Raw genomic sequence first — 144,179 nt, 5'->3', positions numbered from 1 at the left:
AACTACCCAGCTTTGCTTCGGGAAATGGGTCTCCCCTGTTCCGCAGGTTCTTCCCTGGTTCCTCCTCATCGGGCTACACGGACTCCTTTCTGTTTCCCTCCTGAGTTGCTGAGCTTGCTGGCGGGGCGGCAGGGTTGCTGACAGCCCGCTTCCCCGCACCGTGAGGACAGCCCGCTCCAGGTGCTTTGTATTTGTCACTCAAGTCCAGCTTGCCTACCCCATGTCCCCCACCAGTCAAACAAAAGGCTTGTTTCCAAGAGAAAAGCTTGATTTCCTCTCCAGGGAAACATGAAATAAATGTCTAGTTTACAGTTACCTCTGTACAAGGTAGACTGTGAAGAAATAGGGCTGAGAGTGTCATTTGCCTTCAAGTAGCTTGATCTCCAGTGGGGAAGGTACAAAGACAATGAACTAAATCTCTTGCAAGCCAGTTAGATATGTGCTGCTATCAGTACAAATAATGGACTCTAGCCACAGAGGAAGGTCCAAGTATTGGTGGGAATGGGGTCCTCAGGGAAGAAAGTCTTCAAGGAGGGGAAAGACTGAGCAACATCTTGAAGCATGAGAGAAATCTTCAGAAAAATGTACGCTTGGGTAATCTAAGAATCCACAAAGCTGGGTCCTTAAACACTCTAAGGTTTCATTGTTCACCTGCTGTCTGCAGCCATTGTGCTGGGAGCCTGGAATACAACAGGGGTATAGATAGGGTCCCCACCCTCACAGCACTTATAGTCTGGTGGAGAGGAGCAACTAGGGTAAACAGTGAAGGGCACTGAGAGTAAAACTCGGGCAAAGACAGGGTGCTGGGAGCATATAGCCACAGCCCTGTCTTGAGGCCTGTCCTGGAGACTTGAGCTAAGGTAACTCATTAAAGGAATGGCAGGTTGTTTGCTAGCACATTTCTACATGGGCTGGAGCCAGGAGATGAAGTGAGAGACTATGTAGGGCCCAGATAGAGATAGGAGAACTCAGTATGGAGCTGGGATTGTCCCTAACCCACCCTTTGTCATTGACATTAGGTAAATGTGAAGGATTCACATACAGTAAAATGGATTAGAGGCTTGTAACAAAGACTCTAGTTGTTTCTCTAGCTCTCGATATTTAAGCCCTCCTTCCTCAGCTTATCCTCACAAAGAGTTCTGAATTTTCACCTCCTTCTACATTATTTGTTACACACAGGCCCAAACTTACATTCCTTACCTATGAAAAAGATCGTAGGAATGGCCTCCTGGAGGTGGCAAAGCAAGTATCTTTCCTCTACCCCCAGCCTCATGGCATTTCTTCCCTTTCTCTCCCCGCAGCTTCTCTGAGCCACGTGGACAACAGGGATTAAGAAGTACAAAAAATAGTCACAGGGATGTAAAGTTCAGCACAGGGAATATAATCAATAATATTGTGATGACTATGTATAGTGCCAGGTGGGTACTAGACTTATGGGGAATCACCTCCTAAGTTATATAAATGTCTAACCTTTAGGCCATACACCTGAAATTAATATTAAATACTGAAGGCCAACTGTAACCGAAAAATAAAAACAAACTTTAAACAAGAAATTCTTAAGCTATTTACACCAAGTAGGATTTGTTTATTCTCCTGTGTAAATTAAAATTATAATGGGATTAAAAGAAATTAATGCCACTCTACAAGAATGAAGCCGAATTCCTCCTTTGTCTTGCATAGGAACATGCCTGCTGTGTACCCAACTGTAGTACTTAAAATATGCCACTAGGTGGCAGAAGAGGATAAAAGTTTTCCTCAAAGGATCTTTGTCAGTTTGCATATTAGACCTTCCTGGTTCTCTTCTAGCTGTTTCTGTGGGTTTGTTTCAGGCTTTTTCAAGAGAGGTTTGGAGGCAATTGCAGTGCAATCTTTGAGGCAGAAGAGTTGTATAGGTCAATGATTCTCAGAGTGTGGTTCTCAGATTCCTGGGGGTCCCTGAAACCCTTTCAGGCAGACCGTCAAGTCAAATTCTTTTCAGACTATTACCGACATCATTTGTTTTTTTCCCCTGGGTCGATATAGCTGCACCAATGTTGCAAAATCAATGGTGGTTTCAACTGTTGACACCTTAGCAGGAAGCAAGATGCTGGCACCAAACTATCGGTGGTATTGTTCACCTTCACACATTTGTAATAAAAAAATAAAATAAAATGCCTGTTTCGCCTAAGAATGTCCTTGATCAAGCAGTATAATTATTAATATTACTAAACACCAACCCTGAATTCATGTCCTTTTAATATTTAATGAGACAAAGTCAAAGTACACAAAAAGCAGTTCTGCACATCAAAGTAGGATGGTCATTTTGGAGAAAAACATTTGTATAACCTCAACAAGATTCCCTTTTTTGAACATCATTTTTACATAAGAAAAAAAGTTTGGCAAACAAATTATAGTTTCTCATACTCCAATGTTTGGCAGATATTTATTCAAAAGTAAGGTGAGCTAATCCCTTTGAGGAAAACAACGAACACTAGTTGTGCCAATGTTGAATTTTGAGCTTTCAAGTAAAAATTAGAAATTTGGAAAACTTGGATCTAGCCCAGTGAGCTCCACAAGTTTTCTGTATTTGAAGTTTTCTGATTAATTTGGAGATGACATTAATGAATTTAACATATTTGATGTTGTATGGTAAAATTTGTCAAAAATTTGATCTGTATAACCCAGTGAATCCTGAATAAAAGATCTATTCAAAGTGCAGGACAGATCAATAGACTTTATTGTAACAGAGTGCAAAAAATTCATCGATATGGTTTCAGATTCCATGTCGTTACTAATCTTTGGGATACTAATATTAGTAGCTTGGTGTTGTACCAATAGTTACAAGTATATCTGAAGGTATTTACCCACAACTATACAGTAACATAGCAGAAGCCTAACTAGCTCTGGCTTTTGGATTCAAGGTCATTTGCTGCCCCATTATACCATTTCCTCTGGAAAGCAGTTCTCCACTTTGGTGGTTTATTAGAGGAGGGAGGGAAGAAATTAAAGACCAATCAGTTCTGTATTTGGTAAAGACCTAATCTGCCTCGCTTAGGCAGGACTGACAAGGGTGAGATTCGTGTGTGTGGTGGAAACGGTCCCAACTACAGATTCTTTATTCCAGGGGCAGGGAGCAGTGGGAAAAGGGAGAAAATCCTATTTGCTTCAGAATCAAAGGCAGTGCTCCTTCCAGTTGAGCCTCAAGGAGGCACTAGAGGATTTAATCTGTCTTTGCAAGAGAGGTGGCCTGATACTGGTCATGAGGTACTGGGCTCCCTTCTAAACTGCAGTGTCTTCACTTTATCCATTGTTATATCTTTGTTTCAAGTATAAGCAGAGCAGCACAATAACCTCAAGAGAGGGAAGCTATGAATACATTGAAGATGATGATTTCTTCAGAAGCTAAGAGTAGTTTATGTAATCTGTCATCAGCATTTCTTCCATTTATTCTGTTTTCCTCCTTTATGCATCTCCTCTCTACACTTGGCAACTTTAGCAATATTTACATTTCTATGGCCCCTCTCAGTTTTCAAAGTGTTTTCACAATCATTATGAGAGAGGATAATGAGAAGCTAGGGAAATTCTTTGTCAAGTGGAATAGGGAAACTGAGACAGATACATGAACACAATGGCAGAGCAATTCACAACCAGGTGCTGACTGACATCAGGGTGGAAGACTCTGAGTGCCTGGAAGGAGGCAAAACAAGGAAAACAAGGACCTCACCCTCAAGGAACCTTCCCTCCCCTGGCCTTTCCTCCTGGGAGGTAACATCTAGGCCTCAGTTGTGTTTCGCTCCAGGCCCAGAAAAGCAGCAAACCCAGGTGGGTGATGCCAGGACCCCTGCAATTAATAATGACCCTCACTCGCCCCGTCACTGAAGCGTCAGTGGAGACCACAATCCTGAAACAGCACACCTGGAGAGCTGATGAATATTCTACTGAAACCCTCCCTTGGGGTCTCCCCTAAGATTTTGCCTGCACGAGAGAGGTAAAAGCCTCAAGATGAAGGACCCAGAATGCACTCCTCCCTCTGGGGAGCAGCCAGTGCCATTCCTTCCCCTCCTTCTTTCCCCAGAGGCACATGTCTCCTAAACTCTAAGGCAAAGAGGGAGCTGGCAGCTTGTCCCAGGCTAATCCCCTGAACCTGTCTCCAAGGCCCCCTTTTCTCTGAGTTCCCAGTGAGCTAAGGGAGCCCAGCCTAAGCTATCCTGTTGCTTCTTCTATGCTAAGCCCTTCTTTGTTTCACTCTCCCCAGCTTTAATAAATGTACCCTCATAGTCACCTGGACCCATGTTGTGAAATCTTTCTTACACAAAGTCAAGAACCCACATGCTACAGGCTTCCCATAGGCAGACCCATCAGGGCCAGGCCCCTGTCCAGCAATAATTATGTTCACTGAACTTGAGAACAGAGCCTTACCCCCATGAGGGAAGTAAGCTAGGTGTTATTAGCCTGTGATGCCTTTGTTTTAGAATAATATACAAGATTCCTCTAGACTGCCTGGACAAAGAGCTTGTGGGATAAGGAGGAACTACCCCAATGCAGTTTCCCATAGGGCTGGCACCACCTCCCACTTGGAGAAGAGAAAGCACCAGAATCCAAAATTCGCCAGACCAAGGAACCAGCATTTCCGATTCACTCAGATCAGGGTGGTGCCTGCGAATGTGCGTGTCTATCAGATTCTCAATAGATGCACAGATTGGTACTTACAAAATAATCACAGAGATATAAAATACAGCATAAGGAATATAGTCAATAATATTGGTGGGTGCTGGGAATATTAGAGGAAACACTATGAAGTATGTGATTGTCTGGCCACTGTACTGTACAACTGAGACCAATACAAAGTAACGTTGAAGGTGAACTGCTATTGAAAAAAAAAAAAATCCCAACAGATGCTATGGCCTGGGGACTACACTTTGAGAACCACTGCTTGAACTCATACCATACAGGTTTGCAGAGTTGGTCTACACCCATGGGTGGCAACCATGTTTATGAAAGAACCCAATTTTTTTTTATGAATAGCCCTTTTTACTGATGAGGAAGATGAACAAGGATTGTTATTTGTCCAAGGTAACATTGATAAAAATTTGGTATTCTGAAGACCCAAGATCTTCTGATTCCTAATCAAAGGTAGCACTTAAAACCATTGTTAGCTTCATGTAACTTTCTTTAATAGCAGACAGAGATGACTGGCAATTATTATCTTATTAAGTATACAATAAATATGTGTTTAGTTGGACTTCTTGCTGAGCATGATCTAAGAAAATAGCAAAGGAAAAATAATCCTCCTTATTTTTATTCATGGTACAATGTAGGAGACAGAAATGTCCTTCAGTACAATTAAGAACATCAAGGCTAGACACATGTAAAATATTTAATTTCAGCTCTTTAGAATTGCATGTGTAAACACTCTTAGATGTCCAGAGATAATGATTTTAACCCAATTTCATACAATTTTTTTCCTTCTGTTTACTCTGAGCAAATAACTCTGATGCCTCCTGGCCTGGAACTGGGTTCTGTCTTTGTAGAGTTCTGCCCTGGAGATTGTGGAGGAGTTGGCTGACGGGTTCACCTACGCCATCAACCAGTGTGGTCATTGTCTTAAAGAAATGTGTTATCCTGTGGGAAGAAGCAGAATGTTCACAGTTAACTGCAGTATTATTGCAGGTGGAATGTAGTGTCTACGAAAGCAGAGGTCCACAGTGTACAGTGTAGGGAGACAAGGAGGGGAAACGGGCTTCACGTAGGAGAGTAGACGAAGGGTTTGTGGAGGAAGTGTCATCTAAACTGCTTCTAAAAGAATGTTGCTGGTAAACAAAGAGGAAGCATCTTCTAGGCAGAGGAAACTGCCTGGAAAAAGATGCAGGTAGCACAGGACTTGTTTGGGGAGCAGCTACTTTTCCATGTGGTCTGGGAAGGACACAGGAGTGCAATGTGAGATACAACTGGAATATCACTGGCAACAGCCAAGAACTATCGAATGGTTCTGAGCCAGGACAGACACTATCAGAGGTGTGCTGCTGAGGAGGTGGCTGTGGCAAGTAGCAGTATGAAGGACAAGTGACAGGAATGAGAACAGACCAATGAGGAGGACACTTCAGAAGTTGACATGAGTGAGAGAATGGGTTTTAAGACATGGGTTTTGAACATGGTTTTACTTATCTCTCTGACCTTCAGCAAAACACGACTCTCTTTGGGCTTTAGTTTTCTCACCTGTGAAGGGGAGGGCACATGCTAGCTAATTAATGTCTATCTCTAACGGTCTGGGATTCTGAGACTCTTATTTGCCCTCTGCTACAAATCTACTTCTGAATTGCTTAGGTAAATTTTTTTATCCTTCAACTTTGCTAAAATAAGTGTGGTTCTGGTTGGAATCACAAAGTGAAATAAGATGCTATTGAAGGTCCCATGGCTCTGGCCATACTTTAGGGTAGAAATGAAAAGATAAAATTCTTGAGTTAGAATGTATTCAAACCTGCCTTCCTAGGCTTATTTCAACTATACCAACTTTTCAAGCATGGTTGATTTGCAACAGAGAATATTTTATCTTGCTTAGTTCACAAACTCATGGGACAGGAAGCATGATTTCAACTTTAAAGATGTGGTAAATTACTTAGGTTACGTCTTATAAACACAAGGGTTTGCATCAGGGGTAGAGGCCAGACTTCATGACTATAACTGGAAGTTTTAGGGAACAGATGAATCATATAACCCATCACTTCAACCGGAAAGTGAATGTATCCTACTGTTAAGAGGTCATCTCAAAATGCTGTGTGAAATCTAAGGGAGCTGGCAGAGCTCTCAGCCCACCCCATGTATGGGGTGTGATGGTCCAGCAGAGACTCCAGCCAGAAGACCAAATATTGCCTTTTGTTCCCTCCTGGGGGGTGGGACGGATATGGGAAACAATGCTCTGGCCATGGAGAAGATTCAGGGGAATAAAAATGAGTCACCACTGGCCACCAGGAAACACCAGGAGTTCTCTAAATGGAATAAAGTCCTCCTGTACCTTGGGAGGGAGGGAGGAGAGGGAGTCTGGGGAAACAGCAGCTGGTAGGGGAGTCACAGCTGGAGAAAGGGCCACCGGGGCCTGACAGGCTCACAACCATGGGGCAGGAATAGACCCGAAGGGATGTCTTTCTGCTGGTTTCCTGTGGGTCCCTTAGGGAGATTTTTTTTTTCCTGTGCTGCCCTTGTGATTTCCCAGTCAATGCCCCCTGGCCTCCAGTCTCCACCCTATGCAGTGTCATCTGCATGAAAATGTGGAGAATGTGACCGACTATTCCTGAGTATCCAAAGGGCGCTGTGAATTATGAGGCCGCATGTGCAGCTTGCTACACAAAAGGCCCAGCACAAACTGCTGCCCTAGGCAAGGAAGGCCTGAGGTCAAGAGACAGCTGGGGTCATTCAGGCCCTGAAGCAGGGATCCGGGGGAATTTCAGGCACATCCTGCCACTTACGGGACCTAGGACATGGGGTTTGAGCTGGATTCTTTCTTGCTTTCTTGTGCTCCATTAATTAATTAATTGCTTTTTTTAAAATTTAGCATCCTATATCTCTTCATTTATTTGGGTCTTTAGTATTTCTAGATAAAGTCTTTTTGAAAAAATCTCCCTTATTAGGACATTTTCAAACATACAAAAAATGGACAGGATAGTATGATGAGTCTGCACCACTTACCTTCAATATTTATTAATATTTTGCCAAATTTGTTTTACTTATGTCTCCTCCATTTTCTCCCCAAGAATATAAAATATCAAATATCATATCATTTCCACCGTAAGAACTTCAGAATATATTGCTAGCAAATAAGAGCTTTTTAAGAGCCTAACGATATGACTATCATATGCAATAAAATTAGTAATTTTTAATATCACGTAATACCCAGTGTTCCACTTTCTTCTGTTGTCTAAATATGTCTTTTGTCAAGTTCTGAGTGGAGGTCTCAGACATGTGTGTTTTTCCAACATTACCAAGTGATTCTCCAGTTATCAGCAGACACTGAATGGGTGCCTTACAAATTTAACTCAGTCTGACACTGCCTACCTGGAGACAGCATCAGACTCCACAGGGGAAGTTCTCAGTCCCACAAGACTGCCCCAGTTCGGATGCCAATTATAAGTGCAGGTTGTTACCTGTGCCCCTGACTGACTGGCTATAGATTGGAGGTTTCCACAACTCTCTCCTCAGGTTCAAGTCATTTGCTGGAGTGCTGATAGAACTCAGGGAAATGTTTAGTTTTGTTTACCAGTATATTGTAAGGCTTCCAGACAAACAGCTAAATGCAGAGATGTAGGGCAATGTCCAGAAAGATCCCAAGAACAGGAGCTTCTATCCCAGTGGAACTGGGGTGCACCACCCTCCTGGCCTATGGATGCCTTCACCAATGTGGAAGTGTAGCAATTTTTGTTGTTCAAGAGTTTTTATAGAACTTAATCTGTAGTCCAACTGCCCCTCCTTTCCCCTTCCCAGTGCTCGATGGGTGTGGCTGTAAATTCCAGCCCTCTAAATCACTAGGTCTTTCTGATGACCATCCCCATCCTAGGGCTACCTACAGGCCCCCACTGTAAGTCACCTCATTAGCATAAACTCTGGTGTGCTCTAAAGTGTTTTCTTAGAAATGACAGAAGACACAAGCATCCAGGAAATTCCATGTTTTAGGAACTCTGGGTCAGTAACCAGGGACAAAGACCAAATAGTATATTTCTTCTTATACCACAGAATATAAACAGGATCTACACATAACACACTTTTTTTTTTTTATGACATTTATTTGTAAATGAAATTAGGACATAAGCTTTCATAGAACTTCCCACATTCTAGGTTTGGCTTAATGCATCTGTCGATGAAAAAGAAGCCACATGCCAAACCTGACAAGCTCAGGGGAGGCCTGCGTGGTGGGCCTTACAAACCCAGAAACTGAAAGCAACCACATAGAATGGTCTAGACATAAAAACTCTGAAGTAAAAGTAGGTTAACGTGGGTAGTCACGTCCTAGGCCTGTAGCTTGACAAAGGCCAATCCTTACCTTAGATGAGACTGTGTATTGTCTTTTTGCAGCTAAGATAACATACCTTTTACATGTCAGTCTTTTCCAGACTCCTCAGAGCACACCCACTGCACCAGAGCACAGACCACAGAACCCCTCATTGTTCCCCACATGCTATCTCCATGTGCTATGAATATTATTAATGTCTTATACCCACCAATGTAAAAAAGCATGAGTCTTTCTGTTTTACTTTTTATCCATCCCCAGAGATTTCCCCACTTTGCTTTCTCCCACCCCACCCCCTTAATATATCACCAATAGATTTCATGTAACAGTCCCCCCCCCCCTTTTATTGTAATGTATAAAATGAGCTGCAAAACGCTATTCTCCAGAGCATGTTCTCAATCCGTCATCTTTTTGGTTCAAATAAACTCATACAAATTCTCTACTGGTTTGGACTATTATATCGATACATCCTTGTGATATTTTTTCAAGAATCTTTAGTTTCTTTCATTTTGGAAAAGATATTTAGAGACCACCATGTGGATATAAGGGATATTCTTTGCTATGAAATTGTCTTCATTTTGTGGATTTCTCAGAGTTAATGGTGAAAAAATATACCTTTGAAAATGAGAAAGACTGAGTCCCTATTGGTATTTCCATTTTATGATTACAAAATTTTAACTTAATTTATTTGGTTTTACATTTGGAGCTTGTTTTTATTTTGCTAAACAACTTGATTTCTATGATAATAACAACATAATTATGGATTAGCTATATTTTACAACATTACAATGCAGGTAAGATTTCTTTGTAACAATTATATGGAGAGAGGTCTCATGCTTCTGAAGATACAGTTCCTTTCTGCACTGAGGTTTTCTTTCATTCAATTTATTATTTATGTTTCATGGGTTCAGATTTTCTTAAATATCGAGTGAACCTTTGTATCTCAAATATAAGAGATACTAAAGCATAGTATTACTGATATTAGTAAGGTTACTAAAATAAGAGAATAAGATCAAAGAAGCTAAGTAAAAATCCCATAACCTCCCGTATGAATAGGAAACATCAGTATGAACTATTAACCTAAAAATAAAAGGCCAAAGTGAGAGGCAACAAGCACTTATTTGAGCTCTAAATGAATAGCTATTTGGGAAGGGCTGATTCAGGCAGAAACCCAAATAATGTTCCAATTAGGAGGTGAAGGCAAGTGGTATTTTTGACAAAGGAAAGGGGAACAATTGCATAAATAGAAAAAATTTCTATAGGTACAGATAAGCTAACATAATAATGTTAATTCTAAAGAATGTCTTTAATTTTTAGTTTATGGTCATAATATTTGCTTTCCTGTTAGCTTTTCAAACAGTTGTTTGGAGTATATTGCTGCTTTAGGCTCAGTCCAAAGGTTATTTTGCCCAGTTTTGACATCCCAAAGGTTTGAGGAGTAAAACATACAAGGCAGTTGCTTTGGAATGGCAGCTCCAACTCCATTTTGATGTGGCTTCATTTATATTACTTTTTACAAAACACATTTTTCTCTTAAAGTAAATGAAAAAATACATACCTCAGTACTCTATCCCTTGAAAAGCCCTATACGTCATGACAATTCAGTAGTAGTAAGCACAGCAAACATCTAGATTGTGGTATCTAATTACATTTTCCACTAAGAGAAACTGAGATTATCTGGAAAAATGCCTGATTCTAGGTCTAGAGCAGGAAATTAAAAAAGAAGTCAAGGACATTGCTTTATGTCAAAGAAGAAAGAAGGAATCCTTTCAAAACAAATGGGGTCACATCAAAAGGACAAAAAAGCCATCTTTGAGGCTCCCATTGACCAAAGATGAGGAAATTTGAACATAATAAAGAACATGTCATATATCTAAGAATTTGTGCACTTAGAATTATTTTTTAAATATTTCATTAGTCATCTTTGGAGATTGCCTAGGCACCAACTCATTACTTAAAAATTTATTGAAAATGAAAATGTCAAGAATTTATCCAGCCTTTTCTGTATGTACTGAATTTCAGGGTAACCAAGTTGTTTGTTTTTTGTTTTTTTTTTTTTTCAGATTTAATGTGTTTTATTGATTAAAATATTACATTTGTGCCAATTTCCCTTCCCTCTGCTCCCCTCCACCCGGTGGCCCCCCTCCCTCCAGTTGTCCCCCCCTTTTAGATTATGTCCATTAGTTGTGCATACAGTTCCTCCCAACCTCTCTCCGTCTATTCCATTCCCTCCTACCTTGATCCCCAATTCCTATATCATCTCCCTCCCTTTCCCCATTCCCCCTCCCTGTTGACCTCCCCCCAATATGCTTCCCATACCCACAGTTCCTTTTCCACTCTCGTTGCCTATTTAGTTTGCCTTTGTTTCATCTCCCTAGCTTCTGTTTTTTTAAACCAGTCCCTTTAACATCTCATATAACAGTGGTTTGGATCTAATGAACTCTTTCAGTTTTATTTTGTCCTGGAAACACTTTCTCTGTCCTTCTATTCTGAATGACAATTTCGCTGGATAGAGTATTCGTGGTTGTAGGTTTTGGATTTTCATTACTTTGAATATTTCTTGCCAGTCTCTTCTTGCCTGTAGGGTTTCCCTTGAGAAGTCAGCTGATAGTCTAATTGGGACCCCTTTGTACATAATTCTTTTCTTCTCTCTTGCTGCTTTTAAGATTCTCTCTTTATCTTTAATTTTTGACATTTTGATTATAATGTGTCTTGGAGTGGTTCTCCCTGGGTCCAGTCTCTTGGGAACTCTCCTTGCTTCCTGGACCTGCAAGTCTATTCCCTTCCCCAAGTCTGGGAAGTTCTCCTTTATTATATTTTCACTCAATTTTTCAAGTTCTAGTTCATCTTCCTCATTCTCTGGCAAACCAATGATTCTTATGTTGGGCCTTTTATAGCTGTCCCAGAGGTTTCTGATCCTCTCGTTGTTGCTTCCCATTTCCTCTCGCTGCATTGGTTGACTGCTTGTTCCTTCTCCATATTCCAGTTTGTTGAAATGAACTCTGGATTTTTTCTCACCTTCTATCTCGTATGCGGTTTTGTTCCTTTCGTTATGAAATTTTTTCGCTTCTTTCTTATCTTTTTCCTGCTCTTTTGTGAATTCTGTAAGCCACCTGATAACAATGGCCCAGAACTGAGCCTCTGACAGGTTTCTTATCTGTTCATCTGTCAGGTTCTCTATCTGCTGCCTGGTGAGTTGTGTTACCGGGATTTCTATAGTTGTCTGCCTCATTTTGACAGATGCGTTTTGTTTTCTTGGGCCGGCTGTCGGGGGCAGTGCCTGTGTACTCGTAATGACCCAGCGACCGGCGCCGTTTGGCGTCACAAATCAGCGACCGGCGCCTGCCTGTCCACAACCTATTTCGCAGCCCTGTGGTGTTTTCTTTGGGGGCGGGGGTCCAAGATGGATTCACACAGTTATTCCGCTAGGAGACCGGGATCCGTCCTCCCGCCCCCCTGGGCCTCACTGTTCAAGGCGATGCGGCGGCCGCTCTCCCCAGTGCCGGAGTCGCGCACCGCCAGGGGCTTGCGCAGCCGGGATCCCTCGCCGCCCCGCCGCTGTCCAGGTGCGACCGCAAACAGCACTGCCCTCTTTAACTCTTACCTGCCCAAATGGCACCGCTGGTTTATAACTTCATATGTTGGACTTCCGTGTAGTTTTATTTTCTGGAATTTCTAGTTATCCTTTGTTTTGAAGTAGTTGTATTCCTCTCTAGTTGTAGAGGGAGACCTAGCGTGTCCGTCTAAGCCTCCATCTTGGCCGGAAATCCCCAGGGTAACCAAGTTGTTGATGAGGAAAAGTTCTTCATAGAAAAATTCCAATGAGTAAATGCAGGAGGAATGATAGAATTTTAAAAATCATCATTTTTCAGCACTTACTGAAATAATGGATCTAGGTAATAACTATCAGTGTTTGATGAAACAATTAGATTAAAAGTCAATGAAGAACTTCATAATAGAACTGTTAGACTGCTATCATTGGAACTTACTGATCAATCTTGTTATTATTAAAACAACTGAACCGTGTGATAATGTCCTACAATAGAAAAAGCACAACACACTTTAGAAATTATTCTCACCTAAAAAAATTAAACTTGAATCTTATCAAGTCAATACATTTAGATATCAGTTTACAGAAAATAAGAGCAAAAGAAAAGAATATTTTAAATGAGGCCACTAAGATGCAATAAATCGGACTTCTGGCCAAGATGAAGGCGTGGACAGACATGCTGCGTCTTCCTCCACAACTAGGAAGGAATACAACTACCTCAAAACTAGAAACAACCAGAAGTTCCAGAAAATCAAAGTGCATGGAAGTCCAGCAAACGAAGATATAAAGAAGAAATACTTGTCCAGACAGATAGGAGGGGCAGAGCCGTGATGGAGAGGACGCGGTGTGGGGTTGCAGCAATGGCAACAGCGGCAGGCCGTCAGAAAGTGCAGTTACACATTTTAAAAAGTCAGGAGGGACACCTGGGGAGCATTCCCAGCTCCTCACCAGACTGCACAGCTCATAGTCCCAGCACCGGGGAAAATCAAGCCTCATTGCTTTTGACTGCGCAAACCAGTGGGGATTGGGATGGAGGCAGAAACTGCCGGTCTCTCAGCAGAGTCCGCTTGTTTAAAGGGCCCTCATGGTCCTAGAGCATCCGCAGACCCACCCACTCTGGGAGTGACGGTCGGGGCAACAGCTAAAGGGGTGCCAGACTGGTGTGGAGGTGGGAGAGGTGCCTGGAAGTGGGGCAGGGGCTGGGCAGGTGGCATTGTTCCTTCTCGGACCCCTCCCCCACATACAGCGCCACAACGCAGTGTGATGGGTCGCCCGTTACCGACAAATGCCTAAGGCTCTACCTCTTACAACATAGTAGGAGCGACAGCTCTCCCTGGGACATAGAAGCAAACAAACACAGGAGACTTCTGGCCAAGATGGAGGCCTAGACTGACATGCTCCATCTCCCTCCACAACTAGAAGGACTACAACTACCGCAAAACCAGAAATAACCAGAGGTTTTAGAAAATAAATGGAAGTCCAACATATGAAGTTATAAAGAAGTGGTGCTTGTCCGGACAGGTAGGAGGGGCGAAGCCAGGGAGGAGAGGTCAAGCTGTGCTGTCCGCAGCAGCAGCAGTGATGGAGGCAGGACAGCAGTAAGCACAGACACCATATCTAAAGGGAGACAAGAAGTGCCTGAGAAGCACCCCCAGCTGCAGATCAGACCCGTCAGATTGCAATTCCAAAGCTGGGGAAGGCAGACCTCCATTGCCTTGGACTGTGAGGCCTGGAGTGGGTGGGGATGGAGGAGGAGGCTTCTGGTCTCTCAGCAGAGCGTGAACAGCAGGAATCCATCTTGGACTCTCACCCCCGCAGAAAACGCCACAGCGTGGTGAGACAGGTTTCCTGGTTGTGAAGAGTGCATGGGGCTCCGCCCCCTATAGCGTAGGAGGTGTGACAGCCCTGCCCAGGAAGCAAAGGTAAACACAAAATGGTCAGGATGGCACAGATCATGATAGAGATCCTGATGAAACAGTTGACCAGATGGCAAATATCTAATCTAACAGCTTAGCAGATAGGAAATCTTTCTGAGGCACAGTTCAGAGCTTTGGTTTTAAAAATACTTACAGACCTAACAGCAGATCTTAAACAAGACGGGGAAGGAATGAAGGCTAGTCCTGCTGAAATGAATGAAAACACATATGAAACTAGTGGTGAGGGAAAGAAAACCAGGGGTCAAATCAACAAATCGGAACATAGGGAAGGAACAAACAGTCAACCAGTGCAGAAAAAGGAAACAAAAAGTGAGGAAAATGAAGAGAGGCTCAGAAACCTATGGGACAACATAAGCGGGCCAACATCCAAATCATAGGGCTGCCAGAAGGTGAAGAAGAACTAGAAATAAAAATTATGTGAAAAAATAATGAAGCCAAACTTCCCTAACTTGGGGAAGGAAATAGACTTACAGGTCCAGGAAGCACAGAGAGTTCCAAAACAACTGGACCCAGGGAGAACCACACCAAGACACATTATAATCAAAATGTCAAAAATTAAAGATAAAGAGAGAATCTTAAAAACAGCAAGAGAGAAGAAGAGAATTACATACAAAGGGGTCCCAATAAGACTATCAGCTGATTTCTCAGAAGAAACTCTGCAGGCAAGAAGGGACTGGCAAGAAATATTCAAAGTAATGAAAACAAAAACCTACAACCACGATTACTCTATCCAGCGAAGCTGTCATTCAGAATAGAAGGGCAGAGAAAGTGCTTCCAGGACAAGGTCAAACTGAAGGAGTTCATCAGATTCAAACCACTGTTATATGAAATGTTAAAGGGACTTGTTCAGGAGAAGGAGGATCAAAACTATGAACATTAAAATGAAAACTATATCATTACAACAACCAACAACAGAAGCTAGGGAATTGAAACAAAGACAGACTAAGTAGGCAACGAGAATGGGATAAGAATTATAGGTATGGAGATCATTTTGGAGGGAGGTCAGCGGGGAGGGGGAAGAGGGAAAAGGGAGGGAGATGATTCAGGAATTAAGAAGCATAGTAGGAGGGAGTGGAGTAGACAGGAAGATGTTGAGAATAACTATATGCACAACCAATGGGCATGGACTAAGGGGGGGGCAACTTGAGGGGGGTCACTGGTTGGAGGGGAACAAAGGAGAAAGAAATTGGGACAACTATAATAGCATAAACAATAAAGTATATTAAAAAAATACAATAAACCAAATCCTGAATGAAATATTTTATAAGCTAAATGAGCTAGTTTCTCCAAGAAATAAATGCATAAAAATAGATGGATAGATTTTTAAAGAATAGAAGCCACTTGAGAGATATAATAACCAAATCCAATGTACGGACCTTGTTTATATCCTGATTTGAACATATTTGGTATAAAATACATCTTTGAGATAATCAGAGAAATTTGAATATGTAGTTCAATTATACAAAGGAGTTATTTTAAGTTGTATTATCATCATAATGGCATAATTGCATTTTTAAACTTCTGAGCAGTAAAAGGTAGATGCATATTGAAATATTTTCAGGTAAGTTAATATGATGTCTGGGATTTGCTTTTGAAATACTCCATTGGAAGGGAAGGAAAGAGGGAGAGAAAAAGGAAGGAGAATAGAGTTTTAAAAACTGCTGATGAACTGGGCAAGAGGTATATGTGAGTTCATCATACTAGTCTTTCTACTTCTAAGTTTGAAAACTTCTATCACTAAATAAGGAAAAATTCTTGGTAAGTAAAACATAGTTTATCTCTAAATAAGGATAGTTTTAAAGACAACAGAAAAAAATACATCTTGGTAAATATAAAATAAGCAAAAAAAGGAAACAGGATTTTTCCAAAAGAAAATGTGAAAGAACAAAACGATCTGGTGAACTAAACAGCTCCTGTATAGAGCTCCATTATTCTCTATGTTGTCACTACCCAGTTTTCTAGAACCAACTACTTTTCTTCCATATGATTCCAGTCACAAACAGGCATTCGATTTTTATGACTCTTTTTCTTTATGGCTACCTTCCCCCTGTTTGTATTTGTAATGCCACCTACTCCATGCCATGATAAAATTTCCCATGATTAATATGAGTTACAGGACTTCAGTTTATTTTACGTGGTTAGATATTAGATTTATATTTCCTGGAGTCACTAAAGGAGGCACCTTAATTGCACAAGGGAGCCCTGTTTGAATCACAGTACTGGTGAGGTGTAACTCATTCCTCCTAAGCTAGGTTGGTTCTTCTCCACTGGCAAGTCCTGGCGTTGTCACTTAATTCCTGACAGAAAATTGGGGACCTGTTTTTCTCCCAAGCCTATTACCTACCATCTACTTACTACAGTGACTATAAGCAGAAATGACTCTTTTTTTTTTTCGGTTTTTGAAAACTAGTTTATTTCACAACACAGCTAACAACTAGCTTGATTCAAGAATTAAGTCTCCCAGTACAGACTTCTCCTTCTCTTGAGAGGCAAGGGCTAGGAGGAAACAAATGAGCCTTGTGCTCTGCCCTCGAGGTCAGCAGATTGAATGTGGCCTTGTGTGTGTTGTGAATGTACAGTACATGACATCATGCATATTCAGTGGGCTTTTCCAACCGCCCGTCTCACTAATGACCAAAATCTCTCTTTTTAAAGAGGTGCTCATCTTTGACTTCTGAGACGATTTTACTATCCTGGGACTTTTGCCTTTTTTTCCCAGCTTAGCCATGATTCTCCTTCTTCTTGGCTTGGTCCTTCTTCTTTCTTCTCTCCTCTGCTCTCCTTTTTTCCCTCCTTTTCTTTCCTTTCCTCTCTTGTCCTTTACCCTGCCTACCCTCTCCTCCCTTTCCTTTACCTTCCCCTCCTTTCCCCATCCTCTCACCCTCTTGCCCCCTTCTTCTCTATGCATAAAACTAATAAAGATGTCTGACATCAGCTATTAATTTTAGGTGGATAAGTGGAAACTTCGTGTATCACTTTCACCAAGTTCCAACGCTGCTTCTCCACCAGACTACTAAACACTTATATTTGGAAATCCCATTATGAAATATAAAGTAAAATTTATAATCTCCCAAAGAGATTCTCCTTCCCATTTTCTTTGACTTTGTGACTGATGCTTTCAGTCTCCAAGCTGCCTAGACTTGGAGCCTCATAGCTACCTCTGTTTTTTTTCACTCTATTGACCTAGGCAATGAAGTCTGTTCTTTCAGTCTTTAAAATGCATCCTAGCCCCTACCTCCTCTCCACTTCTACCATCACAGGTGGTCTGGGTCTTGTCATGCTGAATTATTATAACAGACCCCTTTATGCTTTTCTACCCTCTACTCATTTAATCCTTGGGTCCCCAGGACCCACTACTCCCCACCCGACCTCACCTGAACACTGCTTGACTCTTGTCAGACCTAAAACCTTGTATAAACATCTAACTAAACCTCCTCTTCAGCAACCCAGGTCATCAGGCTGAGATTTGACTTTTCATAATCACTTCCACCCAATCTGTTCAACCTCCTCTCCAACCAGATTCTGTATTTACTATGTTCACTTCCTGACCAAATCTTACCTTGTACTTTTATTCTCATTTAGGATGACACACTGCTTCTTCTCCTATGTCTATGACCTATCTGTTCTCTAAGTTCACGCAAAACCCTCTGCCTTCAGAAAGGATTTATGGGTGAAATGACTGGATATTTAGTTTCGTTTTAAAATAATCCCATGGAAAGTTGAAAACTGTGTGGGAAGTATAAATGAGATGACTTGGCCATGTGTTGAGGTGTTAGGTATATAGGGGTTCATTATCCTAGTTTCTACTTTTTTATATGTTTGAAATATTCATTAATAAAAAGTTTAAATGAAAAATACTTATGGAGCATGCTGTCTTATACCAGAAGAACTTAGCAGTTCGCAGATTCCAGCAGAATGGCAAGTTGGTCTTGGGGAAGGCTGGTGGAAAAGAGGGGGCTGATGGCCATGTAATTTTCTGTAAAATTAAATACTACATATTTGTGTCTATATTTTATTGCATGAGGAATAGACCTAGCCCCCCCATAGTATTTGTTGAATGAATTTATTGAATGAATAGATGATCAAGGTAGGTCTGCCAACAGTTTGCAAATCCACTCTGTAAAAGAAAATGACCATGTTTCTCTTTGGCTCCAAATGTAGTCACAGTGTACCACAAAACCAAAGGTAAAGGCACCAGGCAGCTCACCTCTTCTGAAGGTTGCCTTGTGTTCTTCTCTTTCTTCACCTGTGAATAAAACAAAGAACAAAGTGGTCTCTGCACTCTGGGGCTTATGTGGTAGAGGAGCTACAGACAAGACCACGCATGGTCCAGAGAGATAAACACAGAGGGAGATACGTAGTGTCATGGGAGTGCAGAAGAGGCAAAGCTGACTCTGGAGCCCCAGAGAGGCTTCGAAGAGCTGATACCTGAAAGATAAGTAGGAGTTAGTTTTGTGAAAAGGAAAGAAAAAACCCTTTCTAGCAGAAAAAAAGAACAGCTTGAAGAAGAGAGGAAGAGATGAAAGAATTTTGCCATGGCTGAATCATAGAACAAAGAGGATGGGGTGGGGTGGTCATGGTGTGCCAAGAGATAAACTGGACAAAAAGGCAGGAACCAGATCCTGTAGGGTCTTGTGGGTCATTTTAGGAAGTGTGAACTTCATACAAAGAGCTAAGAAAAGACATTAAAAAGTATTGGAGCAGTCAGAGTGATATAATCGGATTTTGCATTTTAGATAGTTCCATCAATCTAAAAGTGCAGAGAACAGATAGAAGGGTGGGGGACTCGATCCTGAAGAGAGGAAAAAGAGTTAGGTGTTGCAATTGTTTTAGAAGGAGAGTGGGGTATCCTTACCTGTGCAGAGAGTGGGAATACAGTCATTTTAGGATGAATGGTGAACCCCATCTTCGAAATAGAAAATGAAAAAATGAAGTGGGTATCTATTTGTTTAGATCATCCTCACCCATGCAAGTTTTTTTTTTCTCTAAAATAGTTTTTATTTGGGGAAATGAAGAAATGTCTCTAAAATTTTCCTACTATATAGGGAGTGCCCAATTTAGGAATGGATTGCAATGTGAAGAAGGGGGAAGACTGATGGCCTGAGACTGAGTTCTGGTCTTTATGTGTTGTTTAGATTGTTCCACTAACTTTGTTTTATCACATATAAGTTCTTCCTTTTCTTTTGTTCTTTGTCTCCATTTGTGGAGGTTGATTTTCTTAAATACTCCAGGTTTCTTGGCTGTGGGTTTATCACTGTGGTTGAGAGATTCCCTGTTAGATTCTCTGTCATGTCTGCTGATGGTTGGCCTGGGAAAGAGGCAAGAGTTGCCCTTGTAACTTGCATTCTGCCTACTTCCAGTTCGAGGAAGGACAGGCTGTGGCATATGGCAGCGCACCTTGCTGGCTGGTCTGTTAGATGTTGGTACTCACCGCTCCCTCCTCAGGTCACACGAGCTACCTGCTGCCGCGTCTCTGACCTGATGGAGCCTGAAGGCACACATCCAATCACAGCTGCCTGGCTGCTGTTGCTATGGTATCTGCACCCTGTCTATTGCCCTGGACCCCTTTCTGTGGCAGGTTTGCAGATCCTCCAAGTGTACATTCCCATAGTCTGCTCCCACCTCTCAGATACGTCTAGACTACAGATATCAATCCAACCTCCTAAACTTTCATTCTTTTATTTATTTATAACCAAACTCTTAATCTGTTTTTTAAGCACAACTATTTCTAGGAATGTCTTGTTGAAATGGAAGTCTCAGTTCTCACTAAACCATCCAGGTATCTCAGAAGCCGACCCTGTAATGGTCATTGGGATTAGTGTTCATTCATCTTTGCTGACAGTGAGATAAGAAGAGGATGTGACAGCCTGCTTGGGAGGCAGGGGCAATTTATTTTCTTAGCACTGACTTCTTAATACCTGAGTGGGAAGTCAGAAGTTTGCATCCAAAAGAATATTCTTAGGTTGTTGGGAAATGGATCGCTTAAGGTCCAAATGTTCAATGTCAGGGAAAAAAAAAGATTTCTGTTTGCTTTTTGGAGTTTGGAACTATACAATCCCCAGATGAGTGAATTTCAAGCCCCTGGTTCTGGCCAAGCTGCCTCCTCTGGGCTGAGAAGCGCTTTAGTTCCAGGCAGCTGGAGAATTTATGGACCCCTGAGTTCAATCCAACTGAGCAGGAGAGAAGCCAGTCAGGTATGTGACCTGATTTGGGCTGCAGCTGGAAGAGGGGATTCCATGAGTGGGAGCGTCAGTGGAGAGGCTGAGTCATTAGCACAGAGAGTATTTGAAGGGCTCTGGCATTCTCCTTAGGTCCTGGTGGTGAAATGAAATTGGGCTTTGATTCTCTGAAAGAGATTCCAATCAGAGGCTACTCTCTGTTTCATGGGGAAGAATGGCAAAGTCCAGAAAAATAATAAAGAAACCCTTTAAAGTTCTCTCTCTCTTTAGCAGAAGTCTATCTGTCTATTGAGATACAAGGTACTTGGAATTTAGTATCTTAGTTAAGAAGTCATTGCTTTATTTTCAAGAAGCTGTATAAAAAGATTCAGGACCACTTGAACACTTTCTAAAATTTAAACGTGTGTGGCCTACACACAGGGGTGAGAGTGGGGAGGTGGAGAGGGGTGGCTGGACAGGAGGGATTCCCATGGTGCTTAAACATCAGAGTCCTCACCTAACAGAGTCCCCTTCCAGGACCCTGACAGTGTGCTCTCCTGCTCATATCATATGGCATTCAAGGGCGTTTTGAGATCTGGCTAACACGATGCTAAATTAAAGATACATTGAGTCTGAGTGCAGTATGATATATTGAATACTTTGCAGGCACTCTGGTTCAGTTATTCTAGCTGTTTGAATATAGAAATGACTTTCAAGAATGCCTTTTAAACAAAATTGATATATAACTCACATACCATAAAATTGACCTCTTTAAAGCATACAATTCACTGATTTTAATACTGTATATGCATAAGGTTGTTTGACTATCACAACTATCTAATTCTAGAATAATTTTGTCATTCCCCCAAAGAAACCCCATTCTCTCTCCCATCGTCCTTCCCCCACACAAGCCAGTTTCTAATCTTGTAATCCTCTCCTACTCTACTTTCTGTCTTTATGAATTGCTTTCTTCTGGATATTTTATATAAATGGAATCATATAATATTTATGTCTTTTGTGTTGGTTTTTTAACTTAGTATAATATTTTCAAGGTTCTTCCATGTTGTAGCATGAATTGGTACTTGATTCCATTTTATGGCTGAAATATTCCATTTTGTTCTCCATTCATCAGCCAATGGACATTTGGGTTGTTACCTGGAATGATCTTCCAAACCAATGTGCTCACTCATCCACCATGAAGATACAGGGCCAGTGCGAGTATCATACTATGAGCGTGGCCCAGGGTGCCTGGTGCCAGAAGTGTGAGGGTTGTGGGAGAAATAGGTTTGAAGTTACCATGCTAAGGGAATGACTAAACCTATCTATTCTCTCTATAGAGAGAATGTTATGCAATTGTTGTCAAATAAAGAGACTACCCAAAAACTTGTAGCCAAAAAATGTAAAAAACAACAACAAAACAAAACAAAAACAAAATAAAACACAAAACCATAGAGGTGTGCCAGGTAGTTAACTAAAATATCTTATTTTACTGGATTTCGGATATGTTTGGTAATTGTCAAATTTTTCAAAATGTGTGATTTGTGGTTTATTTTCTCATTTTAAGTAAACACCTTTAATCTAATTTTATATTTGTAATTTTGCATTTTTCCCCTTAAAGGAGACACCCCAAATCATATATGTATATATATAAGCTAGAAGCCCCACAAAACCAGGATCCACCCTGCCCTAGGGCAACGCTTTCAACCCACTTTCTCTGTCTTGTACTTTGAGCTTCTGTGAAGGATTTCCTCCAGGGAATTGTACAGCAAGCTGCTGATTTCGTTGTTTTCCGCCCTTTTCTTTCTCAGCTTGGGAGCACGTTCAGGAGAAACTAGCTCATGAAACAGCTTCATTAAATGTGCAATACCTTTTAGAGTTGCTGTGATTTAATATTTTTCAGCAAATAGACCTCTCCCCTCGCTCATCTCCTTGGAGGCTCAGTCTACGTCCCTCTTTTTCAGGCAGTGGGCTGTGCCATGTGACTCACTTTGGCCAATGAGATGTGAACGAAGACGCCCGTGTGACCCCCGCTTCAGGAGCTCTGCGGGTTACCCCATTAGATCACGCTCCAGAAGCTCGTGGCCCATCAGTGTGGGTCCCGGAAGAAGATGCGCAAGAGAGACCTGCATCCTGAAAGCCTCTATTCAGCTTGCAGAGGAGTCACTGCTGCTGATCTGCAGACCAAGAGTGAGAAACCAACATTTGTTATTCTGAGGCACTGAGATGGGGCGGGGTGGGGCGGGGCACTGAAACGGAGTGGAGCTGCAGCAGGAGCTAGTACAGTTTCATGTTCCCAATTTGAACAGAAGAACTAACACCATTTATCTTGCAGGAGGCAGCTGAGCTTAGTCTCAAAGCTCAAACTTCCAAGATCTCTGACAGCAGTTCGATACATCACCTTCCCAGGCTCCCACTTTAGCATTCTTCCACCTTTCAAGGAAATCCATTTCTGGGTTAAGGTCATGTCTCCTTTTCCTCTCCTCCCTTCAGCTATCATTTTATGTACAAATTATTTCACTGTTTCCACTCTATAATAGCATTTTTGTCACTTCAATTCAACTCCTTCCAGATGCAGCTAATTACACTTCCCCAAGCCTTTAATTTGGCAACCCAATCAAAAGTCTAAAAACATCTGGGAACTCTTTGATCAAGCAGTTATACTTTCAGAAATTTAACCAAAAGAATAGTCAGATAAATATACAAAAATGTATCTACAAGGATGCAAAATATAAGAAACAACTTAAATGGTAACCATAGGAGATTGGTTAAATAAGGTATATCAGTATAATGAAATACTCACACTGCAACTATTAAAAGGCATTCAGTAAAAATGAGTTTATTGACATTGAAAGGAGAGGGTTACCAAACAGAATCAACAGTATAAATTCATGTTGTGAACACAAAATATGTATATCTAGAAAGATATATGCCAGTTATTTACATTGGTTATATGTGGTTGTTAGAATTATGGGTGATTTTTATTTCATTGTGTTTATTTTTTCTTCTTTTCCTAATAGTCTGCAAAAATGTGTTTTACTCTTGTAGAAAAAGTTAAATATGTTGTTTTGACCCACACAACTGTTTTAGGTGAAACGAGAGGACCTCTTTTATTTTTACCTCTCTTTAAGTTTTCCATTTATTTTAAATAAATAAATAAATACTCAGCAGTTGGGTTAAATGAAAGGGTTGAACACAAGGAAGATGACACGGCAGGTGACGGAGATGGTTCTGTTCATCAAGAAGAGAGCAAAGGTTCAGACCTCCATGTATAGAGAAAGGGCATGAAATTCAAGGTTACCTACCAGAGGTAGGTGTACAGATAAAAATGGACTTCCCCATGGACCCTTCCTATAAAAGTTAAGCAGTTTCTGATGAGCTTGGGATTTGCGTTTCCTGAGGGAATACAAATCAACTCAAATGGAAGCAATGGTTGCTCCCCATCCCCAGAGGCCTAGAGGTTCTCTTACTACAGAGTCCTGGTTGAGGGTGAAGAGACAGATCCAATTGAGAGAATTTTTGATTCATTATATTTTGCCCATGCAAGTTAGGAGTGAACCATATATGGCTGCTTGAAGATCAATTTAGGAAAACTATTAAAGTTCCTGAGAAGCTTATGTGACATGTAGAAAGTCACACAGAAAGCTAGTCGTGAAATCAGAGTTTGACTTTCAGCCCAGTACGTATTCTACCCATGTCATTTCCGTCATTTCTGAGAAGACTTATGATGGTGGCTGCAGTGACAAGTTAACTCAGCGTTAGAGAAGAAAGCCATACTCAGCCAAAGCATCTGTCTGAGTCAGGGAGAAAGACGGTCCCTAGGAAAAATGTGGAACGCTTCATGAATTTGCATGTCAGCCTTGTGCAGGGACCATGGTGATCTCTGAACCGGTCCAATTTCAGTACCTGTGTTGCCAAAGTGAGCACAAGACGACCATTTATTGCTGACCATGGCATGAGCTCTCTACCTCTTTTAGGGGAGGGGTGATTCCAAATTCAATGTTCCCATCTGAAGTAAACAATGTAAAGAAATAAAATCAATAAAATGAAAATGATAAAATATGGGAAGGGAGATCTAACAGTAAAATATTTTGAGATAAAATTGTTAAGCAATCAGGTAGGCTAAAAGAGATCACGGAGTAGGACTGTCCAAACAAAGGAGGTTAGAACAGCAGTGGAGAAGAGAGCTGCACATGGCGAGAACTTCTTACACAGCTGAGCAACCCTACCAGAGAACCACAGGCCTGTGGGCTTGACTGTCATGGGGCAGAGGGGGTAAACTAGCGGTGTGCTGGAGGAGCCGATGGTGTGCATCTCTTCTTGACTGAATTCACTGAAATCAGCTCTAGTGCGAGTATTTACACCATAAAAATCAGCACATGCTATAAATCAGGGCTCTTATCCTCAGAGAACTAACTGGTTGTTAAACGTTTACCAGCACATCGCTGAGACAAACCATATACTCTTTCAGGGAAAAATCTAAGGACTGTCAAGAAGTTCTGGCAGAAATTCAAAAGTATACAAACCCTTCCCAAATCACTTCAGCTCACTCCCCTCTTCCCACCACAGTGCCTCAGGACTCTCAGAAAGCCCATCTCCCAAACACTGGCTTGTTATGCCCAAGCAGGAAGCCCCCCAGGGTCAATTAGGCCTGAAAACAGGGTACATTCTCAAGGAGAGAAAAAGAATGAATGAAAATGTGACTCCTGCCATACACAGGGCATGCCACCTCTAAGCACAAAGTGAAACTTGAACTGTCCCTTTGAACTTACAAGGAAAATATAAAGGAAATTAAAAAGGCCTTTAATGGCACTTGAACTTGTAGAAGAGCAAATCTAACTTCCTTTATACTTTTTCTCTAACATCTGCAGCTCTATCTTGAGTAGAATTGCAGATGGTCTTTTGTTACTTTTTTTTTTTTTTTTTTTTTTTAATGTCTGGAGAAACAGCTCAGCTTTCAAAGTAGAATTATTAAAATAATTCTGGGCGAGATGTAAAATCTTCCACTTTTCCCAAGCCGTCAGTTCTTTCTGCATTATCATAAATTCTCAAGCATAGCTATTCCCTCCCTGCCTCTCCTTGGCTGCAGTCTTACAATAACGTGGGTTCAAGGCATGTGATTTTTTCTGGTTGGGTTTCTATGAAAAGGCTGGGAGTTGGGGAAAGAGAGAGTGACTAGAAAGCTCCATCGAAATGACACACTATTTTACTGTCTGCTTTACATGGTTGTCATTTTTTATGCTGGCGTCTTTAAGTCTTGTATCTGTGTGTGCTCTTTTGGTGCTATCGGTAACATCTCTTTAAGAACAATTAAACGCTTAGTTAAATGTCTATAGTATGTAGAAAGGAATAAGAAAAGGAAAAAAAAAAAAAAAAAAAAAACAGCTCCAGATCCTGAGCAGTTTTTCAAAAGATAAACTTTGTATTTCTGTATTTTGGTAAAAAATAATGCTTTAATATTTCCATTATAAAAGCATCTATGCATATTAAAGAAGAGTTAATGGACACATAGAAAATAATAGAACTTCCCCAGAGTCCCTTCATCCAACCCTGCTGGCTGTTTCCATTTTGACTGGGTCATCTCTAATGTCTGTTTATGTGTATGTGTGTGCTTATTCAGATATACAGCAGAAGATGCAAATGGGTAGCCTTTGGTTCAGAAAAATCTGGCGTGTTTTATTTGGCCCATGCAATGTATTTATAATTTAAATTAGCCTTTAACATGCAAAAATAAAATCCAGATTTAAATGTTTTCTTGAAAAATTGAACTTGCATTCCCAAATGGCAGGAGCTGAAGAGTGGTTGTTACCTTCAAAAGGGGCATGTGCCGGCCAATTTAAAAACTGTTCCAATGCAAGTTTTTTGTTTTTTTTTTTTAATTTGTTTGTGCTGCCTGTTTGGCTCCTGTAGGTATTTTAAAGTTGATGCCCTTGGGGTTTTTTAAATAATTGCACTCATTTTGTGTATGCAATTTTATGCTCCGCTCTTGTCTTTAGGCAATACATCATTAACCTTTCCATATGTTATCTTCAGTGTACATACAGTTGTACATGTAAAGTGCATAAACATATAAAGAGGAAAAGTATTGTTTGGAATATTTCCTTCCAAGTTCTTTAATGTAAATATCCTTTTTAATAGTGGGAATCATACTGTAATACAATTTTCTCTCCAGCTTTTTCACTTTTCCTTGTATTATAAATACCTTCACTACTTATCGGCTACATGCAGCCTAGTTGACTAGTCCCCTCCCCCACAGGGTTGAATATTTAGGTTTTCCTTTTTCTGTCATAATGAATATCTTTGTGCTGAAAGTTTTTTAAAAATTATTATTGAAGATTCTTCTGCTAGGATATATTCCTAAAAATGGGCTATGCAGTTAAAGGACACAAACAATTTTAAAGCTCTTCATGTGTGTTGTCAGATTGTATCCCAGCAGGGCTCTCCAGTGTTCTGATTTACACACACACCCGCATTATGTGAGAATGTTTCCTGACACCTGTCATAGCATTAAATACAATATACATTACTGATTTGATACAGAAACATAGTATCTTCTGGTTTTAATTTGCATTCTTCTCTTCCTCAAGAACCCAAGTTTGTCTTTTGAAAAGAGAAGAACACCAAGGAGAGAATCCCTAATTGCAAAGAACAGCTGTGGGACAGGTACAGCAATGAAGGTGGGGACAAGTGTTAAAAGCAGAGACCCAGAATCCTCAGCTGAGGCAAAAGAAGCCAGGAGCAGAAGCAGGATGAAGACAGGGTGAGGCAAAAGGGTGGAGGCCATGAGAATCAGCCCTGGGAAAACCAGGAAGGTTTAGATAACTGTCTATGACCTAGGCCTCATAGCTTAAGCCCACAAGAGTGAAATCCACAGGAAACTGATTTGTTCGTCTCCTAGTGCGTTGTGTTTTCAGGTCCAAAGTCATTTGTGAGGCCTGTCATCTGGAGGCCACTTTCAATTTTCCAGCACAGGTAATTTCTCCACTTCTTTATCCTCCCCAATTCATTTTACCAGTTTAAAATCCCTCTTGAAAAAGGATTTGTCCAGAACCTACTGCCCTGAATCCAAATCATTTATTTAACTCACAGAAGCATGTAAACTAACTAGAAACCAAGTACTACCATGGACCTGGACTGTGAAGCCCAAATGAAAATCACCCAAGACAGGAAGGAGAAGTCAATGTGGCCAATCAGCCTTCAGAGCCAAGGGCAACATAGGGAGTGGCTGGTGCTCACTGCCTGGAACTATTTATTATTAAAACAGAATCAAATCTTTTTATATTTTTTTCTGTGAACATTTCATAAAGCCAAAGTTTTAAGGGAAACATGAAAATATGAAACCTTATATGAATAAATAAATATGCTTAGCTACAGCAATCTGTAATCAAACTTGAAGGGATCAGTTGTTTCTAGATTTAATTTGAAATTTATTTCATCAAAGGCATTTTTATTAGTTTCCACCTCTGGGCTTTAGGATTTGACTCTAGTGATCTTACTGCCTGGGATACTGAGAGGGAGGAGCATGAAAGTTATAGTTGTTCCTAGCTCACAATATGTTAATGTAAGTATTGATCTCTACATCAGGGCTGGCAAACCTAAGTGAGATAATATAGTATTTGTCTTTCTCTGACATCTGGTTTAGCATAATGCCCACAAAGTTCACCAATGTTGTCACAAATGGCAGAATATCTTTTTATGGCTAAATAGTAATCCATTGCATGTGTGTGTGTGTACACACTACATTTTATTAATTTATTCATTCATCAGTGGACACGTAGGTTGCTTCCATGTCTTGGCTACTGTAAGTGATGCTGCAGTGAACATAGGGGCTCAGTTATCTCTTTGAGACAGTGATTTCATTTCCTTAGGACAAATACTCAGAAGTGGAATTGCTGGATCATATGATAGTTCTATTTTTATTTCATTTTTTGAGGAACCTCCATACTGTTTCCACAGTGGCTGCAACAATTTATATTGCCACCCACAGTGCTCAGGGTTCCCCTTTCTCCACAACCATGACAATACTTGTTGTCTCTTGTCTTTTTGGTGATAGCCATTCAGACAGGTGTGAGGTGACATTTCACTGTAGTTTTTATTTGTAATTCCCTGATGGTTATTAATATTGAGCACCTTTTTATGTACCTGTTGACCATTTGTATGTTTTCTTTGGAAAAATGTTTAAGTCCCTCTGCCATTTTCTAATCAGATATTTTTTTGCTATTGAATTGTATGAGATCTTTATGTATTTTGGATATTGACCCATTATGAAATATATAGCTAGCTCACTATATGTAAATATTAGTATTGATCTCTATACTAGGGCTAGCAAAACTTGCCAAGTCTAGCCTGTTTTTGTATAATCTGTGAGTTAAGAATAGCTTTTAGATGATTAAATGAAAAGAAATAAAAGGGAAATAATACTTTTTCACATGTAAAAATTATATGAAATTCAATATTTTGTGTCTATAATTTAAGCTGTTTTGAAACACAGTCATGCCTATTTGCTTATGTGGTATCTACAGCTGTTTGATGTTTCTTCTTTTCCTTCCTTCCTTCCTTCCTTCCTTCCTTTCTTTCTTTCTTTTCCTTTTTCTTTTTTTTGCCATAGCTGCCAAATTGAGTAGTTACAACAGAGACTGTAAAGCTTGAAAAACCTAAAATATTTACTATTAAGCCCTTTACAGAAAAAGTTTGCTGACTCCTACTCTAGTGCATTTACAGATGTTGCCTTATGCAAGTTTATACCCTCTCCAAGGGCTTCTATCAACAGTGGAAGATAAGAGATATATCCTGAATGACTTGAAATCAAGTATTGAACTTCTGTTGGCCAAATTTGTAGATGCCACTAAATCAGGCAGGACGAGAAAGGAGTTGTTAATCTAGTGTCAGAAAAAGAAGTAAAGATGAACAGGATAAATGATTAAGTTGCAGTGGGCATTTAGGATCTACAATAAAATGCTCTATGTCCAAAATGAGGAAAGCCTGAGGGAGAGTATGGCATTAACATTCTGAATAATGTTGTCAAATTGTAGTGTGAAATACCGTCCTTTCTCAAGAGAAGTGAACACGAACAAGCTTTTGCATGGAAAATGGCCAAATCAGCTATTGTGTTTAAACTGGGGAATAAAGAAGAAGCAGCTCTGATGCTCCAGAGGCAGGACTGGATGTAAAGTAGAAGGCTTGGTGTTTAATGGCTGGCCTTGCCACTTACCAGCCATGGGCTTGAATCTATCTAGGTGGTTTTATCTGAGCAATAGAAATAATATCTCCTTAAGTAATTCTCGAAGGAATTAAATAAGGTAATATTAAAATAGCTTTGTAAATCCTAAAACACAGACAGATGTGGGACAATGTTGTTGCTAGAAAGCCAGGCTGTAACGATGACTGTTCTCGAGGACTGAAGAATATTCCATACAGTTGTGTGCACTGCACACAGGGTTGCAGCCAAGTAGGCCAGTGGAGGCTTGCCTAACTGCTCTGGCCAAGGCTTAATTTGTCAGGAAAAGGAGCGTTCTTTTTCTCTTACTAAGGCATCTTCTGCTCGTCAAAACGTGCGCCCACCCAGAGGAGGTATCTTTCCACATTCATTCTCATAAAGGTGGTGTTTAGGTTTCCCGTATTTACATGTAACTATACAGCAGCATTGTTTATTTCAACAGTAGTCAAGAGATGATGCTAGACTGTTGTTTTCCATCTCCCTCAAAAGGGATAGAACATTTGCTAAATTTGCAGCAAAGGAGCTCAGCTGCACAAAGAGAATTTTTCTGTTCATTTAAGAGAGCTCCAACGTTAGACCACTTGAGGCAAATACAGAACATCTATCTTTGCAAAATCTTGCAAAATAGAAAACCTAAGGGTCTACCTTCTAAATGTCTCCCTGATGCTCCTGGTTCTCTGATTCTCATGCTATCCTGAGACTGGAAAATACGGAGACTGCCAAGTGGCTTCCCTGTGCTTCACTCATCCGAAAATAATATGGTTTCTTTTTCCTAATTAAATTTGTATTTATCAAACACCAAACTTTGCTGCATGGTGATGACAAGTAAGAAGAAAAACATACAGGGAATATTTGAAACTTTTTGGAGTCTTTACAAATGTTTTATGTCCTGTGCATATATCTTATTTATATTTTCCCTGACATTTACTGATTAATCAATTCAACTTTTTAACCTAGTTTGTAAGAAATGCTTCCCATATGGTGATGCTTCCTCTGCATTTGCAAGAAGCTCAGCTTATCAGTGAGCAATATAAGTCTATAGCAATATAGACATCGCAGCAATAATACTGCCTGCTCTGAGACAGGAATTGAAATAAAAGCAAACAGGTAAGCTAAGCCAGATGTACCTTTCAATTATCCAAGCATGCTGATCTCTCTTTCACTTTTGGAAATCCTGCATAAATTGTAGCTAAACTCTTGGGATAAAATAATGGCTTCCTTCTCAGAAATACTTTACACAGAGGACTCTATGCTTTCAACATGTTTTTTACAAAGCAATGACCTTGTCATCTGTACAACTGCACCATAGAGCCATCTGAATTTTTCACTGATGGCAAATGTCCCACACCATAAATACTGCTCAAAATGCATTCAGTTACTGAATGGGAGGTCAAAAACTTTTAATATGGAGTAGTTGACATTATATATGCCTTTCTACATTATTTAATCTTTTAGAAGAATCCTCTGAGACACAGACAAATATGGCCCTCGCTTAACAGATGAGGAAATACAGTTGGAAAGAAGTTAAATGTTGGGTCAGGATCACACAAGAAGTTAGAAGCTAAATCAGGTTCAACCCATTACTCTTGGTCAGTTCCTCTTTGGGCTACTGTTGTTGAATAATGAGGAGAAAAAAGAGACTTATTCAGAAACTGTTCTGAAAGACAATTAAGCAGACACCACCAGTTCACTTGGACGTTCAGCAATATTGATTATGTCAACTTCCTGGCTGTTGAATTTTCTTTCTTTTTTTAAAAATTATATTTATTGGATGACATTCATTAATAAAATTATATCAATTATATTAGTTTCAAGTATCTAATTCTATAATATATCATCTGTATATTGTATTACGCACTTTCTAATATCACATGGTTTAAAAATTATTTTCAGGGGTCTTATGAGTGGACTAGAAAGGTCTTGACTGATTTTTAGTTATTCTTCATTTCTCCACATTTAAATGTTCATTATTTTCATTCCATCATCAGCAAGTAAAAATTCCATTTATATTGAATGCCTGCCCTTGGGAAATTTATAATTGAGACAGGGAGGCTGATTATACTTATTCAAAATGGAAAATATAAGTGTAATCCTAGAGTCTAAAGCTAGTAACACAACTGTGGTCTCATTAATGCACATACGTAAGTCCTGATGGCAGTTGACTATAAAAAGTTCAATTTCTTCCAAGTCCTTTTTCCCCAAATTAAATGTTGGAATTTTCATAGATGCTTACTGTGTCAAAGACCCAGTTTTGGTTATTGAAGTAACAGTGTGTTACAAAGCCCAATTTCCAAGTTCTTGGTTCTAACAGCCCCCCAGAGGTGTCTCTGCTGATAGTGGAGTGTTGCTCACCCTGCATGACCCCTACTAGGGCCGTGCATGTGGCCACCATCAAGAGACCAGCTGACTGTTTCTTCCAGTGTTAAGAATACTTAATATTGTTCTCCATCTCTATAGGGGAGGCAAGCCAAGCCTATTTGTTCAATTAATTTTTTATTGAGCAACTACTACATACCGGACACTACTATATCTGGGCACTAAGGGTACAGTGATGAAAAAGACAAAGTCCCTTTTCTCATGAAACTTATATTTTTAGTAGAGGAGAGATAAAATAGACAAGCACACAATTTTTTCTAAACAAACTCCTAAAGAAGCAGTTTACCACAAGGGCCTCAGTCTCTTTTTGATGCAATATCAACAGTAAGGGGCAGATAAAAACAGGCCCTCTTGCTATCTGAAATTATCCTCATGGGATAATTACAAATATCAAAAGAACATTGGAACCCATTTTGCATTCAATTTTCAGTCATCCCGGGCCTATCAGGAGAATAATTTTCAAAGGATTGTCTCCATTAGTTTTAATCAACCAAGTGAATTTTATTCCCTTTATTGATTGTTTTGTTTTTTTAATGTATTTACCCAGGTATAATAAAAGGCATTAAATAGTATTATCAGACTCCATATTGATTGGCCAGTAAGTAGTCTAAACATTTTTATTATTTGGGACTATTTCAGCCAAGAAATTTATACTAGCTTTGTGAGCAACTCAACTTTGTGTTTTTTATTTGATATTGGGGCCATTGTCAGAGAAAATTATAGATCATACATTAAAGTTCATGAATCCTTATGTAAACCAATGACATTTTACTATATTGGACAACTCTTGGTCAGTTATTTTACAAAATTCTCAATAAAATGTGAACAAATGAAAAAAATGGTTTTGAATACTAGGAAAGACTAAATTACTATGTCCAAGACCAGATCACACTTTGATGTGGTAAGGACAAGAAGACTGTTTTATTATTCAAGAAGAATAGACTCACAGATATCTATATTGTGGGATCTGGATGGAGAATCCTGAGAGTATTTACCAGCAAGCATGTGTTTATGATGTCAGCCTTGGAATTTAGGAACAGTATTTGTGTTTAAGAATACTGAAAAAAGACCCTTTTCCATGTAGTTTTAAGGCTTATTTTCACTGGAGTCTGTTTGAATATATTTGGTCTTCTAAATCTATATCATGTGGTGGTGAATTCAGCCATGTACCTTTTGGAATTTCAGCTCACATCTGTTGGACCTATGACTACATGTCAACCTGATCATACCTGATAAAACCAGGATATTCCAAATGGGATCTGTCAGAGAAACAATCAAGTCAAGTCTCACAGGGCTTTAGATCCCACTAAAATGGAAAACTGAAGTAGTTTTGATTATTAAATACCTTTAGCTCATTTTATGTTCTTAGAGTTTCAGAAATAGTATGTCAATGACACATTTAAAAAAGTATTTCCTTAAATATTTTAACTGTAAAATGAGACTTTAAAAAAATCATCTGGGTTTTCCTGGATTATGATAATTATAGAAAGGGCAAGATTTGATCACCTGTTGAGTCTCTCAGGTAAATTTTTCCTACTCATAGTTTTGTTTAGTCTGAATCAATTTGACACTGCTGCTATCACTTGGGTTATTTTTTAGTGCCTGCATATAAAAGTCTACAGATGTGGTTTGGAAAGACATTCAAGAATGTGAAAAGAATTTAAAGTAGTCAGTTCTTTTCTTTCTAGTGGAATAAATTGTTATATTTGAGTTAGTCCATTTTATTCAGAAATTGGATTGAACAACTGTCTTTTAATGATAATAACATCAGTAAGGGTTATTTGTTTTGTTTAAGAGCTGATGGACATATTTTATTTTAGAATGGGCTTCAGTCTTCATTACTTAGATTTTCTTTACACGTTGGGTTTTTCCAATGACTAGACATTATTTTCCTTTTTAAAAATTTGATTGAGATATCCAAAGATTTTAGAAAAACCCTGTTTTAAAATTAATATGTCAAAATTGTGAACAATGTTACAACATTCTTAGACTTGTCTTATTTGGGGAATACTCATGTCAGAGCTATCTGAGCAGAATAAACTATTGGTAATGGCACATTTAGAATATAGCATAAAATATACATTGTTTATTCTTAATATGTGAATAATTATCAAATAATATAATATTCAAGTTGTCATCAGGGTTGAGCAGCAGTCAATTCATAATACAGCATATTTACAGTAGGTCTTATATGTCATGAGATCCACTCATATTAGGAAGGGAAGGTAGAATTTCTGGGTCCAGATCAGAGCAGCACTTCACCAGACAGCAGGAAAAGTTTATAAGTGATAATCAACTCCTCAAGTGTTGGTTATTGTTGGGCTGCCTCCAGCAGATAAACAAGGTAAATAAACTTTAGGTGAGGGGTTGAGAAAAACATGAGCAAATGGCTTATGATAAGCTTGTAGTGTTGAATAAGCACCATTAAAATATAACCTTGCCCTTAATGCACAAATTGTGAGAAGGAGTTAGTCCAAAGTTGGGCTAGTCTAGTATTTGCTTAAGAAAGGAAAAGGCTCATTTGACTTCTGGATCCAAAAAGTGGGCATTGACACAATTACTTCAGTCACTAAAATAGTTGCTAGAGCTAATTTAAAAAATGAAGGACATGAAATATACATTATTATTTTAGTATCACTCCTTTCCTTAAATGAGGAGCTAAATCTTTTTTGGTGCCCAGGCAGCATCTGGAAAATCTCAAAACTACTTTAGACATAAAAGAATCTTAAATTTAAGTTTGGGGTTTAAATTTAGGAAAGACCAAAAATATTTCCATGTATCAGGTATGCTGTAAGATGATTTAGAGTGGAGAAGGTCTGCAGCCAAGGAAATTAGGAAAATATTGCAATTGTATAGGCATGTGGTCATGAGGGCCTGTATTTGAGAATGGAAAGGAAGAAACAGATCTGCAGCGGGAAATGGTGTGAGAGCTGCCTGGACTTATGATTGCCTGAGAGAGAAGACACAGGAGAAGTCAAGGATGATGTCTAGCTTTTGATCCTGGGTCACTGGGATTAAGAAGGAGACCCCAGAGTTGTTAGTATGGTGGAGCTGAAGTTAAAAAAAAAAAAGGCAAGGAAAAAGGTAAGTGTAACCTTGGGAAAGAGGGGATAGAAGTGAAGATGTGTGCTTTCGTTCATTTAATACATCACCTCATTCCACAAGGACCTGAAACCATTTATAAAATTACATAGACTATAAGTACATGAGGGAATTGGTAGATGAGAAAAATAAGCACAGGAAATAGCAAATCCAGATGTGATATTAGCACATAGGTTTGTATACCATAGACACCACACTGCATGTTACTAGGGCGATGGTGTAAATTTGGCTGCAAACTTCTTAATGACCTGTGCAGGTCCAGGAGCACTCCCAGCAGAGGATTCCAGTGCCCATAAAAATGAATCTTCTCTTTGGTAGGAGCACAGCTCTTCGTGATACTGACACTTGAATATTTTCCTGTTCACAGAAAAAAGACGCAGTGATGCAACAGATGATGTATTCTCCTGGCTAATCCCTTCAGGGATTAGAATGGAGTGAATGTATTAATATATGAATGCTGCCAGTCTTTCCCTCTATCCTGCTCCTTAAATAGTATTTTGGCTTTGCTCACTCAGTTTCTCATCCTCCTTCACTACTTAAAGGCAGCTTTGGCTTTGCAGACCCCCACACCCACCCCCACCCCACTCTGGGTTTTGTTGCTGACTAATTGAGAGGAAAGGAGAGGAATAGGAAGCCAAGATATATGACCTAAGGTTGGGAGAGGACCCTTTCAAGAGCTTTTTGGAGGGGAGGAGAGGTTGGCTTGAAGGAACCATGAGGCATGAAAGAAACACAGGGAGAACAAAATGGTTTTAAGAAGCATTGCTGTTGATTATGTATCTCCTTCATAATGTTTGAAAATATTAATCAGGACTGTTTTATTTTGAAATCTTAGTTTGGTTGGTGGAGTTTTATTCCCCATGCATGCTGGCACCCTTCAGAGACTATGTCACTATGGATAAATGAGGAAGCTGCAGGCAGGATGCAGGCCTGGATTGCGGCACTCTAGCTGTGTGCTAGACTAAATCATTGCACGTAGGAGCTGAGAGCACAGCTTCCTCTCTCATGGTTAGACTGAGGGTACGGGTGATCTCAAAACATTGGAACAGGGACCAAACTTAAGACTTGATCCACTTGGAGCTGCAAAGTAAGAGATAATGCACTGGTGTGTGTTCACTAAATACAGTTGTTTCAATAGAAACAAAACAAAACAAGTCTCAAAAAAAAAAAAAAAAAGGCCAACTTGAAATTGGTTTTTATGTCAATATATATGAATACCTACTTTCTTAAGAAAACTCCAAGAAGAGGTATAAACAGGATTTGCACTCTGCATGGTTGAAATTGTCCCAGTGTACATTCAATGAAAAGACATTTCTTTGTGAGGGCTGCAAAAACTGAGTTTCCTAGTCTCTCCTTCCCATGCCTCCATCCCTCCTCAAAGAAGATTCTGGATTTCATTGAGTAGTTTCTCTCCTCCTCCCCTATTTCCTAAGCTGGGTTCTGCTTTTTGGTAGACCAGTTCTTCTGAGGTTCATGAGAACTGATAGGCAAGGGGTGGGATGGTGAAGGACAATGGGTAGGATAAGTCAGGAATTTTCTCGATTTAGGAGTTGAGAGGCTCATAGAAACTGTTGGGTATGATAGTGGAACACAGGTGGCATTTTTCCTGGAAGCTTTATTTTTACCACTTTATTGAGCTATACTAAACCTCATACATATAATAAACTCCACATATTTGAAGTGTACTATTTGGTACATTTTGGTATATGTAGACACCCATGAAATTATCACCATAATCAAGATAATAAATTTATAGATGAGATTTTAAAATTAAATTGCTGTGAACTGCATATTGCCTTTGCTACATTTAAAAAGCACAAGTTAAGAACTTGCAGACTTCTGGCCACAATGGAGGCCTAGACTGATATGCTCCATCTCCCTCCATAACTAAGAAGGACCACAACTACTGCAAAACCAGAAATAACTAGAAGTTCCAGAAAATAAAGCTACGCGGAAGTCCAACATATGAAGTTATAAAGAAGTGGTGCTCATCCAGATGGGTAGGAGGGCGAAGCCGGGGTGGAGAGGTCAAGCTGTGCTGGCGGTGGCAGTTGCAGCAATGGCGGCGGGACAGCAGTAAGCACAGACACCCATATTTAAGGGGAGATGAGAAGTGCCTGGGGAGCACTGCTGGCTGTAGACCAAACCTGTCAGCTTGCGATTCCAACGCTGGGAAAGGCAGACCCCCATTGCCTTGGACTGTGAGGGCCAGAGGGTATGGGGATGGAGGAGGAGGCTCCTGGTCTCTCTCTCAGCAGAGAGTGAACAGCAGGAATCCATCTTGGACACCCGCCCCCCACACAAAACACCACAGCATGGTGAGAAGGGTCACCCGGTTGTGAGGAGTGTATGGGGTGTGACAGCTATACCTAGGAAGCAAAGGTAAACACAAAACTGCCAGAATGGCACAGATCATGATAGACCAGCCAACAAATATCTAATCTAATGAAGCAGCAGATAGGAAATCTTTCTAAGGCATAGTTCAGAGCTTTGGTAATAGAAATGCTTACAGACCTGACAGCAGATCTTAAACAAGACGGGGAAGGAATGAAGGCTAGTCCTGCTGAAATGAATGAAAACACATATGAAACTAGTGGTGAGGAAAAGAAAACCAGGGATCAAATAAAAAAATCAGAACATAGGGAAGGAACAGTCAACCAATGCAGAAAGAAGAAATGAAAAGTGAGGAAAATAAAAGGCTCAGAAACCTACGGGACAGCTGTAAGCAGGCCAACATCTAAATCATAGGGTTGCTAGAAGGTGAAGAAGAACTAGAAATTGAAAAATCATGTGAAAAAATGAAGCAGAACTTCCCTAACTTGGGGAAGGAAATAGATTTATAGGTCCAGAAAGCACAGAGAGTTCCAAAAAAACTGGACCCAGGGAGAATCACACCAAAACACATTATAATCAAAATGTGAAAAAATTAAGGGTAAAGAGAGAATCTTAAAAGCAGCAAGAGAGAAGAAAATTACTTACAAAGAGGTCCCAATAAGACTATCAGCTGATTTTTCAAAAGAAACTCTGCAGGCAAGAAGGGGCTGGCAAGAAATATTCAAAGTAATGAAAAGCAAAAACCTACAACCACAATTACTCTATCCAGTGAAGCTGTCATTTAGAATAGAGGGGCAGAGAAAGTGCTTCCAAGACAAAGTCAAACTGAAGGAGTTCATTAGATTCAAACCACTGTTATATGAAATGTTAAAGGGACTTGTTTAGAAGAAGGAGAATTAAAACTATGAACATTAAAATGAAAACTGTATCACAACAACCAACAACAGAAGCTAAGGAGTTGAAACAAAGGCAAGCTAGGCAACAAGAGTGGAAAAAGAATTATAGGCATGGGGAACATTTTGAGGGGAGTTCAGCAGGGAGGGGGAAGGAGGGAAAGGGAAGGAGTTGGTACAGGAATTAAGAAGCATAATTGGAGGGAGTGGAGTAGATAGGAAGATGTTGAAAAGAACTATATGCACAACCAATGGGCATGGACTAAGGGGGGCGTAACTGGAGGGAGGGGGGTCACTGGGTGGAGGGGAACAAGGGAAAAGAAATTGGGACAACTATAACAGCATAATCAATTAAGCGTATTAAAAAATATGTGCATTAGTTTGCAATTTTTGGTTGCTGGACTATGTTTCTTTGACTTGGACTCCACTCAGATTCTGGGTCATTGCTTTAGTAGGGTTACATACAACACAGAATTTAGATGGTTGTTTCTTTAACATTCTTCAGTTGAAAATGCAGCTACTAATGTAATGTTATGGCTGATGGGTGACTTGGGAGATGGAAGGAGGCATAGCAGTGCAGCCATGGTTGCTGGGCAGCCTGCTTGAGCCAACGGGCAAATCTTCTCATCTTCAGTAGAAGCATGAATTATGTGCCATTTGACAAGCTCCATTCTTAAAACTGAGCTTTGGATAATTTTGGACTACAAAGTTGAAAGCTGTAATATTTAGCAAAAATTTGGTGTGGAGATTTCTGGGTTCCTAATTAAAATCATAGTCAAATGCTTTGGCAATCAATAGAGCTGAGGATAAATTATGATCTTCTTTCTAAATTAAGGAGCCTGATCAGGACAGTTTTCTGGACAGATGGCTTCCCACCACTGGATGGCAGAACCAAAATCACCCTCAAGAAACTGTTCTAGGTCTATTATAATTTATACATGACTCCAGGACTCCGAAGATCTCGGGCATGGGCCATATTATGTTAGCTTGAAAATTTTATAGAGAAGATAATATTATTTTCCCACAAAAGTCAAGGGAAAATCTAAATAAAATTCCGATGGGGCTTCTGATTTTAAACAATGTACCTTTCTGTTTGCTCTTCAGTATAAATTAATTGTAAATTGTATCCCCAGGTAAACTACTTAATTTGACTTGCTATAATCAGGAAACTTTCAACTGCAAGTAACAGAGACCCTGACTCAACTGGCCCAAAAGTAAAGGATTTATTATCTGATATAAAAAATGCACAGGTTGGGCAGCTCCAAAATGGGTGAATTTAGTGATTAAAAGACACCATCAAGAACCCAGGGTCTTTCTGGCTATTATGCGTTATTAGGGTATCATCCTCATCTTCGGGCTGGCTCTTCTCCTATCACAAGATGGCTGCAGAACTGCCAAGCATCCTAGTCTAATTCAGCAACATTCAGTGGCAATAAAATCGTTCCTCATCTTTGTTTACCTTTTTAAGACCATGGATAATGTTTCCCAAAATCCCCTCAGCCGGAGACCCTTCATAGCTCACTGGCCAGATCGGTAGCTTGTATCGACGCCTAAATGAATTACTAGCAAGCTGAATGGGACCACCTTGAGAGACTTAGACAAATCAGGACCTAAAACTGAGCCACTGGAGGGTCCTGAAACAAAAATAAGGATTTTTCTAACAAGGAAGAAGAGGGGGCAACCACATCTGTTGTGCAGAGTTGTGGATATAATCTGATTGAATATTGGAAACATATGCCAAAGTTGATTATTTTCATTAAGATTCATTCTTAAGCCATTGTTTTTGGCAAAAATTTATTAGCAAGACTAATAGTCTATAAATCCCAGTCCTAGTATGTTGCAGTAAAATCATATCCTTTGCATAGAGAATATGTGTTTAAATTCTTAATTGCAGGATTTAGTCATTAAAATTCAAGTTCAAAAGAAGCAGGCATAGAACATCTCTCTTTGTAGCGCAGCAAATGGTTATCTGATCAATTAGAAGATCAGTCCTATCAACCCTGACCCTCAGAAGCTATTAAGATATGCTTTATATGAATATAATTATTTGGAGGCTCAGTATTCAGGTTCATGACTATAGAACCACAGGTCAAAGAAAGGTCAATAACAACTGCAAATAACTTCTGTCGTTCCTGTCTTTATAAGGAAACAGAGAGCAGCTGTGTCAGACGCCAGCATCAGGTCTCACCTGGTCTTGTTCAAGGCCCCCTGTGGGGACCAGCACTGGTGTGGGCTCAGACACACTGTACAACTTCACAGCGACAGGGTCTCACCTTCTCCACATGCTGTATGTACCCCTCCCGTCTCCAGCCCCAGAGCTTCCCTGTGGAGGCTGAGGTAGGGCACAGACCCCTATTTGGTACTCACACACACAACCAGAAAATGAAGAAGACAGTAATGCTCCATGGGGCAAACGTTTGGCCAATAGAACTGGCCAAGGGAATTGGTGGATAAATTTTTCCTCCTTTACTCTTGCCTGAGACACAGTTTATATCTTGCTTTTTAAAGGACAGTGCCAACAATACCAACGCATTCATTGAATTTAATGGCAGAAAACTCTATCAAGTATCCTTATATTGGTTCTCCTTCCTGCCTGCATTATTCTCCTTATCTCACAAGCCTGCGACCTGAGATTGCACTCCAATGAAATAGCAACCTATAAAGCACCTTTGGGCTCTGCTTGCTAGGGGAACTCAGTTAAAATCTATCTGCTCCTTGTGTAAAATAAGGGGATGAGAAACCCAGGTTTATAATTAATAATGGAGGAAACTGACATAGTTTAAAGGAGATAGTTATTTAATACATATATTTAATACATAAAATATAATTTTGGAGGGAGAAAGCTGCCTTATTTACAATAGGATAAGCTAAACTCTGAATCCTTCTAGGAAGAGAGGTAGATTTAGGAGGATGGAATATGTTCTATTCATCTTTTTAGCCGTTGCACATCCTTTATGCTAAGTAAATAGTAGATGCTCACTTAACACATGCTGAGTGAAAGAAGGCGAGAAAGTGACCAAGATATTTTAAAGTGGTGAAGGCAATGTATGGCTAGAGAGCAGTTTGAAGGTAGAGCATAAAGAGGAAGTGGACATTGTGCTAAACTCTGCCTGGCTGGCTCTATGATGTTGAGAAAAATCACATGTCTCTGATCTCTAGCGCCTCATCTTTAACAGAGAGATGACATTTTACCTACCTGAACATAAGGTGTAGGCTAGGTAGGTTCCTTGAGTACTTATTATTTCTGAGTATCAGTGATCTTGGTTCCTCGTCTGTAGAATGAGAGTATTGAATGACATTATCTTTAGTGAATCTACTTGTTCTTAATATGCTATGATTCAGAAGTTCTCTAGGCTTTCAGAGATGTACTGGGAGGTGGTGCAGAATGTAAAGAGAACTGGGTGAGTGGGAAAAGCCTAGTCCAATCTCTGTGTTGAACGTCAGACGAAGGTGCAATTAGGACCCAGCGAAGGTTGTACGAACCCTGACACGTCAGGCAGCCTGAGATTGAAAAATGTCAAGGGCTGGAGAGACCCAGACAGCCAATAACACTCAGAGAACTATGAAGCGAAACCTTGGTGGTCCAGCCTCTGCATGGGGAGAAGTGAATCCAGAAAGAGGTTGGTGTTCATAGCAAATGGAAGGGGTGGGGTATTGCTGTGTGGGAATTTGGTTCAAGGTTAGCCTGAAGAAATAGAACTCAGAAAGTCAGTTCAGAGAAGGAGAGTTAAAGTTTAAGGTCTTGGAAGTGAAAAGTTACAGTCACTGTGTGGATTGGCAAAACTGCACTTGGAAGTAAACACACAAACAAACAAAAAATCTGAGCTCTAGACACAACCAATTACTGAGCTGTGCAACCTCAGCAAGAGGATTTCACCTCTTGTAGTCCTGTCAGTGGAACAAAGCGCAATTCAATGGTCCTGTTTGTCTTTCAGATTCCACAGTGGTGGTACAGGGGTAAGGGAGTGCCAGGGAAAGTCTGTGTAAGAATCAAGAAGCAGCTGTCCATATAAAAATCTTGATTTTAGCCTACTATCGAATGCGTCAATGCTCATATGTTCCTGCCAGTCCCTCTAGCAGAAAAAGGAGGAGGCAGATGGTGGAGATTAAGAGGAAGTGATACTGTTTCCAAAAGTGACATCAAGGAAAAAGCTGTGCAGAGAATTTGTGTATTTCCGGAATCATTCCTGGAGCCCATAAGCATACTTTTCACTTATATGACCTGCAGTTACTTGATTCTACTGATGAACAGCGTGTCGCAGAAGGAGTCAATGAAGGAAAGTCTGGGGAAGTGCCACCTGCTGGGCCAGTTCATAGAAACGGAAGCAGTCAACATTGTAGAGAAGTCTTCTGATTTCTTTAATGTCTTCCTGGTGGAAATGCCCTTAGCTCCATTCTTTCAAGGCTGCATGTCTGAAAATACACCATATGAACTGAATATTGAAATACTGTACAATAAACTGTACCCGTGTTACCTGGTGGCATTCTATAAATTCTGTAGGAATCATGGTGACATCGCAGCAGAAGTTGTGTGCTCCTTCTTGAGTTTGAGGCTGACAGACATGCTTTTATCATCACTCTGAACTCCTTTGTCATAGAACTGAGCAAAGATGCCCAGAGGCCTTCTACTGGACTTGTGGCAAGCTCTATTGCAAGGGACTGCACCTACTGGTCCAAGCAGAAGAGTTCGAACAGATGAAGAGAGTAGTGGGCCACTATGGAGTATATAAGCCTTTTTTTGGAAATGATGGATGATGGCAGTGGGGCAGGGGGAGTTGCTGGAGGATGTGTTTTATGAGCATGAGGTGGATATGAATGTGCTGGCATTCAACAGGCAGGTCCACTGTGGCATCTTTTATGCTTACACAAAACTGAAGGAACAAGGACTGAGACATGTCGTGTGGACTGCCGAATGCATCTCACGAAGATATCCAACTAAAATTAACAGCTACATTCCCATCCTATAACCCAGCATGGGGCCTTAGAGGCAGAAAATCATAAATGTGAAGAGGACACTATTGAGGAAAATAAAAGGAATGGTGTTAGATTATCTCGGTCGCACAGAAGGAAGCCACTCGGCCCCTTTGTGAATTGCAGACGCACTGAAAGCACAATAAACCAACCCTGAAACAAAGCTCTCATTCCGCCCCACCCCACCCCGCCCTACACACAGCCTTAAATCTTGCTTCCACATTTCCGTCTGACTCTGTCTCACTCTTCACGGAGCCTTAGGCATTCATTTTTAATTAACCCTTTGCTACTTTCCCTACTCTTATTTTGTTGTGTTAAAAATTATCTAATAAAAGTATTTTACTCTTGAATAAAAAGAAAAAAATTTTTTTTAAAGAGAAAGTGATAGAACTTCTCTGGAACATTGAAGGATCAGCAAGGAGCCATTTTTTCCACATTCTTCCTTCCCCCAACTGGGTGTGGCTTCTGGGGCTCCCCCCCATGCACTTAAGTCATGTTTGCGCTCTCCTTTTCCTGCCCCACCCCTGCATGCCCTGGCAACAGAGTGAAAAATTACTGAATGGCCCTTCACCCAGCTGCCTGATTGGACTGCCTTGAGCCACTGTAGGGGCCTTTGCCAAGGGCATCAATAGGAAGGTGACCAGCTACTCCGGTAATGATGAGGGAACTGAGGGTGAGGCTTGGGAGGGGCAGGGAATCCAGCCCTGTGGTTGTCTGGGCCATTCCTATAGTATGGCAAGGGGACCTCAGGCCCAAGACCTTATCCACATGCCTCCAAACCACAGAGTTTTATATTTCAGATGTTTTCTCTCAGAGCTCTGTGCTTTTGGTTATTTTGAAGCGCTAAGTTTTTAAGCTACTTTTTTTTTTTTTTTTTTGTAAACAAAAAAGATGAAAGCCTAAGAGAGTCTAAAGAAGAAGATCTTCTTGTTGGCACTGTATCAAATTCTTTTCTTTGGGGTAGGCCTGCTGTGCAGGCAGGGTGGGGTGGATTCATAAAGGTTGTAGCATGTTCTGGTTTGGGGCCCAATATTGTTGAAAAATGCTCAGAGGAGACTCAGAACACTTAGATTTTTGGCTTTAAATCTGTCTTTGTTTAGATGTTCATGTTTGTTTAAATATTTTCTCAAACAGAAACAAAAAAAGAACTTAAATAGATTTTTTTTCTATGAAACAAATTGTTTTTCCATGAAACAAATTTTTTTTTTTTACCTAGGCTGACAAGTTCACTCTAAAGTCACGTTCATGTTTAATAAAATATGTGTACAAAATAAGTGAAATATATAGGCTCTAGCTGAGTTTTAAAATACTCCAGACATTTTACAATAATAGTAACAACCAGTTTCAGCTTCTACTTGAAGTTGGATCCCAGGTCCTCTTCTAAGTGTTTCATATACCTCATCTCAATATTTTCAACAGTCTTTAAATGGCGTATTATTATCCCCACCTTAAAGGCAAGGCACCAGAGACTCACAGCTCAAGGAGCTTGCCCAGGGTACACAAATAAGTGTCAGAGTTTAGATTTGTATAGAAACCTAGATATATTTGACTTTAAAGCCTGATCTCCATCAGTGGTATGTTGGTGAAGGATCACATTCAGTTCTGTGGTGGGGGAGGGGAAGACTGCTCTATAGGTTTGCCCATTTCCTGTAGTATAAATATTCCCAACATAGCTGATTTCAAGCTACCAAGTAGACCTCACTGAACAGAGTTGAGAATAAATACACAAAATCCACTCTTGCTGGTATCAGCTGCCTCCAGCACACCATAGCTTACCTTGTATGTTATGTTGTCATTAAATACCTTTTGGGGCCTGGGGCAAACTTGTGTTATTCACCATTGAGTAGAAAGGTACACAGTCTTTCTACTCTTTGGATTTATGTACACTTATTCTTGTAGAGCTCTTTCTTGGAACACTGCTACTGAGTACTTGATCTGGCCAAGCACTGCTGTAAAGGCTTCACATGTGTTTTCTCACCTGATTTTCCCTACAGCCATTTTGAGGAGACTGCTCTCATTTTCTTTATTTCACAAAGTGAGGAAAGAGAGGCTCGGAGAGTTGAAGTCATTTGGTGACATTCATACAGCTCCCAAGCTAGCCTAAGCCTAGACCCGACGCTGTGAATCCTATAGACGGTGAACTTTTCAGGAGAGAAGTAATGTTAGCCAAGTAAGATTGGACAACAATGAAGTTTGATCTCTATAATGCCAAGAAAAGGTTTCAGTCACTTGCATCAGAATGATTAGCTGTTCTTTTAATTTTTTAAACGTGGATAATTGGGGAAAGGCAATTGTGGTACAATGAAAGGAATATGGAGGAATCCAAGGGCCTGGATTGGGTCCACGCCCAGGCAATGGAAAGCTGCATGATCTCAGCCGTGTCCCTTGACCCTTCCTAGCTTTGACTATCTCATCTCCAAAATGGCTGACTAGGCACCAACTGAGACCATTTAAGTGAACGGTGTTTAGGACCCAAATGTTTGTGTAATACTAAGTTTTGAGGTTCAACAGACATGGATGAACAAAAGGAACTTCTTTTTATTCACCGTCTTTGAGCTTTCAGGAAAAAATTTAGAAGTTAAGAATTAGCTCAGTTACTGTGTAATTTGGAGTTTGATAATAAGAAATGACACACAATTTTTTAATCTTTAGCTTCATGGAACTAAAAAGTTGTGAATTTATGGATGAATATTTGAAAGGAATGTTCTCCAGGAAGACTCGGTCTAATCGTTTTATTTGGTTTCTGATATTTCTGGTTCTTGCTGATTTTAAGGTTAGGATAGAAAACCACATGAATCCAGAGAAACTAAACCGTTGCCCCAGGTTCCTTCTTAGAGTTGTCGCTCTAAACTCACTTTGCATGGAAGTGGTAGATGTATCTAGCCACAGGATTATGAAAGTTTTCTCATACATGCAAATTACAAGCAGTATTAAGACTTGATGCTTAAGGAATTAAATCCTCTACATTCTCCTTTGACCAGAAGGAATGTTGAGAAATAAAGTATGGCTCTGTTTCCCCATGGATGTGATAAAGTCTGAGACTTGCAAAAGAGCTTAAGTAGTACAACTTGTGTAAGAAGAATTCTTTGGGTGCAGTTAGTATAAACAAAGGGTCCTTGGCATGAACAGAGAACTAAGCAGCTGCAAGAGATTTGCTTAGAAAACCAAAAGATTAAATACTCTTAGGGGAGAGAGAGGAAATACCCATTAAATTCTCTATTTCGTTTTGTCTTTCCTACTTCTGTATAGCGCTTCTAGGATAAAAGATGCCTATATGTGGCTAAAAAGTCCAAAAGAATTGCCTACTTAAGAATAACCATATTGTTAGCATTTTTTCTTTATCTTTCTAAATTTAAGCAAACATACATATTTAAAATTAAGTCACAAGAAATAAATTATTTACATTTTCCTGCCAGCATATCTATTCTCTATGAGATCATCAATAAAAGGGCACTGATAGTAATTTAAACCCCGTGAGAATATCATGAGTTAGTGGGAGTCATTAATGCAGAAAGGAATTGCCTTGAAATGAGATAATTAAAAGCACATACTAGTATCAGTTTATTACAGAAAAACCCTGGACTTGCTATTTCTTGTGATACAGCAGATATCCATATGCCAAGTTTCTTAAGACATAAACATGAAATTAGCTGGACCCTCTTTCATATTTCCACATCATTCAACTGGCCACATTTTTCTAAAACAGTCCTTATTGCTGCTGTAACATAATTAGTTCAAAGCCGGGAAATGTGCAATGTGTAATTTCATCAGAGTTTGTACAACATTAAAATTTTACTCAAATACTAGAAATAAAATTGCTATTACGTTGAAATATATGGAATTGTCAAAATATGACTTTTTACCTAAAAAACCAAATTTTTGTTTTATAAAAAACTGTAATATGTAGATCATTGAATAAAGCATACAGTTGAATACTATGACATGGAAGGCTATCCAAAATTGTTGTTAAGTGGTAAAAGCAAGTTTTCAAACAGTTTGTATAAAATGCCACCATTTTTGTACTTGTTTAAAACCAGATGCTGATGATTACTGTTGTTATTAAACCCAGATCATTTATATACTGCTAGTAGGAATAAAATGGTACAGCCACTGGGTAAAACAGTTTGGCAGTTTCTCATAAACTTTAACATATATTTAGCATATAACCCAGCATTTCCCCTTCTAGGAAAAGAGGAAGAAAACTTATTTTCACACAGACGTCTGTACATGGATATTTGTAGCTGCTTTATTCATAATCATCAACATCTGGAAACAGCTGAATGTCCTTCAGCTGGTGAGCGGATAAATACGCTGTGGTTCACCCATAAAACAGACTACTGCTCAGCAATAAAAAGGAATAAAGTATGATACATACAACATAGATGAATCTCAAATGCATTATGCTAAATGAAAGAAGTCGGACTCATAGCTGCATGAATTGGTTTATATGACATTCTGGAAAAGGCACAATTCTAGAGTTGGAGAACAGATTAGTGGTATCCAGGGATTAGGGGTGGGGTGAGGGAAATGGAGGCAATATCTTAGGGTGAAGGAACTGTTCTGTATCTTGATTGTGGTGGTTGTTATACAACTCAAAGCATTTGTCAAAATTCATAGACCCATACACCAAAAAAGTGAATTTTACTATGTGTAAATTTTAAAATAAGTTTAAAAAATAGTATTGGAAAACAGATTTACTTAAAGTTTTATTAAAATCAAATCTCTTCACAAATCTTGATGCATCCTGTAATTTTCTGGGTAAGAAAAAGAAACTGCCTTTAAATCGACAAAGGTGGTTGCCAGGTATAAATTAGCCATGATATTCCTTCTACCTGTGGAAAGATTAGGAGTCCAGAGCCAGAGCTCACAAACTCTCTCTATAAATGCTAGCTGTCTGAAGTGTAGATCAACACTCGATTACTTGTGAGTGGACTATACAGATTGTGGATGATGCCCTTTAAGGCTTTAACACCAGGCAGCTCCCCCCTCACACCTGAAGGCTGCTTTTCCTTACGTATCAATTAATCAGAAGCAAAAGACTGTTAACTGATCATGGTTGTCTTAAATTCCTATGTTCCTCTTCCTTTTGGTAAAGAAGGCCCTCGAGGGTTAGAGGAGCAAGGTTCTCTGACAGCTTTGCGAACCCTGACTACATTTATCTGCTTGAGCTCCAAATGTGAACTGGAACACTTAGATGAGTTACAAGAGAATAATCTCTTTATCAGTTGGCATGGTATTTGGCAAATAAAAGCGGTGTTTCCCAATTATATTTTTTTCTGTAAGTTTGTCTTATGAATGGACAATTAAAAAAAATAAAAACAGGAGAAAGAAGGAAGAGGGGAAGGAGGAAACAACACAACAAAATCTGGGACTTGAGGCTGGAGGATTGAGCATTTTTTGGCCAGGTCCATTTTCTAGCTCAGCTTAGAAACGATGCCTACCCTATTCACATGGGTTACTAATGAGTCAGGCCTGACAAATTTGGGTTAGTAAATAGAAGAGGCTCAAACAGATTGTTCTGTGTAAATAAGTCTGTAAAGTGGCACCGTAAGTAATAGTTTTGATGTACCAGATGTCCTTAATGAAGTGACCACTTCACGTAACAGCATACCCGAGAGTCTAAACTGAAGGAAGCTCTGCATTGCCTATCATTTTCTTTCCCGTCTTATAATAGGATGCCCTTTCCCCACTGTCAGAAAATCACATTGGGGAGCTAGCTTGATGCTTATCTGATTCTGTCTGTTATCATTTACTGTGGCTGCCAGATGCTTCATGTAGGGGATAAAAGGTCTTTTCAACCCAAATTCTCAAGTTAATGCTGCCACATCTAAGTCAGGTGAAGAAGGACGTACTAAGCCCTTCCTATATTCTTTGTCTTTGTAGTGATAACAGCCAGAAAGCCCAGGGCAGAATGTGTCACTAGTGCTTTGAACTGATCTGAGAGAGTGTGCTTCCTCTTATCATTTCTGTTTACCCCTGCCATGACATACGATGGAAAAAGCTAGAACTTTGGTTCAATTATCTCTAGTCTGGGGACTTGGAGACTTGATGCTGGTACTATGATGCTTGAAGGTGTGACTGAGTCTTTCTGAGTCAAGGTTTGTCACACTAAAACCAGGGGATTAAATGACAGAATTTCTCCAGCCCCTTCCGGTTCCAAAAGGCTGTGAGTCTATGAAATAAGGAGAGAAAATGTATGAGACCTAACTAGATTAAATCAGCAATGGAGTTTGAGGATACATAATGCTCAGGATTCTTCTTGAATCATTAAGCTCACCTGTTTATCAGTACACTGCTCATTCAGTATATAGAATAAAAATCAAAGAAATGGCAAGGGGAAAAATGACACTATTAAAGGAGGACAATTTAGAAAGATGGGGCTGTTTCTAAAGTTTTAGGGCACACGGCATAATGATGTTAAGTACTCAGGTTTTTGAGTCAGCCTGACACGTTCAAATTTTAGTCTCACTACTTGGTACCTGTGTATCCTTTCCTGAATTTCTTTCTCTGGGGCTCAGTTCATCAGATAATAATAATATTGGGCTGGCCAAAAGTCTGTTTGGTTTTTTTTCTGTAACATAAAGGACACATTTTTCATTTGCCCCAATGACTTTATTGATTTGGATATCTCCTGTGTTGTATAACATTGTATTCTCAATTAATGCCTCATTTTTATCACTATCAACTTCAACTGGCTTCCTGACCTTGGAGCATCGTCCAGTGAGAAATCTCCAGCATGAAACTTTGCAAACCACTTTTCACATGTTCAATTAGTCACAGCACCTCTCTATACACTACACAAATCTTTTTTTTTTTTCATTTCAGTCGCGTTTCTATCTTTCTTAGAATAATAAAGCATAATATGCCAAAAATGTTGTTTATATTTTCTTCCATCTTCAATTAAAATGGCTACACAAAAATTCACCAGTTTTGATAATTTTTTTTTAAAAAATTCGTGCTGATATGACAGCTGTCACAATAAAATCTAACAAAATTGTTTCGAATGAAGTTAAAGAAAACTAAGAGCTACTAGAGCCATCTTTTTCTTCTTTTTTTTAAATGTGTTTTATTGATTATAATGTTACATTTGTCCCAATTTCCCTTCCCTCTTCTCCCCTCCACCCGGTGGCCCCCCTCCCTCCAGTTGTCCCCCCCTTTTTGACCATGTCCATTGGTTGTGCATATAGTTCTTCTCAACCTCTGTCTATTCCATTCCCTCCTACCATGCTCCTTAATTCCTATATCATCTCCCTCCCTCTCCCCCCTCCCCCTCCCTGCTGACCTCCCCCCAATATGCTCCCCATACCTATAGTTCTTTTTCCACTCTCGTTGCCTATTTAGTTTGCCTTTGTTTCAATTCCCTAGCTTCTGTTGTTGTTTGTTGTGATGCAGTTTTCATTTTAGTGTTCATTGTTTTGATCCTCCTTTTTCTAAACCAGTCCCTTTAACATCTCATATAACAGTGGTTTGGATCTAATGAACTCTTTCAGTTTTATTTTGTCCTGGAAACACTTTCTCTGTCCTTCTATTCTGAATGACAATTTCGCTGGATAGAGTATTCGTGGTTGTAGGTTTTGGATTTTCATTACTTTGAATATTTCTTGCCAGTCCCTTCTTGCCTGCAGGGTCTCCCTTGAGAAGTCAGCTGATAGTCTAATTGGGACCCCTTTGTACATGATTCTTTTCTTCTCTCTTGCTGCTTTTAAGATTCTCTCTTTATCTTTAACTTTTGACATTTTGATTATAATGTGTCTTGGAGTGGTCCTCCCTGGGTCCAGTTTTTTTGGAACTCTCTGTGCTTCCTGGACCTGTAAGTCTATTTCCTTCCCCAAGTTTGGGAAGTTCTGCTTTATTATATTTTCACTTAATTTTTCAATTTCTAGTTCATCTTCTTCGCCCTCTGGCAAACCAATGATTCTTATGTTGGGCCTTTTATAGCTGTCCCAGAGGTTTCTGATCCTCTCATCATTTTCCTTGCTTCCCGTTTCCTCTCTCTGCACTGGTTGACTGTTCCTTCTCTGTGTTCTGGTTTGTTGATTTGAACTCTGGATTTTATTTCCTCACCATCTGTCTCGTATGTGGTTTTGTTCCTTTCAGTATGAGTGTTTTTTGATTCTTTCTCATCTTTTTCCAGATCTTTTGTTAATTCTGTAAGCCACCTGATAACAATGGCCCTGAACTGAGCCTCTGACAGGTTTCTTATCTGTTCATCTGTCAGGTTCTCCATCTGTTGCCTGGTGAGCTGCACCACCGGGATTTCTATAGTTGTCTGCCTCATTTTGACAGATGCGTTTTGTTTTCTTGGGCCGGCTGTAAGGGGCAGTGCCTGTGTACTCGTCACGACCCAGCGACCGGCGGCGATTCGCAACCTTTTTCGCCGGCGCTTTGTCGTCACTGCCCAGCAACCAGCGGAGATCCGCAACCTATTTCGCAGCCCTGTGGCACTTTGTGTGGAGGCAGGGGTCCAAGATGGATTCACACAGTTATTCCGCTAGGAGACCGGGATCCGTCCTCCCACCCCCTGGGTCTCACTGTTCGAGGCGATGTGGTGGCTGCTTCTCCCAGCGTTGGGGTCGCGAGCCACTGGGGTTTGACTGCAGCCGGGATTGTCCTCCCTGCTGCTGGGACTGTTCTCCCTGCCGCTGTCCCTGGTGTGACCGCAAACAGCACCACCCACTTTCGCTCTTCCTACCTGCCCAAAGGGCGCCGCTGGTTTATAACTTCATACGTTGGGCTTCCGTGTTGTTTTATTTTCTGGAATTTCTAGTTATCTTTTGTTTTGAAGTAGTTGTATTCCTCTCTAGTTGTAGAGGGAGACCTAGCGTGTCCGTCTAAGCCTCCATCTTGGCCGGAAGTCCACAAAGTAGTTCTTAGTAAGACTTTGCACCTTTAGTCCATGAAGACAGACAAGTTTGTATGTCAATGCTTCTGTCTTTTTCAATGTTCAGTGGCCAACAATCTTTCTTCAGTGTTCACAACCAAGGTCCTGGGCACAAGCAGAGGGAAGACAGAGAGAACAGGAAATGCTTGGGGAGAGTTCGGTGTGGTGGCCTCGAGGGGAGAGCTGGGGAAGTGGCCGGCCGGGTCCCAGTGCTGACTCATCCCCACACTGCAGGCAGACCATTCCTGGCCAAGTGGCGTCAGCCTGAGGGGAAGCAAAAGCCTAGAGCCATCTTATGGGGAAAAAAACAGTGAACTTTGAGGGTTTAATGCTTGTCTGTATCATGAAACATTTGACAAATATTATATATTACCACCCCTATTGTGGCTGCTGCTGCTACTACATATAGTACAGAGTGGATGTGCTGGGGAGAGGGGACAGCTGTGGTGAAGTGACTAAGGTACCAGACATGACAGCCAAAGTCTAGGATTTTAGTTCAGGATAACACTGAGATAAAGAATGTTCCCACAAAAACACTCCACAGTGCAAATTACATCAGGCACATACTGCCTCTTACTAGCTGGGTGACTCTCCCAGAGTATTGGATTGAGCTGAATGAGAAAATGCATGTGAAATCATGACCACAGACCCCCTGGAAATGTAAGGATTGTTATGAGCTAGCAAAATTATGAAGACAACTTACAACAGAAGTTTCTCTAAAACGAGATATTCATTCTTCTGACATGCTGAAGTCCTTTGCACTTTTCTTGATGACTCGGTTAGCTTCGTGAACATCTGTTACTGGCAAAATATACCCGTCTGTGGCACTTTACTATGTTAACCTCTTTCGCATACATGATCTCTTTCATTCCCACAACCTAAAAGATCGCAGGCTCTTTGTCCCCAACCTGATCCTGTTCTTAGTTTTAATCAGTGTCTTCCTTCAAGCTGCCATGGTCTGGCTTCTTCTCCCACTTCTCTTTACTCATGGAGTTATTATTTGAAGCAGACATAAAAATAATATTAAACACCCACCTTGAATGCTAGGTCAAGGAAGAATTTGAGCAAGAAAAGAACATGTTCAGGTATTTTAAAAAACTTACTTAGCATCGGTTGAACTCGAATAGAATGAAACATATGGACTGAATCGGGATAGATTAGAGTGTTATTTAATATGAAGGAAAGGTGGTAAGGGTGATAGCAGGGAAGATGGGAAGGAGCCAAAAGACTAAAGAGACTAGGAGATAAGGAAGTAAATCTTTTGATTTTTAAATTTGTTTAATAAATACTTACTGAACATTTGTCATGTGTCAGGTATTGCATAAAGTGCTGGGAGCACATATCAGTCAGACAAAAATCTTGATCTCTGTGTATTTATGGTTTGTGGCATTTGTCCAGCATCAGTGAGATAGGAAAGTGGGAAGTCAAAGAGAGGTGACTGTGGTTTTCAGCTTGAGATTCTGGGGAACTGGTGTAATTGAATAGCAAAGGGAGGCAAGAAGAGGTCTGGGTAGGTGTGAAAAGAGACACATTCAGTGTTCAGCACAATGAACTTGAAGAATTGATATCTAATTAAAGTGCTTTTCTAAAGTGGAATGAGCTCTGGATTTAACTCTTGGGCTCTGTGGCTGGCACCAAGTGGCCTCCGTGGAGTTGTACAGTTTCTCAGAGTCTAATTAAAGGCATATCCAAGTTGGACTAGAGACACTTCTTCATGGCCCCAAATTTTATGAGCCACTTTTCTTGTAACCTTATACGAGGAAACACATTAAAATATATAATATCTTTGAATATAGTTTTATAAAAAGATAATAAAATATATATTAAGTTGACCTGTCTCATAAAGACCTACTATAAAAATTGAAAACATGAAATTAAATGTTAATTCAGTCAAGGTATATTTTGGAGGAAGATAAAATAATCCAAGCACATGTATTTCTGATGATGTAACTTAATACAGGGATAGAATATAGAGAATATGTCCTGCAGGCAGTATTTTGAACATCAGTTGTGTCTAGGAAACTTTTGCCAAGGGCTGGATTTTTATTAATTCCTGATTAAATTTTATTCCTGATACCTGACACAGTAATACTCAGTGTGACTTTTCAAAGATAGCTCTGGAGGCCAGAGATGTGCACTAACAGAGTTGACATGCTATTGGAAAACTTAGAAGCCTTTTTTATTCTTTCCCAGGCCAGCCATCATTCTACTTCCTCATAGAAGTGGGCCGCAGAGATGGTAAAATCTTTTTTTTTTTTTTTTTTTGCTTCAAAAGTATATTGAATCTCCTCAGACTTTTAAAGGTTTTGTTTAAAACTTACTGCTCTGTAACATAAGCTCTAGAAGAGATGATTTTATCTTGAGAAAAATATTAAAAGTAGGTTCAAACAATCAGTCACTTATAAACAGGTTTTTCTTAGGTCAAAGTGACTAGCTTAAGCTATTTACAAGTTGTCTGTAGAACAGTGGCTTTTAACCTTGGCCATATTTCGAACCATCTTGAAAACTTTCAGATATACTGATACCTGAGTCTGACCCCAGGGGTTCTGTTTTAATTGGTTTTGGGGAGCTTAAATTTTTTCTAGGTGATTCTGATGGGTAGGTATTATTGAGGACCACAGCGATAGAACATCTGGAGTAAGACCACATGCTCTACCACTGTAAAATTTGATAAGCTAGCTGAAAAATTAAAGTCCAAATAAGTTGATTTATTAGAGATACTTATTTAAAGTCCATGCTAACTTGGTCCTTTCACTGGCTATACTTGCTGTCACCTGTCTTAGGGCTCATCCAGAGATGAGGTGTTTCTGAGATCTGCTCCAACTTTTTGCTAAGAAAACCATGCCATCAGCGTGTTGGCCATGGAAATGCACCTTAGCCAATCAATGGAGTGCCTTTACCAGGTTCCATGTCCCTGGTCAGAAAAATAGGGTGGAGGGAGGGACAGCCAGCAGACATAGCCCTGTACCCCACTTCACATTATTTAGAATTTGAGAGCTTGTTCTTACCCATGCTGATCTTGGTAGTAGTATTATAATATGAAGAAATGTGAGTAGTGCCTGATATGGACATTCTACTGCTTAGGGATCTATCAGTACATTCATGGAATCAAAGAGATTGAGGAGATTTTGTAGCCTTCACATTTCTGTCTTTTCTTCATTTGTTTGTTGTTGTTGTTGTTGTGATTTGTGATGTTCATGTTTGGAGGATTTCTGGCTCATTTTGGTGCTCACAGTCATTCTGGAAGGCTCATGCACCAGGTTCCTATCAACAGATGCACGAAGCACAACTCTATTTGTGTTTGATGTGGCTCTTGGGGCTGTCAGATCCTAGCTCAGCTACCAATAGCTGTTGTAGCCTGAACATGTCAGTTAAATTCTCAGAATCTCATTCTACTTATCTTGTAGTGTTGTTGCAGGGATTGTAAATAATATATTACAGTGTCTACTGAGAAGGAAAACTCTGATTCCAAAAAACCTCCGCTGCCTTGCGGCATACCTCTTCTGGGGAAAGGCTAAGGGAGTAAACCCCGACAGAAAATCCGGAGCCGGAGTCCCTAAGGCGGTTTGACATTGTAGTCAACACCGGCAACTCCTGCGGCGCACCTGAAGCCAAGCTGTATTGACTCCGTCTTTCCCTTGGATCCTTCAGCTGCGAAGAGAGGGGGGGTCTGCTGCATGGGCAACAGCAGACCCTCCATATCACCCTGCCCAGGCTCTGTAGCTTCATCACAAGATGTCGATTCAACACGGGAGGAGACAGATACCGTGTCACTCCCGAGTGGGACTGCACAGCCATTCTCGGCGGTGCAGATAGACTCTTAAGAAGCTACACCATCGTCTCTCGAGACGGACAGCTGCCGACGACTGCATAATAAATGCTCAATTAGCTATAACTATTATTACCTCCAAATCTAGATCACAAACTCCTTAAGGATCATGTTTTCTCTACCAAGTTTAGACATTTATAATTCTCAAGCATTCATGAGATGGTGCTCAAAAAATATCATGCAATTCCAACTTTATAAATGATAGGGAATATTAGAACCATTTACCTTAATCAGGCTTGCAGAATCAGAGGTACAGTCTGCAACCATGTTACTAAGCAATGTGCCTGCTACCAGAGAATCAGATCCACAGTCTTAGGAGGTTAAAGCTTGGGTCCTGGAGTCAGATTGCCTGAATTCTTGATTAAGTTGCTTTATCCCTCTCAGCTCAGTTTCTTCATCTACAACCTGGACATGTTCAATAGATTAATAAAATAACACACATACAATTCTTAACTAGAATATTATGGAGGCTCATTTAAGGCTTGCTATTATTATTTTTGGCTTTACTAGCATTGTTCTGATTCATACACCAACTTCTAGAGAAAGCAGCAGTGGCCAGCAGGTTACATTCAACAGAAACAAGGTGACTTAATTGGGTAAGAAGCACAGGATGTCTAGGAAAAAAGTACAGATGAAGCCAAGGACAACAGCCTTGGGAAACATAGCCGCAGCCATTACCCAATGGAGACAGCTCACACTGAGGTCACTCTTGGGCAGTCGCTCAATTCAGTTGAAGTTGACCAGCTCTTATTTATTCAACATTGTGTTAGATAGCTGTGGGAGTCCTAAAGGAAATGAAAAGTAGAACCTTTAAGGAGCTTAGCCTCTGTGTGGGGAGAGAAGTATTTATTAAGATGATGGAGACTGATATTATATAATTAAGTGCTGATTTGGTGGTTCAGCCTGTGTGCGGGTAATAGAAGAGGAGAGAGAGCAACACTGGCCTGTCTACACCATTCTTTCTAGAGGAAAATAATGTCATTAGTAATAACTCCTTCAAATATAATTAAGAGTGAAGGTATCTTATCACAAACATAAAAGCTACAACTTTAATTTTTTAGTTTCCCAGAAATAATCCAGAACATAACAAATATGTAAAGAATCAGGAAGTGGATTTTTCAGGAAAAAAGAATAGGAGTTATGAAAAATTTCTTTACAACACTTTCCCCAATTCAAATCAACAATGGTTTATTAAAGAGCCCAGAAGTCTGTACCAGGTACTGTGTTAGACCCATGAGATTTAGGATGAAAAAAATATGGTTCTACTCTCAAGGGTTGGTTCACATTTTCATGGTCATGTGGGTCTATCAAGTTCTGTCTCTTCCTATGCTCGGGCTTGTAGTAAAAACAGTCTGAAACAGAGATACTGAGTAGATAAGAGTGCATAAGAAAAAAGTAGACAAAAGTATGCCATTACATGAAAACTACCCTTGAGGCCTTTTACTCAGTTGAAGGGACAGATATAAATAGACCATTTCCATGTATTTGGTGAGAAGCTAACATGGGGGCCTGCTCAGGTGTGACAGCTGCTCAGAGGAAAGGTTCTCTGCCAGGACTCAGGGAGGCTGCCACTGTGATGTGCTGTCTGAAATTAATATTCGTGGGAATGAAAGACCATCAGGAGTTGGGCATGGTGTTCCAGGCAAGGAACAGCAAGACAGAGGAACTCTGGAATCAAGCTACTTGTGTGGATGGGGAAGTATAAACAGTTCAGCACTGCTAAAGGTGTGAGTAAGAAAGGATAGGAAATAACAGTGGTCAACCATCAAGGCCTTGATAGCCCTGCTGGGCAGCTTAACTTTCACCCTAAAGGTGAGGGAGCTCCACAAAAAGGTCTTAGGAACACGTGATGGTCAGGTTTGTGTATTAGATACATGTAGAGAAAGGATTTAGCAAAGTATCAGTTAAGATTGAGTACTGTTTCATGGAACAGTAGCTTAAACCAATAGAGGGTTTTCTCACAGAACAAGAAGTCTGGAGGTAGGCAGTTACTCACTGACTCAGACACTCATCTGTACTCATCTCCTTTCTGTCTTTTTGCTTTGCCATGATTTATCATCACAGTTGTCACCTCATGGTCAGAAGGTGGCTGCCTGAACTTAAAACATCACATCTATATCTAAGGCAGCAATAATGGTGAAAAGTGCCATTATTCCCTTTAATAATCAATGTAAAAGGTCTCTCAGGAAATACCTGCCTTTCATTAGACAGCTGGCACGTAGGTCAGGACTATACTAGATGGCCACCTCTAGCTGCAAGAGAAGCTGAGCAAGCAATCATCTTCTTACTTCTAGAGTAGGTTTCTATAAAGGAGAAGGAGGTTGGGAATAAGTGTTGGTAGCTAACTTACCCAACTCTTGATAATAAAGAAGGAGTGGGTGTTGTTGCCATTAACTGAAACTAAAACCTCTGAAATTCTGAGTAGTACATGTAATTCTCCTAGATGTGGGTTTGAGGTGTCAGCCCAAGGGGATATTCATCAAGGAGTTGGATATAAATTAAAAACTCAAGTGGAGGTTAGGGCTTGGGACATCTTTGGAGGTCATTAGAATGTAGGTGGGATGTAGAGGGGATGCCATACATTCTAATGACCTCCAAATATATTCCAAGCACTACTCACAGTTTCTGAGGAGTACGTGGCTTTTCACTCTCCTAACATAATTTCAGTTTAGCCCAAGTTTGTGGAGACATGCTAATTTACACAACTATGTTTTTCTACATGCTCACACACCCACCCTGGAATTTAAAGGATAGTAAAGTTATGCAAAGAATCACTGTGTGCAACGAGAACCAGAACTTTTTCTGCCAAGCCCACCTCCAATACAAACATGTACACACACAAATCAGTGCTATACATAGAACTTGCTCTTAAATACCCACATCTATTTTCACACTGTGGAGCAAATGTGTTTTCATTCTCTTGGTTAAAATAACAGGAACTATCATCATACTGGAAAGTTTGGTATTTAATACAGAAATATAACCACACACAAAAATACAACTGTAGAGACTCTTGCTGAGGTCTATTGGGAAGGTGTCTGGTACTACCCTTGGCTTGGGATAAAAATTCTGCATCTAAATACTCTGACCTCTCAAGCAATGCTCAGATCAACTGTGAAGACCCAGTCCAAGAGGACTATTGAAGAAGTCCTCTATAACCTTCAGCCTGACTAGGGCCTCTGCCTCTAGCCAGTCTGGCTGGTCACAGAAATTCTACTCTGAAACTGTGGATACAAGAGAAGTATTTCTTCAGTATTTACTTTGACCAGTGGAATAGCTATGACAAATTTTTTCTTTTCCCCAGGACACAAAGTGACATTTTAAAGAAGAAACCACTCTTTTGGTGCCATAGAGTCTTTTAAAAATATTAGAATAAGAGCTCAAAGGAATGTCTACTCAAGCACAGCTGCCTGAAGCCTCATATTTCAAGGAGAATTCAGCCGCTTTATGCAGACAGGGAGCCAGGACTGCTCATTTCAGCCTTTTCCCTGGTGGGTCTACTTTGTAGGAAGCATCAGATTCAAAACTAGTAATGTCTTCTTGGTTTAAGGGCTCTTTTTTCCCTGTGTTCCATGCCATCTTGCAGCATTGCTCCCTCCTCCCCCCATATTTGTATTGTACTTTGTTTCCTGGATCATGAGCTCCTTAAGGTTAGGGGTCACATCTTGTACTTGGTTATTTCTTGCAGAGTTATGTCTGTCATGGTAAACCCGCAGGAAATAGTTATTAAATGAGTGAATGAAAGAATGGAGAGCAGTGGTAGGTGAGTTGCTAGGCAGCCTGGTAAAGAGGATTAGAAAACTCAGGTCAGGTTAGCAGGAAAGGTGGTGTAGGGGAATGTTTCACTGAGACAGCAGACATGGATCCTAGCCCCAGGTTGGCTTGCTTGCTTTCACTCATTCAACAAACATTTCTTTAAGCTTCTTCCAATGAGCCAGGCAGGCATGCTAGCAGACCATGAATAAGAACAAGACCCTGCCCTCAAAGTGTGGTGGTGGTGGTAAGGGGCACATATGACAATCAGGGATTATAGAGATATATGGGACTGAAGGTATGGTAATGGCCAGCACAGGGCACATGGTACAAGATGGGGATTTTAAGTCAAACTGTCGTTTCCAGAAAAACTTCCTGAAGGATAAAGATTTTGATTCAGGTCTTAAAGGATGAGTGAGTGTTGATGAAATTGATTGGGAAAAGCATCACAAGTAGATGGACTTGCATGTGAGAATGTTTCAAACCGATTTAGAACTAAAGTCTCAGCTGAAAGATTGGCTATGGCTAGAGCTGAAGTTAGAGAGGTAGGCTACAACTACCTTTCAAAGGACATTGTGGCAATATGATTAGTGCCTCAGAGCAGAGGTTTAGAAATCAGACAGAACTGAGTTCAAATCTCAGCTCTGGTACTTACAAGCCCTGTAACAACAACTGACTTTTTTATTTTTCTACCCCTCGAAATCTTAGTTACCTTAGCATAGTGTCTAGCTATATCACTTACTCATTGCTGCATAACAAATTATCCCAAACCACAACAGCTTGAAACAATACACATTTATTAAATTCTCATTTTCTGTGGGTTTGGAATCTGGATCCTCTGCTTCAGGGTCTCTCACAAGGCTGCAATCAAACTGTCAGCCACAGCTAAGGAGTCATCTCAAGACATGGAGGGGGAAGGATTCACTTCCAAGCTCACTTATATGTTTGCTGGCAGAATATAGTGCCTTGCTGGCTATTGGCCAGAGGTTGCCTCAGTTTCTTGCCTTGCTGGTCTTCCCAGCATAACAGTTTCCTTCATCAAAGCCAGCGAGAGTCTGCTGCTATCAAGACAGTTGTAGCCGAGTCATTGAAGTGACTTCTCACCACTATTACCACATTGTATGGGTTAGAAGTCACTAGGCCAGCCCACACTCCAGGGGAGGGGCTTATACAAGGAAATGAACACCAGGAAATTGGGATCATTGGTTGCCACCTATGGTCTGCCTGACCCACTAGCCTAGAGCTTCTTACAACTAAGTAAGTGTTAGCTATTCGGTTCAAATGAGAGTTGGAAAAGTTATAGAGCCAGTGAGGGATTTCATATTAAGGAGTAATTTTAGGTGACTATGGGCAAGTAGAGTCACCTCATGTCTTTGAGCCTTCATTTCCTGAATACAATAAAAAGTACCCAACCCCTCTCAAAATGAGAATATATATATACATATACAAGCACAAGTATATTTTGTAACACCAAATATACAACTCTCCACGGTCTGTGGAAGCCAACTGCTTTGGGCCAATTTTCCATATTGTGTTGCTTCTTTGGGTCTCATAGTCTGATACCTTCAAAGTTTTTAGGGCTTGGCCCCGTGGGCCCAAGAAGATTTGTACAACTGGAATAAGCATCCACAAGAAGAAATCGATCTTTTAAGAGTCCTTTTAGGAAATTCCAAAAATTTGCTTTTTACCTTCTTTTAAAACACCTTTGCTTCCAAGGAACCCATGAGGAACTGGAGAGAGAAAACAGATTATCTGGGAACTTTCAAGCTCTTGATAATAAAAATGGTAATAAAATCTTGTCCGACTCTTGGTGCTTCGCAGAGGGAATGTTTATGGTGGATGGGTTCCCCCGCACCCTCACAGCTGGTTTGCGCAGGCTTCCAGTCCCGCGGCGCGGCTCGGGTTCTACCGCCGTGTGCACTGCCAAGGGCAGCTCCGACGCCTGTAGGCAGCGGGTGAGAGGCCCTGGGTCCCCCTCCCCCGCGGCTCTTCCACCACGTCTGCTTGGTGCCCAAATGGGACGCCTCATCCCACGCCCCCAACGGAGCTGATCACACAGAGTCGCTTTTCATGTTCTTCCCGGGTGCGGTTTTCCCCGGGGAAGCAGAGGTGGATTAAGGTCGGTTGAGGCCCCGGAGGCAGGAGAAAATATTGGGCCCCTTAAAAAGGAGAGAGGCAGGGAAAATAAAACTACTTGGTTTTGCGGGGCTCTTCAGAAGTCGGGGCGCAGGGCGCGCGCCCGGTGCGCCCGCCGTTAAACCCGCCGCTGCGGGGAAGGTGAACAGCGCCCCTGACCCGGAGGGAACTTGGAGTTTAGCCCCTTGCTTCCTACAGAGACGTGCTCTGGGCGGGGAGAAGCGGTCAAGGAGGGTGCGACTGCGACAAACTCCCTTTGCTTCTCGGCCCGAGACGCTGGCCTCGAGGACAAGGGGCGCCTGGGGACCCCAGCACACGCACCCTTGCCCCGCCAGCCGGGTTGGGGGCACACGCCGCTTCACGCTGAGGTCCCCTCCTTGCAGCGCCGCTGCCGTTGGACCCCGCGGACCCTCTGGATCCCGCGGGCGGGGCTCGCGGGGCAGACCGGACGGGAGGGAGGGCGTGCCCCCGGCAGGGCTAGGGGAGCGGAGGCGGAGAAGCAGAAGCTCCGGGCGTTCCCGGCCGGGGGCTTTTACCTCGCCAGGGGGAAAAGCCGGCCTGCTTCCGCGACCCTTGCTTTAGAAAACTTCTAACGAGAACCAGATGTGGCGGCCGCTGTCGAACTTTCTCAGAGCCCGTGATTGGTCCCCCGCTTAGGGCCGCAGCCAGTCAGCGCGCTGGGAGGGCCAGCAGGCCCGCCCCGCCCGGGCGCCCGCGGGTGTCCAGGTTGGAGGCTCGCGCGGAGCCGCTAGTGGGCTGGCGGGCCGGGACGCGCCGTGCGGTAGGGCAGCCGGGGCGGCCGAGCGAGCATGCGGGGGTTCGGGGGAGCCGGGCTGCGGGCGCTGTGGGCGCCGCCGCCGTCCTTGCTGCTGTTGCTGCTGTTGCTGCTGCTGTCTCTAGCCGCGGCGCTGCAGCCAGGCGACCTCTTCCCCTTTGGGCAGTTCCAGGGGGACCAGCTCCTGAATGACGGCGACGACGAAAGCTCCGCCGCGGTGAAGCTGGCGAGTCCCCTGCGCTTCTACGATGCCCAGTTCAGCTACCTCTACGTAAGTTCGGCCCCCTTTGGGTGCGGGACGCGGCAGATCTCTCACAGCTTCTCCCCAGGGGTCCATGTAGGGTGGATCTCGCCGAAGTCCAGTCTTTGGAGGGGAGGAAGCAGTGCGCACGTTTTGCTGTCCCGGAGCGCCCTTGGGGTGGGACCTGGCTTTGCAGCGATAGTGCTGCCGGACCCGCTGCTTTTCCATACCTCGAGTGAGACAGCAAGAACTGTTGGCGGCCACACAGGCGTCCCAAGCAGAAAAGAAGGCAGGGTTGCTAAGGGCAGCCAGTGGGGTTTGCAGTTAGGGCAGCGAGAAGGCTGCGCACGTCTGAAGATCTGGGGTGCTCCCTCCTCGGCCCTGGAGATTTTCTCCAGGGTTGCGAGGGAAGTGAGAAAATACGTGAACGAGTTTTAGGGCTCCTGGACCTGTTGCGTCGCGCTGCAGGGTAGGAGTGGGCAGATGGGGCACAGGCTGAATGAAGTTGCCCTGGTCGCCCTGACCCAGGAGTCGGCCTACCAGGCTATGCGGAAAGGGGAACTTCATACCCGGATCCTCCATGAGAGGCAGGGTGGGCGCGCATGTCTTGACCTGTGGTGGCCGCTCTTGGGCTTCTTTCAGAGTAAGCGACCGTCAGTCACCTTTTGTCCCCCTCCTTTCCCAGGTGGGCACCAACGGCATCATCTCCACTCAGGACTTCCCCAGGGAGACCCAGTATGTGGACGATGGTTTCCCCACGGACTTCCCAGCCATTGCCCCCTTTCTGGCTGACATCGACACAAGCCAGGGCAGGGGCAGAATCCTGTACCGCGAGGACACGGACCCGAAAGTCCTGGACCTGGCCGCCCGCTATGTGCGCGCTGGCTTCCCGCGCGCTGCAGCCTCCGACTTCACGCCGACCCACGCCTTCTTGGCCACCTGGGAGAAGGTGGGCGCCTACGAGGAGGTCAGGCTCGGGACGCCACCCTCGGGAGAGGTAAGTGACAAGGGATGCTTGGCTGCTGAGCCATTTGAGGGATGGGCTTGAATTCTGGGCTGGAACCCAGGGACTGGCTTAGAGCCACTTTTTCTGAATATGCTCTTGAGCTGAACCTAATATATCCTTTGATGGCACCAGGGCTGAAATGGCTTGGAACTGAAGCCTTCAGGCGTCCTCTTAGGATCTGAGAAGTGGTCCCTTTAAGCAGGAAAAGTACTTAGGGGATGAGGGCCCCAGTGCAGATGAGATGTGGAAGGTCCTCAGAACACAAGGCGGTATGCTGTTCGGTTGTTTATTTTTAGAATCACCTCTAAGTATACAAGAATTATTTCTAATTATATGTTCATTGAAAGAGAAACATAAGCAAATACAGGCAATTTATAAAAGAACAACCTCTCATTTAACTACCACTCAAAGATAACCACTGTTAAACATTTTCCTCTGAATCTTCCAGAGGTTTTTCTTTTTCTATCAGTATCTGTATTTATGTCATTTTCTGTTAACACTGATGGGTTCACAGTGCCGTACTGTTTTGTAGCCTACTTTTCCCCCACTAAATAGTATATTGTGAATATGTTTCAATGTCAGTAAATCTATTTCTACAACATTATTTATAAAGTCTGCATAATATTTCAACCAGTGGTCATTAAGGTTATTTCCAATTTTTCATCATTATAAATAATTTTGTGAAGCACTTTTCTAAAGCTAAATCTTTGTGCATGTCGTTAGTTGACATTCCAGGATTTGGAATTGGTGGGCCAGAGGGATGCACTTTCTTTAAGGTTCTTGATAGCTTTTGCCCTCTGGGTTTACATGCCCCCTAGTTTACAGGAGACTGTCTTTCATTTGTTTTATAGTCTCTACCTGAGAAGCAACCCAAGCTCCCAGTCTTCAGGTTTGGCAGCAACATTTAAAGTTTTTCACATGGACATCAGGTGGGGCCAGAGTAGTTTGGCAGCTGGTAAACTGCCTCATTCCTGGAGTAGGTAGGACTTCCTCCCATGAAATTAGACCTGAATCTAAAATGTCACACTCCAAGGGCTGAAACACTTACAATTTATCTCTATTTTAACTCATCGCAGTGTTTCTTGGCTACAGAAAGATGGCACATCTCCCCGAGAGATTAAGTAGCTTGCCCACTCTCACTGAGTTGTTCTAGATGGTGGTCATTCTTATGTGTTCTATAAGAGAAATATTTCCTGAAGGCTGTGCTAAGCAAAAAAGATTTAGAAATAAAAATTGACTGAACTTACGATTATTTTCATCACTCAGTTTTTTTGTCAGGTGATATCTAGTTTTGTTTATTGAATAATTTTTTTAAGTTCATGGTTTGATATTTAATTATTCAGTTCAACAGAATACATTCAATTAAAACAGATATATTGAGAACTTCCTTTGTGCAGGGCATTGGGCTAGGTGGAGAGTTGGAGAAAGTTGAATAAGGTAAGGCCCCCACCATTAGGTTGCATTCATTCATTCATTTATTTATTTTTATTATACATTAAAAAAACATTTAAAATTAAGTATAACATACCCATAGTAAAAAATTAGGAGAGAAAATAAACGTTATTTATAATTTCACTAAACATATATCTTATGCGTGGCATATTCATATATATGTGTATGTATGTAAGTAATTTACATTTAAATGTAGTTGAGATTTATTCATCCAACAAACCTTTTCTGCACATTTACTTATGTCAGGACTGATACAGACACCATGAAAAGACATACTCTTTACTCCCAAGGATCTTGTACTTTATTAGGGATATTGATTATTAGTTAATATGATAAGTGTCCTAGCATTTTGACTTAAGGAGATGAACTCTCCCCCTTCCTGGTTAGGGAACTTAATTGGGGAAGGTTTTAGTGAAGAAGTAGCTTTGAATCTGAGTTAAGCAGAGTGGAGCATCCCCAAAAGAAGTGTAGCATGTGACGTACCACCCATGTGCTATAAAGTAGAATGTGTTTGGGGCATTACGTGTGGTACATATTACTGAAGAGGAAGGGTGGTGGGGCAGCAGGCTGGAAAGGCCCTGGGGTGGGTACAGGTCATGCTGTGCTTAGAGTTTGGACTTCGTTTTTTTGGCAGTAGGCAGCCTTTGAAGGATTTAAAACAGGGGGTTGATATTTTTTAAGACAGCTCTTTCTGACTGTATTGAAAAGGCAACGGCACAAAGGAAAAATTGACTACTCAGACACTTACAATATAGGTTGTTTATTTAAGCTATCTCATTAATTCTAGTAACAATATTTTAACATACTATCCTCTCACAACAATCCTATAACTACCACATGACTTATTGTTTACATTTGACAGATAACAGTAAATAGAAATTAAATCTTTTGTCTAAAATTCTGCTTTCAGTGAGGCAAAGGTATAGGTTTAGAATACAGGCTTTTTTTTTTATTCTTTGTTTTTTCTGTGTGTGTGGTTTATTTATTTATTGGTGTTTTTTTTTTTTCTTTTATTCACACTTTTTTCATGCAAGACCCATTTCCTTGGCACACATGATGAAGGTAGACACAACAATAATTGTCATTTTCTCAGACTTCCAGTAAATAAGGCTGGAGTTTTATTGTCTTGATGTGATCTTAGTACCGGAAGAGTCCTTGGAACCATATTGCATTCAAAGGAAGAATGAACTTGGAGGAAAATCTGTTGCCAAAGGCACTATTGAATCAAATTAGTATTCCAATACTCTGGAGAGAATCAGCTGTACCCGTCTTACTTTTTCAACAGAATAGAAAGACGAAGTTGAGTGAGATGAATCAGGGAGAAGAGTAGCTGCGCAGAAGCTCTGGGGTGATAAAATCACACTAGAGCTTAAATTCACACTTTGTCAGGGCTTATTTGAAACTGAAAATTACAGTATAGACATGACTTTGTTAACTCTTGTTCTCAATTTCATCTGTAGCATGGGAATAATGCTTCTCTTATCCAACTTGCCAGGTGGCTATGAGGAGAATGACAATAAAGATACTGAAAGCATTTTGAAAGAAAAAGTACTTATGAAAAGTTATCCAGTGATTTTGGAAACAATGACTCAGTCTCAGCCTTACTTTCCTAAGCTGTAATTTGGAGTAGCAATTCCTGCCTTACAGGATTGTTGTGAAAATTAGCTATTGCAATGTTTTTATGTAGCTGCTGTAGTCCCTTAGACCTAGCTGGTATGGATGCTCAGCCAATCCATGGTCCCCTTCATTGGCTTAATGGAACCAGTTTCTGGTTCTTTTATTTCTCTGTCTTGTAAGATGCTGTGATGCATGTCCTTTACATGAGGACTCTTTATTTTTTTAAGTATGTTATATTCATTATGCTGTTACAGCTGTCCCAATTTTTTCCCCTTCACCCCCCTCCACCTGGTACCCACTTCTCTCCAGCAATCCCATCCCTCTTAGTTCATGTCCATGGGTCTTGCATATAAATTCTTTGGCTTCTCCATTTCCTTTACTATTTTTAACAGCCCCCTGTTTATGTTGTACCTACCAATTATGCTTCTTAATCCCTGCACCTTTTCCCCCATGCTCCCCCTTCCCCCTTCCAGCTGATAACCCTCCATATGATCTCCATATCTATGATTCTGATCCTATTCTAGTTGTTTGCTTAGTTTGTTCTTGTTTTTTAGATTCAGTTGTTGTTTTTTTTTCTTTTTCTTTTATTTTTTGGTTTTTCAATCACAGCTGTCCCATTTTTCCCCCATTGCTCCCTCCCACCTAGATTCAGTTGTTGATAGTTGTGAGTTTGTCATTTTACTGTTCATAGTTTTGATCTTCTTCTTTTTCTTAGATAAGTCCATTTCATATAATAATGGCTTGGTGATGATGAACTCCTTTAACTTTACCTTGTCTGGGAAGCACTTTATCTGCCCTTCCATTCTAAATGATAACTTTGCTGAATAGAGTAATCTTGGTTGTCGTCGTCGGCAGCCGTCCGTCTCGAGAGACGATGGTGTAGCTTCTTAAGAGTCTATCTGCACCGCCGAGAATGGCTGTGCAGTCCGACTCGGGAGTGACATGGTATCTGTCTCCTCCCGTGTTGAATCGACATCTTGCGATGACACTGAAGCTACAGAGCCTGGGCAGGGTGATATGGAGGGTCTGCTGTTGCCCATGCTTTTCATCACTTTGAATACTTCTTGCCAGTCCCTTCTTACCTGCAAAGTTTCTTTTGAGAAATCAGCTGGTAGTCTTATGAGAACTCCTTTGTAGGTAACTCTCTTCTTTTCTCTTGCTGCTCTTAAGATTATTTATCTTTAGCCTTTGACATTTTAATGATGATATATCTTCGTGTGGTCCTCTTTGGGTGCAACTTGTTTGGAACTCTCTGTGCTTCCTGGACTTTATGTCTATTTCCTTTGCCAAATTAGGGAAGTTTTCTTTCATTATTTTTTCAAATAAGTTTTCAGTATCTTGCTGTTCCCCTTCTCCTTCCCTATGACAGGATGTTGATACTTTTGAAGATGTCCCAGAGTCTTCTTAAACTTTCCACGTTTTCTTTTCTTTTCTTTTTAAATTCTTGTTTTTTCATTTTTTTCTGGTTGAATGTTTATTTCTTCATTATGCTCCAAATAATTTATTTGAATCCCCACTTCCTTCCCTTTACTGTTGGTTTCCTGTGGATTTTTCTTTATTTCACTTGCGGTAGCCTTCATTTCTTTTCTTATGCATTTGTCATACTCAATAATTTCTCTGAATATATTTATCACCAGTGTTTTGAACTCTGCATCTGATAGGTTGGCTGTCTCCTTTTTGCTTGGTTCTTTTTCTGGAGTTTTGATCTGATCTTTCATTTGGGCCATATTTCTTTGTCTCCTCAATTAGACAGCCTCCCTATGTTTACTTCTGTGTATTAGGTAGAGCTGCTGCACCTGTTACATTGTAAGGAGCAGAGCCTTAGGTATATTTGTAGTGTGGAGTGACTCCCGTTTCACTGCTTTGTTGTGCTGTATGTAGGGGAGAGATAAGGGAGTGAACAATGCTGCTTGCTTGGCGTTCACTCCTTTTCCAGTCACTTCACCCACTTCCTGTATATGGCGTTCACTCCTTTTCCAGTCACTTCACCCACTTCCTGTATATGGCGTTCACTCCTTTTCCAGTCACTTCACCCACTTCCTGTATATGGCGTTCACTCCTTTTCCAGTCACTTCACCCACTTCCTGTATGCAACTGGCACTCCTCTTAACTGTTGCTCTGGTGTTGGTTCCCAGAGTGGGTGGGTTTGTGTATGTTCTAGGGCCATGGGGGCCTCTAAATGGACTTGCCTGGGAGACTGGCAGTTTCTTCTGCTGCCCCAACCTCCACTTGTTTTCACAGCCAAAGCTATGAGGCCTTATTTTCCTGGAGCCGGAACTGTGAGCTGCATGATCTACCCTGGGACTGGGCTCACTCCCTAGGTGTCCCTCCTGGCTTTCATCTGCCACACATGAATGCAAGACCACTCATTCCTTGCCGCAGCCTCACCTCCACTGCACCATGTTCTCTCCACCCTGTCTCTATGGCTCCCCCCCCTACCTGTCTGGATGAATATTTCTTCTTAAATCCTTGGTTGTCAGACTTTCATACAGCTCAATTTTCTGGCAGTACTGGTTGCTTTTTGTTTTGAGGTAAATTGTGATCCTTCTTATGGTTGTGCAAGGAGGCAAAGTGTGTCTACCAACACCTCCATCTTGGCTGGAAATCTTACCTAAGGACTCTTTAAGTACAAGGTTTTCCAAACTGCAATTTCTGCCTGTGCTTTTTTGGGTGGGAGTGCAGGAAGATTTGTAGATTCTATCTCTCTTCCACTTTTCTAATTAAAATCAATTTTCAGACATTGCCATATGCTGAGTTGGCTTCAGAGTTCATTTCATTTATAAAGGAGGTAAGGACTCTGCTTAGAGAGAGAATGTTTTTTCAATTACCCGTGTTGAAGGGTGTTCTGAATGCTTTAAAGAGCTCTGTGACTTGAGTTCTTCTTCTAATAGTTCTTTGGAGGTAGATTTTGGCAAGTAATCTACTTTAATTGAATGAGTTCTACATGGCTTTCTTAAACCTTGGCATATTAACCTTATGTTGCAAAGTTACTGGAAACTTGAAGATATCAGAGGACTGGCACCTTTACTACTTAAAACAATTTCAGTTGTCCTTTCTGTCTGTGAATATTTATGGTGGGTGTGACAGGATGTGGTAGCTGATATTGCAGGGATGTCAAGATGTAACTGCATCTAAAAATATGGACAAATCGTGTTTATCAATTCAGTTAATTTGAGATTCCTTGAGCTGTCATAGGTAACTCACAGGGCAAAAAAGTCATGATATTGGCATTCAAAGAACTTATTGATGGGAGACATAAAGAGGGCTAGAGTTTACTTTAGCTGTGTTTTTTTGGGAAGAGGAATATTGTTTGGTTGTTGTTTGAGAGACTGGTATTATAGAGAACTGATTACACAGATTTGTTTTGTACAGAGAATGTTTTGTTGACCTAAATTTTAAGTTGGGCTGAAATATGAATTTTGACAATGAGGCAGCAGGAGAAATTGTTCTGAGCTAGGGTGTGGGAGAAGACTGGGAGAGCTGAGGCTGGAGAAGTGGGTGAAGGAGTCACGGGGCAGTAACAGAAGATGAGCAGAAGGTTGCCCATTGGAGGCCTCAATGTAGGGACCGAAGCATGTTGACTTCTTTAAAAAGGATGATAGTTATTGATGGAGGGTGTTGGATTCACAGAGAGAATGAGTGGTAAAAGCAGGACTTTGTTGAAACATTTTGACTTCTGGAGCTGACATCCAGAAGAGGGGAGGTCTGCAGTCTATCTGAAAGAATTTAGCCAGTCTGAGGTGTAGCTATGAAGACATACAATGAGACATATAAGGATATTGGTTAAAGAAATGACAAAGTTTTGCCAGACAGTAAGGGTCAGGAAGGATATGATAGCGCTGAGCATTTGTCTTTGAATTTTGGGCAGGATCTATAGGATTTAGGACAGAAAATGAATGAGGGAAAATCATGCCTGTGACAATATCATGCAGGTAATGGAAGAGGGAGAGTTATACAAAGGAATGGAGGTTAGTGTTGACACCAAACACTGGAAGCCAAGAGTCAGTGATACAACTATAGAATGCATGTGACCCTAATGAGGAGAGAAAAGAGAGCTTGATGACCCCTTTCGGAGTCACCCTACTGATTAATTTTCATTGTAAATTTTGTAAGCTACTATAGGCACATCCCTTTGGGATAGGATGGCACTGTTCTGATTTTTTTTTTTTGCCAGATGACTGAAATTAATTAAATGAATTGCAAAAATTAGAAACTTTTAGATGGGCATGTTTTATATCTATCAGCTTGTCTCTGCCGAGTGTCAAGGCAATATTAACTGGCGACATCCTCTACCTGGAAGGGAGAGTTAGACTCCTGCCTGCTTTCTGCTGAGAGCTCTGGCTTTTCTCTCTTTCTGATAACAGGATGGCGGAAGCCTTGAAGCTTGGCCGCCACTGGCCCTGATCCTCTCATGCTGCTCCTCTATCTGTGGAGGCCCCTCTCTCCTCTCGGGGGTCCTGGAGGAGTTGGGAACCTGTGACCCTTTTGTAGGATTTGGCAGCCCATCTGAAGGTTTCTGCTCAGAGACAGAGCATGTGGGGTTCTTGCAAAGGCTTGTCTCTAGGAATGTGAAGACCTTTCCGGTCTGGAAACCAGTCAAGGAGTGCTTTGGGGGGAGGAGCAGCCCTTCAGGACTTGTGAAGGCCACTCTTTAGCAATTAGATGTTGAATTTTATGGAAATGAGTGAGAACTTTAATAATGATCATTTGTGTGTGGGAGGTTTTTAAATAGCCAAACTCTTGGTGAGTACTTTGGGATCCTAAATTCTATTTTAAATTCTTATTTGCCTTTATTTAAATGCTTGCCACCTGTAATAAGAGCTTGTCTCAGGGAAGGCTTGTAAAAGATGTTGAGTAAATTTTTATTGAAATGAATTTGTTGACTGACTGAAAGAATAAATGAAATAAAGTGCTGAATGCCCAGATCCCAGTACCCCAATTAAAAAGTCAGAGTCTCCTCTTCCCAGATCTGTTTACTTTTCTCCTCCCTTCCTCCCCCATCCCTTCAATTCCTTCACAATCTATAGGCCCTTCTTATCTCACAGAGTTTCTCTGAACTTAGAACCAGGATTTCTTCCTATCTCACGTTTATTGTGGGCAATCAATGCCAGGGGCTTTGAAAGCTTGGCTTTTAGAAACATTCTTTCTCCTTTCTTGAGTACTTTTCTTTCCCTAGTTGAACTTTATTTATTTGACTAGAGTAAAACTCAGAAGTTATTGAACCCACATTAATTGATGATGTAGAATATATTATGTATAGACATGTTACAGAACAGCCTTTGTTTATATTTGACAGAAGTTCAGGCTTCCCAGTTTTGAGAAATTCTAGAAAACATGTTTTGCCTCTTTTGTTGTAGAAAAACTCAAGCTTTGCTGATGAAACAATTAACAACTACAACAATAACAAATATACTAGCCCCCCCCTCCCTTTAACTCTATCAGGTTGCGGGCTTAAATAAAGAAAAGCAAAGAGCAAAGCCAAGCAAGGTGACCTTTTCAGTGTTAGGTACTGAAAGAAAGGTTGTGTATTATTTTGTTTTTTCTTGAAAAGCATTTAAAAACCTGTGTGTCTTTGTCTTATAAGCAAAACCTCAAAACTATACTTTGAAATTAAACATTTACAGGAAGAATTAAAATTAGGAGAGACCTTGAACACTATGGGGAAGGACCCAGGACAGAACAAAATGCAGGGCACATCCCTCTTGTTTTTTGTTTTATTTAGTAACCTGTGATGTTCTCTGTGCCCAGTGTTGACAGTCTAGCAAGATGGGGCAATAACACTACCTTTCAGTAGATAATGTTTCTATAAGTCACATTATTTAAAAAGCAGTGGTATTTATAAATTGAGAAGTTCCCCACTAAATTGTAAAAGAAGTAGGATTTAGCGAGAGAGGTTTTCTCAGAGTTCTAGACATAGCATCTTTTTAAGATAAACAAGCACCATTACCAGGTCATTTTGGTGGGGTGGAAGGAGATAGCTGGATGTAGAAAAAGGTAAAAAAAAAAAAAGTCTTATTGAAAATATGAGAGTAAATTGAACTTTAAGGAGTGATTCTATAGGGAACTTCTTGGATGTTGAGTTTGTGGCTGATTCAGTTCCTGGTCTCTCTTTCTGGTCTGCTTTGGCTCCTGCCGTGTTTATTAATGTTCCTAGGGCCTTGCTACCCCTACCCCTACCCCAAGGCGAGGTCTTGGGCATGAGCCCTTCTCTGTAGCCTGTACTCCTGCTTTCAGTAACTGTCCTAGAGTCCCAGCCGTGGCTGTTTCCCTCTCCTAAGCTGTGAGATCGTCCTCAATACAAGCTTCTTTGCTTCTTCAGCACCAAGCATAATGTCTGGTGCTTAACAGGCACTTGGTTGTTTGAATTACTGTAAAAATAAATCAGTAAATGGAATTGATAAACACATAAATGACTAACCAGGCAAAATGAGGTGAATGCTAACTAGAAACACTCACAGTGGTGTTTTGGAGGGTCAGAGGACAGAAATAAGTCTATGTGGAGTCACTCAGTGGGGCAGCATTAGAAGGTTGGGAGGGTTTTAGGCACAGGGAAACACAAGCAAAAGTACAGAAGCATCAGAGTACACAGGACAAGCAGGGAATGTTCCAAAGTCTGATGGAGACACAGCGGATCTGAACCTGGACAGAGAGTTCAGGGCAGGTTCCACATCACCTTGAATGACATGCGAAGGAGTAGTTAGAGTGGCCTAGTGGTACAGGACGTGGACACTGACCTGGCTGGCCTACCACCGTGACCTAGCTACCTGACCTTAGGCACATTGGTTAGCCCTTGTGTTTCTGTTTCCTCATCTAAAACTCTGGTGCCGGTGTGAAAAGATTGATGGAAGAGAAAACAGAGTGAGGCTGTGAGAACAATATGGAGGCCTTTTGATTGGCCAGCACCTAACATGGTACCTGCCCACAATGGGCATTCAGTGAGCAGGCGAATGAATGAATGATCCAGATGAGTGCCCAGGGCAGTAAACTAGGGCAGTAGCGGTAAGGATGGACAAGGTCAGTTTGCTACTTGCTCTCAGCTATGAAAGAGGTTGGGGGAGAAGTTTGAAACCTTAAAAGGTATTATTTTTTTAACTTGTGTTTTAACCTATGCATATTTCAACTATTAATCTAAATTGATAAAAGATGAGTATAATAACATAGCTATAAAATTATATTGTAACTTGAAGAGGAAGTTTAAAGGAATAGTATATATAAAAACAATTTGGAGAAATCCTAAGAAGAAGGAAAACCCTTTGTACTTTATGATGCTTTGCTTGCATTGTCTTTTTGTTTGTTTGTTTTATTAAGAATATTTCCCCCCCTTTTTTTTACAGTTGAATACTTTCCAGGCAGTTTTGGCATCTGATGAGTCTGACACCTACGCCCTCTTCCTTTATCCTGCCAATGGCCTTCAGTTCTTTGGAACCCGCCCCAAAGAGGCCTATAATGTCCAGCTCAAGCTTCCAGCCCGTGTGGGCTTCTGCCAAGGGGACACTGATGACCCAAAGAGAGAGGGAGCATATTTCAGCTTAACTAGCACTGAACAATCTGTGAAAAATCTCTACCAGTAAGTACCATAGGGCCTACCTAAGCCCTTTCCTGTTAGAATGTATGGACACTTAGGAGCTGTCCAAACTTGAGTAGCCATAAGGCCATGAGATAATATCCTGGTGGTTTCTAAGTAAAGCCTCAGGTCACAACCAGGACTAGACTAGACACTGAGAGGAGCAAGTTCACCAAACATAAAATGTCCTTTATTTTTCTTGCCTGATTGGCTAAAGATACGTGAAACAGAACTGTGTGTATGTATGTGTGTTGGTGTGTGTTTGCGAGCCACTGAGGCTTGCTATGGAAAACATTGCTCTTAGAACCACATAAAAATACCCAGTAATATAACTGCCCAGACTGAAGTTTTTCAGGTTAATTATTTCACAGAAGGAGATGTGATTTTAGTTTCTTGGACAAATAATATTTTAAAAGCTGAAGTAAAAGTTATGTAATTTGGGAAACAAATAAACAGACAGGTAGATTTGTAGAAGTCTCAGGATTTCTCTATGGCTTTATTACCTGCAATCGTACTGATTGGTTTTCCATGAGGTGGCCAGGAGCTACCGAATGCGTCCCTCAGTACCGCCTGCATCTCACTCTGTTCCTGTAATCCTAAACCCTTTCACTTGCCACATCAAGCCACTGTAGGGATTCGCGCCTACTGACGCTTACTAATTTCAGGGCTTTAAAGAAATAGCCTTGTTTTTATTCCTTTCTTAATTACTGATCTGGAAGCTAGACAGAACACATATGGCTACTTAGCTTCCCTTCCTGCCTCTCAGTTTCCCTCCATTATTCCTGGGTATGGGAACACGTTACACCCTTGCACGCCACCTGCTTTGTTCAGCAACTAAAGGGTGGGTCCTACAACCAAATGTGTTACTCGAGCTAACATTTATTGGGAGCTTACTGTTTGCCAGACTTTGTGCTAAGCACTTTCTAGAAGTTATCTTAATTAAAATTCACAAGAATCCTAGGAAGTAAGTTATACTCTTTTCCCAATTTGACAAATAAGCTTAGGAAAGTTACATTGCCTGTAATCTGTTATTAAGTGGCAAAGCCAAAATTCAAGCACAAGCCTGGAGCTCTGAACTACTTATTTTATGCTAAATCCTGGTTTTCTTTTCCATTCTTAAGATCCACGCTGGGCAATTTTAGGTCTCCATCTAGGCTGCTTTTTAGTCAAGACTCTGGAGAAAACTTCGCTCCTTGCCTTTTCTCCCTGGGTTCCACCCGACTCTTTGACCCTGGAGGCCACAGAGTCTCTGCTCCTCAGATATTATGGAAAGCTCACAGGGGGCCAAGCACTTGAAAGACAAAAATGTCTGAGGCACAGGCCCTGCAGTAGCAACTTACCCTCTAGTAGGGCTGACAGACAAACAGATCAACAATTCCAGGGCATTAGAATAAGTGCTAACATGTACACAAGGCACAGGAGGTGGTGGGGCCAAGAAGCCTATAGGAAGAGCAGTTGTGCTTTCCCGCCACAATCACAAAGGCCCCTCAGAACACGCACACACACACACACACACACACACACACACACACACACCCTCCTTTCACGCCTTCCCTCATTTTTATCTTTGATGCTTCCCAGAAACCTCTGAGTTGCTTGGTGAGACCAAAATAGTTGTGGGGCCAGATGATTAACAGAGGGATTTTTCTTTAAGTGTAACCCATGCTTACTATAGAAAAATAAAATAAATGACAAACAGTGCACAATAATGTGAAATAAAGGTAAAACCAGTATCACTACTTCAGGTGATAGCTAGTGTTGCTAGTCCTAGAATTTTAGGTATATGCAAAAAAATTTTCAAAGCCAAAATGGTTCTTTTGCTACACATGTATATCGGCAGCCATCCGTCTCCAGAGACGATGATGTAGCTTCTTAAGAGTCTATCTGCACCGCCAAGAATGGCTGTGCAGTCCAACTCGGGAGTGACACGGTATCTGTCTCCTCCCGTGTTGCATCGACATCTTGTGATGACGCTGGAGTGTCCTCTCCAGTGAAGCTGAAGCTACAGAGCCTGGGCAGGGTGATATGGAGGGTCTGCTGTTGCCCATGCAGCAGACCCCCCCTCTCTTCGCAGCTGAAGGGTCCAAGGGAAAGACGGAGTCAATACAGCTTGGCTTCAGGTGCGCCGCAGGAGTTGCCGGTGTTGACTACAACGTCAAACCGCCTTAGGGACTCCGGCTCCGGATTTTCTGTCGGGGTTTACTCCCTTAGCCTTTCCCCTGAAGAGGTATGCCGCAAGGCAGCGGAGGTTTTTTGGAGTCAGAGTTTTCCTTCTCTGATGTGCCCTGACTGGAAGATCGAACCAGCGACACTTAGCTCGCAGGCCGACGCTCAATCCACTGAGCCAAACCAGCCAGGGTGACTACACATGTGGCATTTCCTTATTCATCACCATCTTATAAGCCTCTTTCAGAACAATATTTGTTTATATTATCATTTTAAGTCTATAAAACATGGCAATATATATCCTATATTATTAAGATAATAACTTATCAATGAACATTTAATCTGTTTCTGGTTTTTCCTTGTATAAATATCATTGCAGTTAACACCATAATATACAGAGTGGGGCAAAAGTAGATTTACAGTTGTGAGTGCGTGAAGCACAGAGTTTATTTATTTTTGTGTTGTTATTTATTAATTATTGTATTATTTTCCATATGAGCAACTGTAAACCTGCTTTTGCCTTACCCTGTACATTGCTCAGATTCACATTTCTCTTAAAAGTAGAGTTGCTGAGAAAGGATGTATTAAGCTTAACATTTTGATGTGTGTTAACAAATTGCCCTTGAGAAACTTTGCATCAACTTGTATCTTCACTGGTAATGAAGGGTAGCGATTGAGTGTTTGTTCCCTACAAGCTTCCATCTTTTGTAATATTTGTGAGCCTGATAGATATAAAATGTTTGTATTTTTACTCTAATTTCTTCGATTATTACTAAATCTCAATATCTTTTCATATGGTTAATAACCTTTTTTTTTTTTTTTTTTTTTTTTTTTTTGGTGACTTACCTGTTCATATCCTTTGCTATTTTCTGTTGGAGTATTTACAAAGAACTCCTATAAATAAGAAAAATATGGTAAAGATCTTCGTCCTTGTATATTCTGTGAATATTTTGATCCACTTGTTTATTTTTAAAGTAACTCATGACCTAGAAGTTATAAGTTGAGAGTTGTCAAAGTTATTGGTCTTTTCCTTTTTGATTTCAGGTCTTGGTATTATTCTCAGAAAGGCTTTCTCTACCTCCAAATTATAGAAATGTTCCTCAATTAAATCTTCTATTTTACATTTCATTATTTAAATGTTCAAAAATATAGAAAAATATAGAGAGTAGCTAAATGAACACCCAAATGTTTGTAATCTAGATTCATGTTGTTGACATTTTGCCATATTCCTCAGTTTTTTTCTTTTTTGCTTAAGTATTTTAAGTAACTCACACACATCATGCTGTTCACTCCTAAATACTTCAGCATACATCTCTAAAGAATTAAGATGCTTTCCTAGTCAGTGGAATCTTGTCTTCCTCAAACTTGTTTCATCATTATAAGCTCAAAGGTAATAAATTATATAATTCATAGCGTGATTGTCTTAAATCTTCTGAAAATGTAAATATGAATGCATGTATTTGCATTTTTGAGATTATTTTCTCCTTTTGAGGAAATAAATTCTTTCTATCACTAAGCTTTCCAAATGACCTTGGACTTTAGGATAAACTCAAATGGGTTACTTTCCCATCAGGCACAATGATGAGAGCCAAGACAGTGATTTATATTTAATTAGGAGGTGACTTTATTTAGCTTTCATCTCCCATAATTTCTATATCTCCACTCTTTGAAGCTTTTGTAGTTTTTGTTTCTAACAGTAAGAAGAAATTTCACAGCTGCAACACCTCTGATATGATAATAAACTCAGTATCCTCCGATCTTCAGGGTTCTCTCTTATCTTCTTCACTGTTCCTTATTTGCTTGCCAAGAAACACGAACATTAATTCTCAGAACTTACCAACAATCATAGTATATTGCATAAAGAATCACAGTTTTACTTTCTATATTCCTGTTTGCCTAAGTTAAGTATGATAGCAGCAGCAGCAACCACCACAATGACAATAACACACACACACACACACATACACACACAGGAGAGATAGAGACACACAGAGAGAGAGAGAGAGAGAGAGAAAGAGAGAGAGAGAAAAATTCATTCTCAGAATTATATGAAAATATTATTATAGAAATCCATATGAATATGTTGAGCACCTACCCAGTGAGTGAAGTTCTCTTCTCATTCTATGAGTCAATGAATTCCTTACTGACTTATTAGTTTATTAACCCTTATTCCTCATTGACTGACTTCTGAGGAAATCCCATAACATGGGAAACTCTGAGACTGGTATTTTGTGTGTACACCAGAGGAATACACTAACTGGTGTATTCAAGCTAGCCAGACCTTTGTTTGTTCGAGTTTTTCCTTATTTTTATTTTTAGAAATCGTATATGTAGTTGTTCTCTTCAGAATGTATCATTGGCTCTAAAATAAATGATCATTGGGATATTTGGGAGACCGAATAGCCCATGTTCTTTTCTATGGAGTGAGCTCTTTATTTCCAGATATTTCTGAGTACTTCTTACTTATTACCTATGGCATTTTCATTAAACTACTTTCTTATTTCCCCCTTACCTTTGTTCTGCGTTTGCTGAACATTTTAGACTTGTGCACTTGTATTTCTTTAAAAAATTTTTTTACATTGTCTCACCATTCTGTGAATTAGTTAATCCACATGACTAAACACTGAAATGTCTTTAACATTCTGTTGAGTAATGATAATTCAGATGCTGATTGATTATGGTGTATTGGTTTTTTGGACATAAAATAATTATTTGATAATAATGTAAAGCCCAAGTACAGAGCATGGGTTTTGGTGCTAGTGTTGAATCCAAGCTCTGTCAATCATTAAGATTAGTTAGCCCTGGAAACATATTTTCTGCTTTGTAAAACTGGGCATACTAACTGCCCCTGCCTTGCAGATTATATTGAAGAATGTTAAGCACTTGGCACATAACTAACTCTTAAAAGCATGTAGTTGTCATTATCCTTTAAGTGTTTGGCAAAATTTTTTCAGCACACGTTTTCTTAAAAGTAGAAAAAAAGATAAAATATTCCCGCATTCCCTCTTTGTTTTCAATCAGCTACATTTTAGATAAAATGTGGGTTATAGAGCAGATGATAACTTGAGAGTCTAGCATTCTGTGAAAGCCTTTGAAAGTGAATACAAAATAAGAGGTTGTTTATATCAAAATTTCAGTATAGTCCTTTTAGTTAACGTATAAGTCTCATTTTATTTGGTTTTTCTGTACCACTGAAAACTCTGAATCTGATCTTGATGGTCTTTTAGTTTTAAAATAAATTGCTCACTTTTGTAGGAAGGTGGGTGAATGACCGTTTTTATTACAATGCACTGTTCCTTTTTATTTAGACACAGCAACCTGGGGATTCCTGGAGTGTGGGCTTTTCATATCGGCAGCACCTCCCCTTTGGACAATGTCAGACCAGCAACAGTTGGAGGAGTCCTTTCCAATGCCCGCTCTTTAGCGTCCCTGGAACATCCCTTCAGCCATGCTTCAGCCCTGGAAGGCAAGTACAGTGAGGACGATTTGGATTATTATGGTGAGAACGAGGAGGAAGGTGAATATTCTCCAAGTGAACCAGAGGAGGTATTGAAAGCCAACAGTGGTATCATTGTTTCTTTCCACTCAAAGCTGATTCAAGGCCTCCCCTTGGCAATCAACACCTAGAAATATGCCATTCTACCCTGAAAGATAATCCACCACCTTAGACCCTCAAGCCAAGGAGGGGAGGCATGTGAAGGAGATAGATATCCCAGATATAAGAGGCCCAGTTGAATCTTCTAAATAGCCAGAGGCCAGGGGCCCAGCTCCATCAGAGATAGAAGGAAATTCATCGAATCCTTCGCAGGTAGCCCCACCTCTCTACCTTGAAAACAGAAGTATCTGGCTTGACCCAAACAGAGGGGCATTGCCTTCAGAAAGGGATGTTCCTCCAGCCCATCCTGAACAAGAGGTAGTTCTGCCCAATTATGCCATGCCAGGTCACACAGCACCACGGCATCATGGGTGGCACGTGGAAGGGGTGGGAGATGACAGCAGTTCCAACAGAGGGGGTAAGTGGGTTACAGAACTGGGTGCTAAGATTCCATTTTTAAAAAGCTGGTTTTGCAGGGAGTCACGATTTTTCTCTCAAGCGAGTATGTGGAAAATTTAGCAAAAGGAAGATTGGAACTGATTTTTAAATGCATGTTTTGGGAGATAGAATATCTTTCCTTTGCCAAATACATCTTGGCAGACAAGTTCTGTTTGGAATCTCTTGACGATTAATAATGTTTTTAAAAAACGGGCCTCATGAAGTGAGTGGGGAAGGACTGGCTCGCTTGTGCCAGCTACGCTCTCAAGTGTAATGAAGTATTTCAGTTTGAAAGTTCAGCAAAGGTAAAACATTCTGGGGCTTCATGTGCATTACAGTGATGGAGGGCAGAAGACTTTAGTTTTAAGTGGTGAACATTCCAATCTCTTACTCTGTTATGGGACAACTCTTGTGCTCCCCTTGGCTGGAGCTACTTGGTGGTGTATGGGAGAGAAGACCCGCAGGGAAGGAAAATTGCTAACCACCTGTGACTTGTCATTTCTGGTTCATGGCTGCACAGCTGCGGTATTCACCTCCCTGGAGCCTTGTCCTCATTTCATGACTCACTGGCCAGAGTGACGGGCCAGGAGAGAAATGACAAGAGGAGGCAGCGGTTCATTAATACAGACATGGAACCCATGTCGCCTTCTCGTCCTAGTTGAGACTTGTCATGTCAGCTTTCTTCCCAGGCAGGGATGTAAACACGCGAATGGGAAACTGACCACAGAGTCATTCCCTTTGTTCCAGGGCCTGCTCATCTGACCCCTACTAGGAGGAAAGGGGTCAGAGGTGAAGGCATTCTTCAGGATATCCCTCCCTTTTTTTTACCCCCACTTTTTCTGTTTCTCTTCACTTTTGTGATAAAAATACCCTTTTTGTGATTAAAAAAAAAAAAAAAAAGAGGGTCTTCTGGGTTCCTCTGCTGTGGTATTGAATTTGCTTGGAGAAGTGCTTATTTCAGGAGGGAAGAAACTATTTTGTGACTAAAGTGACATTGTGTAATGATTAGGGGGTGAGTGTTGGTGGTACACTTAGGTTGAATCCTGGCTGCCACACTTCTTGCTGGCAATTTATGTAACCTCCAAGCCTCTGTTTGCTCCTAAATTTGTTAAGAGGGTTAAATGAGATAACGATGTTCTTCGATTAGTGTCTGTACTAGTTGGTTTTTCATAAATGGTGGCTGCTATTACTAATTATAGAAAGCACAGCAGTGGGCATGAGAGGGGGGCAGTGAGCAGAGAATAAACTATGGGCTTATTAAGTGGTTGGGCCTTAGTTTATACCTAAGGGCTACATTTCTATCAAGTTGGAGATGGTAATTTTATTGGAAGGCTTCAGTACCTTCAGTCCTTCTTGACGATTTCCTGACTTTTCAGGATAAGTTGCATAAATCTAAAGAAAATTTAAAGCTGAGTATCAAAGATTTTTAGCAAAGGAATTTTGAGGGAAAGATGTATTTCTAAATGGTGTCTTCAGTTGTGATTTCCTGCCCTGGGAAGAGGTTGGATTTCTTGAAGAGTGAAGAGGAAGGGGCTGCACCTCCTACTTTGAGCCGTGAGAGGCTGAGATTGCTGGAGGCACAGGGGAGGAGGTTTGGAGAGGCGCAGCCGTAACCTTCTGGGGCATGAACTATGATATTTATCAGCTGCTGGACAGAGTCTGCTACTGACATCTTGGAAATGGCAAGACACATATGAAAACCTGGTTAATACACTGAGACATTTAGAAAAAATGGAGGTGTAGAGGTGAACGCGGAGAAAGTGAGTGAGTCGATGGGATGGGCGTGAGAGAGGAGCTGCCAGGGAGGGCTGCAGCTAATGAGGACAGGGACGGCCTGTATGTTGGGAACTGCAATGACAGAGGTCTTAGATACTCTTAAATCTGCTGAGGTGGTACTATGAGGATTTAACCTCAGTCTGCATGATAAATTAGAAAGGAGAAGGGACACCTGGCTTTCAGAAAGCTCAGGCATTCGTGCTGCTTTGTGGGGACCGTCGTGTTTCTCCTTAGATGGTGGCTATGCTGGGAAGGCCCAGGTGGGAACAGTTTGCCCTGTGGCTTCCAGTCCAGCTGCACCTGTGGCCTTGGGGAAGGCTGCAGGGAGGCTGCTTATGCAGCTTCTACCCTGGAGCAAATTGGAGCAGGCTGCGCTGCCCAGTCCAGCCTTCTGGGTGCACCTCTAGGTTGCTGTAGGTCTGTGAACAGGAGGGCCCCCCATACCTGTGAGAACCTGCATGGGTGAGCCTGCTGGTGCCATGACGGTGGCTATAAAGCCCCATGCCCCAACCGGGGTCCTAGTAACTGTCTGGCCAGCCAGCATTGCTGCGCAGCCCACACACACATCAAAAATAGAGGGGGAAGGGTTTAATCAAGGAACTAGTATAAGTGACCCTTGGACAGGGGCAACAGGGTGCAGAGTGACTGTGGGAGAGGGGCTGGGGTGGGTGGGGAAGGGAGAGCACGGGGGCGGGGGCAATGGGACAACTGTAATAGAACGACAATTAAAACAAGAAAGAAAAAAGTAGTTTTAAGTCACTGAAAAAAACATGTAAAATGGAGGAAAAAGCATACCACTGTTTTTTGTTATACATTTGGATATGGTTTTTCTTATTAGTCTATCATTCTGGGAGGCGGGGAAACTTGGCAAAATCTGTCCTGCAGTGGAAATGCGGGCCCTTTTTCTGGAGGTAGCAGAAGAGCTCCAGCTGCCTGGGGCAGCCCTGCACGCAGGAAGCCCTCTGTCCCCCTTATATCACACAACAGCTCGGTCTGTGCCTTGGAGCCTACCCGCCTCCCACATGGCTGGGCCGGAGCCCTGAGAAAAGGAGGCCCAGGGCTGAAGACAAGTGCTTTGGCGTTTCTGGTAAAATGAAGATTGAAGGATGCATCAGAGCAAATGCAAAGGAGGTTTTCCATTTTTGTGAAAAAGTTCCCAATTAAGGACAAGTGTCAAGTACTTTGGCAGTGCCTTTGCTTTTCTTTTTCCTTTTATGTATCTTCGCTCTATTTTTTTCCTATTAAGAATATGTGAAGAGTAAAAAAGCATTCCAAGGAAAAAAAGAAATAAGATTTTAAAATCCTCTTAAGATTCCTTGAGCAATTGCCTACCCTCAGTTAACAAAGCCTTTGCAGACTGAGTTCATTCAAACCTAGCCAGCCTCCGCCCTCCCGCTGTCCTGAGATGCAGGAAGACCTGTCATTTTGACTCCATGACAGGAGCTCCCGGGCAGAAAGTGCAGTCACCAGAGGATTTGGAAGACAGCCTGCCCTGTAAGTTCAGCAGGGAGGAAGCTGTGGAATAAAAACTATTTCTCAAAGTGTGGGCTCTAGTCCACTTGCATCTGATTCAACAGGGGCCCTTGTTGAAAATGCTGATTTCCACACCAGGCCTCTAGCTTCTGAACCAGAATCTGCGTATTTAAACCAGGTTCTCTGGGGATTCTGAGGCCCACCACACTTGAGTCCTACTAGCGTAACAGAAAGAGCGTGGGGCTCAGAGCCAGAAGATCACATCATCTCTATGGACCTCAGTTTTCTTCTCTGTAAAGTGGCAATAATATGTCCTTACCAGAATAGGAAGAAGTGTGTGAAGACACATTCAAAACTATGATATAAATAACCACTGAAAAAGAAAAAAATATGCCACTTTGCTTTTGGAGTTGCCCACTGCAACTCATCCAGCTGGGATCAAGACACGGATGTCACACCTTCAAGTAGTTCAGCATCTTCTAAACTACCTGTGATTCCCATAGAAAGTTGAGAAGTCACATTGGCCAGAAGTTCTTGCCCTGGATGGAGAGCCACACACATGCGGGATCACGTTTCTAGGTCCAGCTCTCCTCCTTTGTCAGGAAAGGCACCTGACCTCTAGACCCCTTGGTTACCTCACTAAAGGGTCTTCATGTTACTTGCTTGTGCCTCTGGGCCTATGTGGGCCATACACACTGAGATCCCCTTCTCAGCTGGCCAGGTATCAATGGGAGAGCATTCCCTGAAATTCCATGCACCCCAGGAGCTGCTAATTGGTCAGATGAAATCCATTAACTACATTAATGAGCATTCTCTAGCTCAGAAATGGAAAGTTTGCAAACATCCCGAACACTGTCATCAGTAGGGAATGGCTAAGGTGCAGAACCCTGGGATCCACCCATAAAGTCTGAGTTGGTAGGCCTGAAGTGTACTCTGGGAATCTGATGCAATGCAGAATCCACAGGAGAAGAATGTGGGGCTCCCTCTGATGTGGTTGAATAGTTCCCAGCTGAGGGGATATGTCCTTGTCAGAGCTGGGTTGGAATTTTTCTGCCTTGAAGCTGTTGCTACAACTGATCTTTCACAAACCTGCTACTCTACAGCTTCCATGTCTCAGTAAGTGGAAGCTCCAGACTTCAGTTCTCCACCCCAAGACTTGAATGTCACTATGGCCTCCTGTTTCTCTCCTCTCCCTCCCCAGTCTTCCCGCTCTGCCACCACTGTCTCTCCTTTCTCTGTCTCTCTCTTCTTCTGTCTCTCATTCTTCTCTCTTCCCTCTCTCCTCTCATCCTTCCCTCCCCCCATTCCCTGCCCCCCACTTTCTTCTCTTCCCCACTCTCTCCCTCTACCCCATCTATCAGCAAACCCCATAAACTCTACATTGAAATTTTCCAGGTCTCGTTTCTTCTCCTCCTCCCTCCAGCACTTCCTACTACCACGGCACTGGCTCATGCCTGAGGTACCTATAGGTCCTCGGAGAACTGCTGGGTTACCTCTCTGCCTTCTCTCTGTCCTCCTGCAGGCCCCTCCCGCCTGACAGACAGGTTGTTCCTGCCTCCACTGTCCTCCCCTCCGCAGGTCTCAGCCCAAAGGCCCCCTTCTCCCAAGGCCTGAAGCATGCAAGTTCATCTTCCCCCTCTTGTCCTTCCCTCAGTTAAGTTTCTGCACAGCTCTTGACATAGTCCTCTGTACTAGATAATTTTCCTGTCTATTGACTCCTGCCTAGGAGATTGTAAGCTTCAGGACAAGAATAAGTTGTCTTTTGTTCCCTGCTATAGTCCTAATTCCTAGGCCAGCACCAGGCCCATAGTGAGTGCTCAATAAATGTTGAATTATTGAATGCATGAAAGGAAATTGTAAGAAGTCTTTACTTTTCACCTAACAAGCCAACACTGTAAGTGTTAAGAGAACACATTTGTGCATGAAGGCAGGCATGGAAAAGGGGCCCCAAAAGGAAGCTTTGTGTTCCCTCTGATGAGGTGTGAAGCCGTCATCATGGCCTGGTGTGGCTGTCCTGGGGCTGGAAGGCTAAGTTTGTGTACTTGGCTCATTAAGTTCCATCCTGAGAATGCAATCTCTCTCTCTCTCTCTCTCTCTCTCTCTCTCTCTCTCTCTCTCTCTCTCATACACACACACACACAAAACAGTTTATATTATAAAGATCCCCAGAGCAGCTTACCAATAACTAATTTAACCCATAGTATGTCTCATGAGAGCCTTCCATGGGAGACTAGCCATTATTTTTTGCTATTAGACAAATGTAGTCTACATGCCAATCAGCTTCAACTGTTGCACAATTGCATTTGTAAGTTGCAGGCTACTTTACCGTGCCTCTCTTTTCACCCATATAAAAACCATGCTTACACCTAGTTCTTTAGTTAACTTAACCTAATTCTCCATATCTGTAGTCCTCCTCCATCTCATGTCTCTGTTTCATAATCCACTCTTAGAATGGGAATGGGGTTAGAGAACAAGTCTTCACAAGGTAATAGAGGGAATATATTGTGTTGGCCTAAAGGTCTGTTATGTTTTTTTCTGTACAATAGCTCTAGTAGTGCTTAATTGTCTTTAATGTCATTTAAAACAATTTTGTTAGATTGTATTGTGACAGCTGTCATATCAGCATGCATTTAAAGAAAACTTATCAAAATTGATGAATTTTTGTGCACACTTTAATACTGAAGATGGAAGAAAATACGCAACATTTTTGTCATATTAAGCTTTATTATTTCAAGAAAGGTTAAAATGCAACTGAACTGCAAAAAAAAAAAAATTTTGTGCAGTATATGGAGGAGATGCTGTGTCAAAAGTGGTTTGCGAAGTTTCTTGGTACTATTGATGTTCTGGCCAAATGATTCTTTGCTGTGGGGCTGTCTTGTGCATTGGAAGGTGTTTAGCAGCACCCCCGGCCTCTACCCACTAGAAGCCAATAGCAGGAGATAGCTGACATCCTCAGAATATCCAAATCAATTAAGTTATTGGTGAAAATTTAAAATGTGTCTTTTATTTTATGTGAAAAAAAAAAAAAGGAAAAAAAAGTACTTTCTGGCCAACCCAATATACAAATCCCTCATTTCTTTAATTTGGGGCAGAACAATGTTAGAGTTTGATTTTATTTTTACTGGAGTTTACCTGCATGAGATTGCTTTTTTACTTTGATGTTCAGAAGTTATTAAGAAGAAAACAGGATTTCTGACAGTGAGATATGAGAAGAGGATGCCATCCTGATTTTAGAGATGAGGAAACTGAGAGAGATACTACATTTTCTTAGTTTCCACAGAGCCTCCTGAGCTATGGTGGCAGTCAAGTTCCAGAGCTGGGGACCCTCTGCCCCTCCCCCACCCCCTTGCCTTGTGTTCTAGAGGGAGCGTCCTGAGGGCAGCCAGTCTGTGAGGACACTCACAAGTGTGTCAGTCCCTCAGGTGCCGCTTCTTTGCTCTTAGTTGTGACTTTGCGGTGGAGAAAACTGAGTCTTTGACACACCCAAGTTACAGTCATTTCTTTTTACTTAAACTGCTCCCCTGCTTCTTAAACCCAAGGTAGTCAGTGATAGATATCATTCCTCACAAAGGATTCCTATACTATTTATCATTATCCATTCTGTTTTGAATTTTTGTCACTTCTCTGTTCTAAAAAATGTTCAAGGTTATGCCTCATTTTCTATGTTTATCAAATTTCTCAGCTCTGTCATCAAGGCCCTGTACCAAGTCATGAGTCACCAACTTCATTCTCACTATGGTCCCAGTCAGATGTTCCACTTGATTCCAGACGATCTGCCCTGCCAACCCCTCAGCTTGCTGCTTTCTTAAGAATCCATAAGCGGCACTTCTGTACTGTCCAAGTGTTAACACTACAGTTGCTACTCTCCTTCTTACCTGTGTGTTTTCCTCCAGTGCTCTAACATCCATCTGGATAATCTCTGCTATATTCTACCATCAAGCCTGATTTATGACTCACATCTTCCTTGCTGGAAAGCCTCTGCTGATTAACCCCAGATACCTGACCAGATCCTTAACCTAGCTCTCATGATGTATGAACTTGGGTTCCACTGGAGGGGTAAAGGAGGGTGGCTGGGAAGAATCTGGAGCCAGACTTCCTGGGTCAAATCCTAATTCTGCCACCCCCTGTCTGGGTGACTTCAGAAAAGCCACTTTAATCTCTACCTCAGCCTGTTCATCTACAAAATAGGGGTCACAATGGTCCTCAGCTCTATGGAAATGAAGAGTTAACGTTCATAGGCTATTATCTAGCATATATTAAGCACTATTTCAGGGTAACCTTGTTTTTCGTTGCTGGTACAAGTCTTTATGTGACATATACGGTGGTACGTCTTCCCCCTATTGGTTTCTTTGTTTCTGGGTAAATATTGGTTTTTCATTATCTTCTTTACCCTCTCATTTCCTCCTTTTCAGACCTAGACTAGCTGCCACCTAATTTTTCCTGAGATAGGGTACCTGTCTTCCTTGGCAGCTGGCTCCTCACAGCAGCCTCAGAGTCTAGCACTAGCACTCTGGGCCATCCCCGTCGGTCAGTGTGCTTCTGGAGTGTACACCCAATTCCAGCTCCTGGGGATACAGAAGCAGAGGTGTGCACAGCCCTTCACCTCCTGGTGGCTATGCTTAGGGTTGGCATTGTCCCCAGTGTCCGGGAGAAAGCCCTCTCTTGCCCCAGCCACATCCCACCCACTTGGCCATTTCCTTTATGATCAATGCCATCTGCTCCAGTTCCTTTGTTTGGTGGTAGCACAAGTGGCCCCTTTCTTTTCCTTTTGCCTAAGTGGAGATGGAAGGAACTGGAGCGTTGCTTTTAGCCAGGTCTACTATGGTTTCCTAGAAGAGCCATGGCCTGGCCAGGCTCTTACTACTGCACGGGGATGCTGCTTGTGCCACATCCACCACAAAGAACCTCGCAAAGGCACAGAGCAAAAAGCAGCTGGATTCATTCCCTGGTCTTTTCCCCTCCCCATCCATGGTCTCCCTACACTCTTTCCTCAAAGGGGGTGAGGGGGGAGTGTTCTTTAAGGCCCTTCTCTCTCAGAAAAAAAAATTTTCTGAGTAGTGAGACAAGCTATAGGTTATTCTCTTTAAGTCCAGGGTCACCTAAAAGAAGAGAAGAATAAATGGTTAGACATAAAATGACATTTGTTTCTCTCTTTTGTCTTCTTCTCAGGGGATCATTACTATCAGGTTGAACCAAAATTGCTGATCTTTGGCCAATTTTGACCCACAAGATGTCAGTTTTGTCCAGTTCAGCCAGCCTGACGTGTTCTCACTGGCTGGCTTCATGTTACTGCACTCAGAGCAGGGTGGGGCAGCTCATCCTAGTTCATCAACCTGGCAGTGAGACCAGATGGGAGCAGTTAGCAGTTGTTCTTGCTGCAGAGGACCAAGCAAGTTAATTCTCCTGGGTCGCATGTTATTCCTGTCTCTTAAACATCAAAAACCCATGTGTGTATTATTGTACAGTCTTAACTGATTTTATGGAGCAGATGCAGTGTCCATGATGAAGCCTGAAGCCGGCAGCATTGATGGTGCTGGGATCGCTTAGTCCTTTTTAACGGGAATTTGTTTTCCTTTCTGATCTTCATGCATAAAGCTTCCAACAAGGAGACCTGTGAACACAACCACAGACAATGTTCCCAACACGCCTTCTGCACTGACTATGCCACGGGCTTCTGCTGCCACTGCCAGTCCAGGTTTTTCGGAAACGGGAAGCACTGTCTGCCGGCAGGTGAGGGGCACTGGCTTGAGGGGCTGGGGGCTGCTCTGCATGTATTTCTGCTGCTTGCTTTTTTTCTAGCTGCCACTGTGAGCTCTGCTTGTAGACCTTGTGTCCCCACTACTTGAATCAAAGCCCTAGCAACTTGCAGGTGCTCAATAAAAGTTTGAGGAGTGAACATGTTTGGGCTGATTTCCCACTTTGAGGATTAACCAGAAATGTTTCCTCCTTTCTGCCAGCTCAAAGTAGATGGAAGGGAGGGAGGATGGGAGAAAAGAGATTGAAGATAGGTGTATTGCATACTTAGACGGGTAACTGGTTGGTTAGGGACTCGCGAAAATGGCTAAAGACTGAATTTTGCGGGTTGCAATGGAATTAATTTTTTCAATGGGCGATTGTCAAGGTTGACTGGATTTGCTGTTCTGCAGGGGCACCTCACCGAGTCAATGGGAAAGTGAGCGGCCACCTCCGCGTGGACCATACACCTGTGACCTTCACTGACGTGGACCTGCATGCTTACATTGTAAGCAACGACGGCAGAGCCTACACGGCCATCAGTCACATCCCACAGCCCGCAGCCCAGGCCCTTCTCCCCCTCATCCCAATTGGAGGCCTGTTTGGCTGGCTCTTTGCTTTAGAGAAACCAGGCTGGGAGAACGGCTTCAGCTTCACAGGTGAGCAGAGCCTCTGAGAGGACTAACGGTCACCATTGGTCTGGGAGCGTTGCTCCTTGGAATTTTATTCAGTGGAAGAGAATTTGCTTTTTCAGTGGTCCAGAGCCACAGATGCAAGGTTTTCTGTCTGGAGGTAGTTGGGGATGGTTTGGCCTTGCAGGACTGTTTTTGAAAAAGACAGCGATTTCTTCTAAATGGCACCTGCTCTAATTCCTTTGTTTCTTAGTGGCACAAAAGGCCCTTGTGTTTTAGTGGGCAGAATAAATAGGAGATGGAAGGAACCGCTGGAGCACTGAGCTACCCTGGTCCACTGTGGCTTCCTCCAAGTTGTCCTGACGAATCGCATGATTCCATTTGGAGCATTTGTGTGTTCTCACCCCGATTTGTTGAAGCTTGTCTGGCAAACTTTGTTTGAGTTGTTATGCACACATCTGTCCAACTGGGATTCACAAATGGTAAGGATAGGGCACCTGGAGATGCTTGTAGTCATGGAAAAGGGCGTGCCTTTCCTCTTCTCCCACCCCAACCACTCTGACCTCTCAGAGCAGAGACCGGTGCTTGTCAGACTTTATCCAGCACACAGATCACCTGGGATCCTTGAGAAAATGCAGTCTCATTCAGTAGCCTGGGGTGGGGTCTGTGGTTGTTTTCTCAGCAAGCTCCTTGCACATGCTCATGCTGGTATAAAGACCACCCTTCGATAGCAAGAGTGTAGAGGATAATTTTTGGCTTCTCACCTCCCCACTTGAATGTAATTGTTTTCTAGTAAATTTATCGTAAAATGCTGAGAGAAAAGTTCTTCGCCCACCTGCAGCTCTAGAGCTCACCAGCTGTGGTAAGCTCTTTCTCTTAATCAAGGTTTGAATAAAACCTTGAGTCACAAGTAGAGAAATAAAATAAAGTGTACCTAGTTACATTTGAATTTCAGAAACACAATGAAAAATTTGAATAATTTAGTATATCCATGCCCCACATATTATATGGGACATGCTTATACAAAAAATACATTCATTATTTACCTGAAATTGAGATGTAATGGTATCCTGTTCTTGTTTGTTTGTTTGTTTTTGCTAAGTTCTGGCACTGTTGGAAAGAGTAAGGTCAATGATGTCCCCAGGAGTTTATTTCTTACAGAAAATAAGCTCCTGCAAAGAGAAATGGTGTGAGATGTGGCAGGATAAAACCACACTCTTAATAGAAATTTTGAGAACTGATGTAATCAAGAGCTGGTAGCACTTAGCCTTGGCTCTCAGATGATCTCCTTAGGTACCATCTCCATCAGCGGAGAAACTGGGAGGTGGACATATGCACAGGTAATTATTACTAGAAGATGCAAGACCTCTTTTAATCCCTCTACTGAATGCCCCCGCCCCCTTCCAGGTGCTACATTTGTCCAGGAAGTGGAAGTTACTTTCTACCCAGGAAAGGAGAGGGTTAGAATCACTCAAACTGCTGAGGGGCTTGACCCGGAGAACTATATGAACATTAAGACCAACATTGAAGGCCAGGTGCCTTACATCCCAGCAAATTTCACAGCCCACCTGGCTCCCTACAAGGAGCTTTATCACTACTCGGACTCAGGTATGTGTAACCAGCCTTCACATTTATAAAATGGTAATAGTATATATCTTCCAAGATGGTTATGAGGATTAAATGTTACTACATGGAATGTCCTTAGACTAGTGTGTGGCACATAAAATAAGCTCAGTATAGTTTTTATTATTTTTGTTGTTAAGTATATAGTGTAAGCAAGGGGAGTGCCAGCTGCTATACACAAGAATCTTAATGTTCCCACACAATGCTTTCAAATAATAATAATAATAATAATGTAATCAATTACAACGCTGTCTTTGGGTATGGGTAGGGATGCTATAATTATATGTAGTTTTTAACCATCCTGCTCTCTGGGCCATGTCAAACTATTAATTATTGGAATTTATACTCAGCCTTCAGCCTTATTTCTGTTTGCTCTAAAATCACAGAAAGAGATGCTGCAATGTTGTAAAAGCAATGGTAGGTTTGGAGTCAGAAGTTAGAAAATTGTGTCCTGGATTTACTGCTTAAAATAGGCCAGTAAAAGGTCACTCATCTGAGAGCCTATTTGTCTCATCTTTAGAGTGAGAAGAGCAACATCTTCTATGGCTGAGATGCGTAAAATACGCGATGTGTTTGTAAAGCGCCACCTGAGTGCCTTAGTCATGGCTGCTGTCCAGCAGCACAGCAGCTCACTTTGAGCGGTGCCTTCCCTTGGCCCTTGCGTCTCCTGCTGTGTGAGCACTGGAAGCGGGCAGGAGATGCAGGGAAGGGAACGGCTGCTGGGACCTGGACTGTACGCAGGAGAGTGGCCGGCCGGCCGGCCAGATAACTGACCTGGCTCCGACTCCGGGCTCAGGTTGAGAGAAATGACCCATTCCTTTCCCTGGAACCCTCAGACTTACTCAGCACAGGGTGTGGGAAGCCATCACCTCTGTGTGGTGTAGAGGATGGACTGGTTAAGATCTTGGGGTGTAGAGGTAGGCCGACTTGAGTTCCATTCCAGCTCTACTGCATACCAGCCTTGCATCTTAGACTCTTTCTTAACCTCTGTGAGGCTTTGTGCCCACGATCACAGGGCTCACCTCCCGGGCTGTTGTGAGGAATAGATAAGGCAGCGCATATAGAGCCCTCGGTGCGGCTGGCATTTATTCTTCACATAATGACAGGAATGATTGGACTGCCTCCTCTCAGCACTTTGGCTTTTTGTCAGCTCAGGTTCTTGGGGTTGCCTTGCAGGTTTCCCAGGTAAAACCAGCAGCTTCACAAGGGAACATGTTCCAGGGATTAGATGAACAACTATGTGCGGAAGGACTTATGTTATGTGAAAATCTCTGTATTTAATATTTTTCAAATTTACCAGCTTGCCTGTGTAACGTGTCTGTTGCAGCCGTGACTTCCACAAGTTCCAGAGACTACTCTCTTACCTTTGGTGCCATCAACCAAATGTTGTCCTACCACATCTACCAGAACATCACTTCCCAGGTGTGCAGGCACGCCCCCAACCCCGTGGGTCTCCCTGTCACCCAGCAGCTGAGCGTGGACCGGGTCTTTGCCTTGTACGATGATGAAGAAAGAGTGCTTAGATTTGCTGTAGCCAATCAAATTGGCCCTGTTGAAGGTATAGTTTCCTTTTTTGTTGTTCTTGGCCAAAATTACATGCAACCTTTCTTGATTCCTTTTTGAGTAGCTTCAGAATGATTCGCAGAGGTTACTGAAGGTTACTGTGCCAGGCTCTCTGTTATGTGCTGAGTGTAAAGATGAATAAAGCAGGGTCCTGTCCTTGAGGTGGAGGCAGAGGCAGAAGAAATGGAACTTTTAGAACAGTATCCTTACCAAGCTCAAGAATAGAGCATCAGACTTCCGGCCAAGATGGAGGCTTAGACGGATGCGCTAGGTCTCCCTCTACAACTAGAGAGGAATACAACTACTTCAAAACAAAGGATAACTAGAAATTCCAGAAAATAAAACTACACGGAAGCCCAACATATGAAGTTATAAACCAGCGGCGCTCTTTGGGCAGGTAGGACGAGAGAAAGGGGGCGGAGCTGTTTGCGGTCGCACCTGGGACAGCGGCGGGGAGAACAACCCCGGCTGCAGTCGAACCCCCCGCAGGTCGCGACCCCAACGCTGGGGAAAGCAGCCACCACATCGCCTTGAACAGTGAGGCCCAGGGGGGCGGGAGGACGGATCCCGGTCTCCTAGCGGAATAACTGTGTGAATCCATCTTGGACCCCCGCCCCCAAAGAAAGCGCCACAGCGCCGCGAAATAGGTCGCGCGCCGGTCGCTGGATTGTGACGCGTACACAGGCACTGCCCCCTACAGCCGGCCCAAGAAAACAAAACGCATCTGTCAAAATGAGGCAGACAACTATAGAAATCCCGGTGGCACAGCTCACCAGGCAACAGATGGAGAACCTGACAGATGAACAGATAAGAAACCTGTCAGATGATCAGTTCTGGGCCATTGTTATCAGGTGGCTTACAGAATTCACAAAAGATTTGGAAAAAGATGAGAAAGAAGCGAAAAACACTCAACGAAAGGAACAAAACCACATACGAGACGGATGGTGAGGAAATAAAATCCAGAGTTCATTTCAACAAACTGGAATATGGAGAAGGAACAAGCAGTCAACCAATGCAGCGAGAGGAAATGGGAAGCAACGATGAGAGGATCAGAAACCTCTGGGACAGCTATAAAAGGCCCAACATAAGAATCATTGGTTTGCCAGAGAGCGAGGAAGATGAACTAGAACTTGAAAAATTGAGTGAAAATATAATAAAGGAGAACTTCCCAGACTTGGGGAAGGAAATAGACTTACAGATCCAGGAAGCACAGAGAGTTCAAAAAAAACTGGACCCAGGGAGAACCACTCCAAGACACATTATAATCAAAATGTCAAAAATTAAAGATAAAGAGAGAATCTTAAAAGCAGCAAGAGAGAAGAAAAGAATTATGTACAAAGGGGTCCCAATTAGACTATCAGCTGACTTCTCAAGGGAGACCCTGCAGGCAAGAAGGGACTGGCAAGAAATATTCAAAGTAATGAAAATCCAAAACCTACAACCACGAATACTCTATCCAGCGAAATTGTCATTCAGAATAGAAGGACAGAGAAAGTGTTTCCAGGACAAAATAAAACTGAAAGAGTTCATCAGATCCAAACCACTGTTATATGAGATGTTAAAGGGACTGGTTTAGAAAAAGGAGGATCAAGACAATGAAATCTAAAATGAAAACTGCATCACAAGAAACAACAGAAGCTAGGGAATTGAAACAAAGGCAAACTAAACAGGCAACGAGACTGGAAAAAGAACTATAGTTACGGGGAACATATTGGGGGGAGGTCAACAGGGAGGGGGAATGGGGAGAGGGAGGGAGATGATATAGGCATTAAGGATCATGGTAGGAGGGAATGGAATAGACAGAGAGAGGTTGAGAAGAACTGTATGCACAACTAATGGACATGATCTAAAAGGGGGGGACAACTGGAGGGAGGGGGGCCACCGGGTGGAGGGGAGCAGAGGGAAGGGAAATTGGCACAAATGTAATATTATAATCAACAAAACACATTAAAAAAAAAAAGAATAGAGCATCATACATGAGATTAGTTTGTAGCAATGATTATAAGCACTGATCTGTATTGGGGATACAACTGGGAAAAGGGGGGGCCAAGCTAGGATAGAGAATGATGCTAACAAGTAATTGTTATAATTGTGATAAGCACGGGGTGCTATGAGCCTAGTCTGGAGGTTCAGGGAAGATGTCCCCAAGGAAGTGACATTTTAGCTAAAACTTAAAAGATGAGAAGGATTTTATCAAATCAAGGTGGGACAAAAATCCAGTGCCTAAAACAAAACAAAACAAAATAAAATAGAATTGGCATGTGTGAAAAACCCATTTAACATCATACTTAATGTGGAAAGACTGGACGCTTTCCCCAGAAGATCAGGAATAAGACAAGGATGTTTGCTCTTTTCTTCAACACTATACTGTAAGTTCTAGCCAGGGCTGTTAGGCGAGAAAATGAGATAAAGGGCACTGGAAAGGAAGAAGTAAAATTATCTCTGTTCTCACATGACATGTTCTTATATGTAGAAAATCTAAGGAATTCATATTAAAAAACTGTGAGAACTAATTAGTTTAACAAGGTTGAAGGATAAAAGATCAATATACAAAAATTGTGTTTCTATATAGCAGCAATGAGCAAACCAAAAAGGAAATTAAGAACACAATTCCACTTCAAAAAGAATAAAGTACTTAGGAATAAATTATACATTTTTAAAAAGAAGTACAATATACATTGAAACCTATAAAACATTTTTGAAAAAAAATTAAAGAGGATCTAAGTAAATGGGAAAATACTCCATGTTCACACATCAAAAAACGTAACATTATAAAGTTAGCAGTGCTTCCTAAATTGAACTATAGACTCAACACAATCCTGTCATCTGGGTTTTTTGGAGAAACTGACAAGTTGATCCTAAAACTCATGGAAATTTAAGGAACCCATAAGAGCCAAAATCATCTTGAAAAAGAACAACAAAGTTAGAGAACTCATACTTCCTGATTCCAAAACTCAGAGTAATCAAGACTGTATGGTCCTGGCATAAGGATGGACATACAGGGCAATGAAGCAGAAGTGGGAACCCAGAAATACACACTTACATTTACTGTCAGTTGATTTCGACAAGGGTGCCAAAACAATTCAGTGAGGAGAAGGACTAATCTTTTTTACAAATGGTTCTGGGACAACTACTGGGTATCCATTTGCAAAAGAATGAAGTTGGACCTCTACACCATACCATGTATAAAAATTAACTCAAAATGGGTCAAATACCTTAATGTAGGAGATAAAATTTTAGAAAAAGACACAGGATGAATTTTGGTGACCTTGAATTTGGCAATATCTTCCAAGATAATGATACTAAAAGCACAAGCAACAAAAGAAAAAAATAGATGAATTGATGTCATCAAAATTAAAAACTTTCATGCTTCAGAGGACATTATTAAAAAAAGAATTGCAAATCATATTAGTAAGGAATTTGACTCTAGAATATGTGAAGGACTCTTAGCGCTTAATAATAAAAAATAAAGTAAAAGGTTAAAAATTATAGATATTTCTCTGAAGATATGCAAATGCACAAGGAATACAAAAATAAAAAATTTTTTAACATCATTAGCCCTTAGGGAGATTAAAAATCAAATCCACAATGAAATATGACTTTACATGAATGTGGATGAATACAGTAGTCCCTCTCTATATCGCGTTTTACTTATTGCGGCCTCACTGTATCGCGGGATTTTTTAAAATATTATATTTAATTATTTATCGTGGATTTTTTGCTATATTGCGGGATTTTGCAGTACTGTGTATGTATTTATATGCGTAGTATTTATTATTTTAATGATTTTTGCCTAAAAATTTTCAAAAATATATAAAAATATAATAAATGATTCTAACATTAAAAGAATATTAAATTAAAATAAAATACTGCACACTGTTTACAGTATGTATTTTTTTGGTGGATGAACACATACATTATGCTGAAAACAAGATGTATGCTCAAGCTCGTTTGCCTATCTGAAATTGTACACAGCACATGGTTGGCTGATTGATGGAAGGTGACGAATCAGAGCATTGTCTTGTGTATCCTGGGCGCTGATTGGCTCAGTAACCGTGGCATCAGTCTGTCTGCTATCCCACACTGTGCATAGGTTCAGCATCTCGCCTTGTCCACTTCACTCCTACCTCTGATCGCTGTGCGTAGTTTTGCTCTGTGGTGTTGTGTTTTGTGAAATTTTCCTTAAAGACTGAATTTATTGCAAGCCCTATGATGCTGCCCAAATGTTCTGCATCTTCTAAGGATTCTGGCAGTGAACCCAAGTGCCAGAGGAAGATGCTTACCATAAAAGAGAAGGTGGAACTTCTCGACATGTTGAAGGAAGGGAGAAGCTATGTGTCTCTTGGCTGCCATTACAGGATCAACGAGTCTACGGTTCTCTATATAAAGAAGGATGAGAAGAATATCAGGTCTACAGCATCAGTGACTTTCAACAAAACAGCAAAGAGGGTGGTTACTTCCCACAATAAGATCATTGTGAAGATGGAGTCTGCATTAGCTGTGTGGATAAACGATTGCAGAAAAAAGAATATCTCGCTGGATACAAACACCATCCAGATGAAGGCCAAGCAACTGTATGATCGTTTAGCAGCAAAAAGGGATGATCACAATGGTGATGAGAATAAAGAAGAGGACGATGATGATGATGCTGAAGCAGGACCTTCAGGTGCTTCTCTAACCAGACCAACCCCATTCAGTGCCAGCAAGGGCTGGTTTGACAAATTTCAGAAATGGTTTGGACTCAAGAGCATTTCTCTGCAAGGAGAGGCTGCCTCTGCGAATAAAGCCAGAGCCAAGGAGTACGTGAACAACACGTTCAAAGACATCATTGAGGTAGGAGGCTATAAGCCTGAACAAGTTTTCAACATGGATGAAATGGGCTTATTCTGGAAACGGATGCCGTCTCGCACTTTCATTATGAAGGAATAAGCAAAAGCCCCTGATTTCAAGGCCCAAGAAGGTAGGGTAACTTCAATCATGTGTGGGAATGCTGCAGGCTTTATGATAAAGGCAGGGCTTATTTATGTCCAAGAACCCAAGGGTCCTAAAAAACAAAAATAAGAATGTTGCCTGTGTACTGGATGCACAACCCTAAAGCTTGGATTACAAAACTCCTCACAACTGATTGGTTTCATCGATGTTTTATCCTGGAGGTTAAGGTTTATCTGGCAGAGAAAGGCCTTGATTTCAAAGTCCTTCTGATAATGGGCAATGCTGGAGGCCATGCTGTCAACCTGACGTATGATGGCGTCCAGAAAGACTTCTTGCCGCCAAACACCACATTGCTCATTCAACCAGTGGATCAAGGTGTTATTTGCGCTTTTAAGGCGCTCTACACCCAAAATGCCCTGCAAAACCTCATTGAAGCTATGGACGCGGATGAAGACTTCTCGCTCAAAGCATACTGTCGTGAGTACACAATTGCCTTGTGTCTCCAAAATATTTAAAAGGCATAAAAGAGATGAAGAGTGAGACTTTGAATGCCAGCTGGAAAAAATTGTGGTCAGAAATGGTCCATGATTACAAGGGATTCTCTCCTGATGAAATCCATCACTCTGTGGTGGATAAAGCCATGAAGCTGGCAAAAATACTGGGAGGAGAGGGCTTCAGTGACATCACTACTGAAGATGTAAATACCCTGATCAATGTGCACTCTCAACTGTGATGGACAAAGACCTGGAGGAGCAGACTAAGTCAGCAAGTGAAGAAGAAGATGAGAAACAAGATGAGCAACAGGTTGAAGAAGAGGAGGAGGTTGGCCTAACACTTGATCATCTTGCAACCACGGTCAGAATGGCCAAAGAACTTCAATGAGTGGCTGAAGAATGGGACCCGCATATGGTTCGTTTGTTGTAGTTTGCAAATTCAATTGATAGTGCCATGTCAGTTTACAAAAACATTCTCAATCAGAAGAAGAAGCAGCAGTGCCAGCAACTCCCCACAACTATATTCATCACTTGAATTAAGAGGTCGGTTACGCCTACACCTTTAGCAGAAGTAGAAGTTATGAACGAGGCTGAAAATGCTACAGCAACATCTGAAGAAGCGCCTGATGAAGTGGTGCCTTTAGAAGAGCTGTAATGCTCTTCTTTGCTGTGCAGAACATTCATCTCATCTTCATCACCTTCATTGTCATCAGTTGTCGTCGGCAGCCGTCCGTCTCGAGAGACGATGGTGTAGCTTCTTAAGAGTATCTGCACCGCCGAGAATGGCTGTGCAGTCCAACTCGGGAGTGACACGGTATCTGTCTCCTCCCGCGTTGAATCGACATCTTGCGATGACGCTGGAGTGTCCTCTCCAGTGAAGCTGAAGCTACAGAGCCTGGGCAGGGTGATATGGAGGGTCTGCTGTTGCCCATGCAGCAGACCCCCCCTCTCTTCGCAGCTGAAGGGTCCAAGGGAAAGACGGAGTCAATACAGCTTGGCTTCAGGTGCGCCGCAGGAGTTGCCGGTGTTGACTACAACGTCAAACCGCCTTAGGGACTCCGGCTCCAGATTTTCTGTCGGGGTTTACTCCCTTAGCCTTTCCCCTGAAGAGGTATGCCGCAAGGCAGCGGAGGTTTTTTGGAGTCAGAGTTTTCCTTCTCTGATGTGCCCTGACTGGAAGATCGAACCAGCGACACTTAGCTCGCAGGCCGACACTGCACAGCTAATTCATCATCTTCATCATTCAAGTTGTAGTATACTTCACTGGTGAGTACTCATAGAAAATTTTACAGTACTGTATACGTATGTTGTTAAAGTGACATAGGTTTAAGAGTGTAGAATATGTTTAAGAACAGTAGTGTTTATAGAAGTGTGGAAAAGGTTAATAAGGGAGTGGGAAAGGTTAATAAGGGACTGGGAATGGTTTATAAGTGTGTGGGAAGGGTTTATAAAGCCTTAAAACATATATAAATGCTAAAATGAATGTAAGGTTCCTACTTCGTGAATTTTCACCTATCACAGGGGTGTCTGGAACATAATATCTGTGATAAGTGAGGGACTACTGTATACTAAAAATAGATAAGGGTGGGTAAGGATATGGAGAAAATAAAATCCTCATATATTGCTGGTGTGAGTATAAAATGATGCAGCTACTGTGGAAAACAGTCTAGCAGTTTCTCAGAAAGTTAAACAAAAATTTACAATTTGAGAAATTCTAATCCTAGCTTTATACTCAAGAGAAATGTAAACTTATGTCCCCACAAAAACTTGTACATGAGTATTCATAGCAGAGTTATTCAAAGGTGGAGAAAACCCAAATGTCTCCATCAATAATGAATGGATTTTCAAAAATATTTTATTTAATTTAGAGGGAGGGGAAGGGAGGGAGAAAGAAAGGCAGAGAAACAGCAATGTATGAGAGAAATATTGACTAGTTGCCTCTGGCACGCCCCCATCCGGGGACCTGGCCCACAATCCAGGCATGTGCCCTGACTGGGAATCGAACCAGTGACCTTTCAGTTTATGGGATGATGCCCAACCCACTGGGTCGCACCGGTCAGGGCTGGTGAATGGATTTTTAAAAGTCATATATCCATACAGTGGACTATTATTAAACATAAAAAGGAATGTCACAATATGGATGAACTTTGAAAACATGCCAAGTGAAAGTAACTAGTCATAAAAGACAACATATTGCATGATTCCATTTATATAAAATGTCTGGAATAGCCAAATCCACAGAGACAGAAGTAGACTTGTGGTTGCTTATGGCTGAGGAGATAATAGGGGAATAGGGAACTGATGGCTAAAGTGTACAAGGCTTCTTTAGGGGGTGGTTAAAATGTTCTAAAATTGCTTATGGTGAGTGGATGGTTGCACAACTCTGTGAATATACTAATAACCATTTAATTTTGCTTTTTTTTCAATTTTTAAAATTCCATTTGCATGGAGTATGTGGTTTACATGGGTGAATTGTATGGTATGTGAATAATATCTTAATTAAAAAAATAAAACAGTTGTGGGGCAAAAACCATAACTCTAAAGTAATGGTTCTCATACTTCAGTCAGCATTAGCCTCACCTGTAACTTGATAAAAATGCAGATAAAAATGTTCTAGGCCTACAAAGGAATCAAAGGACATGAGGAACCTTAAGTGTATATTGCTAAGTGAAAGAAACCAGTCTGACCAGGCTATATACTGTATGATTCTAACTATATGATCTCCTAGAAATGGTAAAACTATTGAGACTGTAAAAAGATCAGTAGTTGCCCGGTGTTCAAGGTGGGGAGGGGAGGAAAGGGATGAATAGATGGGGAACACAGGATATTTAGGGTGGTGAAACTATTCTGTATGATTCTGTGGTGGTGGATACCAGTCTTTATACTTTTGTCAAAACCTACAAAATGAACAACACGAAGAGTGAGCCTAATGCAAACTATGGACTTTAGTTAATAATAATACTCCAATATTGGCTTATCAGTCAAACAAATGTACTGCACCAATACAAGATGTTAATAACAGAGGAAACTGCAAATTGGGGTGGGAAGGGGTATGCAATCAGTACTTCCTGTTCAATTTTTAAAATAAAACTAAAGCTGTTTTTAAGGATAAAGTCTATTAATTAAAAAAAAAAAAATGTTCTAGGCAAGCCAGAAGATAAGCCTGTGAAGTCAGGGAACTCTACAGATAGGAAATGATGTCAGATAAAGGCGACAGTTTTGTTTTGAAAACCAATAGGTGGTGCTTTACCCTAGAATGCAAGAGGCACGTGAGGAGAAAGAGAATGTCTCCCTCATTCAGCTTTTTATATTGAAACTGTTAAGCCCGGTGCCTTGGGAGGGGATTCTGTAACAGACAGGCAGTACTGTGATGTATATATCCATGGAGGGGAGAGCTCCTGGAGCCTCCCTGGTCTCAGTATGCAATCTCACTTCAGCAATATAACAGGAGATAACAGTAAGAGGACTAGACTCTCCTAGGACACAGGGGTGACTTGAAATGAGAACCCTGAGTTTGCTGGTTTGGGTGGGAGGTTGGTTTGATTCTAGGAAACTTGGATGGGGCACAGGCATTGGTTTTCCAAAGATGAGATTATAAGGTAGTGAATTAGGAGCATGGAAGTGTCACTTGATTTTAGGGAAACATGTACATCAAAGGAGAGACTTAAAAACAACTGGGGAGACTTCCGGCCAAGATGGTGACCTAGACAGACATGTTACATCTCCCTCCACAACTAAGAAGGAATACAACTACCTCAAAACTAGAGACAACTAGAAGTTCCAGAAAATTGAGTTGCATGGAAGTCCGAAAAACAAAGATATAAAGAAGAAATACTCATCCAGACAGGTAGGAGGGGTAGAGAGGACATGGTGTGGTGGCAGCAGCAGCAGCAGCAGGCCAGCAGAAAGCACAATCACATGTTTAAAAAAGTCAGGAGAGACACCTGGGGAGCACTCCCAGCACCAGACCAGACTGCGCAGCTCACGATCCCAGTACCAGGGAAAATCAAGCCTCATTGCTTCTGACTTTGCAAACCAGTGGGGGTTGGGGCAGAGGAAGAAACTGCCAGTCTCTCAGCAGAGTCTGTTTGTTTAAAGGGCCCCCATGGTCCTAGGACGTCCACAGACCCACCCACTCCGGGAACCACAGTCAGGGCAACAGCTAGAGAGGTGCCAGTCCCATACAGAAGTGGGAAAAGTACCTGGAAAAGGGGTGAATGCTGAGTAAACGGCATTGTTCCCTCTCAGACCCCTCTCCCATATACAGTGCCACAATGTGATGAAACAGGTGGCACGTAGTGACGAATACCAAAGGCTCCGCCCCTTATAACATAACAGGTGTGACAGCTCTACCTAAGACACAGAGGCAAACAAACACAGGAGCCTGTCAAGATGAGGAGAGAGAGAGAGATGGCCCAAAAGAGGGAACAGATCAAGGTTCCAGTGGAAGAACTAAGTGATGAGGAGATAGCCAACCTAACAGACGTAGAGTTCAAAACACTGGTCATAAAGATGGTCACAGCCTTGACAGATATAAGTATGGCAAACACATAAGGGAAGTAGTGAAGACTATGCTAAATAAAATGGAGGAAAATCCACACAAAACCAATGGTGAAGGGAAGGAAACTGGAGTTCAAATAGATGATTTGGAACATAAGGAAGAAAAAAACAGTCAACCAGTACAGAATAAGGAAACAAGAATTGAAAAAAATGAGGAGAGGCTTAGAAATCTCTGGGACAACTTTAAACATGTCAACATCTGAACCATAGGGGTGCCAGAAGGAGAAGACGAAGAGCAAGAAATCGAAAGCTTATGTGAAAAAATAATGAAGGAAAACTCCTCAAATTTGGTGAAGGAAATAGACATACAAGTCCATGGAGCACAGAGAGTCCCAAAAAAGCTAGACCCAAAAAGGACCACACAAGGACACATAATTAAAATGCCAAAGGTTCCAGATAAAGAGAGAATCTAAAAAGCAAGAGAAAAGCAGAGCGTTACCTACAAAGGGTGCCTATTAGGCTATCAGATGATTTCTCAAAAGAAACTTTGCAGACAAGAAGAGGCTGGCAAGAAGTATTCAAAGTGATGAAAAACAAGGACTTACAACCAAGATTACTCTATCCAGAAAATCTATCATTTAGAATGGAAGGCAGAGAAAATGCTTCCTAGACAAGGTAAAGCTCAAGGAGTTCATCACCACCAAGCCATTATTATATGAAATGTCAAAGGAACTTACTTAAGAAAAAGAAGATCAAAATTATGAACATTAAAATGACAACAAACTCACAACTATCAACAACTGAATCCAAAAAATAAAAACAAAATCCAACTAAGCAAACCAGAATAGGAACAGAATCATAGGTATGGGGATCTCTTGGAGGGTTATCAGCTGGGAGGGGGGAGAGGGAGAAATGGCGAAATGGTACAGGGATTAAGAAGCATAATTGGTTGGTACAAAATAGACAGGAGTAAGTTAAGAATAATATAGGAAAGGGTGAAGCCAAAGAACTTATAGGCATGACCCATGGACATGAACTAAGGGGGGGGGGGTGGATTTTGGAGGGAAAGGAGGTACTGGGCAGAGGAAAACAAAGGGAAAAAAATTGGGACTACTGTACATAATCAATAAAATACTTAAAAAAGAAACCAACTGGGGAAAGCATCCTTTACCTTTGGATGTCCAGTCCAGCCCTTGGCTGGGTGTAGGTGTTTGATCTGTGAAAACAGCAATTAGCAGAAAAAAATGTCCCAGGCCACAGAGCCCATTCTGGTCCCAGAATCATTTAGGGAAAAGATTGATCTCTGGGTGTATTTTTCCTAGAGACATACCAAATGGGAGTAACAAAGGGTCAGAGAAAGCCATCAAACTGGCAGGTACCAAGCTGCTAATTTGTCTTTAGAATCTTATACGATTTTCTCTTCCACACCAAGTCTCATATTAACTATAGTAATTTCAAAGGATGGTTTACTCGGGGCCAAACACTAAGTACCTTCATAAATTAACTCATTTAATTTCCATAACAACTTCGACCCAGTAGGGTGATTATTGTCCCATTTCACATAGATTGAGGTGGGGACTGGAGGTACTTTGCCTGGTCACAGCTAGAAAGTGGCCAGCTGGACTCAAACCTGGGCTCTGGTTCCAGAGCCCACCCTTAACTCTGTGTCATGGCACTGGTGCTCCGTGTGGACGCTGCTGACCTTGCGGCTGCCTCATAATTTAGACCAAATTTTACAAGAGGGAATGTGTATTCTTAACCCTTTATGTTTGCAACCTCCATTGGAAAAGATGACAATAAGAAAGCCCCATTTTCTTTCCCCTCTCAGTGCATAGCAGTCAGTATCTTCTTAAGGATTTCTCACTTTTTCCAGAGGGAGTAATTATCGAGTTGGAATGTCTGTGAAACAGCACAGCTGCCCACCCTGATGGGGGAGCTCCTAGCTTCCCAGCGGTTCGGTTCGGGAAAGGGGTGCTGTGGTCTCCCCACTCAGTGCTCCCTGCTCCCAGCCCCAAATGTTTGAGCTTCAGTGTGGGTTGGCTGTCTCCTGCTTTTGCTCCCACTTTGGGGCTCCTTCTGAAGAGTGGAGTAGACTTTGGGCAGAGGGCCCCTGTGCTGAAGCTGAACGGGCTGTTCCTTTAAGGAAAATCACTCTTCCCTATTTGATTAAATGAGTAAATTAGTTCCAGACCCACTGTCAGAGAGTGGAGCTGTTTAAGAGGGTGAGGGTGAAAGAGAAAATGTCTTAAGAAGGATACTGCTAGTCTTTGCTTACTAAAATAGGAGACAAGCTAGCAAGCTATAAAGAACGAAAGCCACATGGTTTTAGAAATGTACTTTTAAAATAATGTTTTTGAAGACCAAATTTAGTAAACAGGGCCCTGTGCTCAGAAGGGCTTTAACACTTGGTTTTAGGCTCTGCTCTTGTCTTCTAGAAACACTTAATAACTTTTGAACAAGGGGCTTGATGATGTCGTTTTGCCCTGGGCTCTGCAAATTACATGGCCGGTCCTGTCAGTGAAGTATTTTAAATCTGTATCATGTAATAATGGGCATTTCCCCTCAATTTCAGGTAGGCCAGGTTGCAAGTCAACTTCTGTGCTGCTTTTTTTTTTTTTTTCTTTTTCATGCCTTACAGGGTGGTAGCTCTTATATACTCACTGTTCTTTGCTGGAATATGCCATACTGAAAATTTGATGCTGGAAAGTACTGAACAAGGAGGCTAAGAATTAGTACTTATGAATTAAAACATTTTGAAGCTCATGTCCCCCTTTAGCTGGGTAGACCAGGCATTTTATACAGAATCTTCTCCTAAAATGGAGAAATAATAATAGGGGAGAATCGGGTCTGACATTGGGCCTTCAGGGAGGACATGACCCTGTTGTTAACTGGGACACATGCTGGGGACTGACTCAGGAACTTGGTCTATACTATTAAGTTAACCCAGTGACCACAACCCCAATGCTGTGCTTCCGTCCCGTCTGCCAAGAGATTCTGGGGGAGGGATGAGGAGCGTCCCAGGATGTCTGCATGGTTTGGGGGCTAGGCTTACGCTGGCATGCTTAAGTTCATTAGGTCTGGCAAGTGCTGAAGCCATTTGTTGGTCCTCTTTTCTTGGCAGAGATGCTGTTACCCCAGCCAATGTCATTGAGGTGAACCAAGGATAAATCTATGGCCTGCCCCCTTTTTTTTTTCTTTTCAGGCCATAATATGAGAATCAATACCACGAGAATATCCCACTGCAGGAACACACTGTGGTGCTTATAAAGCAGATGGTAGGAGTTTACCAGAAAGCAAGGGTGTCCCATCAGGGACTCAGCCAAGGCATCCCAGTTCACAGAAAACTGGAAGAGGACTGGTGTGGGCAGTGCAGCAAGGACTGGGGAGGTGGCCAGGCATCCCAGTTCACAGAAAACTGGAAGAGGCCTGGTGTGGGCAGTGCAGCAAGGGCTGGGGAGGTGGCCAGGCATCTTGGAGGCTGGGGAGGAAGTCAAGTCTATGGGGTAGGCGATAGCAGCAAGCACTTGGGTCCAGACCAGGAATTACTTTGGGCAGGGCTGCCAAGACAGAGACGCAGGCACAGAAATCAAGAGTCCATGGCTTAGATGGAGCCCCACTGGTAGCAGAGATGGCTTGAGGTAGGGCCTGGGATGTTTGGTGGGGCTCCTGAAATCTTTCGAATCTAAGATCAGAATTAATTCTAGGGATTGAGACAAAGATAAAACCTCGAGTGAGGAGAAAGAAAGAACACAGTCACTGGGAACTGGGGAGACCTGCCTGGGTGGAATCACCTTTCACGAACATTGTGTTGGGGTTTCTTTCTTTTCTTCAGTAGTTCTGGTGATATAAGTGTTTCTTATGTTTTCATTTTACACATGAGGAATCAGAGATGTAAATGGAAGTGCCTGTGGTTAATGGATTCACCCTGTCTGGGCATTGGGGCTCTTACCAACACCAGCACCTCCGTGCCCTTGGCTTAGACTGGATAACTTTATGACGTTCCTTTGGTCGTGTCTGTAGCAAAGTGGTGGGGAGCAGGGCCTCTGCAGCCAGACTGTCTGGCTTTTTATCTCAGCTTCATCTGCTTCTTCTGGCTACGTGGCGTTGGTGGGTTACTTGGCCTCTCTGCGCTGCGGTAAAAAGGAAGATGATGATGATACCTTCCTCACAGTGTAGTCTCAAGGATTTAATGGGACAGTACGGAAAGGGTTTAGAACAGTGCCTGGCTTATCTCGGATAGTGTTCACTAAACATTACTATTACATTCTATCTAGGAATAAAATTATTTAGGGAAGATTTCAGATGTTAACAGTCATCACTACCTAGCGGATGGATGCGTCCATGGCAAGGTTAATCCTAAAAAGTAAATACTGTAAAAATCATTTCTTTTTATTTCTTAAAAGCAAGATTTTCTCATTAATTGAATTTTGACTTACAGTGAATTTTAGTGAGAACTTGCCCAATTTAGAAGCAGAACTTTGGAGTGTGAGTCCTTGCTGTACCACTTCCTGGCTTTGTGAACTCGGGCAGTTTTTCTAATCTCTCTCTCTTACTTTCCTTATCTGTAAAATTACAAATAATGGGTATGACAGTCCACCTCATAGAATTACCCTGAGAATTACATGAGATGACAGACCAAAAACATTTTTAAATAAAAGGATGCCATGTACTGGATATTTTTAGTCCGCAGTTGCAAGCCTACGGTAAGCAAGAAAAGGTTAGCTAGCTATATGTAACGTAGGCAAGAGGAGGTCATTCTGGAATTTAAAACTACAATGCAAATAATCCATCCTAGCTTTGGGTGTTAATAATTTAGTGAAGTTGCCATGTAGGCCTCAAGCACAGACAAGTGTACAGGTGGGTCCAACAACTCCCGGATCTCCCTTCTGTGCCATTCTCTTAACAGCAGCCAGATTTTGCTTTTGTTTTTTATTTCTTCTCTCCCCACACAGAAGATTCAAACCCCTCGCCAGTGAATCCTTGTCATGATGGGACCCACGTGTGTGATACGACAGCTCAGTGCCATCCAGGGACAGGTGTAGACTACACCTGCAAGTGTGCACCTGGGTACCAGGGAGATGGTCGGAGCTGTGTGGGTAAGAGCCATACTCTGTGTCTTTCATGGAGTCCTGTAGCACTATGTTTATAAAAGACAAGTGTCTGTCTTCTTAATGATCTCTATTGACCCATGAGGTTATTAGCAGCTATTAATCTAAAATGTGATTCAAGGACTAAGGTGTATTCTGGTTAGGTTTGTGAAGACAGTTGGGAGGGGGAGGGGGAACTATAGTCCATTGATTGGGCTTGTTTTGAAGGGATTTCAGCTGGTTTGGGGTGTGGGCTCAGAATTAGGGCAACGAGAAGAATGTTGAGTTCGTGCACAAAAGCATGAACTCAAAAGTGGAAGATTGTTAACACATTTTTCCAAACAGGTTTTGGTCAGCTTAATGGATGATAGAAAGGAGAACGATGCTGAGGTTGTGCCGTCCTTTATTGTCTGAGTAACGAAGGAGCTCTACTATGCCTTCAATGCTGCTGTCTCAACCTCAGTGTTCTGGTGGCCCCTAAAGCCCCCTGGCAGTGGTTGTTAAGCATAAATGCACCCCTCTCCCTCAGCTGGGAGCTGAATGTCTCTTCCTACTTCCTCTCCTGACATCTGACATCCTGTGAAATAGGGAAGCGTTCTTCTACACAAAAGCTCCAGTTACGCTCTGGCTGGGTGGCACAGTTGGTTAAAGCATCATCCCATGAACCAAAAGGTTGCAGGTTCAATTCCCAGTCAGGGCACATGCTTGGGCTGCAGGTTTGGTTCTTGGTCGGGGTGCGTATGAGAGGCAATAGATAGATGCCCCACCACCACCACCACCGTCTCTCCTTCCCTTCCCTGCTCTCTAAAAATCAACAAGCATGTTCTCAGGTGAGAATAAAAAAATAAAAATAAAAAAGCTCTAGTTACCTCTAAACCCCTCAGTGTTTGCACTCCTGAGGGAGCCATAGCCTGCTCTGAGCAGACCCTGGAAGGCTGACTGGACTTGGGTGCTGCGAGGTCCTCCAGGGAGGTGTCATGGACTGCAGTTCAGGGAGTTTCGGGGGCACAGGAGTGTCTCACCTGTGATGCTTGTAGTCTCTTCAGGGACTTTCTCCCTGTTGGTCATTCATAAGTTACTGTGTGTCCATGACATCAGTGTCTGTGGGGAGGATGGCCGCTGGTTTAGGTCTGATCAGAATTCTAGGCCGTAGGCTTGAAGAACAGAAGTAATCGGGTAGCTCTGGGGAGTCCCCTCTCAGTTCAAAAATAATCACAAGAAACTGATCCGTGGGCTCTAGAAATAGGCACTGTGTCTCAGGAATTCCTGCTTCCTGTCATTGCCTGGGTTCCTGTTACCATGAGAAGTACTTTTAGCAAACGTATTATGAATAGCTTTAATTTCCTGCATTTGGCTGCATGTTAATTTTTATAGCATTGCTTTTACAGCCTCTTCCAGCTCCAAGGAACTGGATGGTCACCAGCTTTGCCCAACTGGGAATTTAAGTTGTGCTTTAGAAGAGACAGAGTGCCAATCTCAAGGATAATTAAATATGATAATATGGAACTCGTACTCATTAGGTTGGAGATAAGGTTTTTGTTGTAATTGTTCTCATTCAGTTTATTTTGGGTTAACTGAGGAGCTAGCCAGAAAACTTTGTTTGTTTCTAACCTTGCAGATGAATCTATAACTACGTTTCTGCCTTTGTAGGTGAAAGGAAGCTGAGGGTGGAGGCCAATTGCTCATCTGAGCAGATCCTTTCTGGGGGCCATTAAACTTGGTTGTGTTGAGCATTCAGGATTTTTTTGGACATAAGGGAACTAATTTATATTGACTAACCTCCCCCAAGGCTGAGGATACACAAAATGTTAATTTGCTAATTACAATGTAAGAGATTCCTCTCCTGTGAACAGAAAGCCTGTGTTGAATGTCCAGTGTGTCTGCTTACTGGTACCTGGACAGCCCCTTGGTCACGGGAAAGGGGTCCATGAGAGTGTGGTCACAGCCAGGGTGGCACTGATAACGCTGGAAGAGACTCCTTCCGGGTCACCAGGGGCTGGGCAAGGAGCCATGTCTGTTCTCAGCCAGTTCACATCAAGTTCAGGGCTGTAAGTGTCCAGCTTCCCAGGTCCAATATGTTCCTGCCATGGGCTGTTCCAATTTCCTATTTACACATTTTGAAAACATTTTCTGGATATCATTGTGGATGTCATTGAGGATGTGACTATTTGCAGGGGAGCCTTGATCAGGCCTACACCTGTTTCATCCTTTTAACTCTGGAAGATTCCCTGTCTTGAAAGACAGCTTATCTCAACCACTGGGCATTGGTTTTAACAGACTCTCAGGGATAGGTTTTTTTTCTTTTTGTTTTTGGGGAGGCAGTGCCTTGCTATTGTCAGCATGTTCTGATTTCAGTAAGTAAAAGGAATCTATGTTGGCTTTTGTCTGAAGTTTCAGAATGTTGTAGTTTTGAGAAATATGAACGTTCTCATGGTACCATGTAGAGAATGTGTGTGTGTATTGGGGGGAGGGGGCAGTGGTTCCTGAATTGTTTGCACTTTATAAGCCTGATAAACAGATTTTTTAATGTGTTGTTTCAAAACCTCTGATAATAATTTTCTTATACTTCTCTATTTCTTCTAAAAGTAGAAAGCAAGAAAAATTGCTGATGAATTGGGCAACCTAGACCGTAGGGTTCCAATTAGGCAAGACTGGGTTTGCTTCTAACTTAATCAAAAAAGTATCTGGGGCCTCAGTGGGCTTCTCTGTACCTGTCAGTGCCATAGGGAGACGGGGCCAACAGCAAAAGGGAAAAGCTGTTGTTACATATATTCATTGTAGTGTTATTGAAAGGGAATGAATGATTTATAGTCTAAAGGTTAGGTCACAGGTAATAACTTTCTGGACTTCACTGTAGATGAAAGCTGCTCTAGATATATACTGCAGGATCTATTTTTTTGAGTGACCACCCATTTGATCTCCACACTGAACATTCTAATGGATTAACTCCCATGGCCCTGACCATGTACTGTTAGGCTTGCCTTTCGGTGTCATGTTTCTGCTGGCGCCCAAGGTCTTCTGAAGTTGACCCCTCACTGTTGATCCTCATGTACTGAAGGCCAAGTAGTAGCCGGACTACATGCAGTGAAGTCATGCCGTCCCTCCTCTCCCTGCCCTCCCTCTGTCCCTGTTCTGACCTCTGCAGATGTTGATGAGTGCTTGGGAAACAGATGTCACCCTTCGGCTACCTGCTACAATACCCCTGGCTCCTTCTCCTGCCGCTGCCCACCTGGCTATCGTGGAGACGGACTTCAGTGCACACCTGGTAAGATCTGGAGGTTGGTCAGGCACAGAGGACTCCCAGCTCCTTCAGTGCCATTTTCCCACAGCACTTCCGCCCACTCTTGATTTATCTAGGTGTAAGGCCGTAGTTAGTAGATCTTTAGGCTCTGGATTTTTCTCTCGGTTATCACCACCTGCTTGGGTTACTGATGGTTCACTGGCTATTAGCATTCTGTGAGGCCCAGATGTGACCTAGCCATTGTCCTACCTAGTTGCAGCTCTGGTCAACGGCCCTTAGTGATCTGCTTTGCCTCAATAAGCATGATTTAGAAGAAGTATTGAACCTAAGTTTATTCAGCCAACAGGAGTCATGTGTACCAGTGAGCTGGGAGCAAGCTCCCATGTGACTGCTCTAGAAGTTGGCCAGCACAGTGCAATCTAGTGAGAGCCACCGGTGTGGAGCTTCTCAGACTTCAACTCTGGATCTCAGGGGATGGATAGAGCTTGACTTGTTTTCTCCAGAGTCTCTTGGGATGTTTGGACAGAAGGCATGGTGGCTCTTCATTTTATCCAGACAGCAATAGGAGCTGGAGGGTTGAGGGCAGGGGCCATTTTACAGTACAGCCAGCCTGGGGACTTATTGGGTGAACTCTAAGAATTAGGGAGATATTAGATAGTTTGTGGCAGAGCTAAAATAAGAATTCAGAACTCCAAAATCCCAGTAATTTCCTATTTTTCCCCACATTATACTGCCTTCCAAAAATTCTCAGACAAGAGACCTTGAGGTTGGCTCATAAAAGTGGCTGGGTTGCAATGCCTTCTGTCCCTCCTTTGTGTCTCCTCTGCCCCTGCCCTGGAAGACACCACATCAGGACTGAAAACCTGTGAACGTCAGCAGCAGGATGCCCAGGCTCAACATGCCTATCCTGGCGTCAGGGTCCACATCCCCCAGTGCGATGAGCAGGGCCACTTCCTGCCATTGCAGTGTCATGGCGGCACCGGCTTCTGCTGGTGCGTGACCCCTGATGGTCATGAAGTCCCCGGTACTCGGACACCACCGGGCTCCAATCCGCCTCACTGTGGACCACCAGGTGAGCCAGTCTAGAAAGAAACCTTGTGCCTGTTTACGCCTGGGGCTTGAGAAGCAGAATGGCACTGGCTGTGGGGTAGGTTATAACCCCTGTCCAGACCATGCAGACTCAGGGCTGAGCACCATCCTCCTTCCTCCTAGGAACACTTGAGTGATATGCACACCTACATGTACATTCACGTTACAGGAACATAGAGACGTGCACACGTGACATGTGAGATCACTGTACTCCAGCCTCCTAGACCGTTGCCTAGGACAAGACTAGAAGTTGAGTTTGAGTGTGTAGGTCAGGCTGAGGCCACTGCCCTACATCTCTTAGGGCAGCTTCAAGATATTAGAGCTAGAGGATCTTGCCAGACCAGCTTTTTGTCCAGAAAAGTTACATGCCTTCCCATGTAACCTTACAGCACTTAACTTTGTCTTCTGAATTACAGGAAACTGTCTGAAGAACGTTCTAATGGCATTAGGAAAAATAAATATGTCACTGGCAGGTGGATCCAGCTAGTTTGCTCTTAGCTCATGACCCCAGCCCTCTCTAGCCAGCGCAACATGTTCGCAGGGAATCACTCCTGCCCAGGCTGCCTTCAGAGGAGGAGCAGGAATCTGTCTTGTTAGCCCATGTGATCTGAGATGCTGATGATAAACATGTCTGCTATCATCTGAGCACTCCCTGTCCGGGTGGGGTGTGGTTATCGAGTGCTCAGAGTATGCCAACCACAGGCTGCCAAGGCAGGTTTCTGCTCCTCGCTGAACTGTTCACAGATGGGAAGAACTTCTTTTAAAAAATGCAGAAGAACTTTATCATGAAGCATGTAGGATTGGTATGATGCCATTTTAGCCACAATAATTTCTGTATCAATGAGCTTGCTATTCAAAGATCCCTTTTTAGCATTGAAAAAGGTTTCATAAATACTAGTCTCAGCTTTTTATGTATGTGAGTATGAAGAGCTGGAGAATTACCATCGGTTTTGATCCTTTTAATAATATGAATAGTTATGGCCAGGACATTAGGGATTCTAGGATGCATATAGGTAAAAACTGGTAATGCTTAATCTAGCTGTATACCCTTGTTTCCACAGTGACACTCCTAGTTCCTCTTCTCCGTCTATTTTTAGGAAAAGATTTTGCCTCCCCTTGTCCCCTCAGTAAAAAGAATACAGAGAAATCCTGTCTCACTTATGCCTATTGTTTTAAAAAACTTGGTTCTAACTCCAGCTGGGATTTGAAGAAATCAGATGGTTGGGAGGTTCCTTAGAGGAATGGTTCAGAATTGTATTAAATTTATTAAGACAAGCATGTGTTAAGGATAGTGATTCAAAGGGGAGCCCATAGAATGAGAAGTTAATGACTAAAAGAGGGACATGTTCTTTTGGGCAGACTCCTTCCCATGGTCAAGACTTCCATCTTAGCTGCCATTTCTGACTAGTCTCATCTGCATAATGGGGGGCAGCTTGAAGGAGAGCACTTTCTGCCCACAATTTCAAAATATTTAAAACCTTGCCAACTAGAAACAGAATAATTCCATGGTTGGATTGAGAAGTAGCTTCAAATAGTAAGGAATGAGGGTTGCCCATGTGTTGAGTGAGGCGTGGCGCCCATTTCCCAGAAGCTGACTGTGCTGTGTCCTCGCTCCAAACAAAGAAATGTTCCTCATTGGGTGGTCCCCTGAACCAAGAATGGATCCTCTGAGTTTGGAGTGTGGACCTGTGGCATGTTGGGAACTTCTCCAGGGAATCCCCCCAACCCCTTCCCCACCCTTGTGATGGACAGCAAGTGTTTGAGGAAGTGGTATTTCCCTCTCTGGGTTCACTGAGATGCACCTGGGTGAGGAAGGCAGTCTTCCCTTCGCCATGAGGTCTTAACAAGAGCTGTGCTTCCCATGGGTCATGAGCTATGGAGACAACCTGAAGGCATCCGCTTCCCCCAAACCTGGTGAGTCTTGCTGTTGAGGTAGCTGAGTCTGAGCCCTGAGGATTTCATTCGCCATCTTCCTGCTTTCCTAGAGGAATGGTAGGTGCTAGAGTCCAACTGTAATATTTCCAACTTGGTTCTTTGAAGCTGTTGGAGGTTTTGACCAAAGGAATGACATGAAATGGCTGGGATTTAAAGGGACTCTTTCTGGCTGCTGGTTGAGTTTACCCTGAGGGTCAGGAAAGAGGGAAGAAGCAGGAAAACCAGGAAGAAGGCTATTGTAATCCTGGCACGAGGTGATGGGGCTTCAACCAGCACGATAGGGGTGGATGAGGTGAGAAGTGAAGATACTCTGAATGTATTTTGAAGCTAGTGGTGATACTTCTTCAGAGATGGTAACCAAGAGAAAGAAAGGAGTCAAGAATGATTGGATCAAGTAATGGAAAGATGGAGGTGCGATTTACTAATAAGGAAAAGTCCAGGGTCCCAGTTTTTGTTAGTTCTCCTCTGAGACTTTGTTATACATTCAAATGGTGGCAACAAGTAGGTACTTGGCTGGATGATTCTACAAACCATAGGCTTTGAGTTGCAGAAAAAAATAGGAAGTACTTTCTATTTCAGTCCCTTTAGGTAATCCTCCCCAAAATGGCTGTAAGTTACTTCAGCAGCTATCGCCGAGTCCCCTCAGAGAACTGCCAGGCTTGGAACAGAGCTGTGATGGCCCTGTCAAAGCCCTCTGAGAGTATTGCAGGTAGAGGAACTTCCTTGCAAGAGAAGCTGATGGGCGTCTAAACATGGTAGTAAACTAGGAGGGAGGGAAAAGGGGAGGATGCTGGAGAAAGGAGACAGAGCAACAAGGTGGGAAGGTGAAGCCCACAGGAAAAGGTTCCATTCTGAGATAACCCAGGAACAGTGTGGCCAGAGAACTCCTGGGAACCGGAATGTCACCACCTCTGCTATGCTCCCATATACTGATTACGGTAAATTATACTTTCATCAATATAATCTTCCAACGGACAGATACTGAGGGCCACATGAGTCAGACATTCAGTAACCCTTTCTAAGACAAACACTAGCTAGTCAGTCGCAAGACAGCCCTCTCAGAGGCAAGTCCTAGAGTTTGAAGCAAGTGAGAAAGAATCAATGTTGGCTTTAGGTATCGCGTAGGCCGCTGAGCCCAAGTTTTCTGTTAGCAGAGGCTCTGGGCCTGGGCAGTGGTCTGTGTGGGCCTCTCCTTGTCTGGAAGAGGTTGTCTGCCTTCCCAGTGTGAGTGAGCCCTGCACCCCTGATCTTAATAACCTCCTCTTGTTCTATCCCCACGTGGTGGGACCTTGAGAGCAGATCTGCTGGCCTGGGAAGGCAGAGCACCAAGATGACCTGCTTCTCCTGATTCCTGTGGAGAACTTCCTGACTGCTCTGGTCCAGTGCTCAGGGTCTTGGCTGAGGCCTCGCTAATGCACACGAGGAGGAAGGCCAGGCGGTCAGGCGTGGGGATCTTGAGCTACGTGCTGCACTCTGTCCTTGGCTTACAATCAAAGGCTTTTTTTGTCCCATCTGCTCAGCGCCCACCCAGAGGGCCCAGACCGTCTGTGAGCGCTGGAGGGAAAGCCTGTTGGAGCACTACGGTGGCACGCCCAGGGACGACCAGTATGTGCCCCAGTGCGACGACCTGGGCCACTTCGTCCCCATGCAGTGCCACGGGAAGAGCGACTTCTGCTGGTGTGTGGACAAAGACGGCAGAGAGGTGGAGGGCACCCGCTCCCAGACGGGCACTGCCCCTGCATGTAAGCACCCAGGGGCCCTGGCCTCCGCTGCACCTGAGGCTTCTCCATAGGGAGGCTGTGCGTGAAGACGGGCAAACACGGGGCCAACAGATCCAGTGAGAAAAGCCATTACTGTGCTGTGTGGATTTATAATCTAATCTGCCCAAGATCCCAATTTGGACTTAGTGTTTGCTTTTGTCATTAGCAGTTTCTGTAATTAGAACATCTGGCACTAAGTTCAGCATGCGGTTACTCCCCCAGCCCAGGGTGAAAGGGGACGTGTGTCACCCTAGGGCCCCAAAGAGAAGCTGACACACTAGCTCTGGTTTTTTCCCTTATTTGTTCTGAAGGAAATATGTTGTTTTCCTCCCTACTAATTGGCAGTGATTTACATAATTGATCCTTGAAAAAAAAAAAAAAACCTAGAAATTAGAATTTAAAAGAACATCTGGAGCACATCTGTCTAGGTTTAAGAACTTTTGATGTTTTTGGAGGCTGTGGTCTGTGGGAAAGTAACTTTTCCTCTCTCTCCCACCCACCCTTGTTTCCTTTCCTCTGCTCCTCACACCATCCTCCTCTTTCCCATGCAGGTATACCCACGGTTGCTCCCCCCTCAGTCTGGCCTGCACCCCGGCCTGATGTGACCCCTCCGTCCGTGGGCACCTTCCTGCTCTATGCCCAGGGCCAGCAGATTGGCTCCTTGCCCCTCAATGGCACCAGGCTTCAGAAGGACACAGCCAAGACCTTGCTCTCGCTGCATGTAAAGTGGATTTCTCCCGTGGGGGTGGAGCTGTGCAGGGCTCTCGGATCTGGGGAAGAGCCTGGCGTGGAGGGAGGTTCTGAAGGAGCTCTGGGCTGCCGTCTGTCTCCATAGGCCTCACACCAGCACCACAGAAAGTGTGGCTCTGTGTTGCAGGGATGCCTGTCTGACTGACCAAGACTGCCGCCTCATTGGTTCATGGGGTTTCAGACAGGTGGAAAGGGTGCAGGGTATAAGGCATTTCAGAGTTGTCAGGATGCTGAGACAGAATGGAGAGCCAAGGGAAAACTAAGCGACTCTTAACACAAGTCCCCAGGGTTCTTTCAATGCTCCAGACATTTCCAGATATCTAGAAATGAAAATGATGGGTGTGGTTTCAGCGGTCAGTTGAGAACCCCAAGTGGAAATCCTATCGTGACTGCCTCATTGTTGAAGCCCCCTCCCCTCCCATTTTGATTCTTTTCTAATCTTCTCTGGCTTCTTCATAGATGAAGATTTGGGGAGTGTGATGCTGGAAAAGGAGTGGACAGAGCTTTCCCTAGGGGGTGCTTACTGCTTGCAGCTTCCTGAGCCAGCAGCCTCCCTATTGCCAAGGCACTCCATTTTGGAGGAGGGATTTCTCCTCCAAAATGGAGAAAAAAGAAAGGAGCTCATGAGAAAGAGTGACAGTTATAATGGAAAATGGTCTGATTCCATTTCTAAACTTGATGCTCCAGGTACTTGCTTATCTATGAGAAAGAATAGTAGTGTCCTAAATGTTTACATTTACTTCTGTTGATGCACTAACTCCTTATCTGGTCCCCCAAAGTTTAGACGCAGCCAGTGTTCAGAAAAGAGATGTTTTTCTCCTTTCTTCTTAAGATTTGAGTTTTTGTGTGTTTTCTTGGCAAACATTAGCATGCTCTTCTATAAGTTTCACTAGGAGAGATAGAAACTCAGAAGTTATCACAAGCTAAACATCTACTGAATTCTAGTCACGTCAAAAAGGCTTCACTGCATTTCTGAACCCGTCTCTGATGAGGACGGGTGGCAATGGAACTGAAACTGAAATAGAACATGGGTTCTAAGTACAGTTTGGAGAAATTTACTTAAACTGGGACTTTTTTCTCCAAATAATTTTGAAGTCATTGTGTGGGTTAACAGATCCCATAATCCCCTGGGTTAATGGAAGCCCCTATGATGTATATTCTTGCCTGAGACAGATGACTTTTTAATTTTCAAGTAAAATTGTACTTGACCTTCAGACCCCCACCCCCCAACCTCCCCATATAAACTGTTCACTTTTCCACAGGAGCCAAATCCTGCTTGTACAGTGTTTCTTGTACTGACTCCTCTCCCAGAAACATGTCAGGCTAGCCTCAGGCTTTGTGAGGCAAGCAGGAGCTGCTGTGACCTCGGGGACAGCCAAATGGCCTCTAGATGTTGGTTTTGCACATCTGCTGAGCTTCTCAAAGCTGGAATCTGGGTTGGAAATTGAATGAAGCAAGTACTGTGCAGAGACTTGGAAAGGAACATCACAGACTCAGCGTTTTAAAAGACTTTGCAATTTATTTAGCAATAAGTAGGGGGTAGACCTCCCTGGCTGGAAGTTGGGTGACCACCATTCCCGTTCCTTAACCCTTAAAACTATAGACTTTCTTTTACCTAGGAGTACCACCAAAGGACTGCTTTGCACAAAGTGAGAGGCAGAGTTGGGGGTAAGGGTGATGGCACCTCAGCTAGGGGAGAAATCTCTTGTATCACAAAGGAGGGGAGAGTAAAATTTGTTATATGTTGGCAAATTTTAGAAAAGCTCATTCAAAAAGTGCTGATAACACTTTAGTCACAGTGTTTGCCCAGTAAAATACAAAGGCCTTCCTTTGCTGGGACTAACATTTGTCCTCTGTCACTGAATGGGCTTTTTTCATGAATAAAAATTTTATTTTTACTGCCAACAGAAGTGCTTATTGAGGGCTTACTGAATAATTACTGATTAGGACACTTCACAAGCATTTATGGTATTAATTTTTATAGCAGACATATGAAGTGTAGCTATTGTTATCCTCATTTTGGAAATGAGGAAACCAACACACAGAAAGATCAAGTACCACAGTCACACAGCTGGTAAGTGGCCAAGCTTGGCTTTGAATCCAAGCAGTTGGCCTCCATGGCCTACACATCTAACTACTCAGCCGAGCTGCCGGTAAGACTACGGTGCGGGGTGGCTCACTGCAGCCGTGCATGAGTGAGGCAGCTGAGCATGCACTCAGGGGATGCGCAAATCCTAAGTCCTCCAATTCTGTGTTTCGGTCAACACAGGGCTCCATAGTTGTGGGAATTGACTACGACTGCCGGGAGAGGAAGGTGTACTGGACAGATGTTGCTGGACGGACGATCAGTCGTGCCAGTCTGGAACCAGGAGCAGAGCCTGAGACAATCATTAACTCAGGTCAGCAGCTTCACCCAGGAGACACTTAGCATTTCATTTGATTCTACTGAGTCAGAGTTATCTGCCTGTTTTATGCTGAGGTCGCCCCTCTATTTTCATGCAACAGGGGAGATTAAGTTCCTTCTATACAAGTCACTTTTTTTTGAGCTGTACAAAAATTGCCTCTCTATAAACAAACCCTGAAGGAACAAGGCGATTCTTACTGTGGGTCCTTCCTACTGAGAAATAGGGCTCTCAATGGAAGGCAGGCTGTCGCCACAGTTGATGCGCTCGGCCCAGCACCCTGGATGCCTGTGGCCATCAGGCTGGCATGCAGCAAGAATTTTTAAAGCGTGCAATACCTGACTATTTAGTCAGGAGCACTGGCCTCTTTTCCTTTAGACTGTCAAATAAAAAAGTGACAACAGCCAACAAATAGCTGTCCAAAGTGAATGAATCAAAATTATGCCTACTTTTTTGTCAGACTGACAAAAATATATTTTTCGGTGTGTGGCAAATTTTAGTAGTTTATGTGTGCCATGAAATGAAAAAGGCTGAGAGTCACTGGTCTAGAGGAAACTTAGAGGTGATTCTTTCCACTTAAAGAGACTCTCAGGACTTTTTTTCTTAGAACTGCTCAAACATAAATCCCTCTGCTTCAGGTTCACCTGCTCCAGTCCTGCCTTTGTTTTATTCCCAGGTCTGATAAGCCCTGAAGGACTGGCCATTGACCACTTTCGTAGGACGATGTACTGGACAGACAGTGGCCTGGATAAGATAGAGAGGGCTAAGCTGGACGGTTCCGAGCGCAAGGCTCTCTTCCACACAGACCTGGTGAACCCCCGAGCCATCGCTGTGGATCCCATCCAAGGGTCAGCTGGGGTTCCCTAACTCTCCATTACCTGTAGATCCTGATTTAAAGCGCTTGGAATTTAATGTGGTGTGGGGAGGGTCTGAACAAAAGCAGAAAAGCTCAAATGCATCCATTTAACAGTACTTATTGAGGGTCTGCTAGGTGTCAGGCACTGTTCTACTTTTTATCAAATGATGGGGTAGGGCCAGTCTGAGGTTAGCACTTAAACTGGAATGAAGTGGGCCTTCTTCAGCAACGTATTAGGAAGTCACAATGTTAAAACCACAGTAGGGTTTACATCATTAATTGGTGAGAGTAACCAAAACTCACACAGCCAGCATTTTCTCTCTCAGGCCTCACTTTCATAGTAGCAAAAATCAAGAATAAAATGTTCCCTGTCCATAATTGCTAAGGTCATCACCTGGGACATATAACTTGGTCAGTGTTTTCAGTACTTGTTAGAACCAGGGAGGATTTCTACACCTTGAGAAACTCTTGCCATACTTAATGGGGCTTCTACCAAATGAAATTCCAGAGAAAACCATTCAACCAGTAAAGAAAACATCAGCTTAAATTTCAGCGAAGTGTTTTTGACTCAGAAATACTTAATAAAAAAAGCCTCAAAGATGGTTCTGAAAGCTGAGTTCCACACACTGAGGAATGTATTTTTCCCTATATTCCATTTACCCACAGCAACTTGTACTGGACAGACTGGAATCGAGAAGCTCCTAAAATTGAAACATCATCTTTATATGGAGAAAACAGAAGAATTCTGGTGAATCAAGACATTGGACTACCCAATGGTTTAACCTTTGATCCCTTGTCCAAACTGCTCTGCTGGGCAGATGCAGGTAACACTAATGATGGAATCAAACACAACGCTTCAGTGGTGCCAACACTTAACAGATTTTATAACAAAACCAAATCCCATCTTTTAGATCTTTTGGCTTAAATTTTAACAGTATAGCTTATCAATCAACTCCTTTGGTATGTCAACTTTAGAAGAACACCCTGTAATGAATTTCCTCGGGTTTTAGAATGTGCAAATGTGAATTAGGCAGTTGCGTTTCAGGGCTAGTCCTATGTCTAACTCATTTTTGTACTGCATGCCATTCCCCCACATGAGCACTTGGCATATGTTTAAGTTAAAAAGAAATATTACCCACTGTTGGAATGGACAGACTTAGATAAATGAACAAGAAGTTACAGGTGGTCCTTTCTTTGGCCAGTATTATAACTTATGAATGTCTGCTGAGCAGCCAGTGTGCTGCTCTGCCGAGGGCTCTGAAAGGCGAGGCGGTGGCACGGCTCCCTCTGGTAGTAGGTTTGGGTCACCAGTGCCTAGGCTGTTTTTCTGTCATGTGATTTCACTGTTAGCACAACTGAAAAGTTGCTGTATGTCTAGTTATAAAGAATATGAAAAAGGCTGTTCTTGAACAATTTATAATCTAATAAGAAGGACTAGAGTGCATACAGGTCACTATTATAATCCAGTTGTTCAAACAAGTTACATTTTTTTAAAGTATTTGAAATTTAAATCCGGGTTCCATAAAAAATGTAAAACTTGGAAATCTTAACTTTGTTAGCTAGATATTACAAAATTTTCATGACTGACTTCCTTTACACTGAAAAATATGAGCCGTGTTGTCACATTACTTTTTATCCCTACCTAGAAACTAACACAATATATTTTTTTTAATTAAGGATTTTAGTTAAAATGCAGCCATGGCTATTATACATTACTTACAAAGAGTAAATATTTATTCAAATTTTGTTTATAATTTATGGTCTAACACTTTGAAATGATACCAATTATAAAAAAAAAAAAAAAAAAGCTTATTTATCTCTAATGCCTTAGTTTGGGAAAAACTTGGCCAGGTTTCTGTAAATGCAATCCTTTCTTCCAAAAAAGGATTAAGAGTTTAAACTCTTATTAAAAACTAGAATGCCATTAAACAAATTAAAAACTGGTAATAGAACAAAAACTTTGTTTTTAATTTGTATACTGCAATGGGAATAAAATGTCTATTTCTTATTCTACCTTTAAGACAGAACCTACCTGCCACTATTTTTTTGGCAAGTTTTTCCCCCCATGGTATGAAAGTATCTCATTTTCCCTTGTGATGTTTAAAAGGAACAAAAAAACTGGAGTGTACACTACCTGATGGAACTGGACGGCGTGTCATTCAAAACAACCTCAACTACCCCTTCAGCATTGTTAGCTATGCAGACCACTTCTACCACACAGACTGGAGAAGGTGAGCTTACACTCTGGATGAGCCTGAAAAGGCAAACTGTTCTTGAGGACACATTTGTTTTACCAAATGTCAGTGACTTGAGAAATTAAGCCCTCTACTGAAGTTTTCATTTTGTTATCTCTTCATTAGCAGATAACATCATTCAAATGCTACCCAGATATTTAATTGGTGTACTCAAATGTAGCTGAAAAGTGGCAGAGCTATTAGGTAATAAACTATCTGAAAAGGGAAGTCTTTGATCTAAATCTGATCTTCAGAGAGTAAGATTAGCTTTAAAGTACCATGAAGTTATGTTATATGATTTGATTTTTTTAAATGGCATTGTAGAATTATTAGTTATCTACTGGTTCTCCAAGGAGGAACTGGGAAACAGTAAAAAAATATATATGGGGTTGGCAAAAGTAGGTTTACAGTTGTTTGCAGGAAAGACATGCAGGTTATGATTATTACACTAGCTTTAACTCAAAAGGAAGTCACAATGGCACAATAAACCTACTTTTGCCTACCGCTGTGTAGCGTCTAAGCCCTTCTACCCGATACCCTGTAATTTTGATTTAATTGGTCTGACAAGAGGCCCAGGCATCAATATTTTAAGAGATCCTCACATGATTCCAACGGGCAGCTAGGACTGAGCAGCACTGCCTTGGATGGGTAGTTCTCGAACTTAAGCATGGCATCGGAATTATCCTGAGGGCTTGTTAAAACCTATTACAGGGTCCTAGCCCAGATGTTCTGATTCAATAGGTTTGAGGAGAGGCCCAAGAATTCACATTTCTACTAAGTTTCCCATTGATGCTGGTGTGAGGACCACTTTGAGAACCACTGATATAGACAAATCTTCTGAATCTAAATGAGTCAAAGCTCATTTCATTATATTAAAAATGTATTCTAGAAGGCTGCAGGTATTTTTCTCTATTGAAATTGATGTTTTCTATCGAACTTTAAATCCCATGACTTCACTCTTCCTTTCTGTTACCAGGGATGGTGTTATATCAGTCAATAGAGACAGTGGCCAGTTTACTGATGAGTATATTCCAGAGCAGCGATCTCATCTCTATGGGATAACTGCAGTCTACCCCTACTGCCCAGCAGGTAAACCAACATGCTCAGGCTGACCCTTTGGATCAGCCGACTGATTAGGCTTGGCCCAGACATTAGTGCTGCACTGACATTGCCACCAGTGAGAGCAGCTTCGAGCTGAAAAAGTTAACGGCCAACACAGGGGATGACGAGTGTTTATTACCTAAAGTCTACCTAGCTTAACTATACACAGAGAAGATCAGCATATTAGGATACTTGTTGTTGCAACTCAGTTATAAAATACAGTAGTCCCTCGCTATATCGTGGTTCACTTATCGCGGCCTCATTGTATCGCGGGATTGTTTAAAATATTATATTTAATTATTAATCGTGGATTTTTCGCTATATCACGGGATTTTGCGGTACTGTACACATATGTTGCTAAAGTTACGTAGGTTTAAGAGTACAGAATACGTTTAAGAACATAAGTAGTGTTTATAAAAGTGTGGAAAGAGGTTAATAAGGGAGTGGGAAAGGTTAATAAGGGACTGGGAACAGTTTATAAGTGTGTGGGGTTTATACAGCCTTAAAATATATATAAATACTAAAATAAATGTAAGGTTCCTACTTTGCAGATTTTCACCTATCGCAGGGGGGTCTAGAACGTAATACCCACGATAAATCAGGGAATACCGTACTCACCCACTGTCCCTTCCCCCACCTCTCCTTTACAGGAAGAAAGTAAATATAGCATGTAAAGGACTTGAGTTTACAATCAGAATCTGGACCCTAAAGAACATTTACTGCAAATGAAGGTGAAGAAGGTAAAAAAGGAATTGGTCATTAGAAGTTCCTGGACATACAAGGACATTTTCAGTGCAAAAAAACTAAGTACATTTTGTGAAAAGTTTATACCTCAATCTTTACTACTGTAGTTTTAAAAACAAGTTATTGCAAGTTTTAAAAACAAGTTATTGCAAGTTTAAAAAAAGAATAGAATTTTAATTGTTGCTTATTTAAAGCAACTTTTTATAAACATTTATATATTTAAAAGGTCAAATTCATTCCACTAAGAACCAATTAGATATATGTTAAGACCCTAAGTCTGATTTTTACTATGGGTTCTTTTTGCCCAAGAAATTAAAGCACATATTACCAGTATGAAATAAAATCCTAAAGATCATAAACCTTGACATACTTAAGAGAAGGCAATGAAGAAATGATGGCAAAGAACCAACTTATTTATAGTTTCCCAACAAAAGTTCTAGGATTTTTTTTTTTTACCTCTGCATCAGTGCATTTCTATTTATATTAAAAGGTGCTACAATGTTTCAATTTATATTTTCTGATTCTGTAAGTCCCTCTATAGAATAACCCACAGAAATTACTACATTTATAAATACCAAAGATGTATCAGTTCTCAAATTTTCTAGATTACACCAATAAAATATTTTAAGTTTTCCTATGACTTTTGAGGATCTGTATTGTTTCTCTAACAAAGTTGGGGGTTGGCATGTACCTTAAATCACAAAGGAAGATTAATTATACATAAACATAACACATAGTCAAAAAAATCCACTTTCCCAAACTTTATTAAAGAAAAAGCAATGATGGTTAAATCTCTACAACATCGTCAATTTTCTGGGATTCTTCCCTTGAAAATGTGGGGTTTGATTTCACATACCAAGGCATACATGGTTCCCAAATGTACTAAGTAGGTGAGAGGCTGAAATCCTAAAATGTTCATCTTCCAACTTTCCCCAGTCTGTGGTCTGTCTTTGGATCAGCAATAATTGCCTGAACAGCTACTATGGCTTCATTAATTTTTGTCTGTAGCTCTCTGAGCTCTTCTATATGTAGCAATCGCAGAATTTGAGCAGCTTCATTAAGAACTGCATCTATTTGTAAGAAACATGGTATTAATCATTAACTTGTATTTAAGACCATTTACTCACTCATTTCCCCCCAAATGTTCACCACGTCTCTAAAAGTAGTTTGAATTAATCAAAACAAAATCACTTACCTCCTGTGTCAAAACCAAGGATATGCTTATCTAAAGCAACAGGCAATCCCTTAAAAAAAAAAGGACAAAATCAGACTGTAGTTAAGTATTACATTCTTTTCTCATCTAGCAGCTAGCTATTGTTATTTTAACCCTTTTAGTCACAGTAGCAAGGGGACTTAGAATTCTCTTTAAAATTTGCATTTTGATGTTTTTTCCTACTATAACCAGTAAGGAAACAATGGCTTTTAAATGTAGTGGAAAGCCAGTTCCTTAACCCCTGCAATCCGTTAAGGCCAGGCATGTGGAACAGCTTCCTTTTTGCTGCCCTGCTGGCAGTACTGCAGGGCTGCTTCGCTCCATTTTACTGACAGTGAGCAGCAAGCAGTGTACAGGGTGAATGGCATAGGACTATTTTCAGTACTACTTTCCTCAAACGTTTATTTCTGAGCACATTAATTTGTCTTTGCATATTTCACAAATCTAAAATACACGTATTTTTTCAGCCAGCATTATTTATCAGATTATTTATGTATGATTTCACTTTTAATAGTTCATTCTGAAGCTGCTTTAAATAACCTAGGAAAATGAACAGAATCTAAACCATTTGGCTGTCCTTCCAGTCAGCACCTACAGCTAGATATAGCAAAGGTGGAGATTATAGTGATGCCAAACTATATGGAATTCATACTATATGGAGTTCATAAAACTATCAAATAAAACTGAGGACAGGAAGTCTATACATTCTGGTGATTATACTGTTTAAAATCATTACCAGTAAAATAAGTCACTATACTTTTAATGCTACAAATGCTAAGCTGTCACTACTCAATTCTTGCCTAATACATTAATGAAAATGTAACTAGGCTCCATCTGCTTCAAAATAGTTAGTAATAAACACATTATGTAAGTGCAGAAGTAACTGGGTATGAAAATTCAGTGAGCAAAGCTAAAGAGCAGAAGTATACTGAGTGACTTTCTATGTCAGTCTGGTACCAGAGGCTCTGTTTTCCCCTTTGTCTGACAAAAAGACCGGGGAAGAATTATGACAGACGATGATTACATGCTAATTATGAACGGTTACAAACAAACACACAACTGTAAAACTTCTCCACTGTAGTATTGTAGCATGTTATCTCTTGAAATAACATTAAAACTAAGCTTTACGTGAGCATTAAAAATAAAACTAAATTTTATTCTGGAAACAACAGCAGTGATTTGGCTATGACCTTATTTGCACTGCCATCCAAACCAAAGGCATAGTTTTTCTGAATCAATGATTTTATTATGCCAGAACAATTTACTGTCTGTTCTATAATGTGGGAGAAATAGGCTGATCTTTAACCCCATTTCCAGTGGCTGAATTCATGTATAATTAATAAGCCCATAAGAACCTTTAAAAGAAACTGAGTGTCTTTCAGAGGGGACTACTCTTCCCTGGCATTCATAATCTTTTAATACTGCGGGGCCTTGATAAAGACAGGGTCAGAGAATACATGACACTGGGGAATTGGGGAGGCAAAAAGGACTAGGGTCCAGGATGGTGGCTGTGCCAAAGGCATTCACTGCAGCATCTCCACAGCAGAAAAGGGCATATCAGACACCTGCAGCTGCTGCCGCTAGCCCATGAGGACATTCTCTGTCCTGCCCCATAGTCAATGAGACTTTAGGGACATTTAGATTTCTGGTACAGTTCATCTAAAACATCCCAGAATTATTAAGGGAAAGACAGTGGTGGTGTAGTTTTCTCATCCTACAAAGCAGGATGGAAAGATGAGTTTCAGTCACCTATACCCTGAACTTTCCCTCTAACAGCCCCTCTACCCCCGCTTCAGCTGGGACGTCAACTAGCTCATGTAACCCATATACACGGACCCTGGTCCTACCCACCACAAGAGCACAGGCTCTTGAATCAGATTGCCTGAGCTCAACCACTTATCAATTAGATGACCTTACGCAAGTTACTTATGTTTTATGCTAGGCAAGAGAAAAGATAAAATGAGAACAGATTTCTCTGAAGAAACAAAAGAGCAAGGATAGGATTTAGGTCAAAAAGAAAATTAGTAACAGAAGGTGTGCCCTGTTTCCCAGCAATTAGTCAAAATAACCCACTAAATTTTACAAGGGCACGTTCTTTTACATAAATGTCAACGAGGCATGTGCAGTGGTTTGTACTGGTAGACTGTTGTACTGGTAGACTGGGCTACTAGTCACTTCTGTAAGGTATTAAGGGAAATATGAGTTCATTTTTCACTCAAAACGATGGATAAAATTTGCTTAGAAACCAAAGTCATCCCCTTGAAGTAAACTATCCTTTCACTGGGCAGTTCTAACAAAAAATATGTATCTTAAGCAGATACATGCAAATTTTAAACCCATGACCATACCAGAACAAACTTTCATTAATTAATTTAGACTTTATTTTTAAAAAAACACATACCTCTTTTGTTTGATTTGCTTTAGCAACTGCATCCTGTGTCAGACGCTCCTGGACCAAAATGCGAATTGCCTAAGAAACCCAAAAATACTGTTTTTAGTCTTCACTGGCTATTTGTCATCTTTTCTTCTCTGAGTCTAGACAATAAGGATGCCCAGTTTGATGAAGTTAGAATTACCTAGTTCATTAACAAATTCCCCATTAAAAATAAAAAACAAAACTGATACTATAATAAAAATTGTCACACTGAATGCTTAACAATATGGAATGATGCTTAAAATAATTTAAAACATTTTTTGAACTGGTAACTCATGTACGTGGTTTTAAAAAATTCATGATTTTGGATAAAGAAGTATACATGGTAAAAAGCAGGTCTCCTTCCCATCCAAGCCTCAGCCATCCTTCCAGAAGACAATCATTGTTACCAGATCCTTGTGCACCCTTCCAGGGCTCTTAATAAATTACAAGCATACTCAGGCAAACCTGCCATAAACATGCCATCTCTGACGCAAGGGTGGCATATCATACACACTGTCCTTGCCTTTTTTACTTATAGTGAAACATTTTTCAGGTCTTTCACAGAACATAATCGACTTTCTCATCACCAAGGCATTTTATAGGAAGACACAAGTACATGTGTGCACACGCACAAACTCAAAAAATATTTTAAAATGAAATTCTAATTAATCGATGACAATTAGAATTCAAAAATAAGTGTGAAAACTGGAACAAAAATTAACTTTTTTATCCTACTGATTCTAGAGAGAGGGGAAGGGTGGGGGAAAGAGAGGGAGAGAAACATGGATGTGAGAGAGAAACATCCATCAGTTGCCTCCTGCACACGCCCTGACCAGAGTCAGAACCTGCAACCCAGGTGTGTGCCCTAAGCAGGAATCAAACCTGGGACCTTTGGTTCACAGGATGACGCCTAACCAACTGAACCACATTATCCAGGCCTGGAAAAAATTTTTTAAATAAAAAACAAACCAAGTGCTTCTTTTGAAAAGAATAAACCAATCTTTAACAGAGACTGCCAAATGTAAACAGTCTGGTTGTAAAACAGTTAATATACTGATTCTGATACTTGGCAAACCTGTGAAGATGTTCTTCATGTTGTTATGCACTGTCTGAATGCTTCTTAAAATAACTCAAAAGGACAATCAGGCAGGTAGGATTAAAATTTTATTAAGCTTATGATTATACTTTTAGTTTTTCCCATTGGGTGTTTATAGTCTAATGAAAAGTACCCCCAAAATGCTAACATTGTCTGTTTCTCCTCCCAGTTTATGATTGAAGCTGATATGAATGCTGTAGAACTGTTCCAAAGCAATTTACATAATTGCCTGAGTAAGGAACAAGCCTTTGAAAGAGCTAAACTTCACTAAAAACAACTTTTTGTCTCTTGGCATCCAACCTGAGTTGAGAAAATCCAAGTTGACATTCAGATTCAGTATACAGAATTATAATAATCTAAAAATTGAAGTCTTTCCCTTGTTTTTTTTTTCTTCTTTCTCTTATAACTGCCATTTAATACATAACAGTTTTAAAAGGGAGAATGAATTATTGCTTAATCTCCTGTGGACAGAGTGAAATTATTTAATTTTCTGTAAAGTAGTTTTAAAAGTACCTTATATGCACAAGGTACAGATTTTTATGAGAAACTAAAACTTCAATTTCTCATAAAAAGCAATTAATTTCTAAAATAATTTCCAAGTCTAGTATCTTAAGTACCACTCCCCTCCTCCTGACCCCACTTTACTATCACAAGTTCTTGGCATAGATCTTCTGAAGTATGAGTGTATTTTCCTCTCAGAAATAGGAGACCTCTTTCAGACCACTGGGTGGCTCCTTGAAGTGGAGGTATGGACAGAGGATCGACCTCGGATGGGTGACTTGGAAGGCAAAACATTCATTCCCTTCTCAAAAAGACTTTGGAGTATGTTTTTTTTACCAAATTCACCATTACTAACTTGGCATTTTCCACTATCTTAAGGAACAGACCATGAATCTTTAAAAGGACTGATAAACAAAAGTCAGATGATATAGGAAAAGAATCACAAGGTCAGAATGCCTCCATTAAAATCCTGGCTCTATCATTTTTGTCATCTTGGACATTTATTCTCTTTAAGCATATTTCTTCATATATATATATATATATATATATATATACATTAAAAATATATATATATATTAAAAAGAAAGATATTAGCATCTACCTCTAGGATTGTTGGGAGGATTGAATGAAATCTTTGCAAAAGGATTTAAGCACAGTGGCAGGCACAGAGTAAACACTCCTTGATATCAGTTGTTATTAGATCATCTAAAATAGAGGAAATCTGCTTTATGTCCCACATTCCTCCACAGTTTAGTCATTCAACCATAAATATAAATGCCATAAATAGTTAATTTTTTGGAAATGAGGTTTAAAACAACATATAGTTTCTGTCAAGAATCAAGAATAGGAAGCTCACCTTAAGCATTACCAGGTAATCATCATGACGCTGTATCTGAAGAAGGTTAGCCAAAGCCATTACACCAGCCTTAAAATCAGGGTTATTTACTAGAAAAGATGAAAATGGAAACTTAGAGCTCTGCAAACATATAATTACACACACATATGTAAACATGTAAACTGACAGAAAACATTTTGAATTTTCCAGTAACAAATCTCACTTTTTAATACTGCTGCTGACAGAGCAGTGCAGGGGTCTCAACAACTAGGTAAACTTAGGAGATCAATGGTTTTCTCATTAATCAGCCAAACTGAACACTCCAATAAATGACTAAATTAACTCACATTAGATTTGTCCTATAAATTTTCCTGCAAGGTCCATTTAAGCAGCACTTTTAATTAACATTTCTTCCCAAAGCTATTAATTTTAATACATAAATCCCTTCAACAGACAGTTTTCCCAAAACCTTTTCTCTAAGCAGCAGCTCTCGAGTGTCTAAGCAGCTTATTAATTCATTAGGATAACTCAAATTATAGGTCACAATGAATCAGTGGAAGAATTATTTAACATATTATTATAACCTAAGTAATTGGGCTCTTTATTCTTTTAGAAGGATTATTAAGACACCTGGTACTTAAAATAATAAAAAATTTTACCACTTTCTCATAGCGTCACATTAGATTAGAAAAAATGTTATGTACCCAGGAAGGCAAACAATCATCACCATGACTAAATACAAATCAAAACCTCCACATTACTATGAGAAGAGCAAAGAACAGCATTTTAACATTCAGATAGTCAACAGGAAGAGGGAAAAAGCACATTGTAACTGACAATAAAAAACAGCATAAAGAATAAAATATCCTTGCAAATGCTGCCTGCACAAAGCATAAGAATGCTAAGTAAACCCAGACCATTCTAGAAGTAGAAAACATCTAAGGAACCAAAAATGTTAACATTTACATACTTACCTCCCTTTATCCAAAGGGGGTCCATTCCAAGACCCCTGGTGGATGCCTAAAACCGGGATAGTACTGAATCGTATGTATAACTATATTTTTTTCTACACACACACATCTTTTCACTTAAAAGAAGCACTTTAGGCCTCCCTTAGGCAAATCCAAATTGCCAGCAACATGACTCTTGTTTTGGGGCCATTAAGTAAAATAAGGGTTACCTGAACACAAGCACTGGGAAACCATGACAGTCAACCTGATAACCCAGTCAGCTACCAAGTGATTAGAGCACGGACCAGGTAGGATGGTGCAAGATTTCATCATGCTACTAAGAACAGTGTGCAATTTAAAATAAATTGTTCATTTCTGAAATTTTGCATTTAATATTTTTGAGTAGCAGTGAGGACAAGTAACTGGAAGCATGAAAAGCAAAAATACAGTTAAGGGGGTCTATTGTACTTACCATCCAAATTGATCAATGGCTCTGCATTTTTAGCTGCGTTGTCAGCATTTTTTGTATTATCAGATACTGAGTCCTTATATTTTTCAGCTGTAAAAATAGGCATTTAAGGTAAAACAAACATTGCTTATTTACTGAATTTGAGCCAAGCTAATTATAAGACAACTTGTCCAACTAAAATTATTTTTGCTATTAAAAAAATCGAACAAAACGACTATAGCTTTCTAATTAAGCTAAAATGATTCCTGAATACCTTACACAAATATCTCTTCATTAACATCTTTAAAACTAATACATTTCAAATGTTATCTAAATGTTAGCAGAGAAAGTTGGCTTTTACAGCTTCTTCTGAAACTTGGTAGGGGTAGAAGAATAGGAAAATGGTAAATGTAGTTACATGAGATTAAATGCAAACTCACTAAAAAGTTTCTTGCAAAATCTTTTGAATGCTGTACACAGAACCCCAAAACTTTGCTTTCTAAAAAAGTCAGCACTCCAGCCCTGACTGGTGTGGCTTAGTTGGCCATCGTTCTGCAAAGCGAAACGTGGCTGTTTTGATTCCTGGTCAGGGCACAAGCCTGGGTTGCAAGGTTCAGTCTGCAGCTGGGGCAAATATGAGAGGCAACCAATTAATGTTTCTCTCCCTCTCTCCCTTCCTTCCCCTCTCTCTAAAAATAAATAAATAAATTTGTTTTTAAAAAGTCAGCACTTCAAATAATGTAGCATCATATACAAACATCAACCTATTTCATGGACACTTGAAAGCCAGAATTCCAAAAGTAGAGTTTTTAACTTTTACTTGAAAAATATTTAATAATACACAAAACTTAAGGTCCAAAATGCCATGTATGGCTATAATGCTTGTATGATTTGCTAATGAAACAAGACAGATAACAAAAGTGTTAAAATTTAAATCAGACTGGAGTTAACTTAAAAGGAGTGCCCACTGGCCAAATCTGGAACTTTCTAAATACCAAAATACAATACATAACGAAAAAAGACTATGACCTATTGAGCAAAATAAGAATCCATATATCTACACTGATTTAAACAAATTGGAAAGACAGGAAAATTCCTTCTTAAGGTAGAAAGCCAACAAATAAATGCAGAAAAAATGATGGAATTAGAAATACATCATTTGGCAATCATCAACATAACTGACTCAGAGGAGAATCATTATGGATGCTAAAACTAGGGGAAAAGTCTGCCGAGCAAAAGTATACTGACATCATCTCAAAGTGTCTTCCAACAATAGATGTATTTATTACACAGGGGAAATAGTAACTCTAGAATGAAGGAACCCTAACCAACTGATCACAGTAATAGGACCAGTAATCACACAAACCTCAGATATCACGCATTAAAAGAACAGAACACTATTTCTGTGTCCTTCTTAATAGAAGTACGACCCCTAAATCTAATCATGAGAAAACCTCAGACAAACCCAGACTGAGGAACATTCTATAAAATATATGTCAATGTCATGAAACACAAATAAAAGACTGAGGAACTTCTCCAGATTATAGGAGACTAAAGAGACATAACTGAATGCAATACAGGATCAAGGATTGCATTTTTGCTTTGGTATAAAGAACATTGTTGAGACAAGAGGTAAATATAGAGGAGAGTATTGAATCAAAGTTAATTTCCTGATTTCAATAACTGTCCTGTAGTTATGTACATTTAGGAAATGTGCATTAAAATAAAGGGTAAAAGAAAATCACCTACAATTTAGTACCAAATGGTTTTAAAAAAAATTATGTATGCATTATATAGAGGACGACAAGGCAAATAAATTAAATGTTAATATTTTCAAAATCTGGGTATAAGAAAATTGTCCTTTTCTTGCGATTTTTCTGTTAAGTCTGAAATTATGTCAAAAAAGTTAAGACAAAAACTTAAGTCAGATTTTAATCACCTTAATTGACAAGCTAGCAAAACGCTACAAAAATACTAAAGCACAGTAAAAATTCACAATGGTGTCATCGAGTAAGAATAAACTTTTAAATAACTTAAAAGTCAAAAACACCTGCAACATGTAAATGTAAAACCACAAATGAACAACAGTGCCTTCTACTGATAACAGACAGTATTACTACTTTAGTCCTTTTCCCAAAAAGTATCTTACAAATCTGAATTTTAAGATTACACAAAAACTTGCTTTCTGGTTTAGACTTCTAATATACTTTTGATATCCTTTACTTTTCAACTATAATTCAGCTAAAATTTCAAATGAAATTCAACTATAAATTTCAATATCAAAAAATTTATTTAAGATACAACTTCAGTCTATTTAATTAAAAAAATATATCACGCTATTACTAAGAACTGTACTTTAAGAGATAGTCAATTGTAGAGATATGTGATCATATGGTACCCACAGTGATTGGTACCTAGGTAACCTTAGTTCAAATTATAAAAATGGGACAAATGGAATAAATAAAAGTAAAACATATCAATTGAGATGTGACTACAATTTCATTTGGGAATAGATTAAAACCAGAATAAAGGTACTAAAAATCAACTAATGTGACCAAGGCTTATTATTACAACATTTATTCATAAATATTTCATTTTTATATTAAAATTCAAATAAAAAAAAAAAAAAAAAAAAAAAGACCTGGAGCTTTTATCATTTCTGCCCTAAGGTTTCTGAAATTTAAGTCTGAAATTGACATTTAAGTCTGAAATTTAAGTCAGATGTTTGACAAATGCAGTGAACATCCACATAGTCCATTTGACAAACATCTCTTAAAGTTGATAAGCTCATCTATTATATGGAAGAAGCTGTATCAGGTACTGTGCAGACAGAATCATGATCTCCCACTCCTTGCCAAGATACCCATGTTCCCAATCCCTGCAAACTGTGAATGTCACCTCACATGCAGAAGGGACTTGGCAGGTGTGATTAAATTAAGAACCCTGAAACGGGAGGATTACCCTGTATTATCCAGGTGGGCCCAATGTAATCACAGCACCCTTATAAGAGGGAGGCAGGATGATCAGTCAGAGATGTGACAATGGAAATAGTCACAGCAAGACTGAAGATGCTATGCTGTTAGATTTAAAAGGGGCAAAGTCAAGAAACAGAGGCAACCTTCAGAAGATGAAAAAGACAAAGAAATGTCTCTTTCCCTAGACTCTCCAAAGGAACCGGACTTTTAAATCCAGTAAGACAGATGTTGGTTTCTGACCTACAGGACTGTAAAATAATAAATTATATTTTAAGTCAATGAGTTTGTGGTAATTTTTACAACAGCAACAGGAAACTAACAGAGGTACCATGTAAGAAACAAAACTGAGTGTGAGCTTACAATTTAGTGGGGCAAATGAGACATGAGCAAAATGAAAAGTGGTGAGTGACTTAAAACAGATACAGAGTTAAAAGCTATAAAAGTTCAGAAGGAAATGCTAATTGGCATTTGTGCTGTATCTTATGCAAATGAACAGGATTTAGATGTGTAGAGAATAGAATGAAATGGCATATCAGAAGGAAAATGTAAGTCAAAGAATGGAGAGATGTAAAGAGGAACCAGCACTATTCTGGTTTGGCTAGCATATCAAGTATGTGAATACTGACCAGACACCAGTTATCAAAGGCCTTGAACCCCAGGCTAAGAAGCCTGGCATTCCTTTTGTAGAAAATGGAAAAGCGATGAATACGTAATAGGTGTCTTCGGAAACCAAGCATAGCATTCTAAAATATTTGTTTCAAAAAGTTAGCTTGATGGGCCATGTGGATGGAAATACAGGATGATGCTAAGTGATAGTATGAAAGATATTACAAATAATTGCAGCAGAAAATGACAAGGGTCTGAAATAGGGCGACAGTAGTGGGAATGGGGAAGAAAAGATACAAGAAGAGAAAACATGGAAAAATCTGGATGGGAAGAAAAGGGAGAAGTCAAATATATCAAAAAGGCTTCAAAAGCAAATGATTAAGAGAACTAGAACTGAGTCAGTCCCATAAGAGAAAGCAACATAAAAGGCAGAGGATGATGGTATGATAACTGGATCTTGCATTTAGATGTTAGCAGCTCTTTCCAAGTGAAATGGTCTAAGGAGAGGAAACATGAGTTTACTGCAAAATATTTTTTACTACAGATATTAATATTCAAAGTTCACAATAATATAAAGTACCTGTAATAAAATGACATTACACACAAATAATAAATATATTTTGGTCTAGTGTATATTGGTATTAGACATGTTTCAGTCTCTTATGAGATTACCTGCTGCAACCAACATTCTGAAATCCTAGCAATTCTGGGACACTAACAACAATTTAACTTGAAAGGCTAAGATGCAGACTATGAAAGATGGCAAATATCCCAAAGTAACACTACTACTTTGTGAGAAGACATTCAATTAGCCTTCTGCAGAAGACAGCACTTCAAAATTCTTAAAAAAAAAAAAAAAAAAATCTAAATGCCAATGAAAAACAGTGCTTTTAATTTTTTATGATAATAAAGACTCTAATTTTAGTAAAGAAAATTCTTTCCCAGACAATTTGGGAGTTGGCGGAGGGGGGAGGTTGGTACTAGACACAGAAGAATGGTTACGAAAAAAGTAAGTTCTTAAATAGATACTGGAAAGGAACATGAGGATATATAAAACTTGAAATGAACCTAAAGTATAATAAGCAAAAGAAACACAATCTGGTGTTCCCTACATTTTTACATTCCTTTCCCGCCTTTTCTCTCCTCTCTTTAAAACACACATTCCCCACAAAACATACCATTATCTCCATATTCAAGTCTAACAGCTAAACCAAGAAGCCAGTCAATTGCTTCTTGTCGATCTTGAATCTTGAAAGGACAGTTAACATCTGTGAGATACTGTGAAGGGAAAAAAAAAATCAGTTTCATTATTACTATAAAGTCATAGTCAAAAAATGATCAAGTTGAAAGATACCTCGGTTTGGATCTCAAAGAATTTCTTCTAACATTTAAGTGTACCACCTTAAGTGAAGTATTTCCATCATGCTTTTTGAAATACCACTTTTGCAGATTCCAGGGAGGGCGCCATTGATGTAAAATTACTTCCTCATTTTATAGATAAGAAAACAGAGGCCTACAGAGGTTAACCCTTGCCAACAGTCACACGACATAGATCTGAAACCTGAATCTAAACTTTCTGATTCCAGGTCTCAATACACAGAGAACAATTAAATAAAAATTTCTTAAAAAACTCTAAAAAGGAGGCTACAATATTAAAGCAATTATTATCTTACCCTTAGTTATATTATACAAATGCCACTAAAGATAGTAAGTCACGTAGCATACATGTACAGTGAAAGTAAACATTTTAAATAAATGGCAGAAACTGTGTATTGAAATTACTATTATCCTTCACATGAGTCTCGCAGGAGCTTAAAAATCTAATTCCAGCGACAATGCTACTACTCAGAACTTATGGAGCTCCCTTTTGGGGATAATTAATTAGCACTTTCAAATCATAAACTCCCTTTCTAACCGAAGTGTTATTCTCTTGCTTTAAAAACAAAACAAAACACTCCATTCACAAGATTTGGTCATGATCTAGAAAGTAAATCCACCTTCAAAGTTGCCAATGTTAAGAATATTCAAAAGATGTCTCATGATTTAAAAGTAATTTCAAAAGAAGTCCCAAATATGCTTTAAGCAATGACATCATTCCAAAGAGACCAATGTGAAGGATAATATCTATCTGTAAGATATCCTACTTTATGTTACTTCTGGGTGTTTTTCTCAGAATTTTTTTTTTTTTATATAGGAGTCCCTGATCACCCACAGAGAATGTTCCAAGATTCTCAGTGGATGCCTGAAACCCTGACTACCAAACCCTACGCAAACTACATTTTCCCTATACATATATACCCATGATAGAGTTTAATTTATAAGTTAGGTACAATAAGAGACTAACAATAATTAATAATAAAATAGAATAAAAATTATGTGGATGTGATCTCTCAAAATCTTACACTGTACTGAACCCGTGTTGTGATGATGTGAAATGACACAATGCCTACATGAAACGAAGTGCGATGAATGACACAGGCACTGTGATGTAGCGCTGGGCTACCGCTGACCGTCTGTCAGTAAGGGTTACTTAAACACGAGTGTTGTGGTACCACGACAGTTGATCTGGTAATTGAGAGGGCTAATGAGTGAGCAGCGTATACAGCACGGATATGCTGGAAAAAGGGATGATTCACCTCTGGGGGAGGGTGAGACTTCACCATGATACTCAGAATAGTGTGCAACTTAAAATTAATGAATTATTTCTGGAATTTTCCATGTAGTATTTTCAGACAGTGGTTGACCGCAGATAACTGAAACATCAAGAAGAGAAACCAGCGAAAAGAAGGGATTACTGTATTCTTCAAATACTCTTCTACACGTGGAACTTTGTATATAGTCTTGTACATATGAACTGGCCGTAAATAAGATGTGACATAAACAAATGTAAAATCCTAATATCATACTTAAGAATTTTAAGCCTATAAAAATTTTCTAAAATACTTAAGAGCAAAGGAAAATAATCTATGAGTAGTAATAACAGCAGTAGAGGCAGTGGAATAAGCATATAGGATTTGCAGTGGGCCAGGCACTCTGTAAACAGGTATATTATCACTGATTAACAACACACGCCCTCACTATGATATAGGTACCGCTGTTATTCCTATTTATTGATGAGAACGTTGAGACACAGAAAGGTTAATAAACCTGCCCACAGTCCTAGAACTAGTGTGTAACTTATACAATCCCCTAATCTTTAAAATATCTGATTCTACAAAGAAAGTTAGGTACCTAACCACTTTGCTCCAGCAAATGAAAAATTTGGTCTTTTTCATATTTTTAAAGGAAAATACTCATTAAAGTAACAGAACCAATAAAAATGTTTAATGTAAGTAATGATGTTGTATGTGATTTTTATTCTAATTTGGAAATAATTCTTTTCTGCAAAGGTATTATTAAAATTAAGTCAGTGTAAAAATTATTCTAGCCACATAAATAAAATAGACATATAAGGCCTTTTAGGATTATTTCTATTGTACACAACAAGGGACACGTATGTACGTTAAATAAAATCATAAGACAATCTTCGTTTTCAAGCATCTCGATGTCTTATTTTAATGCAAGTATTACTGCTACATTTTCAGTCTAATGCAAAAATTCTTATTTTGGTATTTTTACCATTTATAGAATATATGTGTGTTACTGTTTATTTAAGAAACCTCAGGGCTTCCGGACACAAATATTTCTAATACTGAAAGCTTAGTAGGAAGAGGGAGAGAATATAATTTCCTCTAAAAGTAAAAAAGTTAAGTCCTGAAATCCAGTTCTTCTAAACACTGGCCATTATTTTTATTTTAAAAGAGCAAAGTGAATCTTAAGCTTGTCTGTCTTCATAGATTTAAAGAAGCTCTCTTATACTTTTATTTTACTTTCTAATTCATTACCTTTTCAAAGAAATTGGGCCAGTCACTGCTGTGGATGTTTCTTAAATTACCTCTGTCTTCAATCTTGTAGTGTCTGATTTTCTGGTCTTCAAGCCAAACAATAAAGTTTCTAAATTCTGTTTCATCTGCAACAAAAATACCATATAAATTACTAGAAAAACACTTCTTTTGCCACAACAAATGGTCTTGTGGAATTTTTTTTAAACTCCAAAATAAGAAGTTAATTGAGCTGCTTGAAGTAGGAGCTGAAAGTGCAGACTATGGATCAACAGATTAAAAATGTTCTGCTCATATCCTGGCTTGAATTCAAATTCTGGTTCCAGACACCAAATGGTTGTGTAAACTTGGGCTAATCATTTAAATTTTCTGTGCCTCAAATCCTTAAGTTATAAAATGGGGGTAATAATAGGACTTACTTTACAGGATTGTTATTAAGTGAAATAAATACAATTAAAAACAGTGTCTGGCAGATAGTTTTGGCTACTTAAGTGTTATTATTCCAGTCCTTTGGAGAGAGGAATGGAGCAAGGTTAAATTTATAGCAAAATAATAATAAAGTACAAAAATTAACACAACAGAAAAATACTATTATCACTGTTATAGCACCTTAAGTGCACACATGAGAAAGTACATGTTTCATTTACTCCTGCCACACGCTTTTGAGGTAATATCCCCCTTTCACAGATGAGAAAAACTGGGGCTCAAAGATTCCAGTCCTGATCTACTGCGCTCTACTGCCACTGATCCTTTTTTGTTAAATAGAAGGCAAAGTAGCAAAACAAGATTCTCAAAATCAATATGCTTCTACAGGAGATCAACAAAACCTTGTCATCCTGCTTAGAAATTATTTTTTCACTTTCTCGTACCTGGATCACTTTCAAACTTACTCGTCTACCACAGGCTAAGAACTTTGGAAGGAAATACACAGCGGCGGATAGTAATTAAACAACAGTGGGTAGCAATGTCAATACTTCAAAATTTTTTTATGCTTTAAAATCCCAAGTACCTTTGTATTTATGATTCAACCACCCCGTTCATCTGCTGTCAACTTTTTCTTCATGACTGAGCCTGTTACGATACCACTTACTCCAACATTATCGGTCTGGGACTTCGTAATGTACGGTCCGGATCTCAAACTGCCCCACCCTCGCTCATTAGTTCTGGCGGCCAGAAAACTAGTCCTCAAATTACTCAGCATCTACTTCAGCGTCCAGCTCTGCGCTAGTCTACAGCAGGTGCTCAAGGTATCGCCCAATTAACCGGGAAGGGATAAGTTAGAATGCGAATACTTTCCCGCTAGTGTGCCGCGGGGCTGGGAGTGCGGGGTGGACGTTCGGAGTTTAGCAAGTGCAGAAAATGAGCTTGAGTGGGCTCCGAAGCCCGGGCGTGGCTGGAGTTGGGGGAGGTGGAAGGGGGAGGGGTGGCGGAGGCCCGGAGGAGAGCGCGGCCACCAGCGGGAGCCGTGGCGCGCAGCCGGCCCAGGACTACCGCCTCACCTTTGCAGTTGAAGCCGGCAGGGTTGTGGTAGTCAAGGGCCGTCAGCTTGCGTCGGAACATGGTCCCGGTTTTTCGCTCTGGTCTCCCGGGCTTCAGCCGGGAGAGGAGAGGCGAGGAGCAGCGGGAAGCGCTAGCACCGGCGACGAGGCGAGAGGGCGGGCAAGCGGCTGGACGCTCCAAAATGACAGCGGCCTTCACCAATGGTGGCTCAGGAAAGGCGGGCGCCGGTGAATGCCCACCAATCGTGGCTTCAGCCGGGGAGGCGGAGCCATGTCAGGGCACGTCGACGCTCAAATAAACTTTATTGTCAGCTTCCTATTTGTACAATAGGCAGAAAGCTCCTGAGAAGCCAGAGTTTTCCAAGCCAGTTTCCTCTTGTTTTTCTACACCTTCTTGACACAGCATGCAAAGAATAGTATATGTAGAACTTCTATTGGATCATAGTATTACTCTTAAGTATTTTCAGTGTATTCATTCATTCATTGAATGCCTCCTGCATAATAGGTGCTCATCTAATATTGCTAATACAAACACTTTTAGCAAGGTCCCTTTCATACTACATGGGAGTATTCTACACGTAAACATGCAAGTATAATACTAGTTGCAAACATCACCAGCTATATATGTTTTCTTTCATTTCAACAGATTATAATTAAACACTTAGCATTTGTGGCTCATACAAATGAGTAAGATATTTTCAGGAAGTTTACAGTAGCAAAATAGACATGTAAATAGAAACTTATAATCTAGAGTTAGAAAATGATAAATTATGAGAAATACAAAGTTTGCTGGCAGGATACAGCTTTAAGGAGGCACTGTGAGACATTGTATTTTCCAATTAAGATGCTTATAGTCTGAATCAAGAAAACCAGCTTCAAGAGTGTCTTGCCTCAAACAAAACCTCATCACATACTGTGATGTACACTAGTTCTATAATTAATGAAATAATAGCAAAAAAAAAAATTAGAAAATAAACCTGTCAAGGAAGGGAAAATAAAGCAATTGCTTACATGCAATTATAGAATTTTTTTTTTAAGGGGAGAAAAGCAGCTCTTAAAATTTATTTTCTGGAATCAATCCTTTAATGCGAAATATTAAGTTGTTTGCTCCTGACCTCGTCTTTCTATTTCAGAACCCAAAGTTGTCAACCACTTGAAACTGTCTCCAGTTGTTAGCCCTGGCCACGCCCAGGTGTGTGGGAAAGTTAGAAGAGGATTCAGGCACACAGAATGATGAAGGGACCTACCAGTCTTGAGGAGGGGATAAAGCTAATTTTGAAAAAGAGACATTACAGCTTAAGGACATCCAACCACTTTTTTTGTATTAAAAAAAAAAAACCCTTTGTCTTATTTTTCTACATTTGAAGAAGTCCCTTGGCCTGTCTTAAATGAAGTGTCAACAAGAAATGAATCTTAGACAATTCCATTTCTGAAGACTAAGCCCCCTGCACTTCAAGAAGGAGACACCAACTTTCATTATCAAATGTCCTGAGCTCCAATCTAATGGTTGATAAGAGGTATTATACATCATTAATAAATGTGTGTAATTATTTAATAAAATTAAGTGTTGTTTGTATGTCAGGCAGTCTTCTAGACACTTTGGATGTATCTGTTAACTTATACACAAAAACGTCTGCCCTTGGAGGGCTTGCCACCTGGCGAGGGACAACAAAAATAAATTATAAGCAAGTAAATTATTTAGTATTTTAGAAGGTGAAAAGTGCCATGGAAAAGTCATAACAAGATAAAAGGAATAAGGAGTAGGGCCATGGAAAATGATGCAGGTTGCAGTTTTAAACGGGATGGTCAGGTTAGGTCTCATTGTGAAGGTGAAATGCTTAGACTTGAAGGAAGTAAAGGAGTTAGCCACATAAATGGGGGAGTGAGAGAGTGCTCAGTGAAAACAAGGGTTAAGAATGGTTTATATATTTTTAAATAGCTGAAAATTCAAAAGGAAAATATTTCACGACATATGGAAATTATATGAAATTCAAATTTCAGTGTCCATAAATAAAGTGGTATTGGAACACAGCCATGCCCACTTGCTTACTGGCTACTTTAGTACTACACAGGGAGAAATGAATAGTTGCAACGGAAACCATCTGGTCCACAAAGACTAAATACATGATTTCAGAAAAGCAGAGGTGGCAGTGGAATTTCATGATTTATCATTAAAAGTAAAAAGTAGGCCAATGGAGCTCAGGTTTTATGGTAGAAATGGAACAGGAGTTTCCTTGGTCATACTGGGAGCATGAAGCATTCACATTCCATACTTGATACTGCAGGGGAAAAGTTTGCCTAACATTGAAAACAGCACATAAAAAATAGACCCAAAATGTCTTTCAAGAGCCTAGATCCAGCTGTTCAGCTATGCGAACCAATAAATTCCTTTTGGTGCTTGAGCCAGGTTGGATTGGGGTTTTGTTACTTATAAGCACAATTGTCCTAACATGAGGACAGATTCCAAAGAGTTAAAGAAAATGATCCACAGAGATGGTGGAACTCAACGTGTATGAGAAGGAAATGATGGTTTCAAGGTGATCTCAAGAATGTCACACATCAGAGTTTGGAGGAACAGTGGATGCAGACATCGGAACAGGAGCAATGGTAGAAATGCACCAGATGGAGAAGCTGACAAATCAAGTTCAGCACCTGCTGAGTTTGAGATGATGGTAGACGTAGTGTATGTAGCACATGAAGGAAACCAGGATGTGTCATCCCCAAATATGCCTCTTTAACATAAAAATTATTTTGAGCTGAAGGCAATTAAGAAGCATGAAACCCAGAAGAAAAAAAAATCCCCTTGTTGCCTAAAGGTAGGATGTAAATACTCATTTTAATAGAGACAGTCGCTTCTCAGATCAGAGCT

At 41.1% G+C, this 144,179-nt stretch overlaps 2 protein-coding genes, 1 non-coding gene and 1 pseudogene across 3 annotated transcripts; 2 read left to right on the top strand and 2 right to left on the bottom strand.

Annotated features, from left to right (window-relative positions):
• Positions 1–21,817: 21,817 nt before the first annotated feature.
• LOC150016756 (V-type proton ATPase subunit d 2-like) lies at positions 21,818–43,508 on the top strand (annotated as a pseudogene).
• Positions 24,443–24,546, bottom strand: LOC150016757 (U6 spliceosomal RNA). The gene has a single exon (XR_016510217.1). It is a non-coding gene; the product is annotated as a U6 spliceosomal RNA (small nuclear RNA).
• A 19,377-nt stretch (positions 43,509–62,885) lies between the features above and the next one.
• Positions 62,886–125,519, top strand: NID2 (nidogen 2). Its single transcript, XM_090270880.1, has 19 exons — positions 62,886–63,157; positions 63,813–64,124; positions 74,537–74,769; positions 80,241–80,398; positions 89,810–89,944; positions 90,361–90,606; positions 91,987–92,187; positions 93,530–93,760; positions 108,644–108,787; positions 111,924–112,043; positions 112,861–113,091; positions 116,564–116,785; positions 117,355–117,524; positions 119,823–119,952; positions 120,632–120,803; positions 121,478–121,635; positions 122,919–123,042; positions 124,022–124,134; positions 124,797–125,519. Exons 1-19 carry the CDS (start codon positions 62,921–62,923, stop codon positions 124,805–124,807), a joined length of 3,348 nt encoding a protein of 1,115 aa, XP_090127006.1. The 5' UTR covers positions 62,886–62,920; the 3' UTR covers positions 124,808–125,519.
• A 117-nt stretch (positions 125,520–125,636) lies between these two features.
• RTRAF (RNA transcription, translation and transport factor) lies at positions 125,637–141,490 on the bottom strand. Its single transcript, XM_090270879.1, has 8 exons — positions 141,311–141,490; positions 139,815–139,939; positions 137,109–137,208; positions 132,374–132,460; positions 130,973–131,061; positions 128,505–128,573; positions 126,086–126,134; positions 125,637–125,960 (listed from the first exon to the last, which is right to left on the bottom strand). The coding sequence occupies exons 1-8, from the start codon at positions 141,369–141,371 to the stop codon at positions 125,806–125,808; spliced, it is 735 nt and encodes a 244-aa protein (XP_090127005.1). The 5' UTR covers positions 141,372–141,490; the 3' UTR covers positions 125,637–125,805.
• Between the last annotated feature and the right edge of the window lie 2,689 nt (positions 141,491–144,179).

Source organism: Furipterus horrens, unplaced genomic scaffold, assembly GCF_987537825.1.
Source record: "Furipterus horrens unplaced genomic scaffold, mFurHor1.1.pri manual_scaffold_3, whole genome shotgun sequence".
Lineage (NCBI taxonomy): Eukaryota > Metazoa > Chordata > Mammalia > Chiroptera > Furipteridae > Furipterus > Furipterus horrens.
This window is presented reverse-complemented; position numbering and strand designations above follow the sequence as displayed.

Excerpts from the sequence above, each read along its gene's own strand:
- RTRAF (XM_090270879.1), bottom strand. The coding sequence starts at position 141,371 with ATGTTCCGACGCAAGCTGACGGCCCTTGACTACCACAACCCTGCCGGC. Across the intron at positions 131,062-132,373 it reads GCCATTGATCAATTTGGATG|TAAATAACCCTGATTTTAAG; the intron begins GTAAGTACAATA and ends CATCTTTTCTAG. Across the intron at positions 126,135-128,504 it reads AAGCAAATCAAACAAAAGAG|GGATTGCCTGTTGCTTTAGA; the intron begins GTATGTGTTTTT and ends TTTTTTTTTAAG.
- NID2 (XM_090270880.1), top strand. The coding sequence starts at position 62,921 with ATGCGGGGGTTCGGGGGAGCCGGGCTGCGGGCGCTGTGGGCGCCGCCG. Across the intron at positions 89,945-90,360 it reads GAAGCACTGTCTGCCGGCAG|GGGCACCTCACCGAGTCAAT; the intron begins GTGAGGGGCACT and ends GCTGTTCTGCAG. Across the intron at positions 119,953-120,631 it reads TGAGACAATCATTAACTCAG|GTCTGATAAGCCCTGAAGGA; the intron begins GTCAGCAGCTTC and ends TTTTATTCCCAG.